Source organism: Toxorhynchites rutilus, chromosome 1, assembly GCF_029784135.1.
Source record: "Toxorhynchites rutilus septentrionalis strain SRP chromosome 1, ASM2978413v1, whole genome shotgun sequence".
NCBI classification, from domain to species: Eukaryota; Metazoa; Arthropoda; class Insecta; order Diptera; family Culicidae; genus Toxorhynchites; species Toxorhynchites rutilus.
Genome location: NC_073744.1, coordinates 21,829,709 through 21,973,887, shown reverse-complemented (window position 1 = coordinate 21,973,887; position 144,179 = coordinate 21,829,709). Strand labels below are relative to the sequence as shown.

Below are 144,179 nucleotides of genomic sequence, written 5' to 3'. Positions count from 1 at the left end.
ACAAGTTTATCAATTATTTGAAATTGCTGAAATTGCGAGACCACTGATTAATTTTACCTAAAAAGAGAAACTAAAACAGCCGATTCATAGTAGTTGTAAATTTGAAGATTTTCACCCAATTACGTTGAATGAACTTAGAAATATTTTTTTCTCATTAGAAAAAACGGCTGGTATAGATAATGTTAGTGCTAGAGTTGTTCAAGATTGCTTTCATGTAATTTGTCACATCTTGCTGGACCTCATTAATACATCATTGCTAACTGGTTATGTACCACAAGTGTGGAAGGAATCCTTAGTAGTTCCCATTCAAAAGGTTGCAGGGACGATTAAAGCCGAAGAATTTCGTCCCATCAACATGTTGCACACGTAAGAGAAAATTTTGGAACTTGGTGTTAAAGGCCAGCTGTTAGAATATTTGAATCGTAACTCTTTACTAATACCAGAACAATCGGGATATCGGGAAGGTCATTCCTGTGAAACCGCATTGAACTTGGTGTTAGCAAAATGGAACGAAAAACTAGAAGGTAAAGACACGATTGTTGCTGTTTTCTTGGATCTAAAGCGCGCTTTCGAGACAATTTCTAGGCCCTTGTTGTTGAACACGATTAAGCGTTTTGGAATTATGAGTACTGCTTATAAATGGTTTGAAAGCTATTTGTATGACAGAACTCAACGGACTGCCTTCAACGATCTCATTTCCAGTCCCGTAGGGAATAATCTTAGAGTACCTCAGGGAAGTGTATTATAGCCCATTTTATTTACTATGTACATCAATGACATGCGACGAGTTTTACGATATTGCGATATTAATCTTTTTGCTGATGATACTGTGTTATTCATTTAAGCTAAGAATGTACATGAGGTCGTTTTACACTTGAATGGAGATTTGCGTTCTTTAAGTAGATGGTTGAAGTAGAAGCAATTGAAATTGAACATTAATAAGACTAAATATATGGTAATCTCGCGAAATCGAATAAATGAACGTCTCTATTGTGATTGATGATCTTGGTGATGATGGACTATTTTTATTTTTATTTTGTTGTTTTTATATTGTAGTAGTTGAAAAAAAAAAGTAGTCTACAAAAGTTTGAGCGTCGCGCGCGTTGTACAGACATAAAGGATAAGAATTCAAAAGTTTTGTAAGAGCCGGTCTAGAAATTGTTCGTAAAGAAAAATTTCTCGATTTCTCTGGTGTCTTGGTGGACCATTTGGCTGCAAGGGCCTTGTCGGGACCGTATCGGTTCTGTAGCGGGCAAGACTGAGTATTGGCTTGTCTTTTGATATTGTAATTTTTTGAACTTATATCTGTAAATAAAATTAGTTCGTTTGTTATGCTAAGCTGATTTCAATGCTGAGAAAACAAAATAATATCTTTTAGATAACTCGTCTTGCTCAAACTTCTGTAGGGGAAGGAGGCGGGACCATCATCATCATCATCATCATCATCAACTATGACACATTCAGATGATTTTATAAAACTTTCAAAAAATGCAAAACCTTTCTTGCGAGTAATAGTACACTTCAGTATGAAGATCTCAACAAAATTTTATTGTAACGGACGCACTTTCCAGAGTTCATTCCTTGCACTGAGGAATGCCTGAATCATTTCACTAATCGAATTATTCTCAAAGTTGGACCCGATGGGAACTTTTTTTTTTTTTTTTTATCCAAAATATATATTTTATTAAGGCTCATATGGCGTCAGCCTAACGGGGCCGGGAGTTCAATTTTTCTACAATGTTTGCTTACAACTATGTTAGTAATATGTAACCGATTACTCGCGGTTGGCTCGAGGTTAGTATTACAAGTGTTCTCATAATTGGTATGTCGCAGTCTTCGATGCTCTGTACGTGTGCCCGACACGGGATACCTGCTATTGGGATGCAGCTGACCATTAATCAGCAACGCCCCCCTAGTCTGTACCCCATATCTAGCGTGGTGCGTCTTTCTCGACTCGAGGAATCCAGGATAGAATGGTCACTAGCCGGCGCAATCATCAGCTCGTGTAGAGTTGTCATAAGCGGTACAACCTTTGGCTCTTGTTGAATGATCAGTGGACTGCACAACCTTTGGCCCGTGTATCTGTAAAGAGTGTGTGTATGTATTGCCGCGACTAAGTAAAAGTTTATCGTTTGGATAGGAGGGATATGAAACGGGGACACAACGAAGGAAACATCATTAAACGTTGACATCGGCGTTTCTGAGGAACAGGTATAGATGAAGCAGAAGATCAGGATCACGGCTACCTAAGATATCCCGGACGGGGATATCCGATTGTCTGCCTTGTGCTCTCAGTACTCTAGAGAGCTGAGAGCGAGCAGCATGGAACCGGATACACGACCAGACAACATGCTCGATGTCGTGGTAGCCATCGCCACAATCACAAAGATTGTTTGCTGCGAGCCCAATGCGATAGAGATGCGCGTTTAGGTTGTAGTGATTGGACATAAGCCGAGATATCACGCGAATGAAATCACGACCTACATTCAATCCCTTGAACCATGCACTCGTCGAGACCTTAGGGATAATCGTGTGTAACCAACGACCGAACTCATCTTCACTCCACATGCGCTGCCAACTTACGAGCGTATTCTGACGAGGAATGTGGAAAAATTCATTATAAGCAATTTGCCTTTCAAAAAGTGTGCCTTCTGAAGCGCCCACCTTAGCTAGCGAGTCCGCTTTCTCATTCCCCGGTATCGAGCAATGAGAGGGAACCCATGCTAAGGTAATCTTGAATAATTTTTCGACCAAAACACTCAATAGTTGTCTTATTCTTGTTAGGAAATAAGATGAGCATTTATCAACTTTCATTGAGCGGATTGCCTCTATTGAGCTGAGACTGTCTGAAAAAATAAAATAGTGGTCGATGGGCAATGTTTCAATGATCCCTAATGCGTAATATATCGCACCCAGTTCAGCGACATACACGGAACAAGGATCTTTGAGTTTGAAAGAGGCACTGGAATTTTCATTGAAGATGCCGAAGCCAGTGGACCCGTTTATGAATGAACCGTCAGTAAAGAACATTTTATCAGATCCAACTTTCCCATATTTTTCCGAAAATATCGACGGAATAACATTGGAGCGTAGGTGATCTGGTATTCCATGGATTTTTTGTCGCATGGACAGATCAAAAATGACAGAGGAATTGCAAAAGTATGGGAAGCAAACTTGGTTGGAGATGCCTGGTGAAGGGTGCACGTCGTGGGTAAGGTACTCATGGTATAAAGACATAAAACTTGACTGAGGAGTCAGCTGGAGTAGATTTTCGAAGTTATCAATCACCAATGGATTCATGATCTTGCAACGGATGAGAAATCTGTAGGATAATTCTGTGAACCGAAGAGTAAGCGGGGGTACTCCTGCCAAAACTTCGAGACTCATCGTATGTGTCGAATGCAAACACCCCATGGCTATACGCAAGCAACGATATTGTATTCTCTCCAGCTTGAGAATATGAATCCTGGCAGCTGATCGGAAGCAAAAACTGCCATATTCCAACACTGATAATATCGTTGTTTTGTACAACTGAATGAGGTCTCCTGGATGGGCACCCCACCATGTTCCGGTAATTGTTTGGAGAAAATTGATTCTTTGCTGGCATTTCTGTTTCAAATACGCAATGTGTCTCCCCCAGGTACATTTAGAATCAAAATATACACCCAGGTATTTGAAAAACATAGAGTGTTGGATCGTTTTGCCGGATAGGTGAAGCTGGAATTGGGCGGGTTCGTGCTTCCTAGAAAAAACGACCATTTCAGTTTTCTCCGTAGATAATTCGATACCCAGCTTGAGGGCCCACGTGAACAGATTGTTCATGGTATCTTGCAACGACTTTTGCAGAGCGACGGGATTAGTACCCGTGATGGAAATAACTCCATCGTCTGCAAGTTGTCTCGGCGTGCAGTCTCTAGTTAGACAATCATCCATATCATTGACGTAAAAACTGTACAAGAGGGGGCTTAGGCAGGAGCCTTGCGGTAGGCCCATAAAACTGTAACGAGAAGATTTTGAGTTGCCATGAGAGAAATTCATGTGCTTTTCTGACAGTAAATTGTACAGGAAATTATTCAGAATTGGTGAAAGTCCACGATTATGAAGCTTCTCTGAGAGAATTTCCATGGAAACTGAATCAAATGCCCCTTTGATATCGAGAAAAACGGAAGCCATTTGTTCTTTGCGAGCAAATGCGATTTGGATTTCAGAAGATAGCAGCGCGAGACAATCATTCGTCCCTTTACCTCGGCGGAAGCCAAACTGCGTATTTGACAGCAAATTGTTCGTTTCGACCCACTTGTCTAAACGAAGTAGAATCATTTTCTCCAACAATTTGCGAATACAGGATAACATTGCAATCGGCCTATACGAGTTGTGATCGCAAGCCGGCTTGTTGGGCTTGCGTATGGCTATCACTCTCACTTGTCTCCAGTCATGCGGGACAATATTCAGCTCCAGAAACTTGTTGAACAAGTTCAGCAAACGCTGTTTTGCCAAGTCGGGAAGATTCTTCAACAAGTTGAATTTAATCTTGTCCGACCCCGGAGCTGAATTGTTACATGAGAGAAGGGCAATTGAGAATTCCACCATCGAAAAATTCTCATAATCGCTTTGAAGTGGAATGTCGCGTACGACGTTTTGTGCAGGAACGGTGTCGGGGCAAACCTTCCTTGCAAAGTTAAAAATCCAACGGTCAGAGTATTCCTCACTTTCGTTTGTATGGTTCCAGCCACGCATTTTCCAAGCCGTATTCCAAAGAGTGCTCATAGCGGTCTCCCTTGACAAACCATTGACGAACTTCCGCCAATATCCACGCTTTTTTGCTTTAACCAAACCTTTTAGTTTGGCTTCTCGAGCTTGGTACTTTAGAAACCATTCCACTAATCCAGTTTTCCTGAATTTTTTGAAAGCGGATGATTTTTCAAGGTAGACCTTTGAACACTCCTTGTCCCACCAAAGTGATGGAGGACGACGTCGGAAAGTGGTAGCCGGTACACGTTTCTTTTGAGCTTGAAGTGCGCTTTCGTAAATCAAACTCGATATAAAGTTATACTCTTCGAGTGGAGGAAGTTCATGCATTGAAACAATTGCTTCAGATATTATTTCCGCAAATGTTCTCCAGTCAATATTCTTCGTGAGGTCATACGAAATATTGACTGACTCACGAAAGCTTGATTCATTAGCGATCGATAAAATTATTGGTAGGTGATCACTACCGTGGGGATCTTGGATTACCTTCCACATGCAATCCAGGGATAACGAAGAAGAGCATAGAGATATGTCTAGCATGCTTGCCCGTGCAGGAGGGTTGGCTATTCTGGTTGCTTCCCCAGTGTTCAAAACTGTCAATTTGAAGTTGTCGCACAGATCATAAATCAAAGTGGCACGGTTGTCATCGTAGAGTGATCCCCATGCTGTTCCATGGGAGTTGAAATCACCTAAGATTAACCGCGGCTCCGGCATTGCCTCGATAGTATCAAAGAACTGATGGCGACCTACCGTAGTTCTGGGAGGGATATATATCGAAGCAATGCAGAGGTCTTTGCCATTGATTTGTGTCTGGCAAGCAACAACTTCAATGCCTGTCATCGATGGGAGAGTGACTCTATAGAAGGAGTGACGTTTTTTAATCCCCAATAGTACGCCACCAAACGAGTCGTTACGATCTAGGCGAATAATGTTGAAATCGTGAAAATTCAGCTCGTCGGCTGAACAAAGCCATGTTTCACAGAGAGAAAATACATCACAGTTAGAGCTGTGAACTAAAAATTTAAACTGATCTAGTTTAGGAATGATGCTTCTGCAATTCCACTGTATTACAGTGGTCAAATCCTTGACCTCTTGCCCTGAATCAGGCATCGAGGGAAATGAACGCTGCCAAAAAACCACATTTTTCTTTCAAAAATGTTCTCACAATCGGAAGCAAACATAATACTATGCTTTTAAGAGGGTCGTTTATATTTAAAGCATTTAAAATGTTGTCCACCAGGTCAGAAAGCGCAAGCAAGCCAGATTGTGGCTGTTGCCACGACCACGAAAAAGGAGCAGACGTGTTGGGTGCTGCTCCGGGAAGTGCTGAGGACCCCTGGTGCGTAGAAGAACCGCTTAAACCAGGAGGTACTTGCTTCGGTCTATTCTCAGCACGTTCGATTCGAGTTTTCATTTCAACTTGGGAAGTTTCGGTTTTCTTTCTGGGGAGTGATGGAAAAGAAGTAATTTTTCTTTTCCTGATGGCACCCTGCGATGTACCGGAACTTCCTGCATTGGGAGCGTCAGCAACAGGCTCGTCGTTCTGCAGAATGGAGTAGGGATTGTCCTGAGTCGTTGGAACGGGACTCTTAAGCATTTCTGCATAAGTCCGCTTGGAACGTTCTTTTAAGGAACGCTTGATTTTTTCCCCTCGTTGTATGTACACCGGGCATTGAGTAAGATCATGAGGAGTCCCGCCGCAATGAAGACACTTGCGCTCTTTCGGGCAAGGATTCTCATCATGGCTCTCTCCACAATCTGCGCAACGTTTTTTGTTGCAACAATAGGCGGCCGTGTGACCGAGTTGCATACATTTGTTGCATTTCATTACCCGGGGTACAAACAACCGAACAGGTAAACGAAGTGCACCTATTGCAACGTAGTTTGGAAGGGCGGAACCCTCAAATGTCACACGAAAAGAGTTTGTCCGATTGAGAACTCTTTTGTCATTTTTAAGTGACACAGATTTCAGTCGATCGCATGCAAGAATCTTCACACTTTTAAGTGAAGAGTTCTTGAAGCGACCGACACCATCGAGTATCTCTTTTCGAGTCAAACCCTTTTCGTTTATTACACCGTCTATTTCAACGTTGCAACAGGGTACGTATACGCGATACTCGATCGCAAAGAGATCACAGCGCGTTATTTCATTCGCTTGGGTTCTGCTGGAGACGACAACTCGTAATTTGTCTGGCCCCATCCGATGGGAACTTTGTTAGTGAGGATTTTTTTTCCAAAAAAATACAGAAGAGCCAAACTAGTTTAACGTTTAGAGCTCCACAATCAATGAGAATATTGAAGAATACTGGCTGACTCGGTGAATCAGCTGAAATAAAAGGTTTGATCGATAATCTAAAAGATCAGCAAATGCATTTTGGGTAATAAGGATAATGATTTAGTCCAGAGGTGTAACATCAATGTGTAGAGTAGGGTGCCAATGAAAACGGTCACCTCTGATTTCAAAGAGTTACCTCATAAAAAATGTTCACCAGCTCGAAAAAACTCCCTATGCCAAATATTAGCTCAATCGGACTTAAGGGAGAGTGGCGCAAAGCGGTCAAAGTTTGAGTTTTTTGAAAATCGAAAAAACACCCAAGAGGGGAGGGAAGCAAAAAATTGCATGAAACGTCGAGATCTAGTGTCATCTCCAAAATATTTTTTTTTGTCAAAAATCGACACTCTGGGTTTTTTTTTGGAATACGGAACGAAAAGTATGGTTTTGGGTACCAATAAAAATAGTTATCCCAGTTTTTCATTCAGAACTTGCTGCGAAATATTGATTTGCACGATAAAATACCCTTTGCAAAATATTAGCTCATCCGAACTTCAGTTATTAGTGTTACAAACTTAAAAGTTATTTTTTTTTTTTAAATCGAAAGATCACCGAAAATCGGGGTTTAAAAAAAATTTTTAGTGCCAAATGTCTTAAAATTAAAATTACGCAGCAAGTTCCGAATGAGAAATCGAGATAATTATTTTTATTGGCCCTTAAAACCATACGTTTCGTCTCGTACTCCGAAAAAAAATTAAGTTCCAGAGTGTCGATTTCTGACAAAACATTTTTTTTCGAGATGACACTAGATCTCGACGTTTCATGCAATTTTAAGACACCAAACAATTTTTTTCGAAAACCCCGATTTTCTTGAATTGTCGATTTTCAAAAAACTCAAACTTTGACCTCTTTGCGCCATTCTTCCTCAACCCTTTCATTACGGCAGTGTGTTCCGCCGAAGTGCTATCCCTGTACGGAGCACTGCGTCGAAAAGTATGCAGATCGCGCTGGTGTGATCGAAGAGCAGTATGAATTTCATGTCGTCTAAAGATGACGCTCGTAACGAAAGGGTTAAGTCCGATTGAGCTGATATTTGGCATAGGGTGTTTTTTCGAGGTGATAAATATTTTCTATAGGATAACTTTTTGAAATTTTAGGGTCGATTTTTTCCCGTACATACATTGGCGTCCTAGTGTAGAGCCACAATATGTGGATTTAACAAAAATGAAATTTTCCTGATTGCTTGCAGATTTCATACGAAAATCAACAGAGAAATATCAACCGACCAAAGTAACTGAGAAAGAACCATTTTCGATAGATCAAGATGGCGTATCCATAAAAAAAAACATTAAGCGATTATAATTAAGGAAATACTATATGTTCATTATCTTTGTGTTATCCGTTCCCTTATCCTATTGCAAATTTATTCGAATTCCTGATATCACAAACAATACAGGAGCATTGACTTTCGACGCAGGAGAAGGTGGAACACAAAAAGGGGACAATAGATTGCTTTATTTTATCGGTTTGAAAGAATTTGATACAACAATAAAAATATTAGGATAACTGGTTCGTGAAATAAATAGGTAAATTTTCCAAACTTATAAATCTAGAATTTATTGAAATGAGCAATAGTTACACGATACATAGAACTTTCAGGCAGTGCAAACGAATTATTATAAATAATTTAGCGGGAGATTTCTACGCTATATGAAAAAAACATTAAAAATTGGTATATCCTGAATTCTGGAAAGATCACTATGAATTTTGCCTTTACTGTAATATGAAAAGAACAATGAAATTCGTTTGAAAACCAGCAACATCACGACAAGAAGAATTATAACACTAGCAAATTATGTAATAAAACAACTGGAAAACAAACACTAAACCAAAACTGGTACTCTGATTTATAAGGCGAAAACTGGCTTTTGTTTCAACCAATTTTATCGATTGTAATGATACAGAACACAGTTCCTTCAGCATAAAGACCAAGCCTTGCGTCCGTTGAATGGCGTTCCAATCATACCGCAAAAAGGCGATCTGATTCATCCGCCAGAGAGACGAAAGTGGAAACCCCATCACAATACAGCGCACGGGGCTATATTTCACATCCGAAAGCGATCGATGATCGATACATGTCGGATTATTTATGGGCTCAATCCCACCGTCATTATTCCATAATGTGCGCGAGAGGCAAAGAACGGCAACGCAACGAAACCGATGTGAAATCGCATCGGCAAATAATAATAAATCATCCGACAAAGATCAGACGCCACGATCGATTGTGTCAATGGTTCGTATCGAACCCAAACGCGGGCCCCACTCTAAATATATACACCACCGGTCGGCGTCGGAAGGTCCGTCGACCGAGTAAATCTCACAATGCCTAACAATTACGATGACATTCTTCCCGAAACGAAACAAACAACGACCAATCCCACCCCGGAGCGGTCCAAACTAATGATAATAACCTTGCGTGCGTGCGTTTGTTACCACTCCAGGGTCCCAATACTTAGCCCCGACAGGGGGACCCCAAGACAGCATCACTCCACCGAACGGGGAGACGAGCAAATGCTTCTCCACCCTATTTTACAAGATCTTATCCATTATCTCGTACATCAAATCTGTGCGAAGTGCTTTTTTCGTCTTATTCTCGGCTTGGAGCCCACACACACACACACACATACATACACCGACGAATGCTTGGGTTGGCCGCGGGGCTCATTCCCTATCACTACTCCACAGGCAGCATCCGCAGCTCATTTACCCACCACCGAATGGAGCCGACCGATTCCGGGAAACGGAAGGAAGCCACCGCGGTGGCGGGGGGCAGCGGGACACCTCTTCGAAAGAATGAAAATTATAATATTAATATGATGATGTATTTATTTTTGCTTATAACAATAACATCAAAGGAAAGTTGCCGACTCTTGGGTGGTTTCCCGAGCGGAGATAGCGTCTCTCGAGTGTGTGTGTGCGCGCGATTGTTGGTGATAGGAGAGGGCGGGGAGCGGCGCGCACTCGTCTGCCTGCTTATCACGGCTGTAGAGAAGGCGAGACTTCGAAGTCGCTGGCGGAAAGCTAATTTGGAGAGCGGTGAAAAACTGCCGAGCCTGGAAGCTGGAAAGGAGGGGGGCAAATGTGGAGATGCGCTAACCGGGGGACAAGTTAAGCAAAAAAGGCTAAAAACTAAATTACTCTCATAAATGGCACTATAGTGGTTCGACACCGAAGCCGGTGGAGGTGGCGAGAGGGGGAGGGGAGTTGTGGTGGCTCTACAACACGAAAGGGCGAGCATAATGGAATATGATGCCGAAGCTTGGGTTGGTGTTCGTGTGAACCGCGCCGAACCAAGAGATGAAGTGGAAAGAAAGGGTAACACCTTTGCCAGAGAGACCCAGGTGGGACGATTGGAAAAGTGGGAATGGTCCAACAGCAGCCTTCCGTGGAGTGGAATCACTTCGAGTGGGCAAGACAAAACAAAATACTGTCATGGCGCCAACGCGTTATCGTTTGATCTTCGCCCGTTCGGCGTTCGTTTGATGGAATCGATCCGCGGAGGAAGATGACAAATGTGTTTGTTTACAAGAATTTTTGAATATTTCGAAAAACAAAATCCAGAACCAAATTCAATCACCCCTCCGAAGGATGTTGTTATTATTTTTTTGCGCTATAATGTCGCTAATTCACCCTCAAATTACACATTATTACGCCTATAAAAGTTATGTTCATGGTGTACCACATACATCGTGTTCGGTCGAACCGAGCATAATGACGCCACGGCCATGCAATCAATTGGGTCCTGCCTAAGAGAGCAAAAGCGACCATTGCCCCGACGTTAATCGATTATGTCAGCTCATATCTTGTGCTCCAGAGATACTGCGCCACCCAGCGTGTCAATAATCGGCGTTGAAGATGTGGACATGAGATCCCGACACTGTTGTTCAGCGGGTCCAACGTCAAAAGATTATAATTTTTATTATTAGGGAGGCTGGCAATAATCAGTGTTCCGATAGTGAGGCAATCGGTTTTCTCCGTGACGAAGATGTAGTTTGAGTATGTGGGATAGTAAGTTTGTAATGCCCCTTTGCTATCTGCGATTCATTTTTTTTGTATTACGGTCAAATTTTGGGTCCATAAACAGCTAACACATTTCAAAGACTTGATTCCTACTCATAGCTAGTAATCAGGGCAATTTGAAATGGAATGTTATTATGCACTAGCTGACCCGACAAACTTCGCCCCGCCCAAAATTGTCTTGACACTATGTAATTGTAGAACATATGGGACTTTAATTTTCCGAATTTTTCCTTTTTCCTTCAGAGTTTTCCGAAAATTTTCATACATTGTGTCAGCCAGACCACTGTCGGCCGAATCGTGCGGGAGCTGTTGGGGGAGGACCAATAAGCCACAGTCGATCACGTGCTTCACGGCTGGAATCTCCCTAACTCCTCACTACTGGTGTCAAACCACCATAAAAATGCAATGCAAAGGAATGTGAAACAAAAATTATAACAGCAGAACTTAGGCATTGTAACACTTTGGTGTGATGGAAAATATTGTTCATAAGTATCAACACTACTGTTTACATAAATGTCTCATGTTATTTGAATAATAGCAAAATTGTCTCAAGCGACAAAATCTTTGTTCATCTGAAGTGAAAAGTTCTGATCTTTTCAGATACGCAGAAATCATTATTTGAGTAACTACTGGTACAAATTATGTTGAAGTAGTTAATACATATACATATATAGTTCACAAAAAGTGGAGCCGATCTGGCGTGGAGGTAACATCCATACTTCTCACGCTCAAGATCACGAGTTCAATTCTCACTCCCGACATTCTTCCAATATGGAAGGTAAAAGTGACGAACCAGCCAGAAGCGTTGAAAGTCACTATAATACAGAAAAAAAATAGTTCACAAAAAAGAGAAAAAAAGTTCGTTCTTCATAATCTTGCATGTATCAATGCTTTTTCAAAGAAAAATAATTCCGACCAGTATGATGCCCATGCCCAAATTTAACACGACCGCAAAGGGTTAATAGTGTATGGAAAAATTATGTGAACTGTGTATATTCATAGGGCTCTATTCCAGAAAACGGGCGAGCAATTCGTCTCGTCTACGCTCGGCTTCAGTCACTGTCGAGACGAGCAAAATATCATATTCCATTACACGAGTTTTCATTGAAATTGAAATTCATTGAGAGACTTCTGTCACTTTTTCTTGGTATGATCAGTGATGTCAGATGTGAGGACATGTTTTTAACATTTTTAACATTTAAACATTTTTAAAATTGATCAATCGATACTCTTTTCTCAGTGCCAAAATACTAAAATCATAACAAAAAGGACTAAGTTTCATATACACTCGACAAAAAAATTAGAGGAACAGAGTGCGAAGTCGGAAATTTTAAGTGATTTTTGACATGTTGTATCTTCGTGAAAATCATCGCATATCGATGGAAGGCGCATCATTTTGAAGCTACAACTTTCAGGTATTAGAATATTTTACGTATATATTTTTATCTTGGTGTGTGTAGGTGTAGTGGGCAACGATATCGGGAAGAAATGAAAAATCGATTTTTCTGTCTTTTTTCAAGAATATTCTGGACCACAAAATTTTTTACCAACCAACTCAACAGCAAATCCAATTAGCCTCATCAATCAGGTTTTTTTTTGGTTCCAAGAACGTTCCTGTAGGACCTTCCCATACAGAGATATTTCAGTTTGAATGAAAAATTACCGCTTCGTTTTCGATGATGAATAATTCAATAAACAACCATCGCACCGCAAATCAGAAGGCAGTTTTGAAAACTCCAATAAATTCTGCACAAGGATATTTTATTACTTTGAAGAAAAAAAATTATTTAAATTTTTTGCATCGATTTCAAAAAAGGATCAAAAACAGGATTTTCATAGTGCTTTAAAAAATCCACTGTAGTTCTGCAAATATTGCAGTAAGTTTCAATGTTTGTAGATAAATTTTTAACCTAGTTCATTCCCTCAACATCTGTGAACGTTTCATATTGATACGTTTAGCCGTTTTTTCTAGCCGATTTTTCAAAGTTTGGAGTCAATTAGAGGAGCATTTAATCCCAATCGTATCAGAAGTACAAAATCCTGCGCTCAGGACGAACGATTCATAACACTCTTCACCTACAAACTCATAAAGACGAAAGTTACGAATCGTTCATGAGAGTCGCGTAGGATTTTATACTTCTGGTACGATCTGCGATTGAATGCTCCTGTAATTTATTCCAAACTTTGAAAAATCGGCTAGAAAAAACGCCTGATCGTATTAATATGAAACGTTCACAGATGTTTAGAGAATACACCAGGCTAAAAATTTGCTTGCAAACATTAGAACTTACTGTGATATTTGCACAACTACAGTGAATTTTGTAAAACACTATGAAAATCCTGTTTTTTGGAACTTTTTTTAAATCGATGCAAAAAATTAAAATATTTTTTTTTTCGTCAATGTAACAAATTATCCTTGTGCAGAATTTATTGGAGTTTTCAAAACTGCCTTTCGATTTGCGGTGCGATGGTTGCTTATTGAATCATTCATCATCAAAGACGAAGGGGTCATTTTTCATTCAAACTGAAATATCTCTGTGTGGGTAGGTCCAACAGGAACGTTGTTAGAACCAAAAAAAGCTTATTGATGAGGTTAATCGGATTTGCTGTTGAGTTGGTTGGCAAAAAGTTGTGTTAGTCCAGAATATTCTTGTAAAAATATAGAAAAATCGATTTTTCATTTATTCCCGATATTGTTACGCACTTCACCTACACACACCAAGATAAAAATATATACGATAAATATTCTAATACCTGAAAGTTGTAGCTTCAAAATGATTCTAATTATACTTTTTTCACAATCATAGCAATAAACTTCGAAACATTTAGGTACAACGAATGCGTTTCACATTCATGTAAAATGTAATTCGTTCAAAAATCATTGACTTATCAAAAATGCACAACTAAATGTTATTCATGAATTTAAAAAAACACGTTTCCGAGAAAAATGAATTTCAATTTTTATTTTTTTTTTCAGTGTATTTTGAACAAAAATAATTTCGATATTTGATTCCGTAGTAGAAACATTCAATGTTATTAGGTGCTTCAAATGTGGAGAGTTCGGCCATATAAGTAAAAATTGTCCAAATGATGAAAAATGTTCTAATGTTCATGTTCATAGTAAGCAACATAGCAACAATGTTCAGCATAGTAAGCAACATTCCACATCTGAATGTTCATCGATATCGACCGAATGCGTTAACTGCCGAAAAATGAATAAAGAACGTAAGCTAAGTTTGGACGTCGGTCATCCAGCATATAGCACAGGCTGCCCAGTTTATAGAAACATTATAGAAAAGAGGAAATCTATCATTCGGTACGAACAATAGCAAACAACGACAAGTGCTCGAAGTAAAAACTCTAATATAATGTATTTCAATATTGCTGGGTTGCCTACACACTTCAGTGAATTGAAACTAATTGGAGATAACGAACGTCCATCGTTGGTATTTCTCACAGAAACTCATATAGTCGATGCGGAAGCTTTCGACCAATACTATATTTTGGGTTATAGAGCTGTTTTTTGCTTGTGGCACTCCAAACATACTGGAGGGGTTGCTATGTATATCCAGGAATCAATATGTTTCAACATTCGGTTCAACGAAGTGATTGATAACAATTGGTTTTTGGGTATAGTTATCGAGAGAGGCATTCAGATTGGAAATTACGGACTATTATACCACTCTCCCAGTTCTAGTGACCAGCGTTTTATTGAACTTTTAGATAACTGGTTAGAGCATTTTTTAAATTTCAGTGGAATTAATATTATCGCTGGTGATTTCAATATTAATTTGTTTGATGACCTGAACTCTTCCCAATTGAAGTGCCTGATGAATTATTTCGGATTAAAACAAACGGTTTTTGAAGCTACACGAATTACCCAGTACAGCAAAACACTGATTGATCATGTTTATACAAATTTCGACACGGTTCAATCATTTACCGTTGACGAACTGAAAATAACTGATCATGAAACTATATTTATTAATTTCCATGATACTAACTGTGAAACAAATGATAGAGTTTTGACAAAGTGCTGGAGGAATTATTCGAAGGAGGCTCTGTGTGCTCTTGTAACTAGAAGCTTGGATTCTTATCCGGTATCGGGTGATTTAGAAACCAGGGCATCTTTTCTTACAGATTCTCTGCGAACATGTACTAAAAAACTAGTCAAACTTAAGTTGGTCGAGACTGAAAACACGAGCTTTTGGTATTGTCTTGACTTAGTGCGAATGAAACGTGCGAGAGATAGATGTTACAAAAAGTTTCGTAGAACTAATAGTGCTATCGATTGGCGTTATTATACAGTTGCTCGCAATAATTATTCGAGATCGTTGAAAAAGTCAGAACAGATCATATCTAGAGACAAAAAAAACAGTTGCCCGCGATCCATAACTTTCGAGAATTCAGTTATAACATCAGAAAACCTAATAGCCAATAAGTTCAATTCATATTTCATTGACAGTGTTTCACTTATTAATGAAAGTATCGATTTGGTAAGTGAACCTGACGAAATAGTACAGCCGACGGCCAGTGGATGTAAACTGGATTGTTTTCACCCAATAACTTTTTCGGACCTTAAAAGAATTTGTTTTGTACTAGAAAAGTCGGCTGGCATTGATGACGTCAATGCAAAAGTTGTTCAAGATTGATTTCATGTTATTGGACATTCCCTGCTGGACCTGATAAATGATTCATTAAGAACTGGGCACGTGCCCAAAGTTTGGAAGGAATCGTTAGTGGTTCCAATACAAAAAATTGCTGGGACGATTAAATCCGAAGAGTTTCGTCCTATCAATATGTTGCACACTATAGAAAAACTGCTAGAATTAGTCGTTAAAGGCCAGCTGGTGAACTATTTGAATAATAACTCATTACTAGCACCAGAGCAATCGGGATATCGGGAATCACATTCCTGTGAAACCGCCTTGAATTTGGTGTTAGCTAAGTGGAAGGAATATATCGAGAACAAAGAAGCGGTCATAGCAGTGTTTTTGGATTTGAAACGCGCATTTGAAACTATTTCCAGGCCCTTGTTGTTACGGACTCTGCGGCGCTTTGGTTTAGAGGGTTCGGCATTCAAATGGTTTGAAAGTTATTTGAGTAATCGAATACAGAGAACTGTTTTTGCTAATTCTGTTTCTGAACCAATAGCTAGTACGTTCGGTGTTCCACAAGGAAGCGTGTTGGGGCCTATTTTATTCATAATGTACATAAATGACATGAAACGAGTCTTACGTTTTTGCGATATAAATTTATTTGCGGACGATACAGTTCTGTTCATAGCAGCTAGAAAATTAGAATCCGCAGCATTGCACTTAAATGGAGATTTGCATTGTCTTAGTAGTTGGTTGAATTATAAGCAGTTAAAATTAAATGTTGGAAAAACCAAGTACATGGTATTTTCTTCGAGATATTATAACACCGAGTGTTTGGTAGAGATAAATGGTGAGACACTTGATCGCGTTAGAGAGATAAAGTATCTTGGTGTTACTATAGATGACAAACTGCTTTTTAAGTCTCACATAGATAATGTCATCAAAAAAATTGCAAAAAAATACGGTATCATGTGCCGTTTAAGAAATGAGTTGACAATTTCGAGTAAAATTCAATTATATAAATCAATAATATCGCCACACATAGACTTCTGTTCATCCATTCTTTTTCTTGCTAACGAAACACAAATGTTGAGGCTACAACGTTTACAAAATAAAGTAATGTGCTTAATTTTGCGTTGTAATAGATTCACTTCCTCAGCTTTCATGCTAAACACGCTTCAATGGCTATCTGTGAAGCAAAGGATTGTATATTTAACTATGGTGTTCGTTTTCAAAATTATAAATGGATTGCTGCCTCGATATTTGTGTGATCGAATTGAAAGAGGAAGTGATATTCATAGATATAATACCAGAAATGCAGACGAAGCACGAACGCCTAACTTCTTAAGTAGAGTGTCACAGAACTCCCTATTTTTTAAAGGTGTAACTTATTTCAATTCGATGCCTAGGCACATTAAAAGAGCAACCACATTAGTGGATTTTAAACGACAGTGTATTTCACATATCAAAAATGTAATATAAATGGTTAAATTTTAATGAACGAAGTTGTTTTCAACAAAATGTGTTTGTGTATGTGTATGAAAGAATGAACTGCCATCTTCGTTCAAATGATAATGAAGGATTTTTTGTATGTTTATAGAAATGAAAAGAGAAAAAAAAGAAAATAGAAAGTAGTCTACATAAGTTTAAGCACGCGCGCGATAATGCAGCCATGAGAAATCTGCATTGTGATAGCGATTGGAACATGGTAGAGTTTGTTCTTATTGTGGAATTGGATATGTTAGTTTCGTTAAAAAGAAGCACAACTATGATTGGGGTTCGTTTAAGATCGAGGGAACGACTGTTGTCAAGTAAAGAAGGCTCAATAGCTATTGACGTGGGACTACGTCTAACCGGAGTATATGGGGGGTGAATTGAAAACCTAAACACAGAACATGCAGGAAAAAATGAAAGATTCCGAATGCTTATAACTCGAACATTTTTTACTGGATCGGGAAGATGTTTGCATCAATTGATAGGGAATATTTCTGCGCTTCTGTTGCAATTAATAAAATGTCGTTTTTCATTAGATAAACAATTGAATAACTGTAAAATGTTAAGCGTTATCTAAACGCCCTAACTGCCTCGTTTTGATTGGCCCGATTTACGGATTCCCCAACACAGCCATCAAAACCAAGCAGCCTTGGGGAAATCTGCATTCCAAATACATGAAAGTATGGGGACTTTTGTTCTCACCGATATGTGTTCCCTAACACAGACTTCAAAACCAAGCAGCGTTTGAGGAATCGCATTGCAAATACATGAAAGTCGGGGGTATTTTTTTCAGACTGTAATGTGTTTCCCTAACACAGATTTCAAATCCATGGAGCGTGGGGAAATTGGCATTGCAAATACATGTAAGTCGGGTGCATTTTCGTTCCGACTGAAATATGTTCCCGTAACTTCAAATTCATGGAGCGTGGGGAAATTGGCATTGCAAATACATGCAAGGGGGTATTTTTGTTTCGATTGAAATAAGTTTCCCTAACACAGACTTTAAATCCAAGGAGCGTAGGGAAATTGGCATTGCAAACACATGTAAGTTGGGTTCCGGCTGAAATGAGTTTCCCCAACACATTGAATTCGGAAATTATTTCATTCAATCAAAAATTTAATCAATACAAACAAATGATTGCTAAGCCAAGGTAGTCCCACGTCAACCTTGCGGTTATATCATAGATATAACCCACCCATATTTTTCTGAAGGATCAAGCAGACAACCGTCAGAATGAAGGGATAGGCTACAACCTGAAATTCATCCAACGGGTCAAATGTTCGATCAATCTGAAGAGTTAATAGTCTGACAATTTTGGCAGTCAGGTTACAGTGAACTCAGAAGATGCTATGGGATAGCTTGACGGGACAGCAAGCGTTTCTTCTTGAGATTTGACTGAACTGAAAGATTTGCTGTGACTTCTTACAAACATGTCCGAAGAAACTTTTGAATAAACGAAGCTAAGTGAAATACCGATATCACAAAGAGGTGATTTCATATCTGCAAATTAAATCAGTTCGTTTTTATTTGTAAAACTGGTTATGTATTAATTAATTATCAACTAGATAATCGACCAACTCAAACCTATGTAGGGGAATGAGGCGGGACCTTCATTATTATTATTAATTAAAATTTAAACAATTTCCTACAATTCATTCTTTGACAAAAATTCTGTAAGTACATATTATGGTATTTGAGTATTTTTTGTAAAAAATCAGGGGGTGGCCATACTTTGCACCACTGATATCTACCAACACAATATTTTTTAGGTGATCATGAACAAAATATGAATTAGCAGTCTTCAGAATGCAACTCGGTGCTGATGTGCAACAAGATGTTTGTGCCCAGTTGAGTTCCCACTCCTTGCGCACACATCCGCTCTGGCGAATGAGCACGCTCCGAAACAGAGATGAAATGTTTGGTTGTCAGCACCGTGGGCGCAAGCCCAGTTTTAAGCTGAGTTTTACGCTGAAATTTGCGCCGTGCTGCCCGCTTGAATCTGGATTGCGCTCTCTGTTGAGATATTTTTCTTCACACAAGCGTATACGGTTCAAATGGGGGCGCGCTTTTGTTTTTATGCTTTGCTTAGAACGAACGAAGACAAAGCGGGCGCTAGAATTTGATGTATATGTGTTTGTGTGTGTATAGAACGAGACGCGCATCACACAAGTGAGAAGAAATGTTTAGTATCTGAGTTCTGCACCGGGTACATTTCACGCTGTCGTGCTTATGAATTTTGTGCGCTTCGCACCAAGAGAGAATACGAGTGTTCTTTGAGCGCGCGCTGATGAAAATTCAACTCAAGCGCAGCGCTGCGTTTGTTTTCTGAAGACTGTTAATTAGAAATATGTTTTATCGTAAAATCCACATAGATTGTTATGATCTTTTTTATTGAGAGATAACAATTTAATCCGACGGATTTCATACCAACTCGTCTTAGGAACACCATCTCAGATAGCAACGAAACGTCGTGGGTCTGAAGACAACGGTCATTTGAGCGACATTGCATACTTGAAATCTTCGAAAAAGAATTGGACTACTTTTTGAAAAGTGCTAAATTTTCATTCTTTATTTTTTACAAAAATTTGAAACTATAATATTTACGAAATCCTGGTCGAAGAACGAAATGTATGAAATTGTTTGAATTAAAGAAATTAAAGAAAAATTACATTGAAAAAAAAAATATTTCAAAAATTAAAATTATTTTTTTCAAAAACTTAAAAAAACTTAAAAGAAAAATTATGTAAATAGCCCTTAAAATTACCAACAAGTTACCCATACATCAGAAGATGGTCACTTTTACAGGGAAAGGGTTTTTCCAACAACAAATTTTACATGTTTTCTTTGAAAAATTGCTATTATTGTTTAACTCGTCACATTTTTATGTGTAAATTTCTATATCAATATCAATAAAATGTTAAACGCGAGAATTTACACATAAAAATGATACGAGTAAAACATTACCTTTACAGGAGTCTCCATACAAAAATGTCATGTATTCCAGAAACTATAGATGATAGAAAGTTGATATCTTTAACAAAAGTTCATATTTCAATAAGATCTAAAACTTTGTCGAAAATGATATGTCTTTATCTTGACTTTAGACAGGATGAGTAGTAATTTTTTCAAGGAAAACATGAAAAAGTTGTTGTTAGAAAAACTTCTTCTTCTTAAATGGTGTTAACGTTCCCTGTGGAACTTTCGCCGTCTCAATGTATGCATTAACCAGCGTCCTTTATTAATACTTAGTTGAGATTTCTTAAGCCAAATAACACGCCTTGAATGTATTCTGAGGGGCAAGCTCTAGAATACGCGTTATTGTTGTTGTTAGAATTGTTAGAAAAACTTATTCCCTGTAAAAGTGCCTATTTTCTGATGTATGAGTGACTTGTTGAAAATTGTAAGGGCTATTCAGATATTTTTTTTTACTTAAGCTTAAGCTTGAGCTTGAGCTTGGGTAGACTGTACAATTCGTAGTTTCTCTCCGTGATTGACTTGAACCAACCAAATTGCACAAAGAACACACAGAATGACGCTTGGGACTAGCAAATCATTCTCGTTGTGCAATTTTCGGTGATTCGAGCTTTAAATGGTCAATAACGACGTCGGCCACGTCCTTCCCTCTTCCTTTCCTCAGAGGAGATGCAAAACTTATACTGCCCATGATTGCATAGGCTAAACTGACCAGACGTCCCGCGTTACGCGGGACAGTCCCGCATTTCAACAAAATGTCCCGCGTAAGATTCCGTCCCGCGAAACGTCTCGCATTTGGCAAAAGAAAGGAAAATGTCCCGCAATATCAATATATTTCAATATCACAGTTTGATCATGTTGATTTTCTTAAACGGATGAACCTCAAAAAAAAAAAAAATTGGCAGACTGTTTAAGAGCGCTTCCAATGCATTCAACGATTAATACGTTGAGCTGGTTTCATCGCACCGACAGTGGACTTTAGAAAGTTTAGAGAGTGTCAACTGGAAACGACAGCCACAAATTGGAAAATGATTTTTTAAAAGTCCCCTATTGATCCGCAGGGACCAACGTGAGTCAGACGAAAAGTTCATCTTTGGTCCCCTAGCTCGGTCAGGGCTTAACGTTTTAAATAAGCCGAAGAACTAGTGTATACTCGACAGGAAGAGGCAGAGTGGTTCGATGAAGTATCGTAAAGCGCTGGGCGGTCTTACGGAAGCTGGCCGGAACCTGAACCATGGCCGATGAAAACATGTTTATCGGCGTGTTATTTTACTTTTTCGTGGCTTTGAGGGTCGTCTGTCTCTCTGTTTTGGGAGTTTTCTATTGGGCGCAACTGAGGAATGTTGGGAAGGTTGGTGGTTTTCGCGATAATGTTTATCTCCAGCCGATCCATCCTCCAGTGATCTTTTGGCATAATGGGCTGATCCCAGGTTCGGCATAAAGACCACATCACCTTCCCAACTCCGACAAGCACTTCGTACTATATTTCTCCCCGTTCACCATATGACTCGAAAGAAGAGCGGCTTGGACATTCCCTTCACGTCTGTCAGAGAAGGACCTTCTTCGAGAACTTGATGTGAATGGTATATTCGAAGTCATTGCTTACCTGGGGAACGTAAAGTACCCGGTCCCCTGCCATTCATTGAATTCTAGCATCAAGTACGTCTCGTCTTTCATTATGAGTACGAAAAGAAGTTTTTTACTTCTTTCGCCGGAAAGAAGTTTTTCACCGGCACCTCAAGCTATTCCTGGGTGATTGCCTGCTGCTCAGATACGGCCGGTCTCGTCTGACGCTTCCGCATAAAAATGTCCATTTTGGCCAGATTCTTCTCCACCGTTTGGCCGGTTGCTTCGATCTCCAGGCTTAAGAAGTGGCAAAGTGGCAAAATCTGGGGAACACAAAGTGCCTCAGGATGTCCAACTCCTTCGCTGTGGGGTGGAGCTTGCAGTATGGAAAAATCATCAAGTTGCTTGACAGTGCTGCTGCTGCGAATCAACTGCCTTGAATCATTTTTGTTGTAGACTTAATAAACGTAAGATTTAAAGAAAATTTGTTCCTATAAATTATCTTTCATTGCCATCCGAAATTAGTTCATTTTTTATTGCATACGTCAACACAAAAATCGATGAAAAATGAATTGGAATTTTCGAGTATTCAATTCGGTAACTTGAAGAAAATTGTAGAATTTTAACCGTGCTTGCCAGGCGTAAATACTCTGATTGAGCGAGTGATTTCCCGGCGTAAACAAAATCTAAACTACCGCAAAATCACAACTAAGTGCCGATGATCAGAAAGAAATAATACTGATCAGTTTAGACTCGCTAAACTATGGTTTATGTTCACAGAACGTATATACATAACGTTTTGTTTTTTGTGTCCCGCGTTAGACCTCTGACCATCTGGTCACCTATGCTAAAGCCCTTTTGACCCTTTTCAAGAAGTAGTCTAACTCTTTTTTGTGAAGATTTCAAGTATGCAAGGTTGCTTAAATGACCGATGTTTTTACACCCACAACTTTCCCTGCAATCGGAGATATTGCTGCCAATGACCAGTTGAGTTGGCATGAAATTCGGCATCTATAACCCCGAATTTTAACCTCCTACCCCGATCGTCGTTTTCCAATTATAACGAAATTATTTAAGTTGTTGAAGAACAGATGGAGCTACGTCCGCCTTATCGAACTTAATATGTAGACATGTAGAGATAGGAAAACTCGAAAAAATCTCTTTCATATATTAGGTTGGGGAAAAAGTAATCCATTATTTTCTCGGCAGCTAGTTTAGTGATCAATATCTCGCGTAACATCGGTATCTCTATAGTGGCTCGCCAAATACTCCGGGAGCTTGATTGGGATGTTTTAATGCAGCCATCATATAGTACGGATCTGTAACCAGGCGATTACCAACTTTTTCTTGCCTTGCAAAACATCCTGAGTGATATTGAATTGGGATGAAGAGAAGATTGTAAAAATCTATTACTAGAGTTTTTCGCGAATGTGCCAAGACTTCTATGAGAGAGGTATTATGAAGCTACTTTCAGAATGGCAATAAACTTAAGAACAAAACAGTGCATATTTGACCCAAATCGGACAATCATATTAAAAAACATATTAAAAAACAGTTTTGAGTTTCACGCAAAAATAATGGATTACTTTTTTCTCAACCTAATATTAACCCATTAACGACCAAGCTGTAAAAAATATTTTTTTAACAAAAGCCATTGGTGTAATTTTGATTATTGGCGTTACAGAAACCTCAATCTTCAAGAGTTATATTTTTCCTTTCTTCCATTTTTCGGAAAATGACAAAAAATCAAAAAAGCGCCAAACAAAAACATTGGCCAAAACCTACATTTTGGTTCCTGTAAGAGGTTCAATTCAATATGCCCAATAGAGTGATACAAATTCAAATGAAATTGATAGAAGGTGGTAGCTAATAGACTAACCTATCATTTGATGCCAAAAACTTACCATATGGTTGTTTTCCAAAGCCATGAAAAATTATCGAAGTTGTTGTTCGATTTTTCGAACGCTTGGCATAAAACGGGTTAAGGTAAATGATTTTGGTTTATCCAGTCGAAAATATGATCATGGTTTATCCACTTTTTTGAATGCTCTAATTTAGCACACCTTTGTCAAATCAGGTATTCGATTGTTTCAATACATATAAATAAAATTGTCTTTTCCATGATTTACAGTAGTTTTATAGTATATTTTTACGGAATCACATGTTTTGAAGGATTATAAAATACACCTTCTATTTGTGTCAATGCGTCCCTCATTCGTGCTAACTTTTAATCGATCACCAGATGATACTTTGGCACGTATTCAGACCTTTTCTGGATTATAACACTTACAAATATTGTAAACATCATGCTTGCCCATCATTTGTATCGGATTTACATAGCTAAACCATTAAATTAACGCATTTTGATGAACTCAATTCTGATCATGAGTTGTCCAATTCAATAATGTTGTTTTGTCCACATGATTTCTATGGCAACCGCTTGGCGCGCTGCAGTTTGTTTATTGTGTCCTTCGCGCATAGCAGAAATAAAGTTTCTCTGTGTTGAGTGTGTTGAGGTGAACACTTTTAAAATGCCCAAGAAAAGGCAATATTCTGAAGAAAGCCTAAATTTTGAATGAATGAATATGATGACAGTAAACTCAAACAATGATAAATGCCACATCTACTTGAGAATTCGAATATTTTCATTCAAAAATGGTGATTTCTAAATCCGGACAAACCATGATCCTTTTTTGGACAAACCTTGATCAGAGGTGGTCAAATCATGATCATAATTCCTCTTTGAGAAATATCCTAAAAAACATAAAAGTTTGAATAATTTCAACGCCTTATGGTAGTAATAGCAACTAGAGACTTTTCAACAACCCCAAACTCATATCGATTATATGCGATTTTCATGAAGAAAAATCGATTTGTATTTACTAGTTGCGTAAAAACACCCCAAATCGGATAAACAAAGATCATTTACCATGCTTGAGAATTCGATTTTTTTCATTCAAAAATGGTGATTTCCAAAGCCGGACAAACCATGATCGTTTTTTGGGCAAACCATGATCATAATTCCTATTTGAGGAAAATCGTTGAAAAACATATAAATCTGATCTAAATGATCTGCAGTGAAATCGTAATTTGCATTGTTAGCCCAATTGGAATTCACGAAGACGGCATTGAGCTTCGGGTTGCGTTGCTGTAATGCGAAAAGGGTACTATACCATCAAGCTGAAGAATGCATTTTTCGATGTGACGACGTAAAAGATTCTTATTTTCGAAGTTTTTGATGTATTTTTGTTGCTTTTGGGCAACTGATGATGGAACTCACACATCGAAAACAACATATACAGAACACGTTTTCTCAGAATCTCAATGAATTAGGTTATGTTGAACTCCATAGGTTAAATGAACTGGGTCGACTTTCGCATTTCAGAAACATTTTCCTTTTTTAAAATGTCGTGAAAAGTATTACAAAAGATCACCTGAACTAAAGGGTGTGTCACATCAAATTGCATCACGGAAAAAACGCTGTAGAAATTTAATTTTTAGGAATTATATCTTCAGCTTTCGCTTATAATCAAATAAGAGTGTATAGATAACGTTGGCCATGCTTCACTGTCAATTTTTCGTAAATTTGGAAAAATGTCGTCGAACGAAAAAGAGCGTCGTGAATTAATCCTGTGCACTCATTTCGAGAATCCGGAGTTGTCACATCGGGACATCGGTAAGATGCTGGGAATCGTCCAATCCACGGTCAGCAGAGTACTAAAACGATACTTCGAGAACCTTACCATCGACCGGAAGGTGAAGAACGGCAAAAATGGATGCTCCGTCAGTGAAAAAGATCACAAGCGCGTAGTTAAGCAGTTTAGACGTGATCCGAGAAGTTCGGTCCGGGATGTCGCCAATAAGTTGAATTTGTCAAGTTCATTCGTCCAGCGGACCAAGCAGCGGAAGGGCCTGCGTACATACAAGGCTCAGAAGGCTCCTAACCGCGACGAAAGGCAAAACATGGTGGGGAAGACGCGAGCCCGGAAGCTGTACACCGAAATGCTGACGAAGCCGCATTGCCTGGTAATGGACGACGAATCCTACGTTAAAGCGGACTTTCGTCAGCTGCCGGGCCTGTTGTTCTTCTCCGCAGAGGACAAATTCAGCGTTCCGGAGGAGATTCGCAAGCAGAAACTATCCAAGTTTGCCAAAAAGTACATGGTGTGGCAAGCGATCTGCTCTTGCGGAAAGCGGAGCGCCCCCTTCGTGATGACCGGTACGGTAAACGGGCAGGTTTACCTTAAGGAGTGCCTACAGAAGCGCTTACTACCACTATTGAAGCAGCACGAGGGCCCGACCATCTTCTGGTCGGATCTCGCTTCGTGCCACTATTCAAAGGACGTGTTGGAGTGGTACGAAGCCAACGGGGTCACCTTCGTGCCAAAGGAAATGAACCCGCCCAACGCGCCGGAGAGAAATATTGGGCGATTATGAAGTAGGCCCTCCGGAAGAACCCAAATGATGTCAAATCGGAGGCGGACTTCAAGAGAAAATGGATTTCTGTTAAAAAAAAACTACAACCTGACGTTGTACAGAACCTTATGGACGGGGTGAAGAGGAAGGTGCGAGCATACGGGCTTGGGCTCGAAGTATGAATAAAAAGAAAATGCCAAAAGTTGTTTAATAGTTTCTATTTTACTGTCTAAAATTTTCAAAAGGATCGGTCTACTGGGAATTTCTACAGCGTTTTTTCCGTGATGCAATTTGATGTGACACACCCTTTATGTAGTTAAAAGCAGTATTTCAAGTTGTTTCAGTTTGTGGCTCTAAAAGTTGTTTTATCAATAAATTCAATCATTTCATTGAATTACCTCGTCATTTTACAGATTTCAGTGCTGTTTTTTTTATAGAAACTGAGAGATATCAGTAAATGATTTTTACATTTCTATCATATTTGTGATTTCTAGAACTATTAGGAGCAATCACCAAGAATGACAGCTTTAAAGCGACTTACACGGAATTGATTTGACAAATAAACACCAAAACAAAACTGATCCGTTTCACAGTGCCCCTCGACCGATTGAATCGTAGAGTATTATCCCATTCTGTTTGGCGGTAACAAAAAGGAAGAACTAAACCGGTGGTAATGAGCACGAAATTACATCACCAAACATCGAATCTGAACAACAACAACCGGACGGTCTGTGCGGCCTGTTTTCCTGCATTAACCCTCCTCTGCGCCACCGGATCCTTGGTAAACCGACCGAGACCCCAGCGAAAGTTCAAAGAAAGCCGTCCGTCCGACCGAGTGGGTCTCATCACAATCCTCCCAGGGTACCTGTTTTGATTTCGGATTAGACCAACCAACAATAAAACAGCAAACCAAGATCGGTAGCCGTTGTTTGATGTTTTCGTTCCCGCTCAAATTGCTACCGATTGTTTCCTCTTGTTTCGAACCTCGACTCACTTTTTTCGGTAGCAATTCGGAAAAAAGGCCTACACACCATTGGCGCAAAGTACACTCCAATCCGTCGAGGCCGCCGCCAGTGTTTGCTGTTCGGTTCTTCGGAAAAGGGCTTCTGTGTTTTAGCATGGCTAATGACTTAATTTATTTCGAGCGGAGGTGTTAATTCAGCTTTCCTCTCCGGTGGATAAACAAAACCAAACCCGAAGAAAGAGATTAAGATGTGCTACTTGCTACTGCGCGCTGTTAATGAGGTTCTAGACTCAACGTCGGCATCGGGGCGAAGGTTTTTTGAAGCGTCCGCCGGAAGAGACCACCTAATCAGAAATGGAGGGATTCTCACGAAGTCGAAGAGTTTGCCGTTCCAATCTGCACTGGGCAAGCAGCAGTGCCAAAACAAACAACAAGTGGATAAATATTGGTTCGGCTTCAAAGCGTCACCCTGAGGCAACCGATTTTCCGCAGAATCATTCACCCGATCAGTTTATGTCTAATACTGTTTTGCGTTGACGCGACGTGGAGGCTTCCGGTTCGCAAAGCAGCCACTGAGGAAAATTTTGGGGGGCAGGCAGCTGGTGAGAACCATTTCTCGCTAGCTCTAATGACTTTCAGTTTTCACTCTAATTCCCTATTTTATGGAAATTGTATTTTTTTCTCCTTCACCGAGCAAAACGATGGATTACCGCTAGTCATTTTCGGTACTTCAGAAGCTCGCATGCAGGACGCGCCGGGGGGAAGCAGGAAAACCAATATCAGGGGGCCAATATGGGTGCATGAGAAACACCAGCGCGCGTTAGTGAGAACGAATAAATTCTGAATTGTGTTAGACGAGTTGCCGAAAATACCGAGAAACTGCCGCTATCGGAACGGAAAGGAAATTACTTTATAATAACTTTATAAACATATTTATTTTGATTACCGATTCCAGGTTCGATGGTGTTTGTTTTCGTTGGCAGTGGGAATTCATCGATTTCATTCCGTCGCTGGGTTTTACGATCGCCGTTTTTAATGTTCGTCATAAAAATTATCCGGCGATACTTTCCAACGCAACGCACACGCAACAGCTTACCCTCCGAAGGTGTTTGTTTACGAGTCATTGCTTGACAGATGCCACTATGGCACGACAAACAAATAAAACAACAAACCGTGAATCGTGAATTGGCTATCAGGATGGGGCTAATTAAAATCCACCAAACTGCTTTGTAACGGAAGGATAATTATAATCGAATTAATTTCCCCCAACGCTTACACGCCCGCAGTGACGCAGCCAACCATTAGCGTTTGTTTGACTATCAAATCTATGATGATTCCGTGGCGGCCATTTTGACAGCTGTCAATTTGTTTTATCCAAAACGTCGCGGACGGGTATTTTGTTTGGCGGTGTAATGACATATGCGGGTGTGTACGGTGAGGTGAACTGAGGAAAGTAATTTACCAATGGACAAATCGCTCCTCAATTAATTTATTATTTAAGCGACGTGGCACTCTGTAATATTAAAATGTGCTCGTCAGCATTATCAGCATTTATACATCAGCGACACAAATGTAATTTGATTCTTTTCGACGATTAATCAACGAACATTATTACTTACAGCGGGAGTGAAAAAAAATGTACTTGAAATATATTATAACATTAAAACATTAGGGTTTGTGTACGAGGTCTGTTCAAGAATTATCGCGACTTTCGAATTTACGCGGGTTACGTATATTCGATTTCAGATTTTTTATTATGGCATTATGTTGGTACTCATGTCTCTCACTTTTTCTGACAAGTATTTTGAATGATCAGTTAATTTTTGACAACTGCTTTTCTTACACGTGTTTTGGTTCATCTCCGATTTTTGCCTATTGCAAAAATGGATCGAAGAATCTGTATCAAATTTTGTGTGAAAAACAAAATGAAGTGTGCGAACACATTGCGAATGATGATTGTGACATTTGGTGAACCTACTTTGGAGCGAAAGTTTATCGGAGTTCGAAATGTTCTCGGAGGGTCGAAAAGATGTAAACGACATAAAGCGTGTCGGAAGCCCGAGCACGCCAACAATTGAAATCGAATATAAGTAATCAGTGGATATTCAAAAATCGTCACATTTTTAGAACAGCTTTTGTAGATAGAGTGGTCCACTCTATCCCAATCCATTAAGCATTCCCATAGCCATAGCCGATTTTGCTTCATCCCTACGAAGAGATTTCTCTAGAGTTAGGCAATAGGTAAACCTCAAAGATGAACCAAAACACGTGTAAGAAAAGCAGTTGTCAAAAACCAGCTGAACATTCAAAATAGCCGTACTTGTCAACATAAGTGAGGGACATGAGTACCAACATAATGCCACAAAAAAAATCCAGAATCGTATGTACGTATTATAGCATCCCAAGCCAACTTTCGAAAATCTGGGAAAAAACGGAAATGGTTTAGCAAAACCACTATGAGCAGAAGTTTTACACCGATAGAAAGCTCTTTACTTTATTCTACTGGTGAATGCGAAAATATCAAATGCGGCATTAGTATCAATCTGGAGTATAAATCTCTCACGATTGGGAGCAGGTCAGTTTTAGAAATTTCCTTCTTCCTGAATTCAAATAAATAATTTTTTTGATAAAATACGTAATTTTTATTTTAAATGCGTATAACATACTTTCCATAGAAGCTTCGGAGTGTTATGTACAATGATTTTTAAGTTAAAAATGTGTATATTAAAAAAATGTTTATTTATTTTTTTATTTTTTATAAGAATGCAATGAAATCCTTACAAATTTATAGATACGCTTACAAATCTGACTACTCAGTTTCGAAGTCCGTGAGGTAAAACGTCAACAACATGAATTTATATGAGATGTCAAGATATTGTTACTCTGAAGAGACGAATGAACTCTCAGAGTTTAAAGTCTCTCTAATTCAATACCTTCCTTCCTTCCTTACTCTGAAATCAGAAAATCTGAATTTCTTCATCAATATCGTGCGCGGCTGTATTCAGCTGTCATTATACTCTCAAATTTCATTACATTGACAATAATATTGACCGTGTAGGGTCCGCTTAACCCATTTTAGGCCAAGCGTTCGAAAAATCGAACAGCAACTTTGATAATTTTTCATGTCTTTGCAAAGCTCAGATAGCTTAATATATTAGCTACCACTTACTATCAGGTTCACTCAGTTTTGTATAACTTTATTGGGCAATAAATTCGATTTGAAGCAAGTATTTTTGGAACGTGTTTTTAATTTCAACTAAAAAATTCAATAAAATACAAAATTATGTGAACTTTTCTAATGTATTACTTTTATAAAAGAACATACATTGTAATATGGGGCAAAAATCGTTCGATTGAGCCTCACACAGGAAAATAACAACCGGGAAAATTAAGAGATGAACCAGCCTACGGCTGAAAGTCTCTATAATAAAGAATAAAAAAAAACCGGGAAAATTGAGTGTACGAAAAATCGAACGTTGGCCATAACGAACATTTTTTTCTGATGAATTAATACCAACACATCTAACCTCTGCAGCGCCTTTTGGTTCAGTTACTTTGGAAGACGGAAGTTTTTTAATTTGTTTTTGCATTCTCATTTGTGAATGTTTGCAAATATCAATTAATTCAGTAAATATTATTGAAAATCTGTATGGTTTTTTGGCCGTAATAACCTTAGGTAATGGTGGCCCGTTGAATTTCGTGTGTAGAGGAGCTGGAGGAAATGATCAGTACGTATAACGAGGATTTTAATGAGATTGCTGGTGTGAATATTCTTTCGCCGGACCGAATAATAACCACCCAATCCTCGATTCCATTGTTTTTTCGCATCATTTCAGTACTTTGCAGGTATTGGAAAATGTTTTTTTCGGGAAATGGATACTTAGAAAGACATAATTCTTAAGCATAGACATTTGTCCACGGCCAACAATAAAAACAACAGCAAATGCCTGCCAGTAATAAGTTGAAATTACATTAAATAAGAAATGTCACATCTCATCTTAGGTGGATTAACTTAGGTTTATACTTAGAAACCTCTATCCTCCTGTGCTTGTTCGTTTGTGAATATAATGTGATGCATTTGTGAATACCGTATATTTGCTAATTGAACTGATTTTCAGTTCGCGGTATGTTTGTGCTTGCAAAAAAAAGTTCGATTTTTCGAACAGTTATTTTTCAGAAAATGTAAAGTCACGTTAGCATATCAGCCAAGTCAGCCCAGAAACGGACACCGCACGCTGCTACAGACTGCCAGACAAGCGCATCTTCACCAATGTACACGATCAGCAGTTTTAGTCAATAAATAAGACCGATCGTGCTAGACCGAGTTAGTTAGTAAGAAGTACAGAGCGTAACCGGTAGTTGTAAAGTGAATAATTGTGAATAAAAGTGATTTAAAATAAACATTTCCCGTATTTAAAAAGGCGATCACGGCCCGGGTAATGTGATTGTAAAATGGGAAAAAAATTATTCTTGAACATTGGGGTTTCTTTACCATCAATAATCCAAATTACACCAATGGCTTTCGTCAAAAAAATAATTTTTACAGCTTGGTCGTTAATGGGTTAAAAAAAGTGCTTTGAACCACTCCTAAATAATGTTCGATTGAGCTGAAATTTTGCACAGGTCTTTTTTTTGGGTCAATAAACTAAATGTACATAGTCGGTTCTTTGAATTCGATGATTAATTTTGTTTTCATACCTTCATTGCCACTCAGGCCCAGAAAGTCGATTTTTGGCAAAAATAAATTTCGATATGACACCAGATTTCGACGTTTTATGCATTTTTAAGTCATTTGGCGAAAAAAAATTCGATTATACAAATGCCAGGTAGAGATTTTCACTAAAATTTTACCAATTTAATATTGCTTCTGACCCTTCAAATCTGATGGAGAATAGTTTCGGTTCCAAACTCGGATATCGCCACTAGTCATCGCGGATACAATCATTTTGATCGCGTAAGGTGTCTCTATCCGGCCGGATACCAGATATTAGAAAAAAACAATAATTTCTCATGACCACAAGATAATTCATAATAGTACAGCTCATTAATATCATTCATACATAATTGAAAATAAGGTTTGATTACTGAAATGCTCATAAATGGTCATAAATGCTCTGAAAATTTCAGAAGATTCTTCGCAAGATATTTTATATACTCTAATATGATTTTCTGTCGGGCTGTTTCCGTTTCATGAACTCCTAAGTAGTCTAACTTGAACCTCGGGTTCAAAAAGATTGCAATCAGATAATTTTGATCTTCTCCTAAATAGTTCAAATGACTTCCCAATCCAGTGTTTGAACATGGAGATGCCATCGCATCATTCGGTGTTCTAGGTGCAGTCTTGTCCGTGTCCGAATACTTTTTTATGCAGCAACAAGCGAAATCAGCTCGGATATACAGGAGAGGCCAGAATTCGTATTTTTTGTTATTTCTTCGCACTAATGCACTGCTCCATAAAGCACCACTGTCGTGTCATCTAATTAGTGAGTGCGTGTGCCCTCTCTCAGATTATCATCCCTGAAGACAGTTCTAAATTTTTCAATCTTGAATGAAAATAATTGACTGATGTTCTTTGCTTATTTAAATTCGTAGTACTTTGAATTAGAGGTGGAGTTGGAGTGGAGTTACCATCCCTGAAGACAGTTCTAAGATTTTTTTAACACGTTGATTGCCACGTCAGTAACCGGTGAGTGACACTGAGTTTTCGTTCAGGCTTCGCCAGTCACCAATGACAGTATAACATATGACAATTAAGGTAAATAGTATAATCATATAAGGTCATAAGCATTTCCTTTCGAGAAGAAATACCTTCCACTACGATAAGAAACGATGGTCCTAATACGTTTAAAAGTGTCCATCCAATCGCTTTAAAACCGTGGCACTCAACGTGTTGATCATGAATGAGAATAATTGATTGTTGTTTTTTGCGAACTTAAAACATACTCTTACTTGACCAGTACTAAATTAATTCCAGCATATCTAATTATTATATCATAAAATAATTATTTATTAAATAATCTGTTCAAGATTTCCTATAGAATACTTGGCACACTATTAAATATGAAATATGAAATATGAAATATGAAATATGAAATATGAAATATGAAATATGAAATATGAAATATGAAATATGAAATATGAAATATGAAATATGAAATATGAAATATGAAATATGAAATATGAAATATGAAATATGAAATATGAAATATGAAATATGAAATATGAAATATGAAATATGAAATATGAAATATGAAATATGAAATATGAAATATGAAATATGAAATATGAAATATGAAATATGAAATATGAAATATGAAATATTAAATATTAAATATTAAATAATTTAAATATTAAATATTAAATGAGGGGCTTAGAATGAAAGGGGTGTAAGTAATTTGATCGATTTCTCTACATCGACTCCTCTCTCGGTCATAACTTAGCTGCAAACTCATTTCCAGCTGTATTAGACAATGTGGGAGATAGGTCAGAACCTCATCTATCGGGTTCTATAGAAAACTCACATTGGAACGTTTTTGCAGTTGAGTTATTAACTAAAGAAAAAGTTGATGAAGAGAAATCGACCAAGTCACTTACACCCCTTGCATTCTAAGCTCCTCAAATATTAAATATTAAATATTAAATATTAAATATTAAATATTAAATATTAAATATTAAATATTAAATATTAAATATTAAACATTAAATATTAAAAATGTCAAAAATGAGATATCAATATTAATTCAAAGAGCCGAATATTTGACCATCCGGCCTCGGAGCTGGCCGAATATTCGTATCCAGTATAAAGCCTATCCAGGCCCGTCCAGCTGACGCCCGTTCTAATCGATTCAATTGTGAGTCGCAAAATTGATAGGCGAATCAGAATGTCAACTTTGTCAAGCCGAAAATCATTGGCAACTAAACGACTTCATTTGTTGATTGGCATTGTGTTAGGAGCTTGAAGTAATCATTCTTCTCAAAATCCAGCAGCAAACGAAATAAGGATCGCCTGGCTGCTCACTCGACAAAGAACAAATTAGGCATGCAGTGCAGTTTTCTCTCTCGAGAGTGTACCGTTCATTCCGGTCCTATTCCATTCCCCGCGATAGGGGCACGAAAGCCCGAAAACTGAGCGTGACCAATTCGCCGTCAGAGCAGCAGTGCCCCCGAGGATCGCAATTAAGGCGACATTCATTTCGTATTAACATGTGACCGAAAATTGGGTCGATCCGGGGATTGAACGGCATGCGGATTCGGAGACTCATCACGCACAACGCTCATGATCGCCATTACGGTGGGATTGGTTGACAAACGTCGATGCTGGCGGCAGTCCATGCCAGTCCTAATAATGGATGATAAGTCGATTTGATGACATAATAAATACTAAATCATTACCCAACCGTTGCGGACAATTAATTTACAATCACTCTTTGGATCTTTCTTTTGTGGCTTTTTCTTCCCTTCTGAGCTCCGAGTATATGCAATAATTGCTAGTTTTTGGGAAGTCAGTTATTGCCGATCGTGTTGTAGTGAGCAACAAGAGAGAGGAAGGGGGATTTCCGTGATTTATGACTTGACAGTTTTGTGGTTGGAGCCATCTTGATGGTGACATTTTCAAGTGGTATTTGCTGGGCTGCATGTTCCGCAAGATTTTCATAATGATCGACAGATGGTTGATTTTTTTTCTGGGGGGAAGAACAGCCGGAAGAATGTAGCCGATTGATAGTGATGGATGGAAGTGTTTCAGATGACAGTTTCTTGCCAACATAATTTGTTGATCACTCTAGTATACGGTGCGATGTTTTATTCCAATAATGTGCTTCAGAACGATTATCAATTAGGATACCGATTAGAAACAATTGAGGCCTACCGATGCTTATTTTTACGCTCCGTTTATTTTCCGTTCAAATACGTAGGACGATTCTGTTGCTTCCATTTGAAGGATGAGAAAATTTAATACAGGATACAGTCAAGGCTAGAAATGAAAGAACTACAAAAATTTGAAGTTTCTCTAATCAAACTCTCACTCACTCGCCAAAACGTAATTCACATTCATCCAGCTAAATTTATTTTCAAATCAACCATAAAGTTTTGATTATAACCCTCTTCTTCTACTATCATATGTTTTCTTAGCTATATACAGGGCGGACTATACAGTGTCTGATTTCTTTTCACTGTATATATTCGAGTCAAAAAATATTTATTATTGGTTTTTTGCATGTATTGTTTCGTTTTTTGAATTAAAAAAGTTTTGATTTTTGATTCATCCCCTTAAAGTCAGAAAACACCTTTCTCATATGAAAAAAATAATTTTATTCAGATTCTCTCAGGAAATGATAGGTGATCATATTTGATGGAAAAATCCTTTTACGCATGTGTTCGAATTTCAACAATGGCAGAGTTATAGAACTTTTTTTTTGTTTCGGACTCTGTTGCCTCAAACTGGCTCTACATTATAAAGTACGTTACGGAAGACGACTCTGTTGCTTTTATTTGAAAGATGAGAAAATTTAGCACATGATATAGTAGTGGAACATCTAAATTAGTGGATATAAATAACATTTTGGAAGTGAAAAACTTAAAAGTTAATAATTTTTAAAGTGTTATTATTAATTTTATTCTAAAATAATATATCAAACTAGATTATTTCTAGCAATTAAATTGATGTTCTCTAACTGTTCTACAATTTGTTCTTGGACACCCAACTTCTATCTTTCTTAATTTGGCTGCAATATCGATCTAGACAATTCCTGAGGAAAATTCAATCCAAATCTTCAAAAATCACGATTTTTACCCCACTGTACATGCAATAACCACTTAAATTTCACCTTAACGTCGAAAGGTTATATATCCTCTTGAATTAAGTCATATTTGAAATATAAAACAAATATTTTTTTCCAAGCTAAATATAATCGAGTCCAAAATTGTATATAATCGAATCATATATAGTCGAGTCTGTATAATCGAGACCGACCTGTCTTTCTCTCTTCATTAGAACCAAATCCGGCTTTCCAAAATTGAAATTATTTAATCAGTTCCTTTTTCCAGAGTTTTGATTATTTTTTAAACTCTATATTCAGATCCAGATTCGGATCCTAGATTTGATTTTCACAATCACACCCAACATTAATTTTTAGCACACGGTTTGGCATCCCGATTGATTACATTAAATGAGCCTAAACATATCAGAAAATGTACTACTCTCAAATACTAAGTATAGGATTTGTATAATATATTTGGTAGAGCAGTACAAGCAAACCATTTTTGGTGTGAGGGAAAGGGACCACACGAAAAAGTGGTATAAAAAATCGTACAAAACTTCACCAGTAACTTTAAAAAATCGTGTTTGCTACACAATTTGAAAAAAAAAACATTTTTTTGTGCGGTAAGTAGGGACCCCATAAAAAAAGTTTCCCCAAGAAAATAACTCAAATCCACGCCGTTCACCGTTTGATTTCCTTTTGTTTTCCTGCTTTGCGATGGGACAGTTTGCCTTTTCGGTTGCGTGGTTGTGTTGTCCTTTTAGATGCATGTCAAAACTCTATTAGAAATCATGTCATGCGCAACATAGAGCATTTGATGAAAGGATGGGAATCATTTGAAAAGTGGATAATTCAGACGCAAATATGCCTTTTCCGCACTGGAATGCATATAAAACATCTAAAAAAACTAAAAAACTCATAAACTCATAAAAATTGAACAAAAATTTGTACAAAAAAGGTTTGCCTGTATAAGAAACAAGAGACGCGTTGCAAATAAGCACACATTGAAGCTTTTCGCATGTATACATACACGGCCCAGGCCGAGAAGGATATAGATTCAAGTTTATGCTCTCCTTTTCACTTTTAGGAAACACTTTTCAACTTCATTTTATAATGAGGTGTAATATTATGACGAATTTATGCAACAGCACCAGTGGTTATGTGGATAGCGTGGACGTGTAAAACAGTCTTGCAATCAAGCCGGGCATGGTTCGATCCCCGTTGACATTTGGACATTTTCTTTTTTGGTTATAATCCCAATCTGACGTTCAGTCTGAGAGAAAGAGATGCCTGCTCCCATACAAACATTTCAAAGCTTTTGGAAAAGGTACTTTTATATGGTCAGTGCTATCCAGATTGGAATTACTCTGTCTATTTTGATGTTGAAGATGTACCAAGTTCGGAATATCAATCGAAACTGATCTAAAAAAAATGAAATTCACGTAGGACCGATTTTTTTTCATTTAATTGACCTGTTGATCACTTCGGATATAATCCTCGTAGGAAACAAGATTTAATAATTAACTCTTTAGTAAAAATTATTGTGACTCTGAAATGATTCGATAGTATTCGTAGTTTTGTAACAACTTTCTCATAACATTTAAAAAAACAATTTGAATACTTTAAAATTAACTCAAAGCTTCAACAAATGCTGTTGACTGCTCGCTGACAAGAGCGATACCGAATTACCGAAAATTACAAATGTTATCTTTTATGTTCTCACCCAGTGCAATTGCTTTCTCTTTCCATAGAGATCAGATGCGGTGCAAGCCCACTGTTGCATATCAACCTTACGCGCGGTGTAACGACGTTGTCGAATTATTACGACCCGATCTAGCACAGAACATCTCACAGATACAACGACCAACAATTGTCTATTGTCTATGATGTGAAATTACAAATAATACCAATATATCCATCATCCATGATTGAGCTCTGAATTGTACAGACGTATTTTAATAAACATTATTCCGGTTTTACTGTTACCATATTTATTTTGACGTAAAATTCCGTAAATCAGTTTTCACCCACAAAGTGCTTAACATTTTCAGTTATTTAATAGTTTGTTACCAAGCATATATAGTTTTCTCCACAGTAATAATTGCATGGAAATATTCTCAGTCAATTGATGCAAACATCTATAAAGAAATGATAGTTTTTCAATCTTGAATCTTCCGTTTTTTCATTATATCTTATCATTTTACACCCTATACGCTTTCCTACGTTGAAAGAAACGGCTGAAAAAGGAAATAATCTTTTAAAAATAAATGTTAAAAATGTCTTTTGTCAAATATATTTCTTGCTCCCCGATTAGTGCCGAAGAAAGAAAAAAAAATTGAGTTCTAGTTAAGTCTCAACCAAAGAAGCAATCGTTGGAATGACTATATATTTTTTTTGTTTTTTTGTTCTATAAGTGTTTGTATCTAGAAAGTTCCGCTGAAAAATGTAGAAAAACATTTTATTATATGTGCAGTAGGATAGATTTTCTGCGAAAATCGTAGCTCATATGGCATCAGAACCAAACTTGTAGTTTTAGAAATTTCATCTGAACGAGAGAAGAACGCAATTTCATCAAATCCACTGAACATTCAATCCATTTCTTATAGCTATTTACTGCCGTTCTAGTTAGTTATCCCATGTTCCAAAATCAGCAACTGAGAAAAACGCAATCGAAGTTCTCTAGTATATTTGTCTACCAAAAGCTTTAAACATATCAAATTAGCAATACACCGGGTTTATTATAATCAGTGAACTATTCTTTGATGAAATGTGACACGATACCATCACTTGAATTAATCAAGCTTAATTACGGGCTTAAGATTCATGGTGGGACAGTTATGCCTAGAATATTAACATGAGACAATTGAACTTAATGTTCTTTTTGAAACACTGGGAACAAACAATATTTCTTTTTGTGTTTTTCCGAAAGATTATTCATAAAAACATCACTCCATCAAGTAAAGGTTAAATTTGTCAAAAAGTAACATGTGATAATTTTGTGTACGGGGGTCTTCGTAACCACATTGGTTGCGCGTTCGCTTAGTAAGCGATCGATCGTGAGTTCAAAACTCAGGGCCCTCATTGACCATCTTTGTGTTGTTACAGAATAACGTCCACGCAACAATCATCAGCGATGGAGATCGATCCACGGTCGAATGAAGATCGATTCATCCATACAACTGCTCTGCTATGCAAGAAACATCGGTCTGCTGTTCTATTAATAACTCAACAATCTCAACAGTATCAACTGTCTCCGCTGTCCGGTGGTCTAACTGGATAATGGAAGAACATAAGGAATACTCTTACGCCGAAAAATGGCCACTGTGAAATGTTCTATTTATGTGCACGATTAAAATTCGGCTCTGTTACAACTAAATGCTGATGAGCCTAAAAAAAACTAATGGGTTAAACAAAAGTATGTGTAAAACTGCAGTTTAAAAGCTTAAACAGGTAAACATAATTGTTGAAATAGCAAGTAGCATTGGAACGTAGTATATGATAGTGATATCGCTTGTGAATCGTACAGTGGTGTGAGCGCAGTGAGTGATCACAACACATTTGCGGAATATAAATCTCATTGTTATTAGGCGTTCGCTAACAAGATGTGCACGTATTCTTTTAAACTTTTTTTATTTGTTGGAGAATTAGTTCTTACTACCAAACCATAAATGAGGGCATTAGTCCTGCTGAAAGCGTGTCATGAAATTTTTGTAGGGGAAATGGGGGGAATTTGGACCCCCTAAGCAATTCGCCTAATATTTCCAAATCAATACGGTCTAAATAGAAAATGTCTCATTTTATACTGAGCTACACTTGTTTTCTCTCAATCAATAATGTTAAACCATTATATAAAGCTTCAAATTACCAAATATATCATAAAATAAAAGAGATGATATTTGGACATTGAAATTTGATGCGGGGTGATTTGGACCGTCTGTGGGGTGATTTGGTCCAGTGTGTGTTTCATCGAAAAAAAAAACATACTTATGTTTATGTAAAGTATTTTGGGATAATGTTACAATCAGTAACAGTGTTCTGGGATCGATACCAGGTTTCTTGGCCAGATTCTAGTTCTATTTTTATTTAATAGATAACACGCACCAATAATGCAGACGTTGGCATAAAGTCTCAATTTCATTGATCCAACATTTAGGCAACATGCGATCTGCGACCGTTCCGCGCGATTCGCGTAATCTAGGGTGGCAATGGATGTATGGAAAAAAATTCATCAACAAAAACCGTTCATGTACATTTTGTTTATTGGCCCAAAAAAAATTATCTGTGCAAAATTTCAGCTCAATCGGACATGATTTAGGGGTGACTCAAAGCACTCAAAGTTTTGATTTTTTGGCCACTCAGGCTAAGTTCCAAAAAGTCGATTTTCGGCCAAAATTGTTTTCGAGATAGCAACAGATCTCGACATTTCATGCATTTTTAAGTCATTATCCAAATTACCTACCCCTTGGAAGATTTTCGAGGATGAAACAAAAGAGTCATACAATCACGCGGAAGAAAACACTATGATTAATGCCATACAAATGAAAGTGAAATTTCTGCATAACTCGAAAACTAATCAAGCAAATGGAGCCAAATTTTTCATGCAAAGGTTTTAACAGAACACCAAACGTTTCTATGGTAAATAGACACTACCCCTCTCTTCTTTCTGAGGGGAGGGGTTTGTTGTGACTGCCATACAAATGAAGCATACATTTCTGCATAAATCAAGAACTAACCAAGCAAATGGAACCAAATTTGGCTTTAGGGAGCAATGAATGTTTTTATGGTGGTTTGACACTCTTTTCCTCTCCCTTTAAAAGGGGGTGCGGAGGGGTGCTGAACAACTCGAGAACTAAAGGGGAGCTGCCATACAAATGCAATACAAACTTCTGCATAATTCGAGAACTAATCAAGCAAATGATGCCAAATTACGGATGTGGGAGTTTTTGGGTACGAGAAATGTTTCTATGATGGTATTACACCCCTTCCTACTCTGGAAAGGAGAGGGGGTCCCATAAAAATAATACACATATTCCAACCAAACATGACAATTGAAAATTTTCTGAAAACTCTGAAGCAAAATAGGAAAATTCGAAAGATTCAAATCGCATTTGTTCTACAATTACATATTGACAAGCATTGTTAGTCCATTTGATGTTTGCGGTAACGAAATTGATCTTCGTTCGAAAGTGGAAATGGATTTTAATGTGATAAAACGCACTCCTGTATCGTGTTCTATCTATATAACAGTGTTTGCCAAATGATCCACTCATTGAAAAAATCGCTGTCGTTCGTTCAAATATGATCTTTCAGGAAACATTTCCCCCAGCGGTATTCTATTGTTGTAATGTGCTGCAAATCACGACACAAAAGAGAACGAGACAATCAGCTCGCACTTCATTGCACACCAGCATGCAAACAAAGCTATCATATACGCTTTCAGTGCAGAAAGCTTATTTTCTTCTTTGCCTCTAACATATGCATACCGACCTCTCCATGCATCATGAAACAGCAGGATCATACGGATAACGCAAAGCGAAAGATTCATATTCAGCTAATGTAGCAGATCCTGATTTTTAAGTCTCAGAGAGTGCAAACTATATGATTATTTAGCTCGATAGAGGCTAAGGGAAGGGTAGTCAGATTATATTTTCCATTTTTAACGCCGCTATCCCTTGAAATGTGTATATTCATATAGACCGCATAGTTTTACTAGCAACACCGCTCCAGTGAGAAGCAAAAACTCTCGCGTTATATCTCTTTTCCCATTCGCTGCTCTCCGCAAATGGTGACGTAATGATGACGTAATTTTTCTTGTATCATTTATTGCTTTACACTTGTCTGTGCAGTGGGTTTCGCTATAGTAAAATGAGACGATATATGCGGTTCAAACTTGTATGAAGGCTTCGAAAATAGTGTGCCATGTTTGATAAAACTCGAATATGCAAACAACAGTCTTCGTTCCTCTCTTAGTTTAATCACTAAATGTTACAAAAGTGATTGCTGACATTCATACAAGTATCTGAATGATCCTCTCATATTTGGTTATATGTTCGTGAGAGTTTACTTGCATGACACATTGTGTATCATTTGATTTTGATCGAAATCCAAACACTGCTATATAAACAAAAAGGGGTCGCCGAATGTGTTGATAAGAGAAAAACTCGAGAAAGGAATTGTCCGATTTATTTATTTTATTCTAACACCGTCTTCGACTATTCGTACAGACTGATTTTGTTTGCTTACAAACTAGGTATAATTAGTAATCTTAGATTTAAACACATTTTTAGTCAAATTGAAGTCACATACGTCACAAACAGCAAACAGATTTAGGGCTGTCTTCATTCTATCGTATTTTATGTATCAAACATTTGTTCCCTGTAACGGAGAAACATGTTATTTGCAAGTGGATGAAAAATGTTGCACGAGAAATGTTTCTGAAAATAATATTTTACATAGAATAGATGAGCGATACAGGAAATTCAATTCATTTTCATTCATAATTCTCATTTTAATAGTGTGTTTATTCCAACTGAAAACCAATTTTTGTTTTGTTGATTCACAAATTCGGAAAACGAAGCTCAATGTTGTCAATGTGGATGGTGTTGATGGAACAAACATATAATCACCTGTAGCGTGTGTAGTCAACTGAAAAAAGATCATCACGATAACTGTGCTCATCGTATTGTTCTCGGGAGGGAAACGATCACCCATCTTCGACTGATTCTATAAAACTACGACTCTTTCCACATCACTAAAATATTCTTCTAAAAAGCTGTTTCAAGAATTACAATACATTCTAAAATGATATTCGAAGTGATAAAAAAAAGGGATTGAATACTATAATTCCGTAGTTCTACGTCGAAAAATGCGGTCGTGTCCTAGGCACAACCCCTTACATTTTTTCAAATCTTTCATCTGTGTCTCCAATTGATTGGAATTTATAAAATTTATTCACAGGTTAAACTGCTATGTTCGTACTTATGATGGGTTTTTTTTTTTCGTTTTGTTCATGTTAAAAGTTAAAAAAAATAAACGTTGTCTACGAAAGTTTGAGCCTTGCGCGCATTTGGTGGGTCTTCTTCTTCTTCTTATATGGCACTAACGTTCCTAGAGGAACTCCTCCGTCTCAACGTAGTATTGCTTGGTTCATTTTCATTAGTACTTAGTTAAGATTTCTATGCCAAGTAACACGCCTTGAATGCATTCTGAGTGGCAAGCTCTAGAATACGCGTGACCACAGTGCAAGTCAGAGGAAATTTCTTTGAAGAAAAATTTCCCCGACCAGAACGGGAATCGAACCCGAACCCCCAGCATGTTAGGTTTGACGCTAACCACTCGGCCACGGGCGCACATTTGGTGGGTCTGGATAATGTAAATTTTATGTGGGGTCTGTAGTAGTGCGTGGAATGGGGATTGCTCTTTCAGAAGTGTCGTAAACTATCTCTTTATCAGATGATTATATCGAGTATTTCTGAACTGTGGCATATCTCTGTCATGTTCTATGTAGACACTTTTGGATATTTGGTTCAATTCTAAGGATTTTCCCGTTTGTAATAGACCAGTATTTGAAACTAAGCCTTCTGTCACGTCCAGCTGCCCGCATGGACTCTTTATATTCTCTCCCAAGGATGGCTCAATTACAGCCTTTCTATATTAGCTAGTAAAGGAAAACACACTCTTATAGGTTACCTAACGAGACGGCGTTTATTAGCTCGATTCTGACCTACTTCCCTAGCTCCTATTTTGTATTACAGTACTCACAGGTGTATTGGGTATTGTGTCAGGGCCCGCCACTGCCTCTGCATCCGCTGGACCAGTTCCAGACCGAAACGTTGCACTGGTTAGGGGTGTTCTGTATCGCCGTATCCTCCGCCTCTTCTGGACCAGTTTCTAACCGGAATATTGCCCCGGTTGGGTATAAGAATGCTCCTTCTTTCGGCTCGATATCTCCTCGAACTCCCGTTCCTTGACTGGTGCACAGGAACCGGGATGTTCCACTCGTTTTCGTTTGTCGGCACAGTTATTGCTAGCGCGTACCACAGAACTCGCGCACAAATGAACTCCGACGTTTTATCTAGTGGAGTCTGAACACAACTTTTCAGACAGGTTTATCAACGATGATGGATGGAATACGTCTATTCTCTATCTCGTGTCTCAAGCAAGTGCCCTCTTCTCCGGCCGGAATTTCCTCCAACCAGCCGAGTAATAATTGGGATCGATTTATCCCGCCAGGAATCCACTCGTACCAATCGTAAAGCCTTTTATTTTGTGGTGTGTAGTGTTGTGGTTGCTGTATATAAACCCTGGTTTCGTGTAATGTTTGTTGCCTGTGCGCCGTCCTTTTAATTCTAGCTAGCTCGTCTTTTATTAATTAAATTTTTATTTCGTTTCATATAGGTTTTATTTTTATCAATTGGGTGCATAGTTTCATTTTTGTGTAAATGTCCCTAAGTAGCTTATTTATTTTTCCCATAGATGTGTGTTTTGCCTTTTTTTTTTCCTATATTTTAATGCCGTGGGTTGAAATAGAACCCCGAACAACATAAACGAACAGGTGACCTGTCACATATTATAAAATTTATTTGGTTAAGCATAAATATTATCTATTAGATAAATCGACCTTTTCAAACCTTTGTAGAGGTATGAGGTAGGTCATCATCTATTCATTCATCTTTATTCGTAGTATAATTATAAGTTCAATGGATTTTCTAGCGTAAGCGTAACACGATGTGTAATGAACAATTAGCCGGTACTGGGAGTAAATGCACGCGAAACCAAGTACTTAGTGATTGACGGTCGATGAAGTGTTAAGAATGAATTGTAGATGGAAGAAACAAGTTTATTATGTATTATTGAGAGAAAATTTGTTAACGTCCAAAATGTTACTATATTCAACTGCAATATGTATTAAAGGATTTTTTTATAAAATATTATTTACTATTACCTCTATAGATTCTGGGGAAGTATTCAAAAACTTTGTAAATGATTTTTTTTTTCAAAGGGATACAAACACGCTCACAGAAAAAATCATACTACGATCAATCCAACTTCTATATTAGTAAAATTAGTGGTACACATTTTAGCTAATAATCAGATTAATGGAATGATTTCGTCGGATATAAATTCATCCGATAAGTCATTATCGTTGAACGTTAAATGGTGGTCATTTTATCTTGATCGTCTCCCCATTTCTGGTGCCGCTGGGAGACTGATAAAATGTTGTATTTCATAATTTCACTGGTGGACAGAAACGCAGTTTGTATCAAATGATGATGCACCGCGTGGATGTTGTTGAAATGAAAACAATTTACAGCTCGATTTTTTTGTGATAAACAATCACACCCAACAGTCAACAGGTAATAAGCCTCGATCCTATCTCCTCGTGACATTAATACTAATGGTGGACTTTGATGGCCGCTCTCAGGGAAAAGGTGTTAAACACTTGCAGAGAAATTGACTTTTATGATTTAAAATAAAAATGCATGCAATCATTCACTTGGTAAACTTCTGAGCTAACTTCCTCCACCACCAGCATGTGCGAATAAACGGACGAACGAACGAACGAGCGAACGAAATTCGCTCCGATCGTTTGGCTCTTCTATCGCAGCCGCCGGCATGACGCCATTAAAAACAAATCATACACCCGGAAGCACTTGCTTGCCCCTCACCGGTTGTGTACTCCACAACCCGGGAACCGGCCAACTGGTTCACTAGGCTAGCATGCAAATCCATCAATCAAAGGGACTAATCGAAGAGCCCTGTGCCGGGATCCGGGTTGGTGTAATCCAAAATCCCCCCCAAATACTTCTCGAAAAGGGTGCCAAATTTTATCCCGTTTGGGGGGAAAATTCCTTTTTTCGTCGTTGTGTTGCAGCTCGTGCTGACGGCACTGGCGGCTACTGCTCCAATCGATTCAAATTACCCGATAATTAATTAATACCTTCTCTCTCTCGCGAAATTGCTTTTCGAGCGGATGGCAAGGTTTTCAAGCTAATTTCAATGCGCTTGTGCTGAGGGGAAATGGCGCAAAAAAGAGCATCGACGACGACGACGGCTCGCTGAACCGCTGCTAATCCGGGTGTTCGTGTTTCAAATGTGAGTGACACCCACATTGATTTATGTTAATGGTAACACGCGAAAGGAGAAGGAGAAGAGGACACGACACACACCGACTCGCGCGCGCTAACGGTCGACATAGATGCGCAAGGCGGCGGCTCGAGACGAGCGACGGCGAAAAGTGTTAATGGAGAAACAAGAAACGACGGCTCCGCAGGCAATAAATAATACATTTAACTCTAAATACTTTTACACTTAGTCTAACTATATGCGCTCAAAAGTCAATTAACTAACCTAACAAATTAGCCTTGCCGACGAAGCAAGCGACCGCGCTCATGGCATGATGCTTCGTGTGTACTGATATGTGTGTGTGTATGTGTGTGAGTATCCGACGCTATCTTGACAGTGCCGACATTTTTGCTTTTCGATGCCACTGACGTACCGATTGGCTCGAGCTTGTGCGGCTTGGCTCCGCCCCGTTTTGTGGTGTCGCTCTTGCGCCCATCTTTCGAGGGCCCACTTCGAAGCGAACACACTCACACAACGGTGCGCTTTGCTTCGTGGATAACGCGCTGCCACACTAATACACACACTCGCTCGGACCGAACCAACCGCCACTTCCAAAGGCCGGAGAGTAGGAGAGTTTTCAGCCCGTTGTCAGTTTGTCAGTGCCCGCCGTCTTCGTGTGCCGTGAGCGTGTGTTTTTTAGCAGCTTGCAGCTTGCCGAGCGTTTGTGTGAACCCAATTCCAACCTGTCGACCTACCGGATGGTCGAGAAAGGTGCCGCTCGAAGTCGCAGTCCAGTGTGGATCAACAGCACGACGAGTGAGTGTGAAGCGAGTTCGTGCGGGTTAAGAGGCGGCTGACTTGCCATTAGTGGTTTGATTGATTGATTGATTTGAACATACATACCGCCGCCGTGTCTGCCGTGTCTGTGAAACGGCCAGAGGCGGTGTAAAGGTTGGAGAAAGAAAAAAAGACGTCAGTCTCAAATTTGCGTTTATCGGTGCGTTCGAATTGGCGGAAAAAAAGGTTTGATGAGTGCAACGATGGCTGGAAGTTTGATTCGGGGAAAATGTTGATTGAACAGGGTCAGATTGAAGGATTATGAGCAATAATGTTCGAGCGTTCGGTCTAAGTGAAACGTGAACCAATGGATTGAAGCGCGTGTTATTAGTGACAAAGTGATAGTGAGCAGGAAGCGAATAAAACTTGCGCATAATTGCGGCATCTGTGATTTTCAAGAAAGTGCATCAGCAATGTTGTGCAGAAGTCCCCCACCAGCGAGTCCGGCCGTTTCGGAGATATCCGTCGGATCGCCAAGTCCACCGCCGGTGGATCACCATCATCATCTACACCACCATCACCACCACCACCTGCAGTCCCATCACAGCCGAAGCGAAGACTATTTCACCCCCTTGAAGCGGTTGCGAATGGTCGAACCTCACAGCACCAGCCCTAAGGAACTGTCGAGTCCCTCGCGTGAACCGCCCAGTCCGCCATCGTCGATAGCGGCCCCATCCGTAGCGTCCCTTCCCAAACCTGCCACCGTCGAAGGCGTCAAGTCCTTCTCGATAGCGGACATCCTCGGCCGGGACACCGAAAGCAGCAATCGGGACAGTGCGCTGGCCCTGCAACACCACCACAGCACGCTGCAGGCAGCGGCGGCCAAAATTGTGCGTCCATGGGATCATCTGCGGGGACCGATCCCGGTCCGACCGTTCCTACCTCCGGCACTGCTCCACTATGAGCACCGGCTAGCGCTGGACTATCACCAGCAGCTGCAGGAGCACTTCCGGGCGCAGGCCCAGCTGTTGCGGCACATGAGCATGGACATCATCCCCTCGGAAAGTGGCTCGGAACGGTCGAGCTCGGCGGCCAGCGGAGACTGCTGTTCGCCGGAGATCGGTCGCAGCTCGGACCATCAGTCCTCGCAATCGTCCTCGTCCGGGTCGAACAATAACAACAACAACAACGGTGGTGGCTCTGGTGGTAAGGGTGGTGCGAGTGGGGGTGGCAGTGGGAAGTCTTCGGGAGTGAAAACCACCCCGAACGGGACGCCGCTGGACGCGCTGTTCCAGATGACCAACAAGAACTTCGACGAGGCTAACGATGATGGAGGTGAGTGATGTTTCTTTTTCATTGAATTTCGAACGACGAATTTTGTGTTGTGATGGATGAAACGGGAGTTTGTCACGATTTGGGAGGAATCAAAATGAATTATGGGAAGCTTGAAAATTATAAAAGGTTTGAACATCGAATAATCATTTGAATATTTTTTTGAAATTTTCTTGTTTTCATCTATTTTTTTCTGATAATTTTGAACGTGGGTCATTGTTTTGCGTGATTCACCCTCTGTTTTGGTGTTATTTTCACTTTTTTTTGTTTTCTAAAGTTTGTTGTTTTCTGTCAGATAATTATCTTCGTTGGAATACGAGAATGCATATGTTCGTTTTATTGCTTTTTTTCATCATTTTTGGAATAAAAAACAGCGTTGAACGATTTCATTGGAAAGTAGTGTTTATCATTCTCGATGGTCAAATGTCGAGAAAAAGATCTGTTTATGGAGAGACTTCACAAGGAAATAGAAATGCTTTAATGGGAAATGGGCTAAACCAACGTTCGAATCAGATAAATCAGTTCAAAGCACTTCGATGAGTTTGGCAGGGTTTGGTAGATTTTTTCCTATTTTATACCGATCAAAATCATTCTAGACTAGATAAAATCATTTCCAAATAAAAATTGGCACACTTAGATGATATTAAAATTGATAAACAACTGATCCCATGTTCCAATGCTTTTGATACTGCAAACCTACCCATAATGATAATTGAAAGATGAAAAAATCGTCGATTTTTTAAAAATTCATCATTTCCAGTGTATAGTCGGGGATCTAAAATGTCTGGGTTAACCGGCATCTTGTGTACGTATTTTTGTCTGAAATTGTATAGTCAGTTATTTAGCATATTGTGTATTTTATTGTAGACAATGTTCATTCTTATTGAATCTCAAAATTGATTTTTTTTTGGTTTTGGGATATTTTTTTTCTACACCTAAAGTTAATTTTTAGCACATGTTCTGGCATCCCGATTTATTACATTAAATGAGCTGAAAGATAACATAAAATTTTCTACTCCCCAATACATGTATGTCATTTGTATAATATATATGCTAGAGCCAATATGAGGGAGCGAAACAGGAGACACATTTAAATGAAAGCACATGAAAGATTTTCGTATAGTTTGCCAAATACACGGCCCAGATAGAGAAAGATATTTTCTCGTTCATGTTCTTCTTTATCGTCTCAGAAAACACCTTCCAACTTCATTTTACGATGAGGTGTAATATTATCACGCTCCTTTATAATAGCGCTGGCAGCTATATGGATAGCGTGGTCGTGTGTTTTGCATTCCAGCCGGCTTCGATTCGATCCCCATTGACGTCGTATGGACTTTCTTTCTTGGCACAATCCCAATTGAAATGAGAAAAGAAAACAGGAAGAGATGTCTGCTCGCATACATACAAACCATTTTTAAGCCTTTAAAATAGCTCATTATTTGCGCATTTGACTCTCATGCACAGGAAATGGCATCTTTTCTGCCAAAGATGATATGTTTTCTGCCAACGCTAGTTTTGGTGTAGCTTTCTTTTATTTCTGCTTTCTTTACGTTGCCTTTTTTCATTGGGGCAGAGATGCCAACCTTCCTGATTTTTCAGGATTTCCCAGACTTTATGTCACGTTCCCTGATATCCTGAAAAACACTCAATTTTACCTGATTTTTCCTGATTTTTGTACTTTTCATGTTATCAGAAAAAAATATTCATAATAAAAAACCACTCTTATCCCTACTAAAATTCTTCTGGTCCTGTCCTTTTTCTTATACACATTGCCAGTTGTGAACCGACTGAATAAACTTTTCCAGAATGAAAATCCCGAATTGTGTTCACAACACTCGAATTGTTCTAAGATTTTCAAAACAATGCTAGATAATTTCATGAAACCAGAATATTTGATAAATTTAAGGAATTACAACGAGATTAAGCTTGTGGCACAAAATTACCTCAGAGAGGATGATGTGTATGTAAAAGTAGTCGCAAAGTCATTGATGAAGAAATATGCTTCAGAGTGTAAAATTACCCAAGAGAAAATTTTTGTTTTCAAACTCTATATAATAAGATTTATATGATCGAACCAAATAACATAAAAATTTGAAAACAATCTTCAATTCTTCCTCTGCTGATATGCTTTTTTTATGCGTAAATATTCAGTCCAAAACACAGACTATAAATACAGATAGATTCTGAATATACAGCTATTCCATGTCAAACCGATATAGAGGTTCTCAGATTTTCGTGAAAAGTGATAGTTTTGTTCCTTACCGCAAAATATTAGACCAATATTTTGCGGTAAGGATTAGAATTTTTGTTTTTGTTATTATTTATTGTATCTATTTTTTTTATAGTTTTCATGGTTTCGGAACCAAGGGCGCTATATATTTTTTTGAAAGCTGAGAATTTTTTTTACATAAAATATCTCGAAATCAGAGAGGCTTTTTTTCGGTTTTGAGTTATGATTTTTCAAAGTTAACCGATGGCCCGACAAATAATTTTTTTCCTTTTTTTCCAGAAATGACTTTTTCTAAAATTTATTACTTCTGAACTACTGATTCAATTCATATGATCGATATATCAAATTAAATCCAATTAGCTATTATTTCTTGAAAAAAATATTTGACTTGGGAAAAAAACTGGATTCTAGTTGCATACATCTGGTCTAATCGCATAGAAATATTGAACGAAGATTGAAAACATGATTGCTTTAAAAAATATAACCAAAAAACGGAAAAGCACCACCTTTCGAGATATTTTTTGTAAAAAATCTTCAGCTTTCAAGGTAAAATGTTAAATAAAATAAGTAAAAAAAAAACTTTTTAAGTTAAACGGTTTAATTGTGATTAAACATAATAATGTACTAAAAGCTAGAAAATAATTAGGCAAGTAGCAGTTAGCAGTTATCACACCTCTCCTTCATTAGTCTAGGGCATTGATAAGACTAAAATAAAATCGTGGGATATCATGAAGTAGTTAATTGTGGATAATAGAAATCCAACGTGTCCCACGATCTTATTTTAATCTTATCAATGCCCTAGACTAATAAAAGAGAGGTGTGATAACAACTAACTGCTACTTGCCTAATTATTTTCTAGTTTAGTACATTATTATGTTTAATCACAATTAAACCGTTTAACTTAAAAAGTTTTTTTTACTTATTTTATTTTCTAGTTTTTAGTTCATTATCTGTTTCATTAGAATATTTCTCTATTCAAGCCCATTCATTTGATACCCATATTAATCGGGTTTTGAGAAAATATGTAGTCCGCCATTTTGTAGTGGCAGCCATTTTGGATTTACATTTTTCATAAATAACTGTGTTCTACTAGTCAAGCTCTTTCACTTGATACTCATATTGATGGAGTTTTGAATATATATATATATATATATATATATATATATATATATATATATATATATATATATATATATATATATATATATATATATATATATATATATATATATATATATGACGCCATTTTGTGGTAGCGGCCATTTTGGATTTGCATTTTTCATAAAAAACTGTATTCTACTAGTCAAGCCCTTTCATTTGATTCCCATATTGATGGGGTTTAGGAAAACCCATATTGTAGCGGCCGCCATCTTGGACTTTCAAGATCATGAAATACACAGTTTTATAATGATGAGATAAAGGTGTGTTCCAAATTTCAGATCAATCAGTCAACAGAAAGGGGGTCAAATTTCTATTAATGTGGGTCAGCGCTACAGACAAACATGTTACAAACATACAAACATACAAACATACAAACATACAAACATACAAACATACAAACATACAAACATACAAACATACAAACATACAAACATACAAACATACAAACATACAAACATACAAACATACAAACATACAAACATACAAACATACAAACATACAAACATACAAACATACAAACATACAAACATACAAACATACAAACATACAAACAGATTACAGGGCAAGTTAAATAAAACCGTTTTAAAAATAAAAATATAGCGCCCTTGGTCCCGAGACCATGAAAACTATGAAAAACAAATACAATCAACAATAACGAAAACAAAATTCAAATTCTCTGCAATTGTACTATCCTTTAAAAAAACAGCTAATTGGCTGTAATTTAATATATTGGTCATATGAATCGGTTCAGTAGTTCAAAAGTTATGAATTATTGAAAAATTTGTTGTAATCTGTCTTGAAAAAAGTGCTATTTTGGAAAAAAAAGCTTTTTTGAAAAAAAAAGAGAAAAAGATGGGTTTTTCTGACCACCTTAAAATGGGAATGAGCACCCTAAAGAAAAAATAAAAAAACATACTTTTTTGCAACTAAAAACCGAACTACAACTTTTCACAAAAATTTGAGAACCATTATATCGATTTGGCATGAAATGGCTGATATTACATATACATTTTAACATTTTCATCTCTATGTCTTTATCTCTAATACACAATTTTTATTTGGTATTGGAAGCAATTTGGATTTTTTATTTGACAAACGGAATGCGAGTTTTTCCGACTCATGTATCTCAATCAACATCACAGCCCTGATCCTGGGTTATGCATTGTATATGAACATATTATTTCTTGTTTTATGTTCAACGCCAACATGGCTTAAATATATTTTGGATTAAGACGAAGAAGTTTCTCAAGGAACGTTAGTGCCATTCAAGAAGAATAATTGTACCATTTTAAGAGGCCGCCATTTTACCTTTTTAGGAGTATATCTGCCATATATGAGTATATGGTTCCCGGAATAAATCGCCACAGAAAACGACTGCAACAGAAACCACCGCTTATAAAATGTGTAGTAGGCTATAAATATTGTGGCGCGGTATTGTATTTCAAAACAAGAATTAACCGGGCAAACGTATCGCCCCAGGCAAACGTAACGCCCCGGGCAGACGTATACCGTCCGACGCTCGCTAGAGCTCGGTCGGACATTGCTAAAGGATCGTATCCTATGTTTCAAACTAACCGGGCAATCAGTGGATCCCAGGTTTGCGTGCGAGACACCGCCGCTTCCGACGGCGGGTCGGCGGTGGACTCGGATTGCGTCATCTTGGCGGCATGGGCCGCCTCGATTCCTTATCCTCGCCAAATGGGGACTTCGTCCCCATTACATTGTCCTCAGAATAAATTTCGAAAAACGAGAACAAGAGAATAAATTTATAATAGAAATGTGAGGCACATGATGTTTTTCCCGCGCCAAATATTTCTAGCCTACTACACTTTTTCTAAGCGGTTGTTTCTGTTGCAGTTGTTTACTGTGGCGATTTATTCCGGTCACCGAGTATATAAAGCAAAGCAACCCTATTTCTCTCTCTCCCTCTTATTATATCCTTAGACTTTTTTTTCGATTCATTTGATCTATTTCTGTTTTAGAATTTTCTACGCTTCGTTTTATTGCTTTCTGCATGCTATTTTTCAGTTATTTTCAGGTTTCCACTTTTTTCCCTCAGGGAAAACGTTTCGATCTCATGCTTCTCCTAGTATATTATAAATTTTCGTTTCTCTACTACCTATCAGGACATAACTATTTGCGTTAGTTTCCTATGCCCAAAATGTTCATTTTTTCACATGTGTTGTCTAATTCCCATTTATTAATTACACCACAAAACCTATTTATTTGTGCGATTTTCTATTGACTGTTTTCAAAAAGAAATGTGGCCATCTCCAAAGAAGATAAATTAGGAAATGGATAAATCAGTTACAAATTCACGTGAAGAATACAAACAGGAAGATACAGAATAAATCCATGTCTTCTCCAATGAAAAAAAAAGAATAGTGGCACACAAAAATTTCACTCTTTGTTCCTATTTAAAAGAATGTGATAGACGGTGAACTGTCTCTCTAAGTTGAACATTTTTTTATACAGCCAATAGTTTCCAAGTTACAAGTTTTCATCACGTTACATCACCTATGTAGTCCTTTAAACTAAGTGATCCATTCTGACAGTTACCAATAAAGGGGAATGTATTCATACTAATTTCAAAATAGTCTAATCTGCGTTGCTAATATATAGATTGGAAACCTAAATCTAATCAAATTCTATCTGTGTGGTTCCATTGCAAACATTGAGTGTTTCGATTGGATTCGCTCGAATCTCAATTTTGTCAATGGACAATAGAACTTATTATGGCACTGTGCTGATTGCCTGAAAACATGGTTAAAAAAATTTAAAATCAGACTGCACCTAATTTAGGCCATGCTGTGGAATTCCGTGTATCTGATGCAACCAGTTTGGTGGTATCAAAGGCGAACTTAGTCTAACTAATGCATAACTGGAAATTGCTGTCCGTTGCATATTTGCACGTAAATCAGAATAAATCACTCGTGCAAAACTGTTTATGGTTTACTAGTGAAATGAACAATGATTTAATTGACATATTATTCACATTGTTGTGTGTTTCTGAGCGTCCGCGGGATAATCGGAGACCGCCCGAAGCCGAACGGCGACTGCCTGCTGATAAGATGCCGGAAATGTGCTGAGTGCCCAGCCCACTTGATCGCCAAACTAACGATGCCCGGGTTGTCAGAACTGGGCATGCCACACATCTTCTTCTTCTTAAAAACTTAAAACTTAAAAACTATGGTACCTACAAAATTCATGTCAAAGGATGAAATGTAGGAAATTGTTTAAGATTTTACAAAAAAACATCAACGCTGACAAAAAAGTTATTTTAAAAATTGAAATTCATTGATCTCAAAAACGTATATTTTTAAAATTCTTTACAATATATATATGAATAACCCTTACAATTTCCAACAAGTCGTCCATACATCGGAAGATAGGCACTACTTTTACAGGGAAAAAGTTTTTCGAACAACAACTTTTTCATGTTTTCTTTATCCTCATTTTGTTTAAAGTCAAGATAGCGATATAATGTATTCGGCAATGTTTTAGAGCTTTTAAAAATATAAACTTTTGTCGAAGACATCAACTTTCAATCTTTTATAGTTTTTGGAATATAAGTCATCTTTGTATGAAACCTCCTGAAAAAAATAATGTTTTGCTCGTAACATTTTTGTGTTAAAATTCTCACGTTTGACATGTTCTTGACATGTTTCTAAATAGAGAAAAGTTAGCAGATCATGTAAACTGCGATAATTCATACATAAAAATGTTACAAATTAAACATTAATAGTAATTTTTCAAAGAAAAAAATTAAAAAGTTGTTCGAAAAACTTTTTCTATGTAAATGTGGCCATCGTCCGATGTATGGAAAACTTGTTGGAAATTTTAAGGGCTATTTATATCGAGACTATAGACTATATTTATATCGAGGCTATTTATATTGAGAGAACAGCCTAGCGCAAGGGTCATCAGATTTTTTTGACTTAGGACGTCTTACATTGAGGGTGCCAAATCAGAAAACAGGTCACGTTTTTATGCAATAAAGTTAACCTTAATAACTATTTTTGCTGCGAACGGATTTGAACGATTTGCGTACCAATCGAACCAGAAATTTTCGAAGATTTGTTTGATATGCTATACATCACAATCCCATAGTCTGTATATGGCTTAAATTGATGAACATTGGAAGCATTCACATTTCCCCATACATTTGTTCTGTCCATTTATGTGCTTTCCCGAACAGAGCTGTCAATAACGAACAACTTATGCAGCTGCTAGAATAGAAACAACGAAGGAGGATAGCGAAAAGAGAATATTTTCGAGGTAAACTCTACCCTTGCATAGTAAGTTAGCTGTCGCTAGCGTATAAGTATTGCATATCCTCTGAAGAAAATTCTCAACACCGTTGCTGGGCGAGCTGGACGGCGAGGGATCGAGTGCTTTTCTCAAGGCAGTGGAGCTGAGCGAGTAGGAAAGTTTCCAAAGGGTCTTTTTGAAGAGAGAGACGAATGAACTTAAAAGTTTAAAGTCTCGTTAATTCAAAAAGAAGAAGAAGAAGAAGGAAAATTCTCAGAATCTTTCTGTCCCCGAAACAACAAAGGTCGGATCCCCGGAACTTTTTATTAAAGAGTTATTCATGAAATTTCGACGATAATGACAATGCAACAAATTAAAAAATAAAGATTGCGTAGTATTACGTCCTAAGCGGTCGTGTCTCGGATACAATCCTTCGCATTTTTTATGGTAGAGCACTTTCCACAGCAAAAATATTTGACGGAGCGCCTGTATTTTTTTCAACCAATATCCATAATCCTTTTTGCATTGACTGTGCTCTACTCGAAACAGCTTTTTTTCAGTTACGCGTCGGAGTTATACGACATCTGACCCCATATGCCCAGTTGAGTTAAATTAAAGAAATATTTATTTTCAAAGTGGGTTTTCAACTTCAAGCATTTGCTATAACTTCGCGACGCATCAATTTCTCGCGGAGCACCATTTGAAAACCCCTGGTATAGAGACTAATATCTGCACCCAAAATTGTTTTTTATCTCATGTTGGGTGTCAAGGTCTAAATTTTTAGTCTAGAATCAGGAATTTACATCTGTTTTCTATCTCAATTTTTATACTATAACTAAGGCAGCTTTCAACCATTGGCTAGTCTTTCTGAAATTGAAACCAGTGATGATGAATGTGATTCAACAATATTTATGTCGGTGTCATTTTTAATCGAATTTTACTGCTATAAAGAAGTTGAATAACACATCAGGATTTTATTTCGAATGGGAACTTCAGACACGCGTATCTTACTGCAAGTCATAAGACTTTTACTCTATTTTTCATCACGAAGTGCGTGAACAACAAGTTGGCCCCTTTTTTAGTTCTTTCACATTGATGGAACAGATATGAACTAAACTACACTGTGTTTACGGCTTTGTTCTCATTTAAATTTCACGGTTTCCTAATGAGAATCAGGCCGCTGGTTGCCTACGCATACTTTCAAAGTAGTAAAAGGCGCTTATCAGTAGTGTTTAGTTCCCCATTTTAACTCACGATAAAAACACCGACCTGTGATCGTGGATGCCAGAACTTGTTCTGCTGCGGCACCTACATCGCAGCACATCTTAGCCCGTTTCGGTACGGTCCGGAGCATAATTATGTTTTCAATCGATATTTTTTTCTCTCCTAACCAACCAATTTCACGACAGCTTATAAAATCCCAACCACATAATTGGCAAAATCGCCGGGCGCTAATGCATTTGTCACACGGCGAGACCCGCATTTGGCTTGTGGTTATTCGGCACTCATTTCATGCACTGTTATTTCCAGTGGAAAATTGAAATTTCGAACCCGGGAACCCGGGCGCGGTTAATATGAATAAATCATCCATTGTTCACACATTGTTTCGGAAAACAAACAGCTGTCACTCGCCACTTTTTCTTCGTCTTGTTTTTGCGGCTATATTATTTGCATTCCGCGAAAAGTCGTGAAGTCGTTGGAACTTCCGCCGCAATCAGTGCAACAAAGTTGCCCTGATGCCCTCCCACCACTGTATTGATTTTGATTGTCACTTTAACGACGATTCCCAGCTTTGTGTAGTTAGCTAACTGTTTTCGATCCTTCGTTTCGCCCCTCATGCGCTGCAATCAGAATCGCAGTCAGCCATGTCGTGTACCATTAAATCGTTTCCTACCGAATGCTGCGTTTTTTTTCGTTTTGTTCAACTATCTTATCGGCTCCCGAGCAACCTCCTTTTTGTAGAATTTATTAACCCCACTCATGCAAGTTTCGTGAGATAGCGCGCTCACGCGTGCGAAAAACACAGACTTCAAATTGGATTACTGATTTACAAATTAGATATGATTATCTCGCGGCATATCGGGCTCGAGTGCACATGAGCCGACCATGCCACGAACGCGCTCTGATTTGGCAGAGGTACCTTGAACCGTTCGCGTTCTGAAATGGCAAGGGGCGTGATTAAAAAACGCTAAGTTGCCTCAGCCGCTGCCGCTTCTAACATTAAGATCTCATTAGGGTCGATCGTGGGTTTTTTTTTTGTTGTTGTTGCTCTTCCTTTGGCTCTTGGGGAGCGACAAGTGGAACGTTTTGTTAGAATGAGATTCTCATCAGCAGCGGCCGGAGTACAACAGTGCGACATTAACGAGCTTCTAGTTACACGGAATTCGCACTTATCCTGATCTTGGCGGCGGCTTCCTAGAAGAGGAGCGTCTCCGAAGGTGATGTTTATCTCTGGGGGGAATATTGTGAGAGACAATTCCGTTCCGTACGTGGACCACCCCAGAGTGGGGTCTGGGGGTCAGCAAAACGGCGCGCACACGTCAACATCGAGAATGACATTTAAACTTGCTTGCAAGGTGTGATAAAATCTATATTGCTTTGCATGAACTCATAATTACCCGGCATCTCTTCCCAATCCGTCCACTTGAATAACAACAAAAGCCTGGACTCGAGGGGTCCTACCCAAGATTAAGATACCGAAAGCGTGTTTGATCTCTCTCTCTCTCTCTCTCTCTCTCTCTCTCTCTCTCTTTTTCCTGTACTCTCTCATCACCCGTTTCGCTGCGTTCGGTGCGGTTTCCTTTGCGGCCCTGCCGACCCTGTTCGTTGGGTATGGCGTGCATAAGTATGACTGCATTAATAAGGTAATTACCAGAGGAGCGTTTCAAACAAAAAAAACCAAACCTAACGCTCGAGCTTACATGAATATTAACACCACGGCGCAGCAAGTTCACGTTCTTTCTCATTTCGGCAAACCGCCGAATCCTTTTGATCTTTTGCGCCTTTTTTTGCGAACCGCCGCTGCCGTCCCGGAACAAACTCGCACCGAAAACAGCCGATAAAAATGACAGGCGTGAAGAGTGGCTGTTGTTGCTTTCTTCGGCCGACTGACTGTTTTTTTTCGAATTCCATATTTTTTTCACTTGTTGGTGAACCCCCCGCATTTTGACAGTTGGATGAACTTCGCCGCGACGAACAAGGTCAAAATGATTATCACCTGTCATAAATGGCAGGACACACAATCAGTGTTGCCGCTACAGCCGCCGTCGTTGGCGTGGCAATAAAAGCGCACTCGGCGATGATTCGCCGCTGTGTCAGTGGCTGTTGCAATGCTACTGGTTGTGCTGCTGCTAAAAATTCATAGAGTCAAGAAATATGAGCAGTTGAAACGGCGAGACACAAACGAATGGTGGCCCTAATTGGTCTGCACCACGGTCGAGTGCAATAAATCATCATAATTTCTGGCTAATAATCTTCTGCTGCTGCTGGCGGCAGCGAAGACCCTTAACGCGGTGACTCATCGAATTACGATTCAGGATTCTGTGTTTGGTGGTGGTTTTTTTTTGTGGAAGGATTTGGGAATTCACAGCGCACAACTTTCGCACCCCGAAATCCCATTATCGGGGTAATTGGAAACAGAAGGGTAAACAAGCAGCCGCCTACCCGAGAGCTGCACCGAGATAATGAGAATCTCGTCGGATCGTCGGATGATTAGCTTTCCCACCTGCTTTGGCCGGGCAGTCAACGGTACAAACGGTAGCGCTGCAATCACGTCCCACCACGGATCATTATCGGCGACTGCTGCGGTAACTCACCACCGTCTTTTAATCCAGATCATATTTCCACCATGGTTCGGCGAGGGAAAATTTTGCATTCTACACCCCTTTTGCCATCGGGGGAAGACCGCTCCGTACGCTGGCGGCAGCGGGGGGTAATAAATCAAAATCCAATTACCGAAAATATGATCTTCTCAGCGGCAACAGCAGCAAGGTCGACTGCGAACGTTTTGATTAGTGCGCAAAAAAAAACTTCGAAACAAAAAAAAAAGCTGACCGCATGATTGTAAATTGGTGGCGTCTCGGCCGCTGTTCCTCGGCCCCAAAAACCTTGCACATGGTAACGAATAAATTTGCGATTACCACCAATCGTACAAATGACAGCGGTAGCGGCTGTGGCGGCGGCGACTAAGCCGATAAGTTATTGGCCCGTATAAATCTATCGTCGAAGGAATGTGGGAATGCGAGAAGAACGGCAAAATAATACGTTATGCCCAATTTGCTACACTCGATTTGGTTTGAATCAACAATTACGCTACGTGTCGGTTTCGGTTCGACGGATCCTCTGAAGACGATCCTGACACTTCCCATCCCATCCAATCGCATCGATATCACGGGTTTAATCACGTTATCCTGCCAAACAACGGTCCGTGGCGAATGCGGGCAGCCGCAGCGGTATTCGTCACACAATTACAGGTCCCAAAATGAAAGGCGAACGAAAGACACAAACACAAAAAGGATGCACCTTGTTGAGACGAATCGCAAAACCCGCTGCCAGCACTGCTGTCACTTCGGGTGTCAGCCGGCCGAAGCACACCTTTAAATTAGCATGTTACGCATGTCAGCGTAGACAGTGCGGGAATCTTTCAGGCCCCCCATCCGTTAATGAACGAATCACTGACACTAATGCTATGTGTGAGCGAGTTTTAGTGTAAAGATTGTTTCAATTGTGCCTTTTTTTTGTTGTTCGCGGGCTCAACCTGCAGAGTTGAAAATTTGCTATCGAGCCCAAGAACACACCGGCTGCTGCTGCTCTGATCGGCGGCTGAAACGTGACGAAACGAGCGGCGAAGACGGTGTCGAAAACGGCAAAGCGCGGTGTTAAATTAGCCACAGTTGGCTGGTGATGGGAGATGACCGTGAATACAACTGAATAAGACAACCAACTGTAAACAAGAGCTGATTTGTTCCAATCGCCGATCATAGTTCCCCTCATTGCTTGCTTCACAAGACAACCCAATCTAGAATCGCGTGGTATCTCACTTAAGACCTTTCGTTTCCTTTCGCTTTCCCCTCAGATGACAACATTCGCGCAACGACGGATCTGTCAGCTGTCAAAACAAAACACGCACAGGCGAAGCTGATGCGGTGCGAAAAAGTTTTCTTTTTTCTCATTTGACAGGCCGGAGCGCATTTTGCTTCGCTCATCAGACCGAATCCAAATTGGTGGCCCCAAATCGTACCGAACTGGGCGGAGAGCTGTGACTAGAGATGTCAGTCAATCGTTGGATTTGTTCAAATAATCGACCCTTTGTTTATCCAATTCACGATACAGATTAGAAGGCCCGAGGGCAGTTTTAAAATGCCGAAGATTTGAATCAAAAATTTTTCTTAGCGTTATTACTGTAAGCACTTGGTCCTGACCAGAGATGCCAACCTTCCTAACTTTTCTGGATTTCCCAAACTTTTTGGTATGTTCCCTTACATCCTGACAAACACTCGATTTTGCCTGATTTTACTAAAATGATCCTGATTTTTCCTGATACTTGTACTTTTTACTTCACAAGAAATGTTCGCCCAAAAATCGGAATGAATTTTACGAAAAATCTATCCTATCCTAAAATATGATATCCTTATTTCTCCCTGATTTTTATTTTCGTTCTATCTGATTTTTGAAAAATATAGTTGGCAACCCTGGTCCTGACTTGAATCTTTTTTTTCTATTATCCTGTTATTCCTATTGTAACATAATTTTTTTTTTTTATTAATTCGTTTATTTTTTGCAGGCTCAGTAACTTAAGTTTAAAGGAGCCGAATTCTTAAATATAATTTTAAAACTATATATATAAACACTTTTCTTACATCTATGGTTAGTAAGGTGGAAAACCGATTACTCGCGGTGTACTCGAGTTTAGAAGGGTGACATATTTTTAGGAGAAGGATGGGGTATAAGGAAACTGTAACAATGTTGATTAACACTCAATTCTTAAATCTGTTTGTATATCTATAGTGTTTTTACATTTCAACTTATTCTACTATTTATAGCAAGGGGACGAATTACCCGCAAAGGAAGGAAAGGAGGGTATAAGGACATAGGGACAATCACACACGAAGATCGATAGCTTTAAGGAAAACATATATATGGGACATGTAATCAAGGTCTAACCGAGCCAACACATCTCTCACCGGCACATTGGGCTGTCTTCCTCGGGCCCGAAGGGAGTTTTCTAAATTCGATCTGGCGACCAGATACACCTCGCACGACCAAACAACGTGCTCGATGTCGCGATAACCTTGGCCACAAACACAGAGATTGCTGCTGGCAAGATTGAAACGAAAGAGTAGTGCATCTAAAGAACAGTGATTGGACATGAGTCGGGAGAAGGTGCGAATAAAGTCCCGACTCAATTCCAGACTTTTGAACCACGGATTGAGGCTAACCTTAGGGATAATCGAGTGAAACCAACGGCCCAATTCATCTTCATTCCACTTGCGTTGCCAGTTAGCGATGGTATTTTTGCGGACTAAAGAATAAAATTCATTGAAAGCGATTTGACGCTGATAAATATCGCCTTCAATTGCACCTACCTTTGCTAATGAGTCAGCCCTCTCATTACCCGGAATTGAGCAATGAGAAGGGACCCAGACAAAGGTAATGACGTAACAGCGTCTGGATAAAGCACTCAAAATTTTTCGTATTCTCTCAAGGAAGTACGGCGAGTGCTTTTCCGGCCTCACTGAACGGATAGCTTCGACAGAACTAAGACTATCCGTTACAATGTAATAGTGTTCAACAGGTCGTGAGGCGACGTTGTCCAGCGCCCAATGAATTGCTGCCAATTCAGCAATATACACTGAGCAAGGATTCTGAAGACTGTGTGAGGTGCTAAAAAATTCGTTGAACACTCCAAATCCTGTGGACTCATTTATAGTGGACCCATCAGTAAAGTACATATTATCACAATTGATACCCCTATATTTTTCATCGAAGATCGTTGGAGCGATCCTCGATCGTTGGTAATCTGAATATCCATGGATATCTTGCTTCATGGACAGATCAAAATGCACAGAGGAATTGATGTAGTCAGGGAAACAAACACGGTTGGGAATATACGAAGAAGGATCAACCTGCATGGAGATGAATTCATGATATGAACTCATGAATCCGGAGTGAAAATTTAGCTCGATCAGCTGCTCAAAATTTCCGATCACCAATGGGTTCATGACCTTACACCGGATGAAGAACCGAAGAGATAATAAATTGAAGCGATCTTTTAGTGGGAGTAGGCCTGCCAAAACCTCGAGACTCATGGTATGCGTTGAGGGCATACATCCCAACGCGATACGGAGACAAAGATACTGAATTCGCTCGAGTTTAATGAGGTGTGTTTTGGCAGCTGATTGAAAACAGAAACTGCCATACTCCATCACTGAGAGAATAGTTGTTCGATACAACATTATAAGATCTTCGGGATGGGCTCCCCACCAGGTGCCGGTAATTGTACGGAGAAAGTTTATTCTTTGTTGGCATTTTTTACTCAGATACCTAATATGGGCCCCCCAAGTACATTTGGAGTCGAACCAGACCCCAAGATACTTGAATGACATAGCATGAGTGATCGGTTTACCCAAAAGTTGAAGCTTTGGTTTTGCTGGTCTATGCTTCCTAGAAAAAACCACCATCTCTGTTTTCTCCGTGGAGAATTCGATCCCTAGCCCAATGGCCCAGGTTGAAAAATTGTTCAAAGTATCTTGTAAGGGTCCTTGCAGGTCGGATTCGTTTGATCCTACGACAGACACCACTCCATCATCTGCAAGTTGTCTTAGTCTGCAATTTTGTGTAAGGCAATTGTCGATGTCGCTTACATAGAAGTTGTACAAAAGGGGGCTTAAACATGAGCCCTGGGGGAGGCCCATGTAAGAGAACCGACTTACTGCCGAATCTCCGTGAGAAAAGTTCAAATGTTTCTCACAAAGCAAGTTATATAACATATTATTCAATAGAGGCGGCAGACCCCGAGAGTGTAATTTGTCTGACAAAACCTCTATTGAAACAGAATCAAAGGCCCCCTTTATGTCCAAGAATACTGAAGCCATTTGTTTTTTTTCGGCGTAAGCCATTTGAATTTCTGAAGAAAGCAACGCAAGACAATCATTCGTCCCCTTGCCCCTGCGGAACCCATATTGTGTATCTGAGAGTAGGCCATTCGTTTCAACCCAACGATCAAGGCGAAACAAGATCATTTTCTCCAACAATTTCCGTATACAAGACAGCATTGCTATTGGGCGGTACGAATTGAAGTCGGACGCGGGTTTTCCGGGTTTTTTAATAGCTATAACTCGCACTTGTCTCCAATCATCTGGAACAATATTATGCTCCAGAAACTGATTGAATAAATTCAACAAGCGATGTTTCGCCACATCAGGGAGATTTTTCAGCAAGTTGAACTTAATTCTATCCGATCCCGGAGCAGAATTGTTACAAGAAAGGAGAGCAAGAGAGAATTCTACCATCGAAAACTCGGAATCAAGATCGTACCTATCTTGTGGTATACCTCGAACAATTTTTTGCACAGGTGCGGAATCAGGACAAACCTTCCGTGCAAAATTAAAAATCCATCGATGTGAATATTCTTCGCTTTCATTCGATGAAGAGCGATTTCTCATGTTTCGAGCCACTTTCCATAATTTTTTCATTGACGTTTCTCGTGATAAACCTCCCACGAAATTTCGCCAATAAGCACGTTTTTTCCCTTTGATCAAATTTTTGAACTGATTCTCAAGGGCTAAATACGTTTGAAAATGTTATTGTAACATAATATTATAGCACGAAATCATCTTGAGACAAATTTTCGTAGTGGATTTTTTCACCAAATGCAGAAAAAAATTATTTACATCATTCACATAGAAAACTAATTTGATAGGGAACATTTAACTTTCATTCACAATTGAGGGGCTCAAAATGAAAGGGGTGTAAGTGACATCATCGATTTCTCTACATCGACTCTCTCTTTTGGTCCTAACTTAGCTGTAAACACATTCCCAGCTGTATTTGACAATGTGGAAGATAGTTCAGAACCTCATCTATCGGATTCTATAATAAACTCAAATTGGAACGTTTTTGCAGTTGAGTTATTAACTAAAGAAAAAGATGATGAAGAGAAATCGATCAGATCACTTACACCCCTTTCATTCTGAGCCTCGCTGTTTTCATTTTAAAGGGTCTTCATTCCACCTGAACATCCATTATTGTCATTTTCGCTTCACACATTCTGAAATACAACGCTCAATGCCGTTAAGGCGAATCAAACAATTCACAGTTAACTTAACGATCAAAATAGATAGATCCTATCGAAAAGTGAAGCGTGAATTCATTGAAGTTCTCCTCGGTTTTATTTGCATTTTCCATGTCGGTCCAACTAGCAATCGAATGCCGACAAGCTGCCTTTTGCTGCCAGTTAGCAAACGACTGCTGTACGTACATTCTATTCAATCTATATTGCATTGTCGGATCAAATTCCATATCAGTGTGACAAGTATTGTAATATCGTTATATACGGCTTTATATACATATATAACGTGGCGTATACGTATATCGCCTCTACTTTTGCATGTATTTGCCAATCATACGCATCATAGATCTACCAAATGTGTCTTGGACAGTGGCGTCGAGTGAAGCTTTCGTGCCCGGGGTGGAAGAGTTGATTTGCACTCCTTCGCCAGAAAAGTAGAAACATTCGCATTCAGAGCGGAAGATTTGACTTGTATTCCCGCCCCCGCCAGAAAAGAATTTGCCTGATTTTACTAAAATGATCCTGATTTTTCCTGATTCTTGTACTTTTTACTTTTTACTTTTTACGCCAGAAAAGAAGAATCAATCATATTTATTCAATTTATTCATATTTATTCGGTTCATTCTGAACCCAAAATCAGGGTAACGTCCACTTGCACATTGGGTGACATTCACATTGACGCAATTGAAGCAATTTTTTTATGTAAATTCAATCGTTATGGCATTTGAAAGTGCAATCTTTCAAATTACAAATGGACACTTGATACCAAATTATCCATTTGGTATCAAGTGTCCATTTGTAATCAAATTTGTGGGAATTTAAAATCTTTGATAAAACAAAAATTTGATTCTCAACATTTAGATTGCGGGACAGCTGTATGAAGGTGAAAAACAATGTATGGGAACAGCAAAATTTGTGGGTCCCGATACAATAGGGAAACACTATTAAATTTAAATCGCCGCCAACTCACGGGACAATCCTGAGTGAAAATAACCAATGATTACGATGAACAGGACTGGGTGACAGATTGGAATGGTAGTAAAATGGAATGGTTGGAACGGAAGATTTTTTTGGAACAAGAAAGGAAGGAGGTTCGAGAAAAAAATGAAAAAGAATTGAGTCCTCTTGGACCGTGGTCGACGTGTTCAGTTCAGACCGGTGTTCAGACCGATCGAACCGATCTAAGCTTTCGTACAATATTTCGTTATATACGCGATATACCATGTCGTGAAATCGATTATTTAAGCAGTGAAACCGACTGATATAACCCTTGTTACTGGGCACCGCACTCAGTTGAACGTGAAGGAGTGTGCTTGATTCGACTCACAGCGAAGGAGCAATGCAGACCAGTTTCACGAGTTCTGTGTTACGTTCTATTCCTTAAACATCAAGAACGACACGGAGGATGCGACCTTCCATCGAAGCTACCGATGCCAAGAACCGGAGAATTAAACCACGTCGTGCCAGTTGCCAAACTGACCACCATTAGTACACACTACCTCGTCGTTGGCAATTTTCACCACGGCGTAGCCGATCAGTACCCCGCCAGCCTTAACAGAAAGCCGTTATCTAGTAAAAACTGTAGAAGGGTTCGTAAGCCAATAAATTGATTCCCCTAAAAACTAATTCCTTTAGCTAACCCAAATCCGAAACCCCTCCCAAACAACTCACGTGACGATCCTGGGATCCAAGGACACAAAAGAGGCCTTTCGTGTTCACTCCTACACGCTTAGGCCGCGTTTCCTTCCGAAACCAGCAAATTACATCTTCGGGGATTGAGAGAAGATCGTAACACATTTCGATCATTAAAGTTTTTTGCCACCTGAACGAAGTGGTACAATTAGTTCAATTCATTTGAAAGATATCCACAGTAGTCCTACGACAATCTTGTGATTTTATCACAGATATAACCCAACTCTGATTTTTCTAATCCTCATCAAGATTATAGAGGTTTATTTCGCTCCACTTGACTACTGCTAAACTAAGGTCAACGATCAACACGAAAGTCCATGGACCCACTGAGTCGAGAGTTATTCGGTGTAATTTTTCTACGCGAACATTTCGGAAGTCTTCCAGAATGACACTGCAGGATGTTCGAACAAGATTTGGAACTTGAAGAAAAACTTCAAACACGCTGGAGAAGCCGTAGATTAAGGAGTGGAGCACGTTCTCTAAAAATTCTTCTAAGGCGTCGTGCACAAATTACGTAACGCTAAAAATCCGGATTTTGGAGCCCCTCCCCCCTACATAGCGCAATTTCCTATCTCTAATACACAGAAAGTAACGCAGCCTCGACTCCCCTCCCCCCATTATCACGTTACGTAATTTGTGCACGACGCCTAAATTGATGGCGAAGAAGACTTTGTATTGCGAACACAGCAACGCATATTAATAAAAAATAAAATATTAAACAAAACAAAGTTGAAACAGTGTCTATGTGCAATTTAATGATTTTCCATATTTTTTATTCTAATAAAAGAAAAAAATGACCACATGGTCAACCGGGGGAAGAGTATTGTCAATGTCCACGCTTGGCCACAGGAGGGGAGGGGGAATCTAAAATCGCGCTTTTTCTGTTCACGTGATTATTGGACAACCCTTTATGACATGACACTCGGAATTGTTGATCGTCTATTCGCCGGACTCTTCGGAATTATAACTTCTATGTTATTCAAAATTACTGCACTAAAAAGCAGAAATGTCTAGGCTAATCTATCGTACTAGTGGTAAATGATTATATAATCATAATCCTTTTGGACCAGTAGTTATAAGCATTAGACAGAAATTTTCTGGAAACAAATCTGGTACTCCAATAATTTTCGACGAACAGGCAATTTTGAAAAATCGTAAGTTTTTACAATAAATAATGGGAATTATTTCCATAAAGTTCTTTTTCTCAATCATTCGCAAAGAGTCGTGAATGGATAAATTTATCAATCCTCTGAAATACAATCTCTTTCGAAAATTATTATTGTGTGCTCCGATTTTTATTTTTAAAATTGTATTTAATGTAACATTATAACATCATGATTCCTTTTTTTATTATCAATGTCTGTTTATTAATATCACGAGAACAAACAAGTATTTGCTCGATTAATCGAATAATGGAAGACAATTATTCGAATGGATTGATTATTGTAGAATGCCCTGAAGATCAATCCATGAACAATATGGACACCTCTAGTTGCGCGCGTTGCGATGCGTTATGGTGTGGTAGATGGCGAGAAGAAAAGGCGGTGGCCCCTAACACCTTCCTGTGAAGAGCAATAGCCGCCGCGGCAGAAGCAACGGCAGCGTCGGCAATGGCACACCATCGGAGAGTCTCGCGCGCTCTCTCACTCTCTCTCGAGTGTTTCCGTCTCCCTCCGGCCCATCCGGACCACGGAAGAAAGAAGCAAAACCTGCGCTCCCAACTCGCGAGAGCGTTGTACGCCCGAAGAAACCGACCTGGAATATAATCAACCGGTACTAAAGTGATTAAGTCAATCAATGAAAAATTGATGATTTGTCGGCAGAGCTTTGATGTCTGTGCTTTTTCCGCCTCTGGCGTTCCCGATGGTTCGCTTTTTTCGGGGTTCTTGCTAATAAGCCTTGATAGGGTTGTAAAACCTCTCGCTGCCGCCGTCGCCACCGCCGCCATTGCACAGCTTCCCGCCGGAGTCGGGTTAATTATGATAATATATTTAAATATTTTTTCACCTATCCCCACACCTTCGAAGCACCCCTCGCCGGGGTTACGATCGCCCGCTCTGTGCTTTAATTATTCCCAATAACATCACACGCAAACATATGAATACTATCATGGTTGCGGGGAGCTTTCGCGGCTTGCTTTAAGGTTATTACACACTGATCGGATGTGGGCCGCTAACAATTGTGTAAAGTGGTTCGCGTAAAGGAAAATTGGACTTAATTGATTCCAATCAAACACACCCAGCCGAATTCGGCAGCGGAAACGCAATCGCAGGAGAGCGATCGAGGTGTTACTTTGGCAAATGACTTCATTTCGTTGTTTTGGCCCGGAAGCACTCGTCTATGACCCAAATTAGCCTGCGTAGAGCTCCAAGTATCCATAAATTCTAGCCGCCGGACGATTGATCACCCGATTCGCACCGATTAACGGCATCGGCATCGGCTGCTGCAGAAAACTAATTAACGCTGGCAACAAATTGGATTTGAAGGCAGAACCCATCGCTCATACCTCCCCGATCCCCGTTCCCCCCGCACTCAACCAAAAAAAATGGATTTATAATTTGCTCACACAGTGGGACCACCTCGGAGTCGGCAAACCGGATCGTTATCGCCGCCGGAAGCATCAACGCCTAGGGATAGCAATAGGAAATTAATTGAAATCAGTTGGCCGCGCGGTCGGGAGAAACCGTTGGTTTGAAATCTGCCAGGTCACCTCCAATTTTTCGACTCGGGTTCCACTGTGGAGTGAGAGGAGGCCTCCCATGCCGAGGCAAAACCGGCGCGATAGAGTTATTACTCCAGCATTGATCCTCAACTCGTACACTGCTGCCGCCGCCGCCGCCGTCGAAGATGATGATGATGAGAAGGCAGAAAGGGGCTTCGCACGCATACACACACACACACACACATTCGGAGCATCCCGACGAGGCTCGTTTCGCGTTATACGGTGTGGCGGCCTTCTTTGATCTCCTTCCAATTAGCTCAGCCGACACCTTAGGCACGGCCGGCATCGGGCTTTGATCACTGCTCTCGGGCTTGAGCTCTCCGGTGCGCACAGCTCTTTTGCACTGCGCGCACTCTCCCATTCCCGTCGAAACGCACGAGAGACAACGCCGCGGAGAGAGAGAATCTGTGGACCACACATTCGGAGGCTGTGCAGCCTCCGAGCTCGTCGTCGCGTTCCGGAGAAACCTATTCGAAACGCTTTTGCACCTCCGTTTTGTGCCTTCAATCATAATACTCATTCCTCCACGCTGGTTTTGCAGCGCTCTTCTGACAGCGCGAGGTTGCGATCAGGGGTGTGTATCATCCAGCAGCCCCCCGAACGACGATGTGCAACGATAATCTTCAAACCGAGCCGAAATCCTTTCTCCGCGCTTGCGCCGGGCTCTTCCACAAGTTTCTCGCTCTCTCTATCTCTGTGTGCGCAATCAGCGGCTCTTTGTAACGCTATTATGACGTTTATTGTTGCTGTCTAATAGCTGAATGAGTTATTGTACTCTGAGCGGCGGCCTCTTCCTCTGATCTCGTGGTCACGGGATTCTAGATGTCCACCTTCGAAAATAAAGTAAAGTAAAAATAAAACACGCGAGCGACTGAACGATCGAACGAACGAACGAACGAACGGGAAACTATCGAGGCGAATCCCCCTCGAAGCCGATGGAGTGTGAGCGAGAAAAAGGCGATGATTCGGATTTCAATGGAATTATCAATGGGCTAATAGCTATTAACAGGTTCGTCGGGTTCCGTTTGGATGTCTTTCGAGTCGCCGGGTGGGGAGCCCAAATTAGGAACACTGTGGATGTAAATTCGGCAATTGTAGCACTGAAAGAGAGCGTCCAATTGGCGGCGGCGCTTTTGAGGGGTTTGTTTCCCGCTCGTTCCCCGGACAGGTGACTGAGAATTCCATATGGTTTACCTAGCGTAACCAATCGCGGACATGATCGTTGATAATTTTCCCAATCAAGCTCGTGACAGTCTACGGTACGGTAATTCGGTGATTAATTGAATACGTTGACGTTTCGTCCAGCTGCGAGGAAACATAAACATGTGTGTACCCCTCGTCAACTAGCATTCCGCCGAAGACAGCGACCAGTCAAAACTACATGTCACACCGCTGTCATGTAAATGCACGAGGGGCTCTACGCTTTAATGAGATTACGGCGGCACACCGCTCTCACCTGCCGTCGTTATTATGGCAGTTGTGCACTCCCCGCTGGTGCTTCGCACCATCCTCAGCGCATTAACCTCTCATTAGGGATGCGCCGCTCACAGCCTTGTAATCTCCTCCACGTACAGATTCCCGAGATTAGCCGTAATCGCATCGATATAGTTGATGCGCCTCTCGATAGCTTGTTTTGTTTCTCACGAACAGTGCCGTTTTCCACCGCCGCCATTTATGAATGAACATCAATTATCGATTTGTTAATTGATTTCATTCTTCGCGGTTGGCAGCATTGATCGATTTAGGAAGCCCCTCGTTCTCTGTGAACTCTCTCTCGGTCAGCCAGCGAAGAAAGGAACTTGACCTAAAGTATCATTATTATCACTCCTGGATCCACCTAAGAATCGGTTAGCGGCATCCTTTCATGTGTGTGGGGATCCTCTCCGGCCACCGAACGAAGCCAGCGAGCGCGTGAGAACAAGCGAACGGTGTGTAATGATATGCGTTTATGGTTACCTTTCAAAAATTGGGAAAAAAAACACGCCATATATGCGGCGCTTCATATTCTCGTTCTTGCATTTCCCCCTATTCTGGGCGAGCGCTCTCTTTCCCACTCAAGGCTCGCAAGGCTTGATTTTTGGGCGTTCGGAAGATTGTTATAAATCCATTTAATATGATAGCGGAAAGCAGCGCGGTCTGTAATTATCGGATTCCGCCCGTCGGCTATATTCTAACACCCCGAAACTTCAAAGAAGGGCGACTCCGAATTTTGCAGGAAACAAGTGCCGCGCGGCATTCTGACCCTGACCTGATTCATCAAATTCTTGATGATGTTTATAGGCATAAACGAACACACAGCCGGAAACGTATCATTTCATTGCACAATTCGGGAAAAATGCACCTCGATGTTGACTTTTTTTCTCGGATGATAACCGAGGGGCCCGTTCGCCTGCTCTCCGTGTGTCAGAAACGTCAAATTAGGATAATTTGCACCGCCCGAGAAAAATTTGCATTTTCTGCTGTTCCGCTGCGTCTGCGAATCGATTCGTTTTGCGCTTTCTTCTTACGTAGCGAATCGCCATGGGATGGGGGCAGCAGCGAAAAACGATACCGAACGATGCAATTACGTTTTGTTTACGAACACTTACCATCGACTTTGTTATGCAAATAGCCCCCCGCCGGTGACAACAATTGGCCTATTGTTGATGGCTAGGAAAACGAAAACAACACGGTAGCGCGGTAAACATAAACACAGGGTGATCACTGTCCATGAACTGTCATTCTGCCTTTCTCCGGGCATTCTCAGTGCTTGTTTGCTTAGGATCGCCCAATCGGTGTAATGTTACCATCCATCGGAATTCACACAGTCGCCTGGGTGGTTCCCAGTTCCCTGAGTGGTGGAATTTGTATGTTTTCCTTGTTTACGACAGTTCGGGCGTGTGTAAACAGCAAAATGACTCTCTTGGGAAATTACACGTTCGTTTGGGATCGAAGCGGGGCCGGGGCAGGGCAAGCAAGCAATCCCGAATGAGAGTGTCCGATGACAGATTAAGTGGGTGCTAAACGATTATAGTACTGCGCGAGAGCAGCACCACGACATGTGAGATCCATTGCGAGGCGTTGGATTTGTTCCGGAGGGACCTGCCGGTGTTGACGGACGAAGGTTAATGTGGGCAAGTGTTGTCCGTTTTTAAGCTTCAAGCTGAAGGGAACACCCAATGGGATCAGTTTGATCTTCTTCACTGGTAGACGTCTATCTTTGAATTATTGCACTATTTTGTTCAGAAATGGGATTTTTGTAATAGTGTTTAACCATGATCTCCCAAACACAACTTCAACATTGATGAAATAGTTCTGGATTGAACATACATTTCCTATAGAATATAATGGAATCGGATAAAGAATAACAAATTCCTTCGAATTGAATCGAAGACTAAGTGATGTATGAGAGTTTTGGTTCCATGAGCATCATTTTCGAATATTCAACACTCAAATGGGGACTCCTCCTCCTCTTCATTTAACTAGCAAAATCCACAATCAGTGTCTCACAAACTTTAAACTTTGAATTTTGCTACCTCTCTACACGACTCGACTATCTCATTTCATTCTTCCCCGTCAAATGGACTTCATTGCATATTGAAGTGACTCCCCTCAAAATGTATTCTTTTCTCTCTCTCTCTCTCATGTATCACGTATGCATGTATCGATGTTTGAGTTCAACGTGGTTTGGCAATATACTACAGGTGAGCAAGTTTTTTTGTATCCTACACGAAAACAACTCACACATATAAAATAGCGCGCAGCGTTGTGCTCAGATACACTCACAAATTTGTGAATTATGTTGATATAAACCCGCTTTTCTGTATGTTTCTTTTTACAAAATAGAACTCGGAGACAATAATTAAAATTTTGTTAAGATTTCCTCCCAAACTGCACGCTATTTACTAATACTAACGCGAAGACATTTATAGCACACCTGGTAACTGTTTGAAGCCGTCCATCAAACATCAATATATTTGAGTTGTAGAAGTGCATATAAGAGGGTATGCACCACCTCTGGAAGGAGGATTGCTAGGTTATTTCAAGAAAAGCGATTTTCAGATGATCGTCATACTCATTTCCGTTCCATTTTGGATTTCGATTAAATGATGAATGAGAACCCCACTGAAAAAAGTTAATGTTAGTTCGACTAATATATACAGCATTCAATATTCCTGAAAAAAAATATATTTGACGATTTTGTTATACATACTACCGGCAGTCAATCGTCTAGATATGTTGTTTCAATATAACACACCCAATTTAAAATTAAACTACAATTTTCTGCTTTTTTTGTTTCAAATTAAAAAATTTTAAATGAATTCGCATAACTTCATAGCAGATGGTTTCCGTTGTTTCATGAAAGAAAACTAGGCGACCCTGATTTTTGCAGATTACTATTTGTAAGTTTCCTGATTATGGAAAATAATGTTTGGCAACACTTGAAAGAACAGTACAATTATACAATTGAAATATATAGAAGTATCAAAATTATATTTAGGTTCCCGACTAGAATTCAGATTCTGATGTGAGCACCCTAACGATTGTAGTTGAAACAAAGGAAACACTTTCTTTTGTGTCTAACTTTTTATTGTATGGATAAAAACTTATGCAATTTTGGGTACAACTAGTTTAGAGTGTAATGTTTACATGTGCAATTTTTCGTCACAATCCGTCAAAGTCCTAGTAGAATCGTTCAAGGAGACCCAGACAACCAAGCAAAAGAAAGGCGAAGAAGACCACGAAAGCAAGGAAGGTCAGGGATTACTTCAAGCGCAATCCGAACCATTCGATTCGGGACGTGTCCAAGAAGGTCAATTCTTCCGTCTGCTTCGTCCAGTAGACAATGAAGCAGGCAGGCACCTGACCGAACCGAAGCTGTATCGAGGGTGACAAACTCGCCAGTACTTCGCTCAATAGAAAAAATCTGAACGATGATGAAGGGCAAGCTCCGAAGAACAGAGAAGGTCTTCAAAAATAACAATAATTTTATGGGCTCAACCAAAAGTTAATTTTCAGCGCATGCTATGGCATCCCGATTTATTACATTGAATGAGCTGAAAAATAACAGAAAATGTTCTACTCCCCAATACATGTATATCATTTGTATAATATATATGCTTGAGCCAACATGAGCAAGCGAAACAGGAGACATATTTAAATGGAAGCATATGAAAGCTTTTCGTATAGTTTGCCAAATACACGGCCCAGACAGAGAAAGATATTTTCTCGTTCATGTTCTTCTTTATCCTCTTAGAAAACACTTTCCAACTTCATTTTATGATGAGGTGTAATATTATCACGCTTCTATATAGCAGCACTGACAGCTATATGGATAGCGTGGTCGTGTAAAATAGCTTTGCATTCCAGCCGGGCTTGGTTTCGATCCCTATTGACGTCGTGCGGACTTTTTTTTGGCACAATCCCAAATGAAATGAGAAAAGAAAACAGAAGCATCATTTCACCAAAGATGAAATGTATTCTGCCAACGCTAGTTTGGATGTAGCGTCCAAGATGCTGGCATTTAGCCTGGGAGAGGAGTTTGAACAAACCAACTTTGCCCAAACACAGCTAATATGTGTTTATTTATTCCCCAAGAGTTTCGAAGATATCCAACATCAAATGAATGTTTTTGCTGATAATTTTTGTCTCTGAAAATGGTTTGAGACCCTTTCCTTCTTCAAGAAACGCAAGACAAAGCCCCAACAAGTAAAATCAGTCTTTTTTTTGTCAAAATATGAGATTTTATAGTAGAAAAAAATTCGTTTCGACAACATTTTCGCCTATGTCAATAATCGTCGAAGAAATGCTGGTATTTCTAAGCGATCTACGAATGTTTCCAATTTTTGGTCATCTATCGTGTCGTATCGTGTTTTAACGTAGGACTACGTCTTCCAGTTAGGGTGCCAAATCAGAAAACGGGCCAGAAGTAAAAGCAGAGCAATTCCTGTTGGTCTCTTTTAAGTTAACAGCCTTGTTTAATGCAGCTGTAACATACAGCGTTTTTGATTGATACGATGTGCAAGTCTGGCTCATCGGGTGGCGCTAACTACCGGGAGAATGCATTCGATTGTGCTATTAGTCACCTTTGATCGCGTTGAGCTCCGCGGTGACCTTTTTGTTAGAAAGGCGTTGGTCACTGGAATTGACAGATACAAAATAAGAAAATTGTAAAAATCTTTGGTTTGTTCTCGGATGTGCTACAATATGTCACTACTCTGTAGTCGAATTTCTGATTATTTTTCAAACAATACATATCTTTGGGAGCTGGAACCGACACTGATATTGTGCAAACGCTCTTGATGCGGGCTGAATGGAAAGTGCCGAACGCGATACTATCTATTGGTATGAATTTGACCAATCAGCAATGCCCTCCTAGTCTGTACCCGCTCCCGCATGGCCGAAAAAGCTATACAGCAAAATCAAGTCTTTTCACTGAAAATTTACACTGTATAAGTGAGAGGTTACAACTCAAGTGTAAATGTCCAGTGAAATATGTCCAGTTACCTATCGAATGTTCCAATTGAATCGATAACATGTTAACTGCAGAGAGACACTTTAATTGAAAATATGGAATTAGAATTTTACTAATGGGTCGGTGAAAGTGTTTGGTTATAAGAATACTAAACAACACTCTATTTTTATAAATATTATGCCTTCATTCCAACCATAACCGCCATCTATGAACCAGGTTGAGTCCTGTACCTGTTTGTCTGTAAACATAACAAAAAAATAAACATCCATGATGCGTTACCGTGGCAACCTAACCTCAGTTGTTACACTCAACTCAAAACGCACAATCCTATCACTATACTTGGGGTAATAAAATCAAAATCAACTCAGAACAACATACACTGATACAAAAAATACATAAACTGAAAATTTATGACCCGAACCGGTGCTGCTGCTGTTGCGGCAGCCGAGAAGTCAAACACCAAAGAGTGAACCATTCATTCGGTTGTTTGCGGCTCTCCCCTCTTTTTTTTCCACCCGGTGATACAACCTGGAAAGTTATGACCGATGTTTGGGCGTAGAAAGGGGCGACACGATCTCCAACGGCCCACGGCAAGATCGGACAGGAAGAGCGAAGCATCACAACAACAATAAATACTGCAGTGCGGGCAGCACTCATTCATCAATTTGGTGTTTATTTTTATTGGCTTTCAAATGAGTGCAGCCGGATCGGTGCCCCGGACCGGAACATATCCGTAGTTCCTCACGGTGTGCGCGGACATCAAAAAGCGAGTGCCGAACTCGGACCGGCAAGTGGCCAACATGTGATGACGGGAAGAGCCGATGATGGTGGTTGGTGTTGGTGTTAAAAGCTTCCGACTCATCGATCGATTGCTAAACTATTGCCGGCTACATTGGCGCTCGTAATCGAATCGAATCAATGAACTGGAGGAAAGAGAGAAATACAGACAGAGAACACGGGGAAACAAACAATAAAAATGAACAACAGTAAGTGTGGAAATTAACTTACCACCTAAGTGGAGTAGAGCCCGACTGATTTGATGGGTTTCCGTGTCCGTTAGGTTGTTTGTTTTGGCCGGGTAGGAAATCCCCTGCGGCTTAGTGTGTGTCTAACGTCTCTCTCTCTTCGCAGAAGTTGTAATTAACAGCAATTAGTGGTAGTGGCTCGAGAACTTTGTGCGGATAAAACTCAACTGTCACCGTGGCTTCAGATAGCGACAACTGTCAATATGTCCGATTTCTGTTTGTTTTGCGCAAAGGATGTGTAATTATTGCCTGTCACTTTGAGGTTAGTGCAATTACAACCAATTGAAGCAGAGTTGGAAACGGCGGTAATTTGTTTGTTTAAGTTATTGAACAGAATTGACAGCTGCCCGCGGGGGCTAAACGTTACCATGAGAACGGCAGTTTATGCGTCAAAACTGTCATCAATTTCGATTACGCGGCAATAGTTTTTATTTTTGTGGGAAAAATACAACACGGACATACATACGCAGAATTTTGATGGACTGTTGGTATTGAAGCAAAACTTTTCAATCGTCGCCCTAGTTACAGTCGAGATCATTTTCAAACGGCGAAAATCTCCAGAGAATTCGGGTCGAATCCTAGCAGTTCGTAAAATCACACACACAGCAATAACCACTAATTTTATTGGTCCCCGACCGAAACAGCGCACAAGAAGTGCCGTAAACGAGCTATGAGCGAATGAAGAGTTATCACCACGGGCATAAATCACCGCTGCCGCTTTGCCGTTGTCACCGCCGCCGCTCCCATCCTACGGAGCATAAATACGATGTACGGCTTTATGCTTTTATTGCCCACAAACAGTAATGATGACACGCTCACACAAACCATGTTCGGTGACGCTTGAAATTGACGGCATACCATTTTCCCGGCTTTTCCGGAGCGTTCTCCCTCTCTCGTGTTTGTATTGGGGATTTATTAAATGGAAACAAATATAAAGCGAAAAAAATGTAGAGGCGAATGAACTGCAAAGTTTAAAGCCTCTTAAAAACAAAGAAAGAAAGAAAGAAGCGATAAATACACACACACACACACACATACACTCTTTAGGAAGATCGGCAGCATCGAGCGGATTTTCCGCCCGACTGACTGACAATTGAACAAATAGGGGGAATGAGAGAAAGCCACGCAAAGATTGATTTATGGCTCCCTTGCGGGGCCACTTCCAGCCCAGAATCAGCAGGGATGTGGAGGCGGGAAACCGTTCGGTATCGATTACGGTCAGTGGGGATCGGGAAATTAATTGGCCAATAATTGAGCGACATTAATTTATTGACTTACGGGCGTGGAAACGTCGTCACGCTGTGGCAGTGACAGGTGTTGGGAACCCCGCCAAAGCGGTGCAAGCTCATCTTCTCACGTATTTCGAAGATTGATTACTCCACGGAATCAGAGAGCGACCGCGTGGTGAGAGCGGAGACAGGAAATTAAACTCCCTCAACCGAAACTGATTAACAATGGAGTCAGCTTTGACACGTCGCGTAGCATCTTCGCGCGGCGGTTCGAGGGGGGAACGAATTTGCGTTTACTTTGCGCTGCTTGCGGTATTCTTTTCGCTTCCGACGGTGACATGACGATGCGTCCAGTGGCCATTGTTTAGTGCTTTGTGCGAGCGAGAAAGAGAAGCAAGGAAAAAGAACAAACGGAGCGTGAAGCTCCGAAAAGAAAGCCAGAAAAGCACGAACGAGAAGGGGAAAAACAAACAACTGTCATTAATAAAATTAATGAAGAACAAGATACCACGGGTGCGATAAGAGAAGGAGAGCACACATGGACGCACAATCGTGTGTGGACACTGGTACAACCAAGATGGCGGTTGTCCAACTGGCGAAGTGTGACGTTTGAGACTGCCCTCGTTTTCGACCCAGACGTGTACAAATCAATGTCACATCGGCGGTCAAATAAGCGAGAAATTAGTGCTAGATTGGCCGACACTGATCGAAAGAATTAAATCATGGAAATTGAGATGCGCAAAATTACAACGTCGGCGTCTGGAATAAAGTACACCCATTTTTTTGCACGGATTTTTTACGAGGTTTTTTTACGCGGATTTTCCAATTAACGCGGTTTTTTAACGCAGATTTTCCAATTAACGCGGTTTTTTACGCTTAAAAAACCCTGAGCAATATCACATCTCTCTGTCAGCTCACATTTTTTCTTCATGCTCCCTCAGAGCATATGACGGTAATCAATGCTTGCGACGGAACTTAGCGCTTATGACGGAAATTAGTGCCACACTCTATCACGATGCTTACGTAGATTTTATGTGACCTGAATTTTTTAGGCGGATTTTCGAATTAACGCGGTTTTTTTTTAACGCGGATTTTCCAATTAACCAAGTTTTTTTACGAAGTACGTATCCCCCGCCTAAATAGAATCATTCATCTCAAAGGTAATTTGCACTTTCTCGACCACCCAACCGTCAATGAAGTGCATTAAAAGCAGCGGCGAGGCACATTTGTTATATTCCAATATAAAAGTTGATGGGTCTGAGTCTAGAGGCACGGACGGGATCTTGACATAGGACTGTTATTGTGTTTAGTAATTGCATTTAAAATGAGTTTTTCATTGTTAAAAATCTGTATTTTTTTTTCCTTTGATACATCAAATGGATGCCCGGGATAAACCGTCATGTGGTACAATTTGGTACCACATTCTGTTCGAAAATGTACATGACTACAAAAATATATTATAGATAAAATAGCATTATCTCCTTCGTTACCACGTTGTCCGGAACATTGTTTGAGATAACTTTACAGCCCTGTAAGATCGCGACTACTCAAGCTATCATAATCTGATTTACATGGGTATACCCTTTTGATCTTCTGAATCAGCAGCCATCTAAATTCATTAATTGTATTTTTACATAACCAAACAACATGTTCGATATCATGACATCCTGGACCACAATTACATAAATTGTTAGTAGCAAGACCTACACGATAAAAATGTGAATTGAGCACGAATTGATTGGGCAACATAGAATACAATAACTGATAAATGCCTTTTATCGGTAAATGGAGAATAACTCATTATACGCACCAACTCACATTGTGAGCTGACGCCCGAATCTAGACAAACATACTGCTCGTTGCATTGGGGAGGAAAGCGAGTTGTTAGTGCAATCGAAAGAAAACATACCCATTAAAATCGTCAAATTGTTACCTTTTTTTATATATCCAATGTTCATGTTTCAAGCAAAAAAAATGACTGGATAAATTTCCTGTCTAATGATATATAACACAACATATGTCGCAATAACCATTTCGAGTAATATGCGTTTGAAAACTCCTAATAAATCGTTACATTTTTCGTAGAGTGACCCCCCTAGAAATCAAAGACATAATCCTAAGTCAAAAAGTTTAACCATGCTTTTAAATGCTCCTAAAAAAAAGAATAAGAAGCAGCGTAAAAACTTATATTTTTGCCGTGGTAAACCTTCAGTATTTGCTTTTCGATCGTGCAGATCGCACACACGAAATTGTTTGCCTCAGAATGCATTCTCAGAATAGTTCGCTGACGAGTAGAATGAAAGAAACAGCGCAGAATAAAAATGTGATTGAAAATATTAACTGAAGCTCCGCCCTTGCATCGGGCGACATCTTTTTTTTTTGTGAAACTGCTTAAAAATAATCTCTTTTCTGTACCTGTTATAGCCATATTTTTTTCCTGCTCTTATAGAATTTTAAAGAATGTATTTTTGCGTGATTTGTGTTTTCTACTTCAACTATTAGTCTTCAACATATAGTATTTAGATAATTGTCACTGCTTTTCCACTCCAAGTTGTCCTTCTAAAGGGTGTGTCACATCAAATTGCATCACGGAAAAAAAGCTGTAGAAATTCGCCCAGTAGACCGATCCTTTTGAAAATTTTAGACAGTAAAATAAAAACTATTAAACAACTTTTGGCATTTTCTTTTTATTCATACTTCGAGCCCAAGCCCGTATACTCGCACCTTCCTCTCTACCACGTCCATAAGGTTCTGTACAACGTCAGGTTGTAGTTTTTTTTGAACAGAAATCCATTTTCTCTTGAAGTCCGCCTCCGATTTGACAACTTTTGGGTTCTTCCGGAGGGCCTGCTTCATAATCGCCCAATATTTCTCTATTGGGCGAAGCTCCGGCGCGTTGGGCGGGTTCATTTCCTTTGGCACGAAGGTGACCCCGTTGGCTTCGTACCACTCCAACACGTCCTTTGAATAGTGGCACGAAGCGAGATCCGGCCAGAAGATGGTCGGACCCTCGTGCTGCTTCAATAGTGGTAGTAAGCGCTTCTGTAGGCACTCCTTAAGGTAAACCTGCCCGTTTACCGTGCCGGTCATCACGAAGGGGGCGCTCCGCTTTCCGCAAGAGCAGATCGCTTGCCACACCATGTACTATTTGGCAAACTTGGATAGTTTCTGCTTGCGAATCTCCTCCGGAACGCTGAATTTGTCCTCTGCGGAGAAGAACAACAGGCCCGGCAGCTGACGAAAGTCCGCTTTGACGTAGGTTTCGTCGTCCATTACCAGGCAATGCGGCTTCGTCAGCATTTCGGTGTACAGCTTCCGGGCTCGCGTCTTCCCCACCATGTTTTGCCTTTCGTCGCGGTTAGGAGCCTTCTGAACCTTGTATGTACGCAGGCCCTGCCGCTGCTTGGTCCGCTGGACGAATGAACTTGACAAATTCAGCTTATTGGCGACATCCCGGACCGATCTTCTCGGATCACGTCTAAACTGCTTAATCTTGTCGCTTGTGATCTTTTTCACTGACGGAGCATCCATTTTTGCCGTTCTTCACCTTCCGGTCGATGGTTAGGTTCTCGAAGTATCGTTTTAGTACTCTGCTGACCGTGGATTGGACGATTCCCAGCATCTTACCGATGTCCCGATGTGACAACTCCGGATTCTCGAAATGAGTGCACAGGATTAATTCACGACGCTCTTTTTCGTTCGACGACATTTTTCCAAATTTACGAAAAATTGACAGTGAAGCATGGCCAATGTGATCTATACACTCTGATCTGATTATAAGCGAAAGCTGAAGATATAATTCCTAAAAATTAAATTTCTACAGCGTTTTTTCCGTGATGCAATTTGATGTGACACACCCTTTATTGAATGATGAAAGAAATGCTGATGTGAACTTTATTTTGCCAACCACTGTATTTTGCTACGTAGAAAAGAACGAATCAAGATAGCAATTGCTTATAGAGTTCGTGTTGGAGGCATCGAATTTTGGGGAGCTCTTACTGATGACCGCAATAATGAGCACCTTACACGATCAAAATTATTGACAATAGGTGTCTTCAATATCGTGACAGCTAGGCTTTCGACATTCGATCTAACCACAACCTATATTTTTTCACACGGTCAATATCGCCCTCAACCCGTAACAACGAAAGTATCCGCGATGGCTTGCGGCGAAATTCGAGTTTGGGATCCACGCTATTCTTCATCAGATGAGAAGGCACAAAGGCAACTTTCAATTGGTAAAATTTGAATGAAAATATCTACTTGGTATTATTTAATTACTTGAAGCACGTACTCCTAACCCTGACTTAACCTATTTCCTCTGAATTTTCAGATATTCCTACTAAAAGTTATTATTGTAATATAAATTTCAGACACAGGTTTGCATAGTGATTTGCATTCACATAGAATACTAATTTGATTCAGAAAAGTTGATTTTCATTCATAATTCACACTTTAAAATCCGTTTTTCCTTCCCAAAAAACACATCATAATACTCGCTTCACAAATACAGACTGTTCCTTTCAGTTTGATTGGTATTGTTAAAAGTACCGTATTTTACTATTGGAAATAGAAAGTTCTCAATCCTGCTCTCAAATGTCATCTAATTGTCAATAATATTGACCGTGTAACCGTGTCCGCTTAAAACCAAATTCGATCCTCAACCGTGAATTTTAATTCCTTTTTGAGGTGGACGTCACTTTGCATCCTTCAGGGCGCACATGTCTACTCTTTAGCTACGCTGTCTGGTAGTTTGCTCTTGACGGATCTGGTTCGATCCACTGCTCACACTTTCATCACACACATACCCGCGCGTATATTTTCCGATGCCATTGACTCTCAGGAATGCGAGATAACTCTTGAGGAGTTGGCCGGTGCCGTGAAGGGAAATCTATGGCGGTGGTATTCATTAGCTATCGTTTAAAAACCATAAAATTAATCAAAAAATATTCAATTCAAAGCTGGGATCATTCGAGAGGCAATTACGCATAAGTGGTTCACTGCACCGACCTACTTATCTTTGCTCAGTGGGTTGCGTGGTCCGATGAACGCATGCCGCATCGACATCGACTGATTCTGAACCATAACGCGGTTGACAGATTGACAATCCACTGTTCGACAACATAAATGCGATCCACCCCTTTCACCGCTTTCCACTTCCAAGTGGTGCCACTATTTAAGATACAATACCACCGATGAGCAGCTGTAATTATGATATTCCCAAAACATAAACATTGGCTTATTTTTTTCTCTTTCTTTCCCGGCCATGCGCCGCTCCACTCGAACCGCTCAAGAACTGCTCTTGACTGCCTGCTTGCTTGCTGTATTTCCTGTGACTCCTGCGTCACTCCTTGATCCATTCCAGGTGGCGCAGTTGCGAGAAATTTGTTTCCGTGCGTGCCAATGCTCCGCGCTCCGGAGGAAAATGTGATTAATTTTCTCTCTCCAAAGAACCACCGCCTATTCTCCTATCGGCCGTTATCGCTGCCACCGCCGCCGCCGCCGTCGGCTTGCCTTCTCGGTCGTTTTTTTTCTCGACAAACAACAATCATTTCTGTCGGTCATTATAGCCCGGGTCGGGACTCTTCTCTAAAAAGGGGAAAAAGAGGTTTATTAATTTAAAAATCATTTACTTTCAACAAAAGTGTTGCTGCGTTTTCGCTCCCCGCTTGCTTCGGGGTCGGCACTTTTCTGCCTCTGTTCCTGTTACCCGGTGGATGATGATGATGATCAGGCTTTTATAGATGAGCTGCTCGTTCATTATTGTTATTATGATGATTGTACCCTGATAATGACGAAACACCACACCGCACTCGGTCGAGTTTGCACAGGTCTCCGGGATTCGCCGATGGTGGGATATATTAACTTTCAATTTCGAGAACCGAGTGAGGGCCCTTTGATGTTGGGCCGCGAAACGCACACCTCAGCCGCGCTCCGAAATTGGCCCACTTTGTAGGAGATGTTTTGTGTTTGGCTGCCATTGGATGATTGGTTGTGTTGAAAACCATCTGCGCATGCCCTTCAGATGTAACACAATTAGGCCCAATCGAGGTCCAACATCCATCGGCGAGATTAGAACTCTCTATCGGGTCGAAAGGCGCCGCCGCAAAAGCTGCTGCGTGACAATTTAGGAGACACCAGAACCCAAAACAAACCCTTGTCTTTCGAAGCCGTCGATAATTTATTGCTCTCATTCTTACCCAAATTATGGTAATTACTTTCCACATGGTGTGCCGTCTCAAGTGCTCTGGGATTGAGTTGCTGCTGCCATGTGCGTCCCCTTTACTTTCCGTCCACTTGTGCGAGCGATTTTTGTTTTGCTTTTTTACGTACATACAAGGAATTCAATTACAGTTGTTTGAAAACATTTCGGCCTAGAACATGAGTAGCGGGAGGACCTTCGACTCGAGTCGGACCTAAAGGCGGTTGTTGCGCAAGATAAATTTCTTCGGCCCTGGGCGCGGGGTGGTCCGCTGCATAGATGACCACCCAAGCGTTTTCCGTTTTATGGGTTCTGTTTTCTAAGTCGGTGAACGCGTCCGAGGCATCGTTTATTTGCACATCATAATTACGGCCATATGGAGTTTACGCTTCGCTTTGTTGTCCGCACTTGCGGTGAGTTCAATATCACGCCCTGAATACTGAGTTGATTTTTAAGGCGTTGCTGATTTTCGTTATTATCTCGATTTTTTTTAGAATACTCATAACGTTTTTAAAAATAAAAAAAACAAGTCAAAATATCACCGAACTCTCGTGAAAAGTAACGCGCTCGAAAAAAAAGACATTTTCAAAGAATTTTTGAGCAAAAATAACTACGCAACATAGAACCATCTGGTTTGTTTTATTCTCAAGCATAACTCAATATCTACCTCACAAAAATACATTGACAAACCTTTCTGGCAGTTTTACGACAATTAGTCGGCACTTTAACCATGACAGTTGGAAAATAAGACGTTGGGAAATCTTTAAGCATCTTCTCCGCCTTTTGTATCAGTCTCGACGTGTCGTTTGTAGCAAAGTTGTTGGAATAGATTCTCGTTTTAAGATGTTGGCCAGAAAATTCCAATTGGACATAAACGGGGCACCTTTAGGGGGTTTGAATCCTTAGATACAACTGGTATCGGAAGACGCTACATTTCGTACCAAGGCCTTTTAGATTAATGGGATGATGCAACGTCAGGCCAAAAAACTACATGGTCATTTGCATGATATTTTAGATTTACAATGCAAACTTTCGGCCAGCAGTTGGTACTGCAAATTTTGCTATTGATTGCCTGAGCGGCAGGAAGATGGACATTATGAGGGAACCTTGAACGTGACTATCAATTTCGTCGGTTACAGGCATTTTTTGGAGATGTACAATAGCTAGTTTCTTGTCATCCGTTACCATTCAACTTCGAAGAGGTCTTGTGATCCATAATCTAGGCTTTGCTTTTGTCTTTTTGATCTGATACTACCGGGTGTGATTTCCATTTATTCACTAAAATACCCATTTGGTTCATGTATTTACACCGTTTCGAAGACATACGATTTAGCAACTCTTCCTTTAGTTCTTCGCCTCAGTTGCTGGCGTACTTTTGCGTCCTTCAGTACGGTGGGGAGGTCGAATCCAGCATCCCATTGAATCGATTTACCACGTTCAAGCAAAGAATTGTTCTTATAAATGTTTGACCGGCTGTAACTCATCTAAACAAGGAATTTCACTATAACATATTGTTTTAACACACGTTGCAAATTGTAGAATGAAAACACACCATCGGCCTCTCACACTTTTAGCCATAGAAATCTGAACACTTAAGCGCGTACGATGATTGCTTCAAGTAGTGAAAAATATTGACATATCATCCCAGCAAACATTAAATCGCAAAAAAATACCGTAACTGGAGGCGATATACATTAGGGTTGCAGCGAAAATGGTCATGTCAAATTTCAAAAACCGGCCATGTACATTTTGTTTATTGGCCCAAAAAAATGACCTGGGCAAAGTTTCAGCTCAATCGGACATGATTTAGGGGTGCCTCCAAGCGCTCAAAATTTTGGATTTTTTGATCCTCGAAAATCTTCCAAGTGAAAAGGAAATTTGGAAAATCGATGCCAAATGACATAAAAATGCATGAAACAATGAGAGGCAATGAAGGACAACAAATATATCCTATGAAGATCTATATTTGCAGATGACAGTATGTTTTGGATAAATTTAATATGTTTTAATAAAATATTTAAACTACCCTTGGAATATATAAGCTCATTTATGAGGTTTAATTAACTAAATATCGAGTCAATTTTTGTTTTCAATACGGTCGTTCCTAGCCGTTTTTGTCTGCGCGGTCGTTTCGATCCGCATATAATTTTACTTTTAATTTTGGACAGCATGGTCGTCCCGAGCCGTACTTTTTCTGCGCGGTCGTCCCGATCCGCAAGTAACTTTATTTCTATTTCAACACAGCATGGTCGTCCCGATCCGCACTCTTATCATTATAATTTTTTCTACGGTCGTCCCGATCCGCACTCTTATTATTATCTTTTTTTTATACGGTCGTCCCAATACGTACTTATTATTGAAGATTTATCTATGTTTACCTTGCTATATTAAAAAAAAAGTGGAACACATCGGTGTTAATAATTTGTTCGTTTTTTCGATTACGCTTATTATTATTATATGACTCGTAATCTTGAGTTTCAATGCCCCCGTCGCTCAAGAGAACCACTTATGTCCAGAGATGCTAGGTTTGAAGACATGTCTTCATTTTGAAGACATTTGACTTGCTGTGAAGACATTTAATTTTGTGAAGATTGTTCTGTATGATAGCGTCTGAATACATATTGTCTCTAGAAAACAATAGTCCATTTGTACTCGAGAGCTCCAATAATTGTTACATTGTATTTTTATTATTGGGCCTGTACTATACAACAGATTAACTTATATTTTTCAAATGACCACTTAATAAATCGAAGATTTTTCGGTCACATACAGTTTCAATAATTAGCTCTTTGGATATGGTCTGAGTTACAACCAAAACTACAAAGTTGAAATGAACAAATTGAGTTATCACAGTTCCGCTTTTGTGGAAGAACTGCACTCAGTCAATGGTTTATCAAGCCAACTATCATTTCCGAACCCATAAAACAAAGTTCGCAGTTGCGCAATACATTCTTTGTTCACACCTACTGAAATAAACCTTAAAACCTCAAGGCAAGTTTAATGAAATGCGCTATATAACAATAACAATTAGAATAAATGCTGAATATTCTATCAAACCTTGTTCAACATTAAGTTATGAATCCTAATCTTCTCCGATATGATTCTGAAGACTTTTTTTACGCACCATGCGAAAGACATTCAAATAAAAATACCTGGCATTCCTGCTTACGTCAGCGATGGCGATTGATCAGCGACCACTTTCCGGATCATGTTTAAGTTTTCGACTTTTTTCACCTTCTATTAAAAAACTCACTTGCGGTGTGGGTGATTCCTCAGTACAGAAAATAATATTCAGAATTTCTGTTGAAAATTAGGCAGTCTGGCAGGATCGTTAATACGCTCTTTCGTTGCCGTTGGTATGTCAAATGGGGTGATGCTTGTTGTTGTACAACTGGATGTGGATAACGTGCGTGTGTGTGTGCATCAAGTATATGCATAAAAGGTGGGATATTACTGTGAGGCATAACAGGCGATATCGGCAAGGTTATCATTATAGCTTATGGTGCCACACAATACTCTTAGGCAACTCCTTCAATAAAAAAATTCATCGTTATCTTTTGATCCTTCCGGATTTAAAATCATCTTCTGGAACATAGGTCTGTAGAACACAAATATTTGTTTTTATGTTCGACATTTTTTGTCAATAGCATTAGATACAACAGTAACTATTAGTCGCATTAATTCAACATGCAAAAGATGTTATGGTTTTTGTATGATATTGAATATAATGAAAAAGTGTCCGGATTAAAGAGCCGTCCAGATTCAAAAGCATTACGGTACCATTCTCAAATTCAGCATACGAACACTACACAAGTGACAGATTGTGATGTCATTGAAATGAATTTGATGCTAGGTGGCAGAATCGTCGTCAAAATAGATCTCTCCTTTTTAAGCAGAGCACGTTAATAGTCAAATGTGAATTCAATCGTGTCTTGCTTCTCTAGCAACAGTTTAGTGAAAAGTTACTTGAGGTCTTTTTTTAACAAAAAAAGGTTTGAATTTCAATTTCCAAAATGAGTTGATTCGTTCACTGCTGGAAAGCTATATTGGATTGTAATTTCGAGAATAATCGATTAAAAAAAGGTAATTGAGAGTGAAAATAAATGACTCTCTCGATGGAATAAGCATAAGAGCTGAGGCACGTGGAAGGAGCTGGAGTTGGAGCTGCATTTCCCTCCCATCCCCATACCTTCCATTCGCATTCGGGTGGTGGTGTTGGTGAAGGGCGCCTATTGCGCGCCCGAGAACCTGTTCCCAGCAGCACCAGCACTATGTAAACATTGGACAGGGCAATAATGGGGATAAGACTGACCGACCGACCGACGGCTGGTTGCTTTTGATCTGTACCTTCATCTCCGCCGTATCGAAGAGTTTTAGGGAACGCACAGGGATGTGTGTGCGTGCTGTGAGCCTGTGTGTGCGAGTGTTGCGAATGGGTTGATTCCGATACATGCGCGTGGGGTGCGAGCCTTGCCACGCCCCGCCCGAGATGGCGCTCGTGTTTTTATGTCTCGCTTTACGGCGGCGGCGGCCGCGACGACGGCATCTGTTTTCTTTCCACTCTCCTGTACTAATGGGTTTTCGAGTACAAGCAAGAGCTGGAGCTGGAGCTGGAACTGCAATAACAATATCTTCTCGCTGTCATTTGTTGCCATGAAACTATCCCATTGAGCAGCCCTGGGCTGCAGGAGGAGGATCGCCAGTGGTGGTGTCATAATTTATGGTCTTGTGGAGCACTAATCGATTTTCTGTATGGTTCCACCACGCGGGCTGCGTAATTAGACTCCGAGCACGGTAATTACTTCCGCATGACATAACCCGGACCGTACAATACGGGAGTGGTAGTCAGTCATATCTGATTAATTAATTAATTATGTATAGCTCGAACGAAGTGAGTGTGTAGATACACGCTTGCGACGAAGATAAATGACACGCAAGACTGGTGGTGACCGTGGGTAACCACCTGGAGGCTCGACTATTGATTACTAACGAGCTCGGACTGAATCCGATTTAAAACTATGACTACCGACGGCGGAGTTCCGAACAGAATTCAGCAATAATTCTTCACCACTCAAAAGTTATTCACATTCACAAGAGAGCCATCAATTGCCAGGTTTGGCGCGCTCGACCGACACAACACGGACCACGGCAACAACGACTCTAGAAAGCGACACGACATTTCCGTTTCCCGACGATGCAAAACATCATGATCCCGAGAAGACGTTACACGCTCTTACGTGAACACGCACTCGAAAAAAAAAAAATTACGCGAAACACAACGATCAATTAACACTGCAATTAAAATGGTTCCTTCGTGGTGTCGGGCCTCTACCGGACCAAAAATAGGTTGACCATTGGAAGAAAGCGCCGCGAGAGAGTAATTATTTTTATGACAATTGAAAACGACCTGCCGACCTGCTTGGCTGGCCGCACACACCTGCGTGGCGAAGTGTAGCGGTGTTGCGGCTATTATCGCTGGTTAGAGTTGTTTGGCGGAAAATTTGCACTCGCGCCAGCGCCCCTGCTTGGGCCGCGGCGAAATCTTAGCTAAAGAGCCATCGCGTGGCATGTCAGAGCTGGCCTTGCCCTGTCGGTAGGTCTTGTAGAACAACAACGAAACAACGACAGCGTGACAGCCCAACACACTGGCCCGATCAGTGGCGCCGGACAGTAGGGGCAGGCAGGTAGCAGTTGACGTCGTCAGATTGATCGATTTAAAAAAAATAAACCTAAATAAAAGTTTTTCCGACAATTCGGAAAGCGGGGGAAGGGAGCGAGTAACGGGCACCTAGCGCTAGTCACAATCGTGACTGGCGTGTTTAACGAGCTTCGCGTTGTTTGCTGTGTGCACAGTGCTGCAGTAGCTGCCGCCCTCGGAAGGTGGGTAATTTGCCACAAATTTTCAATAATATCGAGGAAAAAGTGTTAGGGAAAATCATAGGGGTATGGAGCGGGGCGGAAGAGGTAGACAGTTAAACGGTTATCACGTGAAAAGGATGGTTGGCTTCGACTGGCGGATAGTATTTATACACGGAGTGGATCATTTACAATCATAACTAGAGATGGATGCATAAATGCGGAATTATGCTAACTACAAATTAACTGTAGCAGACCGGAGGGGATAATGACTTCTGGACGAATTCGGTTTTGCCGGGTATCAGTTGTTTTAATGTCACTTGGTCTTTCTGGCAGTATGCTTCGGGTCGTTTTTCTGCCGAAATATAAACTTCCCCTCGAAGCCCGTTTGGATCAGCGAAACCTTCACATTTTCCCGCAGGATGTTGATATGGGAATCTCCCCTCATTATCCCGTCAAATCACCCCAGACTATCACATTTCCTCCTCCAATCTTAACGGCTTTGCACTTCCTGACTCTGCTCGAGTGATCCACTACTGATACGGCCATTTTTGGTTTCAGAGATGTTTTCACAAGCGCTACCTTGCTTATACTGTACTTCCCAGTGACAGCCCACCGTTCACCGTTTTGCACATCACGATTCACTTTCGAAATCATTACGTTCCACCAAACCTAAGACAAGACGTGACAACTGGATTCTTACTCTTTTTTTTTTGCATTTTCGTTGACCAAGTGCTAGATAACAGGGAAGCGATATGTGAAGGTTGCCAAATGTTATAGAATTTCGGAAGATTATTTTCCTATGAAAATATGTGTTATTCGCATCATGTATTTTCTGAACTGCACCATTTTTTTGTATTAATTTTTCAACCGAATGTCACATATTTCAAACAATAAGTATTTTCCTGTTATTTTGGTATGCAAAAAATTAAATCTGAAGAGATAAAGAAAACTAGAAATCATAGATTTGATAGTAGGAGTATGATATGTTGAAATACATGAATTACATTCATAATTCATTTTATTTATCAAGAGATTATGGGCCTTGCCGATTACAATTCACGATGAAAATGAAATGAACGACACGCCACTAAATTTCGTTTTACAAGATAAAGAAAATGATAGGTTTTCAGGTAGAATGAACACTTTTCAAATAGAAATTATGAATGAAAATTATCTTCTTCGTTTCAAATTAGTGTTCAATGTGAATGGAAAACTTTGCTTTCTTCATTTGGTAAATTAATCTCGTACAAAAATTGTATCTGAAGATAATTTTATATTATAATGCTAAGTTTTAATGAGAGTAGTCGCGGATACACTTCATTTCGTTTTCACCGTGAAGTGTACCAAATATCGTTCAAATACTAACAGTACTGAAACATTGATAAAATAATACATTCCCAAATTATAACAAAGCGTTTATTCAGGTTTTTTGTAGGTATGTATGCTTTATTCAGGTCCCAACATGATTTTAAATATTTTTTTCTGTTGCCTTGGTTGTTATTTGTTATTTGATCCTAATTTTATTGCTAACTGCTTTACGGTTGGAAAATAATTGAATGCTCTTCTCTGCTAGGCCGCTGCTATTATGATATGCTAGATGGCAAGAGAATCACAAAAATATGTAGGGTGGAAACTCCGATGCAATGTTTCCCTCTCTTCAGGAACTGAATACCGGACGTAATAGAACGTAATATTGTCTCGTCTCAGTACCAAACGTACAAATGTTCATAAGAAGTCAAATATGCTAGAGACAGATTTAAATGAAAGCATATGAAAGCTTTTCGTATAGTTTGCCAAATACCTAGGACGTGTAATATTCTCGTTCCTATTCTTCTTTATCCTCTTAGAAAGCACTTTCCAACTTCATTTTAATGATGAGGTGTAATATTATCACGCTTCAATACAACATCACTGGCAGCTATATGGATAGCATGGTCATGTGAAATAGCTTTGCGTCCCAGTCGGCCTCGGTTAGATCCCCATAGACGTTGTATGGACTTTTTTTTGGCACAATCTCAAATGAAATGAGAAAAGAAAACAGAAAGAGATGTCTGCTCGCATACATACAAACCATTTTTGAGCTTTTAAAACAGCTCATTATTTGCGCATTTGACCCTCCAGCACACGAAATGGCATTATTTCTGCCAAAGATGAAATGTTTTCTGCTGACGCTAGTTTGGGTGTAGGAGACCGCAGACCACAAGTGCAAATAGCTTGCCATATTAGAATCTTCTCTCCAAATTTCCCCAGCGTAATCGTGCATCCAGAATCGTCCACCTTCCCCTCCGCCGATTTCGCGTCTAGAATTGCGGCCCTGGAAGCGTTCTTGAATCCTGTTTGACGTATGTTTCGTCGTCCATCAGGATGCACTGGTTACTGTTGTCCAGTAGCCAGTTATTCAGTTTTCGTGCCCTTGTTTTGGCTCGAGATTGTTGTTCTACGGTTTTCTTAGGCACCTTCCGCTTTTTGTATGTCTTCAAGGAGTTCCTGGCCTTGATTCTTTGAATCATTCCAATGCTGGTTTCAAAGTTTTTGGCCAAATCACGCGTTGATACGATCGGTATCGTTTGATGTAAGTCACTACTGTACGATCCAACATTTGCTGACTGGAACCAGGTTTTCTACCGGATCTAGGCATATCATTCAAGGAGAACTAGTTGTCATACTTGTGGATGATATTTTTCACACTTGTGTGGTGCACTTTAAACCGTTTTGCGATTTGGTTGAAGGTAGCACACTTTCCAGTACACCAAGTGTCAGGAATACTCTTTCTTGTCTCAAGATCAATTCTAGTCATAGCGGAAACGAACTACTCAAACGGATTGGATTGATTGCACAAACTTTTGTTGACATGTAAATAAACTTTTGCCTGCATGCACACTAAAACAAGTCCACCCATTTTTGAGTAGAATCATTATAAAAGTGTCTAATCCGATACTTTTCGATACAGTTCTTGGCGCACCTTCGCTTTTTTAAGTTGCGTTTTGTATTTGCTCTCGTGCGCATCGGACCCGTTCCGATGCAACAATTTCCTAGCTTTGTTAACGATTTTGACCGAGAATTCGAGAAACGGTCATTCTCGCGATTTTTCATTTTTATCGACGCATCTGTGTGGTACCGTGTGCGTTTTCTGTGGCACGCTTGTTTGGTGCGATGCACGAACATTAGTGTGATACCACTGGAGCAATACTAAACAACATGAAACATGTTGATGATATTTGCAAATATTGCTTTTTTGTTTCTTTAAGTAAAACACTTTTTCCAGTATTCCATAAATGAAACTATAAATCCTGTAAATGAAAGAAATTTAAAAATTGTTGAGAAAGGTACCTCATTTGGGCTGTCATTATTTACATTTTTGTTTGGTTAAAATATCTCAATTTGCTTGTACAAAGCAGACACCGATCAAAGCTCTCAAAAGTAATGATGGTGAATTGTTTACGTATACCTTTTTCGACAATTAATACTACTGGCACCACTCAATGAACAACGCCAGGATTATTTTTAATGCACACCGGATTAACGTGTATAATTTTTAGTAGAATTTCTGAGAAAAATTATCTTTGATTAAAGCAAAATTGAATCACACAATAAATAGAATATAATAAAATACATTCAAAATAAACAGCATCAAATTTCTAGAAATTTTGTATCAATTTTTGTTTCATTTTGAAGATGATCTTGATGTCGATACTGCCGATAACTTTCAATCGTTAAATTAAATTGTACGATAGCTCATTTATAAATATGAACTTTCCCTTCGATCGTTAAATACTGAGTTAAGTGGAGTCAACCAAGTTGATTTTTCAAATTGTTTGAAAAAAATAAATAAAATAAAATTGAAAAAAATTGCACGTATTTTGCTGTTACAGTATCGGCACCATAAACACCATTCGAAATTTCAGCGGCCTGGCTTTCATTTTCGTCTTTATCTGAGAAAAAAAAGTGTAAAATATACCGATTTTTCTCTTTGTTGATTTCCATTTTAAACACCCTGTAACTCACACCTGAATGAAATGAATAAAAAACAGTAGAGAAGTGCGAGGCAAAGGTGTGCACGGGGCAAAAGTGCGCATTGGCCTTTTTGAAGCAAACGAGCATAAAAATTCGATAACCGTGCATTCGTTTGATACATTATTACTCCTCACACATATAAACATGATACATTTCATGAAAGTGGCAAAAAGTTATGAGGTAAAAAGAGTTTTGCGATGTTTTGATCTATTTTTTTCAATTTTGGGGATGACAGTTTACTTACCTAAAACTACTGGAAAGTTCGAAACTACACCGTCAAGGAAACCTTCATTCTGTAGTAGATGATAGTGCGTATTCGTTTTTGTGAAAAAAGTTCAAGAGCTTTTTTTAAAAACTCGCTTAGTTGAGAAATTACTTGTGAGGCAAAGGTGCGCAGTGTCTGTAGGACAAAAGTTCGCACCATCGAAAAAAATTTAAAAAATATTAAAATGTTTCCAATCAAATTTTTAACGGGATCCACAAGAAGAAAACTGATTTGAAGAAATGCACTCCAGAAATGCTCGAATTGCTCGACAGAGGCTTCGGGAGGGAGTCTCGAAGCGTCGAATTGCGGCAGACCTCGGTATTTCTGAATCAGCTCTGAGGAAGAGGCTCATATCAGTGTGTGATTTATGATTTGAATCTTCTTTTATTGTCATTTCTACTTCTGCTGGGATGTGCCAGCGAGCACCTAGGGCGGTTCAGACAAGTATTTACGAGTGAGCAGTCTGAGGATCTGGTCCGCCAGTGCTCCGCAGAGCACTGGACAAAGCTTTCTATGGTATGACTCTCAAAGATTTGAGGCACCTGTCGTTTGATTTCACGGAAGCCACAACCTCCAGCAGTAATTCAACCAAATTGCAAAACTGGCAGGAAAGGATTGGGCTTCTAGCTTCATGAGGAACCATCGTCTGTCTCTTCGAACCCCAAAACAGCGCAACAAAGCAACAGTGCTCCAAGGCAAAGCGTCGGAATCCTCAAAACCGAAATTCCAGATAAACAATTGCTTCAAAATAGTTCAAAATTAGTTTCAAATAAAATTGTTTTTATTTTCACCATGCATTCGTTTATGTTTAAATTTTCACAATGAACTTCAAAACTTGATATATAAAAATAAAAATGATTTGGTGTCCGTTCCTCACAATTTAACTCAAGAACGAAGCAACGAATTTAAACAGTCAGTATCAGGATTGATGCATCTTATTCTACAGAAGGTTTATATATCAAAAAAAATTATATACCGCGAGTATAGATTACGTATATAAAAATAATTTCTGTGGGAACTTCAGTGTTCGAAATGATTTATATCAATATATCAATTGTGTGTGGGACGAAGTTCGCCAAGTCAGCTAGTTTGTTAATAAAAAGAATTCTGTTTCAAATGTTGGACATTTTTAGGTATCTTATATTGTCAGTTTCCAACCTCCCAAAAATTTCCACGTGGTATGTTCGACCATAACAACCACCCATCTCCACCCATAAAACATCATACAACACCCCCCTCCCCCACACAGGATGGTGCCTACACACTATAGTATTGACGCTTCTCCCGCTGGTAATGATAAAGCATTTATTTCTGTTACAAGTTACCTCAGAAGCATAATTCAATAAGTGCGCACTTTTGCCCCGTACGGTGCGCACCTTTGCCCCCACTATGGGGCAAAAGTACGCATTTGTCATTTTGTATTAAAATTGGTTTTTGTCCAACTACAAATAAAACTTGAGAAATTATTGTACTATTTCGAAGGGAATATATAGAGTTACAATTTGTCAGCAAACTGAATTTTATTTGCTTTTATTCCAAGAGTTATTGGACGACGTTATTAGTGCGCACCTATGCCCCGCACTACTCTAAAAGTTTTTTTTAATGTGAAATGTCACCTTTGCAACGAGCATAAACTTGAAATTGTATGATCGATATTATGCGAGATATTGATCACTACAGCCAGCTACCGAGAAAATACTGGATTTATTTTTCCCCAACCTAATATTATAAACTTATCTCGATTTTTCTTCCCTTCGACCTTTGAATGAACCTTTTTAATGAACTCATCCCAATAATACTCAAATATCAGTTAAGCTCTTATGATTTTGATTGGCAGTAATTGACCAAAAATGTATTTCCTTCTTTTTTATTAATTTGGTTATTTACATTTCCCATTTTGTACCCATCCGTATGACATAGGTTAAATACCTCATGAATTCGAGGCGAATTGAACTTCAAAAATGACATTGGGATAATGAACACAAATTAAAATTTAAAAATTTGAATTAAAATAAGCTCTTCCAAAAAATCTAAAAAATCGTTTACGAAACTTGTGCCGGGAGACGATTTTATATCATAATGATAACGATAAGTTTTTGTGAGGATAAGGAAAAATTTAAAGAAAAAAGGTTAAGTTAGAGTCAAAACAACGTGCTTCAAGTAATTAAATAACGGCAAGTAAAATTTTTATATTCAAATTTTAGCAACTGAAAACTGTTTTTGGGCCTTCTAATCTGATAGAGAATAGTTTGGGTCCCAAACTCGTGTGTCGCCACCGGAGGTCAACACTGTACATTTATCATCGCGGATATCTCAACCGTGTATACACTGTTATTTTAAATATGTAGGGAAATATATATTTGTGATTGGAAACATGTGATGGAAAAGAAGCCAAGTTCGGGCAAGAAATAGTTTCTTTTCACTCCCTCAAGTTTCAAGTTTGACACTTGTTAGAATTAAGCGGAATGATTAACATCGAGAAAATGTAACAAATGTAACAAAAAGGAATGGAAATGAAAGCAATAGTCAAGTCTACCCACTTTAATTTGAAAACAAAATAGAAGCGCATCAATTTCAGTTTAACGAATTAAACAAATTCAACTAATGCCCATATTTTGTTTACCCATCCAACGTGCCATCAATCACTTCAACCGTCTCTGCACCGACTGCACCGACTGCACCGACCTAGCTTAATTAATTTCTGACAACTGCTCGCGATAGCGCACTCATTATACAGGACGCTCCACCAATCACAGCACCACCCCACAATAACCTGTCAATCGCTTCACGCCACCCCCGTTGCTCTTCCAACACACCCCCCCCCACGGGAACGCTCTCTTGCCAAGAGATTTACCCAAAGGACGGAGGCGGCGGCGGCGGCGGCTGTTGTAAAATTTAATAATTTCGTAGTTTCCAAAACTAATTATCACACCCATAAAAACGTCTTCGTCTTAGTTGTCCGTCGGGCGGATTGCGGAGGCGCTCGAACCGACCATCATCTCGATCTGGGTCCAAGTGAGCGCGCGAACGATAGATGATTCTGGAAGCTAATTAGAAGCAGATTCCGCTGGCACCACTGCTCCACCGTTGTTTGGGAGGGTGCGCGGGTGCTGACTGGCTGTCATCAAAGGGTTCGACGGTTCAAAGCTTTGCGCAGTTATTCGCATCATTTAGCCGCCGGTTTTACTGCGTTTCGCCGGCCGACCGACTTCTTGGAAGTGACGATTTCAACTGCTGGTCTAATTAGCCGCCTCTCACTTCGCGGCCAATTTGCGTTTGGGGCAGATTAAAAATTTTCTCTCCCGGCTTTGCTGGCGGCACAAGACAATCCAGGAGCAGATTAATCGCGGAACAAGTTTTTTTTTTGCGAATGGGATCTGTGAAACCATTTTATTGTGATGCTTTGCATAAATGCTCTGCACAGCGGGATCAACCAGCGGCTTCTTGACGTCGTCTGTTTTTATTTTCTGTTTAACGCCGCTGTCGAACCGAAGGGAAGAAATCATTTTTATTCCAATAATTTTATTGCTTTTTCAGATGAAATCTGTTTTTTTGTTATTGTTGTTGTTGTTGCCAAAAATAAAAGCCGCCGCCGCCACTGCTTTGGCAGCACACTGAAAGCAGCCAAACCGTGGAAAGCCTAATATATTATCATTTAATTTAATATTTCCTCCGTTTGTGGAGAGCTCTTTTCCAGGGATGGTTAATTAGTTCTGGTCTTCCTGGAGCAGATGCGTTTGATAAAAGCCGCGTGCGCGGCCGTTTCGTTTGTGACATTGACAGCCGATGGTCGCAGTGATGAGCGTCGTTAACGAGTTTGACAACGCCGAAACGAGGGGTATCCATTTTGCGTTTGCTGTGAATGAAATTACACCCGAGTTTCGGTCGACAATGGCGATCGTTGGACCATTTCATTCCGCTGCACTAAACGGACCGTGGAAAGGTGTATAACATGAATTAAATTGCATATTTTTTTCTCGGCGAGGCTTTCAATTAATAAATGAATTTTCATTTTCTTCCGCGTCCACCGCGGTGGAAGCAAAAATGATAAATTAAATTAAGTGAGCGAAATTTACGGCTTGCTCGTTAAATCGTTAATCTTATGAAAATTTATCGCTCGGAGAAGCTCAAACTTTGGCATTTTTAATAAGAAGGCTGCATAATATACGTATGAAAAAGTCCGCCAAAGTCGTGCGATAATTTGATTTGAAGGAAACCCAAAGTTCACGCTCATCAGGGTGAAAGAATGTGAATTAGTGTTAATTTATCCCCACTAGCCGCCGGGGCTTTTCCCGGCGGCCAACATTTTACGACCTTTGTTGGGCACCAGTACCTGGGCAAGGAAATTAACATTAACTGAATGTATCATCCCAGCGACTCATGCACGTTTGGGTTGTAGATTTTTCTCGCAAACACAGAACAACGGAAAAACAACAAGATATCAAATTACCATAAAGGTTTATGAATTTATGGTGGCGGCGCGTCTTCATCGTGCGGCGGCTTCCGTTGTCCCTTAAAAACCAATCCACCAGCATTACCATTTTAGCGAGCCAATTAACAAATCATTCAAAATTGTTCCCTCTTCTGTTTGCAGAGCAATCGCATTTAAACCTTTTCGCCAACCGACCCCAACCAAAGAAGAAGAGGAAATCCCGGACGGCGTTCACCAACCACCAGATCTTCGAGCTGGAGCGGCGGTTCCTGTACCAAAAATACCTCTCGCCGTCGGACCGGGACGAGATCGCGGCGGCCCTCGGGCTGTCCAACGCACAGGTAGGTTTAATCAATGTTCTTAGTATCCCTGCATTGCCTCGTATATTCCCCCCCCCCCCCTTTCCTATTATTCTATCGAGCTGAGTATGCATTTCTCAAAGAAAATTACTTTCGGACGGAGTATGGTGATTTTCTTTATGACTTTGCGTGACTTTGACGCTTCGAATATAAATGATTTCTAGGATTCCATCCCAACTATTTTGTCACTTATTGTTTTCCTTCAACAGTAAAAAAAATAGAAAATGTTTTCAGTATATTGTGATTCAAACAAATTAGTTTTTAAGTTTACGTATCAGATGATCAATATTTGTACAAAATTCGTTCATGAAAGTTTGTTATTATACATCAAAACCGATCGTTGTTTTTTCAACCAGAGACATCCAGCTCTGTTTGAGTGGAATATTTCACACTTGAATGAAATATTTCAAAAATAATGTGTCTAGATCATGGTGTACAGAATCTGGTGGGCCAATTTGCTCAAACAAAATTGAGTTTAACCAGAATTTTCAACAACCGGAAAATGTTCTGCATCCCTTGTAGCCTCTATCCATTCCCCCCCTTCTCCGCGAGTCGTTGTTTTCCATTCGGCCGAACGACCTTTGGCCCCGCACTGTACCCATTCAGCCAGCGCTCGCGCTTAAAATGGCGTCCTTCGGCCAAATGGACTTCGGCTGAATGGCATTCAGACGGCAAACGGACCTCTCGGCCTGATGGTGAAATGATGATTATCCTCTCTCTTTCTTTCTCTCTCTCTCCCGCACCCGCAGGTCATCACCTGGTTCCAGAATCGGCGCGCGAAGATGAAACGCGACTGGGAGGAAACCAAGAAGGACATCGAATCCGTCAAGGTGATATTCTCTAACAAGACCTTCCTCGAGAACGTGAACGACATGAACCTGCTGAAGAAGAAGATCGTCCACGGGGACGGGGAGAGTCCGCAGAAGTAGGCCGCGTCAGTCCCGGGCCGGGGGTGGTACCGGATTGTACATAGTGTACAGTGAAAACAAATTAGACTAGTTAGACCACAATTCCTATCAATATCGGTTAAATGGATCGGGACGGTAGTCCCCGGTGGCATCAGTTGAGCTGAGATTAAAGATTTTAGTTGCATTGCTAATACGCTTATTGTGAGGGCACTGAATCCTTGACATGCAAACAACCCAGTGAAGGAAGCTGTTTGGTAAATTATTATCGTTGTTCCCATCATGGAATTGAAAGAGATTTACTTTAAAACGACACAAAAGTTTCTAGAGGCAAACTTAGTGAAGAAGTAATGTATTGTAAATATTTTATAAATATTTAAACGAAATCACACTCGCACGTCCCACAATTGTACACTAAGCAATGTGTTCAGCTATTTGTGAATTTGTGAAAATCTCAAGAAAATCACCTTAGTGAAAAAGAGTGTGTGTGTGTGTATATGGATGCAATATCATTTAGTTGCTATCAGGCGATACGTACTAAAGTGGAAAATTTAGCTGAGGAACGACTACTTAAGTTAAATATAAGCGGAGAATCATTTATGTAGATGCTAAATATAAATATGTAAAGTATTATTGAATTGAAAATTTGTTTCGTCTTGTGCTCGATAGATAATATGAGAAAATGTTCCTCTTTATGCAATGAGACATGAAGTATTGCAGTAATATTCCAAATTTAATTTGACACAACTTTATATCCAACTGGGAAGCCATAGCATAGTTCTGTATATAGTTGTTCTGTTGATCATATATGTAAAATATACTAGAGAACCACTTCTTCTCCGAACGATGAAAATGTCTATAAATGGCGGTGAAACGAACATATAGGAAATGTCGAAGATTCTCGATCTTTTAAGGCAGCTAAATAAAGTGATCTCATTTTGTTACTTTTTGACTTGAAACAGGAAATTGATATGAATTCGACGAAAAAAAAAATCAAAAAATTATCATATGTTGATAACTTGGAAATTATTCCGTTATCGGAACAAAGAATCTAATACTGGAATTTTAAAGGTATACGATTAGGCGGATTGGACAGCCCACCAACGGTGGTCAACTGACTTTGAATTTTCTATTACTTTTCTACTATTTCTATTACTTGTGAATTTTCTATTACTAAACTTGGAATTCAAACAGGAATTTACTCTGAAATTCGTAAGGTATGATTCGAAATCTGTGGAATTTGGGAATCTGAATATTAATTCGAGTAGAATTCTGGTGACAACAGTGACATTCGTAATCCAGCAACTAGAAACATCAACACATTCCATGCCTTGACGTATTTATGAAAGCATTGAATATATATGCTTATCATACATTTATAGCTAGGAAAAATATTTCTACTCAATTAATGATGCATGAAATGATAAACAATGGTGAACAATCTAAACAATAATAACTGCTTGTCGATTGATGATCTAAAGCAGGGACTCTCAAACTATTTTGAGCAAGAGACCCCCCTTTCCCGAATGAAGTGATACCATAGACACCCAAAAACTTCGTGGTTGATATCATTTTCTCATCAATATTATATCGTGGAGCCGATCTGGCGTGGAGGTAACATCCATACTTCTCACGCTCAAGATCACGAGTTCAATTCTCACTCCCGACAATCTTCCAAAATGGAAGGTAAAAGTGACGAACCAGCCAGAAGCGTTGAAAGTCACTATAATACAGAAAAAAAAAAAATCAATATTATAAAAATTCATATTCACATAAAATTCAGAAAATATCAAATGTAATTAATAATTATTAATACAAATTCCAACAATAATACTTTCCACTAAAATATATGACGTACTTATAATGAGTTGGTTCACGTAACACAACTTATACAATATCTTGTCGACCCCTGGGAAACTAATATCGACCATTTTGAGAATCCCTGATCTGAAGTAATGTTGTGTGATCTATATATACAGCCATTCCATGTCAAACCGATATAGTGGTTCTCAGATTTTCGTCAAAAGTAGTAATTTGCCATACAAATGAAACACAAATTTCTGCATTACTCGAGAATTAATCAAGCAAATGAAACCAAATTAGGCATATGAAGGTTTTAGGGTGTAATAAACGATTATAGGGTGATTAGATACTCCTCCCTCCTCTCTTAGAGGGTGGGGGATGGCATACAAATGAAACACAAATTTATACATTACTCGAAAATTAATCAAGCAACTCATCCCTCTCTCTAAAGGGGTGCTTCCATACTAATGAAACACAAACTCCTGCATAACTCGAGAACTGATCAAACAAATGGAGCCAAATTTGGGATGTGAGGGTTTTTGGGTACGAGAAATGTTTCTATGAAGGTGTGACACTCCTTCCTCCTCTGGAAATGGAAAAAAATAATAAGGCACATATTTCAACCAAACATGACAATTGAAAATTTTCGGAAAACTCCCAAGGAAAATGGGAAAATTCGAAAAATTCAATTCTACAATAATACGTGATTGTAGAACAAGCGTTGTTAGTTCATTTGATGTTTTCGATAACGATATTAATCTTCGTTCCAACGTGTGATAAAACGCATTCCTAAATCGTCTTCTATTTGTATAAATAAAAATGGATCGCCGAATGTGTTGATAAGAGCAAAACTCGAGAAAGTAATTGTCCGATTTAGGGCTGTCTTCATTCTATCATATTTTCTGTATCAACCATTTATTCCATGTAACGGAGAAACATGTTATTTGCAAGTGGATGAAAAATCTTGCATGAGAATTGTATCTAAAAATAATCTGATATTATAATGTTAAGTTTTGGTAGAAGTACTGAAATTTTATACTAAAAAATAATTTTAAAGTGTAGCTTGTATATTATATATATATATATATATATATATATATATATATATATATATATATATATATATATATATAATATAATATTATTTTATATATATAGAGTTAAATATATTACTATGTATAGCGAATAATATATTATTCGGCACAAATTGGTATACGAATAAAACATGTTTTTTTTAAATGAAAATTCAAAATCGACCACGATGTGCTAATGTTATTTGCAATAAATTCTGACAAAGAGATTCAAATGAGTCATTTGACACATCGCGATAGGTTAGTATTAAGTGAGGAATTTCAATCTAAGATTGCTATGATTTAGTTATGGAAGTTGAATTTTTGGCCTGAGTTTAGAGATATAAAATCTAGCCTAGGAATCTCGTTAGAATTTTAAAATTATCATTCTGGATTCTGAAAGCTTGAAATCCGATGGAAAGTGAAATCTAAACGAGAAATCCATGCTTGGAATCATAATCTAAAATATTAGATCTGAAATCTAGATTTAAAATCTAATATTTGTTACATGAAAACTCAATCAGTGATTACATTTTGAAAATGTATTGTTTGCTCGTTGAACTCAATCAAGAAATATGGAAACTGAATTGATCCCATGTATAGGATCATTATTTTAAATCCGAATTTAATCCGAATTTGATTGAGTGAAATCGAAATCCGAATTTAATTGAGTGAAATCGAATCAGGAATTTGAATTTGCTTATTTTGTTTATCTTGATCCCTGAAGGTTGGAATTAAATGAAAAGTGAAATCTAATTGTAGAATCTACATTTAATAGTATAATAATTCAAATTCTGAGATCTAAAATCTATAGTCTGCATCCAGAATTTGTTATAAGGGAATCAAATGAGGAATTCTATTTGAAATTTTTATCATTTATGTCTGGAATTTGGATCGTTGACCCAAATTTAGAAGTGTGTGAACTGAATATACAATCTGAATTCTGAATTTGTCTACGTAAATTATGGAAGCTTGAAAAAATTATAATTTGTCTGATCAGAGTTGGAATCTTAAATTTGGGTTGTGACATCGGAAATTGGGAAACTGTGAAACTTGTTCTGAATCCGGTGTTTTGAATATAAAATATGCATATTTGAATCCAGAATTAGGAACTCGAAAATGTTGTTCAGTTTTTGCGTGTGGAGACTGGCTCTGATTTTGGATCAAGAATCGCTCACCCCTCAAGTCTGTTTCCGCAATTGAAAGTAAAAATTTGTAGGGTAGGATAGTCCCCACCCCCATAAATTCTGAATGCCAGAAAGTTCTTAAAATATTTGTTTTTTTTCTGCAACTTTAACGAAAAATAAGATTTTTTTACTATCAGATTCGGAACACAGGTCGGTTCTGGAACAATCCTCCCCCATCAATATTTCATTTTTTTAGAATCCGAAGCATGAAATGAATAATGCTTCTGGAATCTGTATTTTGAATATCCAAATTGAATCAAAAACATGAATCAGCAATATTGTAGCTCAAGCTCGATTGTAGAGATTCTAAATATTCCTTGATTTAAAATATGATTTTATATTTGAGGATTTTCAATTAAAAATATGAGCTTGTAAGAAGAACGGTGTGGAGAGTAATTAAAAGATAATTTGGAGATTAAAACTGAATCTGAATCTACACTTTGATGTTAGAAAGGCGGCTCACCAAATGTGGAATTCAATTCTCGACCTCGAACCAAAATCGGAATCTTTTTTTTTTAATATTCGTGGTAACATTAGAAATTATACATTGAAATCTAGAACCTTCTGTCCAACTATGAGAGTGAAGTATTATTTAATTTATTCCGAACCTCTGGTTCGATGCCACCTGAACAAACTGTATCCCAAATCGTTCAGATTCATGGCACATTATTTTTAATTTCTGGTGTCGGTGCTGAGTTCAAACATGTGAAAAAAATAGAAAGCAGTGGTTTTTGTATCACATATTATTTTCTTAGTGTTTTTTAAAATGCTTCCTATGGACTTCCGACATCATTTTAAATTACTCAACTATTATTCCTGATTTGTTCAATTTGATTTACTATTCGAATTTGATCCATCCCCCTTTTTATGACTTTGTTTGAGTGCGCGGTGACAAAAACTGAATTTCAATTTGTCTGATTATCGTTATCTACAAGCATTTCTTTCATTGAGGGTTATATGACTAGATTTAATTATTGAAACGTTATCCTCAAAGACGGTAATATATAGAGGAATTATTGAAAATTAGTTCAGACAAAGTATAGCACCTTTTGTTGTGAACTACCTCTCACCCTTTCAGTAACCAATATAAGACGAATCTATAATCTTTTGATTGTGGGTCCCATTTTTAAATTCCTCCATTTTTGTTTCAACTATTTTGCAGGTCATCACCTGGTTCCAGAATCGGCGCGCCAAGCACAAGCGCGAGCTCGAGGAGGAGAAGAAGGACATGGAGACGGCCAAGACGCTGCTCAGCCACAAAACTCTGCTGGAGAATGTGACGGAGTTGAACTTGCTGAAAAAGAGGATAATGCAGGACGACGGCGGAAGCGCTCAGATATAATGCCAACCTCAATGTGTGCCGGTGGTCAGTGCAGGGAAAGCAGCCGTCGGCAATCGTGCCGGGCAGCAAAACCACAATCGCCACCCGTGTTCTGTTCTGTGATCGGATTGTATCCCTCGGCCTGGAGTCGTGCAGTAAGCGAGCCGCGCTATATTGCACAATGAACGATTGGCCCCGATAAGACTTGAGCACCAGGCTCTGATTTCTAGACGGAAGGTTTAGAAATGTGGCTCTCGTGATGCTGGATAGAATAAGGATTGTTTTTGTTCGAATCAAGTAGATAATTAATTTATTCAAATGTTCGAGGATGTTCCTACGGTCTCAGTATCCTTAGTAAGCTTAGGTTGACTCAGGTTAAAATGTATAGCTAGATGTGAAATTGTTCATTTTCTCATTCTTGTAATTTATGTACAGTTCGAAAACTAGTATTTTAAGTGCTCTGTAAATACAGCAATTAAATGGCAGTTCTCTTCCCCCTCCATCGTGTGCAACTGAACTTCAATACTGTTCGATTTGAAAATTCTGTAATAATGGCCAAATTGCACATGATGATCGATTTTATCAAACCAACACCCTCCAACAATCAGAAACAATCAATTCAGTCCTCTGCCCGATTCGCTAAGTTGGAAACAGAAGCAGGAGGATGAGCAGGTATTCAATTCGCAATGATCATCCCTCGCAAACCTCCAGCCTCCGCGCTTCTGTCTTCTCAGTGCCGATGGTTTTGCCGTTGCGTAAAAAATGGAGTATTAATTGAAAAATGAAATGGGAAATGATGTTTCCTAGAGTGTAATTAAAAAGGCGCGCAAAAGTGTAGTTTAATTAACGCTGATTACTTGGCAAAGCAGCTGCAGAAGGCAGCTGCGACGGAGCATCGAGCGAGAGCAAGTCGATGAAAGAAATCATGCAAAAAAAAAACCATTCGGAAAATGGCTTAAACTGATATCGGAGGCTTACCCAACTAGATTTGTTGATGCTGTTGCTGATCCAGCAGCAGCAGCAGCAGCAGCAGCAGTGGTACACACTGCTGCAGGCGGACACCAGAGAAAACAAATTGTAAATATTTTATTAATGTTGAAATATGTTTCCTTTTCTTTCGTGGTCCATCCTTACCCGATAAGGCTCGGATGTCGCTGGAGTAGTATTTTACATAGGAATTTCACTTGCATGGAAACAACGCAGTTAAACATGGATAACATTGAAGATGAACTGTCGCGAAACTATTATTGAGTGATTTATACAGCACAACATGTAAACTTACTTCAAAAATCGTCGAAATAGAAAATATAACTATGAAAATGATAATAAGCTGATATATATTGATGTGCATAAATTGAAAATTTGAGAAAATTAATCCCTATCGAAGGTGTTGTTGCTTCTTTACAGCATGGAAGAACAAATGAATCTACGCTAATCCCAAGTTAATACGAATAGCTTGAATATTTAGTGCGATTGTTGCCGACCGGAAATTATCACTGGAGTGATAAATCCGTGGTCTACATTTTGTTAAAAATTGAGTTCGTGTAGTTAAAATAAGTTAATAATAAGTTTAAAGCGCTTCATCCAAGTATCAAGATGAATAAAACTATATAATTTAATAAATCTAAAAAAATACTACTTCAATTATACCATCAATTATCCGAAGTTACTTTCCAAGTAATCAAACAACATATCTAAAATCTCTAAAGTCTGATTAGCGAATAGGGAAATTCAGATGTTTAAATCTGCATTCTAAAAGATATGAAACAGATATTCGGATCTTTAATCTGTATTTCGCAACATAGAGTTGTAAAATACTAACTGTTGTAATTATTTTTAAATTCTGCGAAATTGTAGAAATAACTGTTTATTAGAATGATTTGGTCGCCCTGAATTAGTTTTTTTTTGTAGAATCAGTTAACGATAATTGATTGATGATTCATTCTTCGCAGAACAATATACAAAGTGATCGTATTTCGCAATTTGTTTCATATCAATGCATTGGAAACTTATCTCGAACGCTGTTCCAGTGGCATTTTTCGCAATTGACATACACTCGGCTACTTGCGACTATATACTTGTTGATACAGCACCATTATTGCACTTCACATGACTACATCAATCTATCTTTGGCACCGCATGAAAACAACAAAAATGGTAAAACTTGCAAGTATCAAACAACATGCTACATGTTATTTGGTATTGCCTCAGTGGAATCGCATCTCGTTCGTACAACGAAAACCAACCAGCACCAAACAAGCGTTCAATATAGCATGAATAAAAATCCATATTCGCGTCGGACGGTGTTACCTTGATGAACGGGGTTCCGAAAATTTTGGAACTCAAGCCGCTTAAAATCCTACACTCTTCGGACTAAAAACGATAAGCCCTTTCAATAAGTTGGCCGTGAAATATACAGAAATTGTTATAGATGACTAGTTTCAACCATATAAAAAACCTAAAAAGACACTAAAAAAAACATAATTTTGTCTGCCTGGGAAGCCATAGTGAAATGGCAGCAAAAGAAACTACCAAAACAATGGATGGCGAAGGTAGAAAATTTTTAAGGACATTTGTAGCAGATTTTCGTTGAATTGATCAAGCAAATGAGAAAAAGACTCGATTCTGATGATTCAAAAAAAGGATTTTTTCATGCTAATAAAATAGATATTTCTCTACAACAAATATTTTCGATAGTACAGATTTTTGGAAGAAAAAGTGCAGTACTTCCCGTATTATTTAATACGACACACATCAAGTGGTTTCACTACTCTGCTGAGCATTCTAGCGCCTATGTTATGCAGGTACACCACGAGTGAGACTCGATGTTGTACGGGAAAGGGTTAACCCCTCTGGTACCTCTCATCAATTTTATTCATACAGCATTTGATGTAAAAGATACAAAATTCTGTGTCATAGAGCTTTACAATTAATAAATAACACCGTTTATCTTTGTGAATGTGAATTTCAAAAGTGCGCTCATACTGCCGTGAAAGTCGAACTACGTTTCGGGAATATAGTGAGCAGGGTTGCCATATCTACAGAGAGTTATTTACAGATTTTTGAGACTTTTTGGAAACAAGAATCTATAGTTACAGATTAGAGATTTTTTGGGTTCCATTGCGAATTTACAGATTTTTAATGTTCCTAATTAGTATGGCTTGGTGTCAATAATATTTTCCCAACTCACCAATATTATCCATATAGCATCCGATCAGTCTAAATGAGAGTTATTTTGATATCAAATATTTTTTCGCATGGTCGCACTACTTACACCGTCAACGGTGACTTCGACATCGGCAAATTAAACCCAAGAGAATGGTCAGCGGAACGGTGACTGTCACGTTGTATGTGTATCGCACTTTAGTCCGTCAGTTAAAAGTCAAAGTATGTCAGTCAAAGTCAGAAGTCAACTGTTTACGTAATCAGTTTGGATACACTCTCAATTGTTCTTCAAGCGTTTTCTTCGTTTATTTAATAAAGATGTCATCAGCAAAAAAAAACGATCGTCTGTTTGGCAACATTTTGATATAGATGAGGAAAACAACGAGCTAGCTTTGTGTTTACTATGTCGGCTTCAAATTTCTCGAGGTGATGATGGAAAAACAGCCGATATGTGAGTATTATAGGTTACGTTTTTGTTTGTAAATGAACTATTTTGAATGAAAAAAAGTTGATGGGTCTGAGCCTAGGGGCACGGACGGGATCTTGACATAGGACTGTGATTGTGTGTAGTAATTGCATTTAAATTGAGTTTTTCATTGTTCAAAATCTGTATTTTTTTCTCTTTTGATACATCAAATGGATGCCCTGGAAAAACCGTTTCCTGTATGTACTTGTATCCTATAAACGGGTTAGATGACATAACGTGGTAGAATTCGGTACCGCATTCTGTTCAAAAATGTACACAAAAATACCATTAAAGCCATTACTACCCTTTTGTTTGTCATGCAGAAGAAGACAAAGAGTCATCATGTATCATTTTTAAACCCAAGTCTAAATATTTAAGACCTACAAATATAAGCCTTAGTCAAATCAATCTATGACTGCAAAAATATATTGTAGATAAAAATAGCATTATCTCCTTCGTTATCGCGTTGTCCGGAACATTGTTTGTAATAACTTTATAGCCCTGTAAGATCGCGACTACTCAAGCTATCATAATCTGATTTACATGGGTATACCTCTTCGATCTTCTAAATCAGCAGCCATTTAAATTCATTTATTGCATTTTGACATAACCAATTTAGGCAAAAAGATTGCTCGTTGCGTCGGGGAGGAAGCGAGTGGATAGTGCAATTAAAAGAAAACATACTCAATTAAATCGTCAAATTGTTAACTTTTTTTACTACATTCACCGTTCATGTTTCAAGCAAAAAAAAAATTCTGGATAAATTTCCATGATATATAACACAACATATGTCGCAATAACCATTTTTAGTAATATGCGTTTGAAAACTCTTAATAAATCGTTACATTTTTCGTAGAGTTACCACCCTATATAGAAATCAAAGACATAGTCCTATGTCAAAAAAATTTTCTAAGCATTTTAAATTAGTATTTTCTGTTGTTCATCAAATACTTCGGCTATGAGTAATCATATGAAATCTAAACATCCGGAGGAGTTTCAAGGGATAAACAAAAATGAAACAATTTTCTACGCCGATTGAAGCTTTGGAGCATGCCATTCCAGGTACAAGTTAAAAGAAAATTTGTTTCGGATGTGAATAATAATAGATAACAAGCCACTAAGCATCGTAGGAAAGGTGTGATTTGAAAGACTTCTAGAGCATGCGTTACCTCGTTATGAAATACCAAGTCGCACTTGTATTTCTCAGAACATTGTTACTGATATCTACAACTAAATTTATGACAAACTCATAACCAACATTCCAAAAGCTATCGCAGTTTCTGGTCCTTCTGACATTTGGACATGTATGCACAACAACTCTAGCTTCTTGAGCTTTTCAGCTCAACCGAATTTCAACTGCAACACGGAGTTCTTGCTATGAAACCATTCTCAGAAGCCCACAAAGGCTAAAATATAGCAAAGGAACTGAATGTTATTGACACTCGCTGGGAAATCGAGCAAATTAAAATACATTTATGAATCCATAACATTGGCGCTAACACGGCGAAAGGAGCTAGGGTTGCCGAGTACCATTCTGCCTGATGTATCATTCATTCGCTTCAGAGAGTTGTGAATGAGTCAATGAAGGTCCAGTCTGAAGTGTTTGAAATGATTGCCACTGGAAGGGCTTTTCACTTTATGTAGCGTAACATGACAGACTCACCAATTTGACGAGTCAAAAGTGGGGCTTGATGGATCAGTGCGTTATGCTTTTGAAGCCTTTTGAGCAAATAACAAGTTCTGGCCTCTCTTGTATATCCGAAGTGATTCCGTATGTTGCTGAATTGAAAAAGTATTTGGACGAAGATGAGGCTGCACAAAGAACACCCAATTTCTCTCGTATCCTTAACTTATCGTATCCGAGCTCATCGAGCATCCATAAGCGATGGAACGGCTTGCTATTTCAGTTACATAGGAGAAAATTCAAATTACCTGATTGCAATCTTATTAGACTCGAGGTTCAAGTCAGACTATTTAGGAGTTCTTGAAATGTTAAATGTGTGTACGGCAGAAAATTTTATTGGATTATATCATCTTGTGACGAATCTTTTGAGAGTAACAGCCCCATCGTCGTCTTCAACACCTGCTAAACGAAGCAAGAGAAACGAAACGGAATTAAACCTTACACGCGAATCTCACGACACCTTTCGAGACTGTTTCAATGAAGTTGCAAATGAAAATAGTAGTCAGCGCCGGGTGCAAGAAAAAAAATCCTATTGCTAACAAAATCGACTGTTATGGGAAAAAAAAATCCGATTCGATCGCAATCATGATCCTTACATTTGATGGTCATGAAACTCTAAGCAACACCGCCAATTTGTAAGGCTTTCTAGAGTTTATCTTTCAGCTCCATGTAGCAGTGTTCACAGCGAAAGACTGCTCTCTGAAGCTAGCCTGGTGCCCGAAGCAAAGCGTAATCGGTTGTCACCATTAACTGCTAAAAATTTGTTTGTACCACTAGATAAGAAAATCATATTTAAAGTAATACTGTTGAAAAATTTATGTTGTGAGTTAATAATTATTTAATTGAAAAACATTTCTGACATTTCAGCAATCAAACCTCATTTTCGAATATGCATGAATGATGTAAGTGAGCTATTTTGTTATGATTTGTTCTAATGAGATTATTTTTTTTAATATCCGGTATCCGGCCGGATAGTGGGTCATTGTCGTATATACCTTTCATATCTAATTTAAATTCCATTTTTTTTTTAAATTAAAATTCAGGTTTTCTAACAACATTTTCATCTTAAAAAAAATACAACGAATCCTAATTTTGTTTGATGTCATAAAGTCATGGAATGGAATCAGTGAACCCAAAAAAATTGTAAGGGGTTGTATCTAGGACACGACCGCATATTTTCGACAAAGAACTACGCAATTACATTATGCAATCCACTTATTAACCATTTCGAATATTATTTCAGAATGCATCGAAGTTTTCGTATTAGATTATGTTCTTCGTTACAAATAAATTTGATGAACGTCCTTCAACGTTTGATACGATGCCTAGGACTACCAAAATATGTGACCGAAATTGTCAAACGATCATTGTATTTTACATTTCCATCTGAAATTATTGCACATCTCATGTTTACGTAGTTCTTGAACAGCGAAAGTTCATTCACCTCTAGAATCTGAAATGACGATTTGCCCAGGCTTCTCAGTTTAAAAGTACGTTTTAGGGAAACATATTCCGGTTTGCACAACGACGAGCGAGTACAAAAGTACTCAACACCGAAAAATACCCCCGACTTGCATGTATTTGCAAAGCAGAAACACAGCTCAGTTGGAAAATACCTCCGACTTGCATGTTTTGACGAAGTGGATTCCCCCTGGCACATTGATTTAGAAGTCCGTGTTAGGGAAACACAGCTCGGTGGGAACCAAAATACCCCCAACTCACATATATATTTGCGAAGCAAATTTCCACATGTACATCGATTTTGAAATCTGTGTTAGGGAAACCGTAAATCGGGCCAATCAAAACTTGGCAGTTAGGGCGTTTAGATAACGCTTGACATTTTACAGTTATTCAGTTATTCAGTTATTCTCATGAAAAATAACATTTCATCAATTGAGATAAACGCGTAGAAATATTTCCTATCAATTGATGCAAACATCTTTCCGATCCGTTAAGAAAAGTTGAAGTTATAAGCATTCGAAATACTGGTAGAGTTAGCACACAAATCGGCAAAACAAATGTATGGGAAAAAAGAAAGTTCTTCCAGTTTTCATGAATTTAAACCGTTAATGATTAGCGAATTATAATTCGATTGGTATGCTAATCATGATAATTCGTTCACAGTGTAAATAGTTATTAACGTTAACTTTATTTCATAGAAACGTGACCTGTTTTCTGAAAAACGAGCGAGCGCAGAAAAAAAAATTTTCACCATTTTTTTTTCGAGATAACAGTAAATATCGACGTTTCGCGCAATTATAACACATTTGGTATCAAAAAAATATATTTCGATAATCCCGATTTCCGGTGATTTTACGGCTTTAAAAAAACAAATTTTTACGTCTGCGACACTAGTAAATGTAGTCCAATTGAACTAATACTTTGCATTGGGTACATTATCGTGCAAATCAACATTTGTTAAGGGGGTCTTCGTAGTCTAATTGGTTGCGTGTCCGCTACTGAGCGAACAATCATGAGCTCAAAACTCAGGACCCGCACTGACCATCTTTGTATGTTATTCTAGCTACTACGTCCACGCAATTATCATCATGTGACGGTAATCCCAGGCCCTTACCGCTCATATTACGGACTGCTGTATCGGTGATTGGTGCTATTTATAACACAACAACGTATCAACATATCAACAGTCCCGCTGTGTATATAGTCCAACTGTGAACGGTCGAACATTAGGAATATTCTTACGCTGAAAAAAAGGCATGTGTTGTGTATCGATAGAACATGAATACTCTTATGCCTAAAAATGGCTACCTTGTAATATACAACATGAGAAAAAATGTACACGATAAATTCGGCTCTGTTACAACTGAATTGGTAAATGAACCTAATAAAAATAAAACATATTTGTTTCATGCAATTTTAAGACATTTCGCATCTATTTTTTTAAAACCCCGACTTCCTTTACTCCCTTCTTGGGTGATTTTTCAACTTAAAATAACTCAATCGTTGACCGCTTTGCGCCACTCTCCCTTAAGTTCGATTGAGCTGATATTTTGCATAGGGTGTTTTTTCGAGGCGATGAACTTTTTTTAGAGGGTAAGTTTTTGAAATTCGAGATGACCATTTTCATTGCCACCCTAATCTAAATGTTTCCAAGGGTTGTAGTGATATAGGAGAATTTTCGACTGTATTCTAGGTCAACCATGATCCTCCTGATTTTTTTTCTTAATCGAATGACATTTTTCAATATAGTTTTTGACGTAGGACTACGTCTTACATTAAGGGTGCCAAATCAGAAAACATGTCACGATTTTATGAAATAAAGTTAAGGTTAATAACTATTTTTGCTGCGATCGGATTTTAACGATTTACATACCAATCGAATCGGACATTTTCTAAGATTTGTTTGATATGATATGCATTTCAATCCCATAGTCTGTATATGGTTCGAATTGATGAAAATTGGAAGCATTCCCATCTCTTCATACATTTGTTCTGTCCATTTGTGTGCTTTCCCGAACAGAGCTGTCTAATACGAGTATCATATGCAGCCGCTAGAATAGAAACAACAAAGAGGGATAGCAAAAAGAGAATATTTGCGAAGTAAGCTGTCGCTATCGTATAAGTATTGCATCTCCTCTGAGGAAAATTCTCAGAATCTTTCTGTGCCCGAAACAACAAAGGTCGCTTATTCTGCTCGTTTTGTGTTTTATGTTTCCCCTCGAGCTATGAACGCTAGCGTATATTTCACATGAAGTTTATCGCTGCAGATGTGTGCATCTGTTAGACGCGTGTTTGATGCTTGGTGAATAGGGATGCACGGAAGATGCCTCTCGTTAAATACTCAGTGCAATGCGTACATTGATATAAAGAAACAAATTGCGACATATGACCAATAAGTGTATTGTTCTTGCAAAGGCAAGAAAGAATCGTTGCTTCTCGAATTGATTCTACAAAACCACGCCATTAAACCTTTCCAGGGACCCCGGAACTTTTTACTTAATAGTTATTTATGAGATCTCGACGTATCCGCAAATAATATCCGAAATGATAAACCAACATTTCAAAAAAATAAGATTGCGTAGTCCTACGTCCTAGGCGGTCGTGTCTCAGATACAGCCCCTCTATTTTTTAAAAACCATGAAACCATTACCTACCTCAATTAAGCTACACATCATCCACAGTGCTAGTCTTTATATTTCCAAATATTGAACAATTCTTTTTAAAAGAAGGCAAAAACGTTTAATAACATGCGTTTGCAATAACCCTCAAATTACACACATCCTCACGGTGTAAGGTTGGCTGCTCCTCCGAAGACCCCCGACGTGTGAACGGGGAAAACGTGTAACGAATTGATATTAAATTTGATAATTCCTTGTTTTCTCGATCCGTTCGTAGGATCCTAAAAATGTTGGCTCGTTTTTTTGTTGTTCGTTTGTTGACTCACTCACTGCGCGCCTCTACCCCGTTCGAAGGCGCGAGCAACCGTCTTCTGGTGTTCCGTTCCGTGCCGTTCGGTGTGGTCCAATTTGATAAAAAAAAAACAGTTGGAGGTTCCAACCCCATTCAACGCGATCTGGTTTGGAACATTTGTTTTTATTTTCCGCAGCGGCCACCCGGGCGGGCATTTTTTCCACATAATAGAGCTATCATAACCTACTCGCGGTTCATCGGCATCATTATCGTCATCATCATCATCATCACTATCATCATTCAAGTGAACAAACCTCCAAACAAAAGCGTCTATTACTCCTACCTGGGGATAGGATCGGGTTTCCTCCCCGCTGAATTTATGAAAAACTTGTTTCGATCTCATAGGTTAATTATCCATGGTGTCGTCAGCTGGTTAATAGTTGCCTTTAGATGATAATTTTGAATTCAACTTTTTTGGATTGATTTTCAGGAGTGTGAGAAATAAAATTCAAATACTGATAAAGCGCGAAGATTGGAGGATATCATTTATCGAACACTCGGTCGGAATAATTTGATGAGTGTCAAGGAAGCAATCAAAATCGTATTCGGATCTGCGAGCCTGCAGCACATAGTTTCTGATTTATGTTATGAAAACATTATTTTATGATAGCAGGATCCATGGTTAAGCGAGAAATAATTTTTGGAACGCAATTTTCTCCTTTGTTCTGTATTTTCTTCGAAATAACAAATCGCTCCCGTTCGTCCAACAGCGGGATATTCATTTCCATTTTGTTTACACCGATTAATCTCAATTCTCCCTTTGCCAGGGACGGTGCGATGGTGATGACGACGGCGGGCAGTGGAATCCAATAAATATCCATCGATACGGCGGAAGACAATTCATCTTCTTTAGCCGCAGCGCAGAGTGCAAACATCGAGACAAACTGCCTTTTAAACGTTCTTAGTCACACCATTCGACGCGGCTGATTTACGATGTCCTCGTCCTTTGGGATCTCGTTCGGACAAGGGGAGACGAAAATGAATCACGCTCAGCTCACTCGACTTTCGTGTGTCAATGCGAAACTAAATGGATTATTGGAAATATTTCAACGTCGGATGGCAAAAAAAAACAAATGAGCACACCTTCGAGCTTAGTCATCATCCCCAGGGCGAGTTTCAGGGATATTCCACTTCCACAATCATAAAACCACAAACATCCTCCCAGCGGTCGATCGACGTCATCGAACAACAATAGAGCCATTATGCCATATGCTTTGGGTATGCGCCTTTGCCACAGATCCAAGCCTCCCATCGAATCCTAATGATCACATCACAATTATAGAGATATCAAGGTATGCTGCGTTTGTTTTTTGTTTTTTTTTTTCGCTGCGGCCAACATCCACCATCTTGCTATTTTGGTTCCGATAAAAAAAACCAGCATAAAAAAAGTTTGTGGCAAGACAATTCCCCTCTGCAAGCTGTGATGATAGGGTTCCACGCACCACAGTCAATGAGAGCCCACCATTATCGGCTATTAGGCGGAGAAAAGGGATGAACTCAAACTTATTACGTACGTTTATCCTCAGTTTATTTCCTGCCCGCTGAACAAATAACCCGCAGAAAAGATGTTGCTTTTCGGGCATATTGCTTTTTTTTTTAGAGGGGATACAAAGAACACACTTTCTGTGTTTTGTATTTCTGTGTTGAGTTTAGGGCCCCACCAAACCGCTGGTAATTGTTGCGGAGGGATGCGTTAAACAGTGAACGATTATAAATATATTAATACATTCGGGTATACCATAACATATGTTGGATGTTCGCAGCCATTAAATCTTTGAATTGTTTGTCGGTTACTTAGTGGTGGTTTGATTGAAGAACCATTGATGCCATATTCGTTTGACTTAGGATAACGTCTTTCGGGAACATTTTGAGGATGCAAATTGAGAAACTAAATATCGCGTCATAAAAATTGGCCAATTTTGGGCGCTGATTTCTTAGTAATTTATTCATGGATTCACGGAATTTTTGCATCAATCGATTTGAAAAAAGTATTGTAACATAGATTATAAACGAAAGGTAATATTTTGAAATATGGTTGAAATAAATGCTAATATCCCACACACTTGTGTACACTGCTAGGCGTTTCCCTAACACGTTGTCAACTGCGACTGTGGCGTAGCTTTTTCAAAGATATGCAGTAAATATATTAGGCTGTCAAAAAAGTCCTGCGGTATTTCCGCGAGGTGTCATTGTAAGCGCGTAGTTCTAGTTGTATTCATTGTATCGAGTCATACTATAGCTTGTTGGAAAGGTATTTTTGCTATAATATAGTCCTTGACAGTGTTTTGTTTGGTTAAGTCGTTCGTGAGTTATATTGTCGCAAATATGGAGCAAAATAAAGAGAAAATCCGACATATTTTACAGTACTACTATGACAAAGGCAAAAATGCATCTCAAGCTGTCAATAAAATTTGTGCAGTTTATGGACCCGATACAGTTTCCATTTCCACCGCACAACGATGGTTTCAACGTTTTCGTTCTGGTGTAGAGGTCGTCGAAGATGCGCCACGCTCCGGAAGGCCTGTCGTCGAAAATTGCGACAAAATCGCTGAATTAGCCGAGAAAGACCGGCATAGTAGCAGCCGTAGCATCGGCCAAGAGCTGGGGATAAGTCATCAAACCGTTATTAACCATTTGAAGAAGCTTGGATTCACAAAGAAGCTCGATGTATGGGTGCCACACACGTTGACGCAAAAAAACATCTTTGACCGTATCGACGCATGTGAATCGCTGTTGAATCGCAACAAAATCGACCCGTTTCTGAAGCGGATGGTGACTGACGATGAAAAGTGGGTCACTTACGACAACGTGAAGCACAAACGGTCGTGGTCGAAGCCCGCTGAAGCGGCTCAGACGGTGGCCAAGCCTTCATTAACGGCCAGGAAGGTTCTGCTGTGTGTTTGGTGGGATTGTCAAGGAATAATCTATTATGAGCTGCTTCCCTATGGCCAAACGTTCAATTCGGACCTGTACTACCAACAACTGGACAGCTTGAAGGTAGCACTCATGAAGATGAGGCCATCTTTGATAAACAGAGGCCGCATTGTCTTCCATCAGGACAACGCCAGGCCACACACTTCTTTGGTGACGCGCCAGAAGCTCCGGGAGCTCGGATGGGAGGTTCTTTTGCATCCGCCGTATAGTCCGGACCTTGCACCAAGTGACTACCACCTGTTTTTGACCATGGCGAACGAGCTAGGTAGTCAGAAGTTAGTTTCACAAAAGAGGCCTGTGAAAATTGGCTATCCGAGTTTTTTGCCAATAAGGAAGCGAGCTTCTATAACAGGGGTATTATGAAGTTGGCATCTCGTTGGGAACAAGTCATCGAACAAAACGGCGCATATTTGACTTAAAACAGATGATTGTAACTAATTTTATGAACAAATTAAAATTCAAAAAAAAAAATACCGCAGGACTTTTTTGACAGCCTAATAGTAACGTAATTTTACGCCAACTATACGTTCATGTCCCGTTAACTTGTTTTTTAACTATTAATTTAAACTTTTAATTTTAACTATTTTTATGAACCCTATGTGGCTCACCATAGGACTTATGGCGAAAAATGTACTTTTTAATTTTTTGCAAGCCACTCTCAATAGTTTCGAGATAAATATTTGAAAAAAAAACATACTTGAAATGCATTTTACTATACTGTATCGAGAAATATAATATAATTTTTTTTCACCAAAAATTTAAGTACTAAAAAAATCTTGAAATTTTCCTAGAATCTATGATTGTATTGTATTCATGTGTTGATAAAAAGTGCCCCCGAACCCTTTCACCGGCACTATGGAAAATATCGTATAGGGTATCTAATCAGAAAATTAGATAATTTTCCTGAATCCCTGAATATGGTTCATTACGAGCGTTATGTGAAAAGCGTAGTTTTTCTATTTTACACACCATAAGCTTGAAAATTCAAAAAATACTCAAAGTGCGTTTACTATGGTGTACCACGACAAATTATAAAAAAATATCTACCGAAAATTGAGCGTTCAAACAATTTCAATAAACTATTCCTGCTGTACGCGTGTTTTTCCAGATCTGAATATTGTGGAATGTAGCTTACAAAATACTTAACCTAATGTAATCAATAACTCAAAATTTTCAATTTTGCGACTTGGTCCGCTCTGACTTAACACCGACCATATGTAGTGTGAAGTCTTGTTTTCTCATGTTCGATTTAAGGAGAAAAGATACGAAAGTCTGTTTCTTCGGCTAGCCTTGAAATGAATAGACAATCCGCCTCCCAATGAAAGCACACGAAGCATCATGCTGTCTGCGCGAATATAGTTTTCTAAATCAGAATCTGAACTGGATTACGATTCCAATACAGGTCGGATTCGATTATATACAGTTTGAAAAACAAATTATTTTTTTTACATTTCAAATATGACTTATTTCAAGTAAAAACGTAACCTTTCAACGTTGATGTGAAATTTAGGTGGCTAGTATATGTACAGTGGGGTAAAAACCGTCATTTTTGAAGATTTTGCTTGAATTGTTTATATCGATATTGCAGCGAAATTCAGAAATATAGAATTTGGGTGTCAAACAACAAACTGTAGAATGGTAAGAGAGCTTTAGTTTAATTGATAGAAACTAATCAAGTAAAGCATGAATTTTTAGAATAAAATGAATAGTAACCTGTTAAAAATTACAAGCTTTTAGGCTTTCACTTCCGAAATGTTATTTAAATCCACTAATTTAAATGTTCCACTGCTATATCCTGTACTAAATTTCCTCATCTTTCAAATGGAAGCTACAGAATCGTCTTCCGTATCGTACTTTTTTAATGCAGAGCCAGTTTGAGACAACAAAGTCCGAAACAGGAAAAAAGTTCTATAACTTTCTCATTGTTGAAATTCGAACATATGCGTTGAAAGATTTTTTTTTCATAAAATATGATCGTCTATCGTGTGAGAAATCGTTCTGGCTTCAAGGGGATGAATCAAAAATTAAATTCCTCTTTTATATTAAAAAAAACGGAACATATATGCATAAAAAACGAATAAAAAAATTGTTTTGACTTGCTTATATACAGGATTCGACTCTATACAGTGAAAAGTAATTGACATTTGACATCAACCCTTTTTTTTTGAAAACCCCGATTTTCGGTGATCTTTCGTTTTTCAAAAAACTGAAATTTAAACTTCTGCGGCACTAATAAATGAAGTTCGAATGAGCTAATATTTTGCATAAGGTATATTATCGGGCAAATCAACATTTCGCAAAACCATACGATTTTTGACAAACATTTTTTTTTAGATGACACTAGATCTCGACGTTTCATGCAATTTAAGACATTTGGCATCAAACATTTTTTCTCGAAAACGATTTTCAAACAACTCGAACTTTGACTGCTTTGTGCCACTCTCCCTTAAGTCCGATTGAGCTGATATTTGGCATAAGGTGTTTTTTCGAGGTGGTGAATATTTTTTATGAAATTAGAGATGATCATTTTCATTGACACCCTAATGTAGATCTTCAGTGTCGATGTCTGGTAGCGATATCCTCTCTAAATGCATATTCATTCAGGCATATTATTCTCAATCGGTTTACCAGTCCCGAAGGCAGTTTAAAATTGTTCAAATTTTAAACGATATCTGAAGCGATACACAAGCGGATTGAATAATATAACATCGTAGTTCTACGTCGTAAATGCGGTCGTGTTCTAGATACAACCCCTTACATTTTTCTATTAGATTATAATTAACATTTATCATTGTTCAATAGCTCGATCGAAGCAATAAAATATATTTTTCTTTATTTTAATTGACATAGATATAGATTTAATAGAGATATTTCCAATTCTATGGGATCTATCGAGAAATCATCGAGTTATACGAGAGCGGTCCGATAAGTAGGGGGGAGGGGGGCACATTCGGACACTTTTTTTTTCTTTGATTTTTAATATTTTTTGTAAAATAAAATAAAAAAATCCTGAATTTATCCTGGTTGTCATTTGGACATCAATGTATCATATGAGCGTGTTAGAGGTGCTCGTTGATGCGATTACGAATGGTTTATTCGAATTTTTGAAAATTGCCTTTTTGTCCAAATGTGCCCCATGTGTGGGGCAGTTTCGGACAATCCTGGGGCAGTCGCGGTGAAGTTTTTGAAAAAGGTTCAGCATTTTCCGGGGTCGAAGTTGCCAAAGTAAAATCTATCTGTGCTGTAGACGCAATGCTTTGCAGCATTGTTGTACTAACCGATTAGTCAGTTGCTACCTCCGCTCAAGTAGGTGAAATCATTTGAGGACTCAAAATCCTTGTCCGAAAAAACGTTTCTTGAGAATGGATAGCAACCTGTCATTTTAAATCCAGCTAGGATATTACTCAGATTGAAAGAAGCATTATAAGCCGATGCAACTATACCTGAAAAGTCGTGTATAGAAATAGTTTTTCCAGGATGGTTGAGTAGCCAATCGTTCTGGGAAACTGAGAGCTTTTGCTTCGAAGGGCCCATAACTGAAATATCCAGCGGTTATAAGCGATTTGTGACATAAGGTGGAAAATATACATGAATTGTGCAATTTTCTCGGCAATATTCATTGTTTCCAAAGTGCAATGACTTTTTGATTGATTTTTGATTTTCGACGTGGGACCGGAATATATGGGGGGGTAAAATGAAAACACAAACACAGAACATGCTGGAAAAAATGAAAGAATGCTTATAACTCGAACATTTCTCAATAGATCGGAACGATGTTAGCATCAATTGATAGGAAATATTTCAACGCAACTATCACAATGAATAAAATATTATTTTTCATGCGATAAACAATTGAACGACTGTGAAATGTTAAACGTTATCTAAACGCCCTACCTGCCAAGTTTTGATTGGTCTGTTCACGGTTTCCCAAACACAGACTTCAAAATCAATGTACCTGAGGAATCCGCTTTGCAAATACATGTTAGTGGAGGGGGTGGGGGGCCTGTTTTTGTTCCCATCGAAGTATGTTCCTTAACACAGCCACCAAAACCAAGGTGCCTGGGAAAATTGGCATTGCAAATACATGCAAGGTGCCTTCCATTACGTAGCGTTTGTTCAAATTCTTTACTTACACATCAAATATGTTGAATTCAATTGAATTCTGAAATTTTTTCATTCAATCAATGATTTAATCAATACAAACAAATGATTACTAAGCCAAACGGAGTCCCACGTCATCCTTGCGGTTATATCATAGATATAACCCACCCATTTTTTTGATATTGATTCGTTTACGTTGCTTTTTGCTATTTTTTTTTTTCAAATGTTCCAGAACATTAAGAAACAGTTTTCCCGTTATGCAACCGTTAGTTGGGAAATTAGCAAAGACAATGGACCCAGTTGGACCACCTGTGAGCTAGAATCATGAAAACGTTCTATTCGAAACTAGCTCGATAGCTCTTTCCATCTCATCTTCGTTGATACTGGTTCGATCAATTTTCTTATTGTAGTTTCGAACCATCATTAGGTTTGAGAATCAGAATAAATTGATGTTTGTTAGTAACAACAATAAGACACAAATTTTATGAGGTACTAGCTAACCCGACGAACTTCGTCCCGCCCAAAATAGATTTTTTGATTTGAATACTTTCAAACATCCACGTTTTCTTACTAAGTGAACGTTAGTGAGTCCAATCACTGAACTCTTCATTGATTTCGATAGCGCAAATATCGAATGGACTAACAACGCTTATTATGATGTAATTTTTGAACATGTGGGAGTTCAATTTTCCGAATTTTCCGACCTTCCTTCAGAGTTTTCCGAAAATTTTCCTGTTTTTCTCTACACTATATTGATCTGCGGGAAGAGACGAATACAACAAAATAAAGAAGGCTAAAATCGGACCATCCCTTCTTCGGGTTTTCCGTTTACCAACAGATTCTGCCTTCCATTTTTATTTATATAGATGTAAGATATGGAAATTCGTTATTTCGCCTGAAAATCCATTTCCACTTACGAACAAAGATCAATTTCGATTGCGCAAACATCGAGTGGACTAACAACGCTTATTATGATGTAATTTTCGATCATGTGGGAATTCAATTTTCCGAATTTTCCGACCTTCCGTCAGGATTTTCCGAAAAAATTTCGATTTTTCTCTCCACTATATTGATCTACCGGAGGAGACGAATACAACAAAATACAGGAGGCTAAAATCGGACCATCCCTTCTTCGGGTTTTCCGCTTACCAACAGATTTTGCCTTACATTTCTATTTATATAGATTAAACAGTGCCCGAATGTGCCCCACCACCATCCGAGGACAAATCATAATTTTATCTAAAAAATAGATCTTTATTTCCCCGTTGCATGCACGTTTTTTCATTTCGTATTAGTTACTAACTGAGGTGGTGTACTTAAATTTCTAAATCATTTACAAAAGATTTAGGGGAAATACTTACAACTTCACGCTCAAAAGTTTCGAAACGTGTATGAAAAAGAGCACTATATTGTTTTCGTATGTAATAAACGATCAGGAGATGTCAAACCATATGACAACTGTTGGTGGAAGGGCTGTTAACTTACTTATTTTTTTTAATTTGGTTGAAAATTGTACCACTTAATTTTTACAAGCGTTGTCCGAAACTGCCACCCTTTCCCCTACTTAGCCTCATCGCCCGATGGTGTCAGTATCGCAAGAGAGATTACTTATCGTGTAGTACATTCTCGTAAACGGCTACTGTCAAAATTTCAGCCGAATCGGACTCATAGTTTTGTTTTAACCGTGTGTGGAAGCGGGTGTGTCCGCGGATTTTGAAAAAAATGGAAAAAAATGGAAATTCCGCCGTCGCCACGGCCAAATTGGTCGAATTGCACTACGAACTGCTGCCCCATTCACCGTATTCTCCAGATTTGGCCCGGTGCGACTTTTTTTTTGTTCCCAAACTTGAAAAAGTCACTCGCCGGGCAGAAATTTGAGACGAATGAGGTGGTCATCGCCGCCACGGAGGCCTACTTTGCAGACCTCGAGAAAACGTATTAGGCTGTCAAAAAAGTCCTGCGGTATTTCCGCGAGGTGTCGTTGTAAGCGCGTAGTTCTAGTTGTATTCACTGTATCGAGTCATACTATAGCTTGTTGGAAAGGTATTTTTGCGCGCTATAATATAGTTCTTGACAGTGTTTTGTTTGGTTAAGTCGTTCGTGAGTTATATTGTCGCAAATATGGAGCAAAATAAAGAGAAAATCCGACATATTTTACAGTACTACTATGACAAAGGCAAAAATGCATCTCAAACTACCAATAAAATTTGTGCAGTTTATGGACCCGATACAGTTTCCATTTCCACCGCACAACGATGGTTTCAACGTTTTCGTTCTGGTGTAGAGGTCGTCGAAGATGCGCCACGCTCCGGAAGGCCTGTCGTCGAAAATTGCGACAAAATCGCTGAATTAGCCGAGAAAGACCGGCATAGTAGCGGCCGTAGCATCGGCCAAGAGCTGGGGATAAGTCATCAAACCGTTATTAACCATTTGAAGAAGCTTGGATTCACAAATAAGCTCGATGTATAGGTGCCACAATCGTTGACGCAAAAAAAACATCTTTGACCGTATCGACGCATGTGAATCGCTGCTGAATCGCAACAAAATCGACCCGTTTCTGAAGCGGATAGAGACTAGCGATGAAAAGTGGGTCACTTACGACAACGTGAAGCACAAACGGTCGTGGTCGAAGCCCGCTGAAGCGGCTCAGACGGTGGCCAAGCCCTCATTAACGGCCAGGAAGGTTCTGCTGTGTGTTTGTGGGATTGTCAAGGAATAATCTATTATGAGCTGCTTCCCTATGGCCAAACGTTCAATTCGGACCTGTACTACCAACAACTGGACCGCTTGAAGGTAGCACTCATGAAGATGAGGCCATCTTTGATAAACAGAGGCCGCATTGTCTTCCATCAGGACAACGCCAGGCCACACACTTCTTTGGTGACGCGCCAGAAGCTCCGGGAGCTCGGATGGGAGGTTCTTTTGTATCCGCCGTGTAGTCCGGACCTTGCACCAAGTGACTACCACCTGTTTTTGTCTATGGCGATTGAGCAAGGTAGTCAGAACTTAGCCTCAAAAGAGGCCTGTGAAAATTGGCTATCCGAGTTTTTTGCCAATAAGGATGCGAGCTTCTATAACAGGGGTATTATGAAGTTGGCATCTCGTTGGGAACAAGTCATCGAACAAAACGGCGCATATTTGACTTAAAACAGATGATTGTAACTAATTTTATGAGCAAATGAAAATTTAAAAAAAAATAACGCAGGACTTTTTTGACAGCCTAATATTTTTCAGATGGGTTAAAGAAGTTGGAGCATCGCTGTGTCAAGTTTATCGAGCTAAAAGGAGACTATGTTGAGAAATAAATAGCCACTTTTCCAAAATATTTGTTTTTTTTTTGCAGGCTAAGTACTTATCGAACTGCCCTCGTAAGTGTTCGGAATGTTTCATTTCTTTGTTACATATTCGACTTGTAGAGGTTCATTTCGCACCACATATCATCCTGTTAAACGTAGTCCTACATTAAAACGCCACGTATGCTCAATTATCGATAAGTGTTCTCATTGTATTGACGAAGGCCTTTTGTCCTATCAAAGCGCTTCTATAATACAAAGCATTCTAAATTACAGATCAACCGTTTTCTTACCTTTGTTCGGCGGGGATAATTTCTTGCCCTACTGGGAACGTTTCAACCGTTGTAATCAAGACATGAAACGCACTACTTTCCGATACCTCCAACTATCCACTCTCTCGGTGGCCTTCAGCTTGATCCGACTCGACATGCAAATTAACCCAATAAACCACCCCCGACTTCACACAGGTCCACACTCACACACTCACACGCGGTACGGGGTATCATTATAATGAAAAAATCCCTTTTTTTGCGCGCGTACGAACGAAACTCGCTCCATCCGGTTGCTACGATCTGCGGTAACACAAATATCGATTTACTAATTGGATTTGAATATTCAAATCGAAGCGAGCGATGGAAAGGAGTTCTCCTCGGAGAAAACCCTTCATTACCCATTACGAGGGGCAAGCCGTGGCGCACGTTCACAGATGATGCCTTCTCGCTGTTTGGCAAGGAACTTGGAAGTGAACGAACAGCAACAACAACAACAAAAACGCTGGCTTCCTTATGTGCCTTCCCCAACGCCAGCGACCGACCTCCCGCACCGTCACCCGACACGTGTGCATGTATCGTATGAATAAACATCAAATTAATATCGATATCCCATGTATTCACTCAATATTTTACATATTTAACGAAGCTTGTAGCTCATTTCTTCGGCTTTGGCCCCAAGAGGAGGCGCACCAGCGGCTGAAGATGTTTAATGATTGTTTACTTACCTGTGTCCCAACCCCCGTGCGAAGCTAAAGTCACCGTAATAAGGTTTCCCCCAGCCAACCTCATCTACTCACGACTCATGTGTGCTAGATATTAGGCCAGATGATGGATTACTTTCTACCGTCCCCCCTCCGCCAGCCCTAAACCTAGGCTTCCGATGGCGTTTATAACCAATGTTGGGTTATAATTGCAGCCAGCGCTCTGCTTACCCGGGCCCCCCGTAATAAACGGGAGTGTCGTGAGGGTTTGTTTAGAGGCTGTTATCACGAAAGCTTTAGCTGCTTTTTTTTCTTCCTCGCCGAAGCGAACCGATCGTTGACTTCATGCCTGCCATGCCTGCCGGGTGGTTGGTTGAAAGGGGTGTTTATATTATTAATCGTGTTTGGAGGTATTTATGTGTATGGAAATAACAAATGATAGAGACGTGATTCATTAACGACATGAATATTGGCTAGTTGAGGTTCAGGTCGTATACGTGTTCGATGTGTGCGGTTGCGATAGATTTATGCGCTTGACGCAATAGTGGGTCGTAATGATTTTTATTCGTATCATTCACATTCGATCTAAAGGCGCCCGAGGAATATCGTTTGCGTCGATATCACCACGAATCGATAAGGTTACTTGCAATAAACGTAAATTTTGATTTTGTTTCACGCTGTGCTCGAAATAGTTGTGCTTGTGATTGAAATAATTTCCAAAAGATTTTTTTGCGTAGGACTACGTCTATCCTTTAAGGGAGTCAAATCAGGAAGAAAACCACGTTTCTATGATTAAGTAACATATGAGGCATTCCACCAATCAACACGAAACCATTTTAATTTCATATTTTTGATTTAGCTGAAACTTTGCCAACTTTTTCATGGCCTAGGACTGAAAAGGGCTTTATTAAAAAAAAACATCAGAAAATAAACTAAAGCCTGTTTCAGTTATAATTTGGTTGCATAATGTAGGACATTTCTCAGCATAGAAATAACGTACAAAATGGGAAGGAAGTCATTTTGTAGGTTTTTAATGAACTTTAAGGAAACAATACATGAAAATTGTCCGTCAGCTGTTCGGATGAATTATCGAACTTTTCGTGTGATACACCCGATTATTTTCTTCACCGTACTGCTAGTACCCGCATTTTATATCTGGTTCCCTCTGAAACAGGCTTCATAACGCAAAAATGGGTTATTTACATGAATATACATTATAATTTTGCTGTTCTGAAAAAATGTACAAACTGAAAACAAATCCTTTTTTTTGGTAAACGAGAAATTTTGCAGAAACTATAAAGTATAGAAAGTTGACGTCTTCGACAAAAGTTCATATTTTAATAAGATCTAAAACTTTATCAAATACACTATATCGCTATCTTGACTATAAACAATTTTTTTTTTTAAAGAAAACATGAAAAAGCTGTTGTTAGAAAAACTGTTTCCCTATTAAAGTGCCCATCTTCCAATGTATTAGTGACTTGTTGAAAATTGTAAGAACTATTCATATAATTTTTTTGAGAATTTGAAAAAAACCTTTTCGAGAAGAATGAATTTCAATTTTTTAAATAATTATCTTTTTTCAGCGTAATTTAATAATTTTTTTTAATACTTGTTCATAAGAATAATTTCCAACATTTCTTCCTTTGACGATAATTTTGTAGGTATTACAGATTTTGAGTTAGAAATTTTAGTAGAATGCAATTTAAATTTTAGGATGACATAATAAATCATTTTTAACTTGTTCAGGATCAAGTTTCTACCAGTTGTTGGAGACAATATAGGCTTTTTAATGTGAAAAAAATGTTTTTTATATTGATAATTTGAGATTCCTGAGATATTCTAGTTTTAAATTTTATTTTCAAAATTTTTAGTTATAAAAAAAGTTTTTTTATCGTGTATTTTTCCAGAATCGCAAAATTATAATCTCTAGCTCATATATCTAATCTTATATAACAGCAATTCCAAATGAAATCGTCCTAAAAATGCAGATTTTAAAAACTTGTATTTTTGATTCCAATGAAAGTGTGTATTCCGTTTGGGTTGGAGGAAATATGAGTTTTTCACAGCAATTGGGAATTTTTTTACTCAAGCGTAACTTTTGAAAAGGGCGTATCGAGAAATCTTTGATAATTTATATCTCAAAAAATATGAGTCGTACCGAAATAGTGTCTTAGAAAGAGTTATAGAGTATTGATGATCGAATATGAAAAAAATATACACTGAGAAAAAAAATTAGTACTCTTTTTTTTATTCACAAAATAAAAATTCAATTTGCAATATCCAAAATACATATTTTTTATTTATTTTTTATTTTTTCATACAAAATAGAAGTCATGCAGAAAATTTAAAAAATGGGCCCAAGATGGTAAAACTATTTTTGACGCACTTTGTGGAACATCGAATTTTTAGGAATTTTCGAAACTTCGAGTTTTTGAATGTTAGCAGTAAAGTTTTTATCACAAATTATGAATCCTGATGTTATTTAAAACAAAAAAAGTTATTATCAATCTCCTTCTAAATGCAACTATTCTCGAGATATTTAAAAAATATTTCTAATTTATTGTTTTTTTTTATAGTAAATAATCTCTTTTAATATGTTTGTCGTGTTATACAGTCATGTTCATGAAATTTTATGAATTTGCTTATAATTTCCAACAACTTTTCCAAATATATCATTCACTCGTTCGATAACTCGCAAGTAGATCGGATAGGTTTTCGAAACGATCCAACAAAGGTGTTTTTTTCCACATCGAATCAGACTATGTTTTTTTCATCGGTTGCGCTTGCGAGTAGAGCGAAGCTCAAAGTGGTGCGCGACCGAGACGCAGAGGATACAATTCAGACAGATTCATCACACACGCCACACAGCAGCGGCAAGTATAAGTTTATTTTTCTTTTGTCCTCCTATCATTCCTTCTACCATCTGTGCTCGATTTACACCATTGTTCATCTGTGTGTTTACCAAATCGGCAAACGTTGGCATTAGGGGTGTCTATTTTTTCTTGGTTACATTACCGTTGAAATTTTATTGGAACTTTTTTTCATTTTAGAATTTTATATAAATAAAATAAATTAATATAAACATTATCCGCAGCATAACCTTATAATATTTTTTTTTTACTTATTCATTTTGATAATTATTATATTCTGTTCATATCGAACAGTTGGCCGATTTTTCTAATATGGCTGAGGGCGGAATGGACCCCCCGTTGACGCAATTGAATATTTCTGATACCGAACCTCCTCCTGAAGAGCAGGAGGATGAAGCAGAAATTGAGGTAGAAAATTCTGTTTACGAAGTTGATAGTTCCGAAGATGAGGAAATCGACGAGAAACAGGATTTTCGTCCTAAAGAATACCCTGAAGGCTCCAAAGGCCCATTCATTGTGTACTTTAGACGAAAATCCAAACCTCTCAATGTCATTCGTATCTCGAAGGAACTAACTCAACATTTTTCTGACGTTACCGAAATTACACGGATGGGGCCAGACAAACTACGAGTTGTCGTCTCAAGCAGGACCCAAGCGAACAAAATAACGCGCTGCGACCTCTTTGCGATTGAGTATCGTGTATACGTACCCTGTTGCAACGTCGAAATAGACGGCGTAATAACCGAAAAGGGTTTGACCCGAAAAGAGATAATCGATGGTGTCGGTCGCTTCAAGAACTCCACACTAAAAACTGTGAAGATTCTTGCATGCGATCGACTGAAATCTGTGTCACATAAAAATGACAAAAGAATTCTCAATCGGACAAACTCTTTTCGTGTGACTTTTGAGGGTTCCGCCCTTCCAAATTACGTTGCAATAGGGGCACTTCGTTTACCTGTTCGATTGTTTGTAACCCGGGTAATGAAATGCAACAAATGTATGCAACTCGGTCACACGGCCGCCTATTGTTGCAATAAAAAACGTTGCGTAGATTGTGGAGAGAGCCATGATGAGAATCCTTGCGCGAAAGAGCACAAGTGTCTTCATTGCGGCGGGACTCCTCATGATTTTATTCAATGCCCGGTGTACAAACAACGAGGGGAAAAACTCAAGCGTTCCTTAAAGAAACGTTCCAAGCGGACTTTTGCAGAAATGCTTAAGAGTTCCGTGCCAACGACACAGGACAATCCCTACTCCATTCTGCAGAACGACGAGCCTGTTGCTGACGCTCCCAATGCCGGATGTTCCGGTACATCGCAGGGTGCCATCAGGAAAAGAAAAATAACTTCTTTTCCATCACTCCCCAGAAAGAATACCGAAACTTCCCAAGTTGGAATGAAGCCTCGAACTGAACGTGCTGAGAATAGGCCGAAGCAAGTACCTCCCGGTTTACGTGGTCATGCTACCAACCAGGGGTCCTCAGCACTTCCCGGAACAACAACGAACACGTCTGTTCCATTTTCGCGGTCGAAGCAACAGCCACTACCTGGCCTGCTTGCGCTTTCAGACCTTGTGGATAACATTTTAAATACTTTAAATATAAATGATCCTCTTAAAAGCATAGTATTATGTTTGCTTCCGGTTGTGAGAACATTTTTGAAAGAAAAATGTGGCTTTTTAGCAGCGTTCATTTCCCTCGATGCCTAATTCAGCGCAAGAGGTCAAGGATTTGACCACTGTCATACAGTGGAATTGCAGAAGCATCATCCCTAAACTAGACCAATTTAAATTTTTAGTTCACAGTTCTAACTGTGATGTATTTTCTCTCTGTGAAACATGGCTTTGTTCAGCCGACGAGCTGAATTTCCACGATTTCAACATTATTCGCCTAGATCGTAACGACTCGTTTGGTGGCGTACTATTGGGGATCAAAAAACGTCACTCCTTCTATAGAGTCACTATCCCATCGATTACAGGCATTGAAGTTGTCACTTGCCAATAACAAATCAATGGCAAAGAACTCTGCATTGCTTCGATATATATATTCCTCCCAGGACTACGGTAGGCCGCCATCAGTTCTTTGATATTATCGAGGCATTGCCGGAGCCGCGGTTAATCTTAGGTGACTTCAACTCCCATGGAACAGCATGGGGGTCACTCTACGATGACAACCGTGCCACGTTGATTTATGATCTGTGCGACAACTTCAACATGACAGTTTTAAATACTGGGGAAGCAACTAGGATAGCCAACCCTCCTGCACGGGCAAGCATGCTAGACATATCTCTCTGTTCTTCTTCATTATCCCTGGATTGCACATGGAAGGTAATCCAAGATCCCCACGGTAGTGATCACCTACCAATAATTTTATCGATCGCCAATGAATCAAAATCTAGTGAGTCAGTCGATATTGCGTATGACCTCACGAAGAATATTGACTGGAGAAAATTTGCAGAATTAATATCTGAAGCAATCATTTCGATGCATGAACTTCCTCCCCTTGAAGAGTAAATATAATTTTATATCAAGTTTGATTTACGATAGCGCACTTCAAGCTCAAAAGAAACGTGTACCGGCTACCACTTTCCGACGTCGTCCTCCATCACTTTGGTGGGACAAGGAATGTTCAAAGGTCTACCTTGAAAAATCATCCGCTTTCAAAAAATTCAGGAAAACTGGATTAGTGGAATGGTTTCGAAAGTACCAAGCTCTAGAAACCAAACTAAAAGGTCTGATTAAAGCAAAAAAGCGTGGATATTGGCGGAAATTCGTCAATGGTTTGTCAAGGGAGACCGCTATGAGTACTCTTTGGAATACGGCTAGGAGAATGCGTGGCTGGAACCATACCAATGAAAGTGAGGAATACTCTGACCGTTGGATTTTCAAATTTGCAAGGAAGGTTTGTCCCGATTCTGTTCCTGCACAAAGCGTCGTACGCGATATTCCGCTCCAATGCGATTATGAGAATTTTTCGATGGTAGAATTCTCAATTGCCCTCCTCTCATGTAACAATTCAGCTCCGGGGTCGGACAAGATTAAATTCAACTTGTTGAAGAATCTTCCCGACTTGGCAAAACAGCGTTTGCTGAACTTGTTCAACAAGTTTCTGGAGCTGAATATTGTCCCGCATGACTGGAGACAAGTGAGAGTGATAGCCATACGAAAACCCAACAAGCCGGCTTGCGATCACAACTCGTATAGGCCGATTGCAATGTTATCCTGTATTCGCAAATTGTTAGAGAAAATGATTCTACTTCGTTTAGACAAGTGGGTCGAAACGAACAATTTGCTGTCAAATACGCAGTTTGGCTTCCGCCGAGGTAAAGGGACGAATGATTGTCTCGCGCTGCTATCTTCTGAAATCCAAATCGCATTTGCTCGCAAAGAACAAATGGCTTCCGTTTTTCTCGATATCAAAGAGGCATTTGATTCAGTTTCCATGGAAATTCTCTCAGAGAAGCTTCATAATCGTGGACTTTCACCAATTCTGAATAATTTCCTGTACAATTTACTGTCAGAAAAGCACATGAATTTCTCTCATGGCAACTCAAAATCTTCTCGTTACAATTTTATGGGCCTACCGCAAGGCTCCTGCTTAAGCCCCCTCTTGTACAGTTTTTACGTCAATGATATAGATGATTGTCTAACTAGAGACTGCACGCTGAGACAACTTGCAGACGATGGAGTTATTTCCATCACGGGTACTAATCCCGTCGCTCTGCAAAAGTCGTTGCAAGATACCATGAACAATCTGTTCACGTGGGCCACAAGCTGGGTATCGAATTCTCTACGGAGAAAACTGAAATGGTCGTTTTTTCTAGGAAGCACGAACCCGCCCAATTCCAGCTTTACCTATCCGGCAAAACGATCCAACACTCTATGTTTTTCAAATACCTGGGTGTATATTTTGATTCTAAGTGTACCTGGGGGAGACACATTGCGTATTTGAAACAGAAATGCCAGCAAAGAATCAATTTTCTCCAAACAATTACCGGAACATGGTGGGGTGCCCATCCAGGAGACCTCATTCAGTTGTACAAAATAACGATATTGTCAGTGTTAGAATATGGCAGTTTTTGCTTCCGATCAGCTGCCAAGATTCATATTCTCAAGCTGGAGAGGATACAATATCGTTGCTTGCGTATAGCCATGGGGTGTTTGCATTCGACACATACGATAAGTCTCGAAGTTTTGGCAGGAGTACCCCCGCTTACTCTTTGGTTCACAGAATTATCCTACAGATTTCTCATCCGTTGCAAGATCATGAATCCATTGGTGATTGATAACTTCGAAAATCTACTCCAACTGACTCCTCAGTCAAGTTTTATGTCTTTATACCATGAGTACCTTACCCACGACGTGCACCCTTCACCAGGCATCACCAACCAAGTTTGCTTCCCATACTTTTGCAATTCCTCTGTCATTTTTGATCTGTCCATGCGACAAAAAATCCATGGAATACCAGATCACCTACGCTCCAATGTTATTCCGTCGATATTTTCGGAAAAATATTGGAAAGTTGGATCTGATAAAATGTTCTTTACTGACGGTTCATACATAAACGGGTCCACTGGCTTCGGCATCTTCAATGAAAATTCCAGTGCCTCTTTCAAACTCAAAGATCCTTGTTCCGTGTATGTCGCAGAAATGGGTGCGATATACTATGCTCTAGGGATCATTGAAACACTGCCCATCGACCATTATTTTATTTTTTCAGACAGTCTCAGCTCAATAGAGGCAATCCGCTCAATGAAAGTTGATAAACGCTCATCTTATTTCCTAACAAGAATAAGACATCTATTGAGTGTTTTGGTCGAAAAATTATTCAAGATTACCTTGGCATGGGTTCCCTCTCATTGCTCGATTCCGGGGAATGAGAAAGCGGACTCGCTAGCTAAGGTGGGCGCTTCAGAAGGCACACTTTTTGAAAGGCAAATTGCCTATAATGAATTTTTTCACATTCCTCGTCAGGACACACTCGTTAGTTGGCAGCGCATGTGGAGTGAAGATGAGTTCGGTCGTTGGTTACACACGATTATCCCTAAGGTCTCGACGAGTGCATGGTTTAAGGGATTGAATGTAGGTCGTGATTTCATTCGCGTGATATCTCGGCTTATGTCCAATCACTACAACCTAAACGCGCATCTCTATCGCATTGGGCTCGCAGCAAACAATCTTTGTGATTGTGGCGATGGCTACCACGACATCGAGCATGTTGTCTGGTCGTGTATCCGGTTCCATGCTGCTCGCTCTCAGCTCTCTAGAGCACTGAGAGCAAAAGGCAGACAATCGGATATCCCCGTCCGGGATATCTTAGGTAGCCGGGATCCTGATCTTCTGCTTCATCTATACCTGTTCCTCAGAAACGCCGATGTCAACGTTTAATGATGTTTCCTTCGTTGTGTCCCCGTTTCATATCCCTCCTATCCGATCGATAAACTTTTACTTAGTCGCGGCAATACATACACGCACTCTTTACAGATGCACGGGCCAAAGGTTGTGCAGTCCACTGATCATTCAACAAGAGCCAAATGTTGTACCGCTCATGACAACTCTACACGAACTGATGATTGCGCCGGCTAGTGACCATTCTATCCTGGATTCCTCGAGTCGAGAAAGACGCACCACGCTAGATATGGGGTACAGACTAGGGAGCGTTGCTGATTAATGGTCAGCTGCATCCCAATAGGAAGTAGCCCGTGTCGGGCACACGTATAGAGCATCGAAGACTGCAACATACCAATTATGAGAACACTTGTAATACTAACCTCGAGCCAACCGCGAGTAATCGGTTACATATTACTAACATAGTTGTAAGACAAAAATTGTCAAAATATTGGACTCCCGGCCCCGTCAGGCTAACGCCACATGTGCCTTAATAAAAAATATATTTTGGGAAAAAAAAATATGTGGAAAACTCATATTTCCTCTAACCCAAACGGAATACACACTTTCATTCGAATCAAAAATACTCATGTTTTGTCATTTGTCGATTTCATTTGGAATTGCTCATAATCTAATATTATAATATATATTTGAATTCCGAACACTTTTGCTTTCAACCCCATACTCGTTTTGTCAGCAATATCTCTTTGAGAGAAATTAGTAATTATTTTTTGTAGAACTTTTTACATCATTGTTATTCTATTATAATCTTAAACCAAACATCAATAATGAACAAATGTTTATGAAATTTATTTCATGAATATGAATGCACTGAATGTGCTTTTTATTCCGCACATGGGTTTGTTAAACATAGCTATTTGTTTTGATTTTTACCATTTTTTGTCAACAGCTAGGAACAATGCTTGATACTACACTAAATTGATACAACAGTAACTATCAGGCACATTAATTTAACATTCAAAAGATGTTGCGGTTTTGGTGTTGAATATAATGAAAAGTGTCCGGATTCAAAAGCATTACGGTAATTCTTTATTTAGCTTGCTTCTAACCATTATCCATTCAATGCCTACCCATCTGGCAAAGCACTCTCAATACAAAGCACAAATCTGTGCTCAATACAAGTTCTTTTAAGGGGGTATTCTAGTGTAGGGACATGAATTTAGGACGTTTTTTCTAGCTCCGTAAAAATAAAACAAAGTATATTTTTACAATCCATTATATCATTATTTGTTCATCTATCTTTTAACAATAAAACGAAAATTTAATGGAGAAAAGATATTCATAACTGGGATAGTTACAAGCTAATGAAGTGAGGGGGTTCAAAAAAAAAGTTTTGCCATGGCGTACACGATTCCAGCCGTTCTTGTTATCTGAAACAAAAAAAAATTGAAGAAATTCTGAATCAGTAAAGTAGAAAATTCGCAATGAATTGGTTCAGTAGAACTTGAGATATCGCGTACGCCAGTACGCCAGAAAAAAACTAGTTTCGACAAAAACGCGTTCATTGTTATGGCAGTACCAGGTTAGATACCGCATAACTAAAATGGCTCTAACTCGGTAAGTAATAGGATTTTCGATAAGCCCTTTCTATGGTATATTCTAGAATGCCAAAACTAGAGAAATACAAAGGAAAAAAATTGATTTTCTTCAAATTTCTAGACTAGAATACTGTCTTAACTCCTTTTTATGCTATAGATTTTTTATGATTTACATATCAATCCAATCGAAATTAATCTCTTTTTTTTGGATAGAGCTAAATATTATTTTTCCGCAGTCGAAAATTGACGAAATTGGATTACTTTGTATTGTGTCTTCTGCGCTTCCCAAACAGAATCCTTCCGTTTCCTTCTTACTACTGACATTCAGACTTTCAGGCACCCCTCACCCCTGTCCAACCCAAAACAAAATGGTCAAAAATTCCAAAATTTCAACAATCTAACCATCCAATGGAACGTAAAAAGTCTCAGAAATAGGCTTTCTGACTTGCAGTTTTTAATTTATGAAATCAATCCCATTGTTTTATGCATTCAGGAAACAATGACTCCTGTAAATATTTTTTCCAGATCACAAAAAAAAACTATGTAACTTTTCCCATAGAAGGTCCTTCTTCCTTTTCAAATGGGTTTCCAATTGCCGTTCTACGCATAGTTGTCCCATGTTCCAAAAACAGCAACTGAAAAAATCGCAATCAAAGTTTTCTCGCATATTTGTCTACCAAAAGCTTTAGGCATTTCAATTTCGCAATACACCGGGTTTTTTTATAAGCACTATACTATTGTTTGATGAAATGTGATGAGATCCCCTCACTGAATCAATCAAGCTTTATAATGGGTTTAAAAATTCATGGTGGGACTGTTATGCTTAGAATATTAACATGGGACAATTGATCTTGATGTTGTTTTTTGATATACTGGGAACAAACAATAACTTTTTTTGTGTTTTTCCTAAAGATTATGCATAGAAACATCGTTTTATAAAGAAATGAGTAACACGTGTTCTGTTAAACTTTTCCTTATTTGTTTGAGAATTAGTTCGTTCTTCCAAACCAGAAAAGAAAAGTGCTGAAAGTGTGACATGAAATTCTTGTACTTGAATCGACTTATTCGATATGGATCTACAAAAAAAAACATGGCGGGACAGTTATGAATAGATCATCAACATGGGACAATTGAGCTTGATGTTGTTTTTTTAAGTTGGGATTAAACTATATGTTTTTTTTTGTGTTTTTCCGTAAGATTATGCATAAAAACGACGTTTTATGAAGAAAAGTGAAAATCGTCAAAAAGTAACATGGGACAACTATGCGTAGAACAGACCAAGGTGGACGTTGCAGATTGAGCTATTCTAAGACGGCCGAGAAGAGATGAACGATTTGCCACGTCAAGGACGACCATCCGGCTCTTCAACTGATGAAAATATCAACAAAATAAGATGGATGGAATGGTACTTTTTTATGTAATTATCATTTAAGTTCGAGAGAGCTAGTCCGGAATTAAATGTCTCTCACAAGACCGTTCGTCATATTTTGGTTGATGTTATGGACATGAGAAAAGCCGCAGCACAACTATTGCCAAAAGTGCTCAATTTTCTCCACACATTTAATCGCAATCAAGTGGCTGAAGGCGTGCTTAATCGATCGAATTCTGATCCCACGTTCACCCAACGCATAATTACTATTTTCGAAATCAAAATTACCGCTTCGTGGGACCCGTTTTGAATTTATCCCCAAAGCACAATTTTTAGCGCAAAAGGTCGCTACCCAATAGTGCACAAATGATCCTCTTCCTACTGTTATATTTTCTGATTTCGCAAGCTGTCTACGAACTCTTAGAAAAAGTAAAAACCTTCACCCATGGATCAGTCAAATAGAAGAGACGGCTTTTAATGAAAATATCTACATTGGTTGGGTTCTCGGTCATACCGGAATTCCTGGAAATACTGCCACCGACAAACTAGCTAGTAGGGACATAACCCAAGGACTCCCTAATATGCCCATTACTCGTTCTGATGCGAAACTTTTTGTAAAACAGCAGATCCGGAAAAGTTGGGGCATAACCTGGAGAAACTGTAGATCAACTTTTCTTCAAAAAAAATAAAAACACCACTCTTCCATGGAATGATAGAAGTAACCGTAAGTAAAAACTGCACACCAAGATCACTCATACATATCTATTTCAAAGGGAAGAAAAACCTCAATGTTCTACTACTGGATTCCCCACATACAAAGGACGCTAGAATTAGATATTGGACAGAACTTGAGAGACATGCCAAATAAGGATGAAACACAGGAAAATAGTGTTGAAAGAAACAGAGCTTTATAAAGAAAATTAAGAAATTTCAAACTCGGTATAACAAAAATAGAAACAAAAAGAATATCGATGATGAATGAATCATGAGGTAATCATAATCATAAGATGAGATAAGAAAATCGTCGTAAACGAAGGAAAGGAAATCATCACACCCAAGTGAAAAAGAATAAAAAGAGAGTGCAATCAATAGTGCCTTTGCTGCGGTAAACCATCATTTGTTGCTCTGCTGAAACGCATGCTCAGGGCATACACAAGGTAGCCTTCCGTGTCGAAAATAACAGCACACGACGATACTCCGATATAATGAAGTGCCGGAAAATTAGTTTTTTCAAATGAAAGGTATTTTTTTCGAAAAGATTCGCGCTATTATTCCATTACAAACATGAAAGCTAATCAAGAAAAATATTATACATTCATCAGTTATGCCTTTCAGTTCAGTTCATGTATTTGTATTTTACAGTTTTACGATTCCCGGCACTTTTCGAACTTACGCTGCTCTGAAAAATTCCCTTAAATTCTTAATAAATCAATCTTAACAAATCAAACTTGCATTAATCCGTACTACTTCTTACAACAGTTCAGAGTGTGATTTCAAAATATACTGTTAAAGTGTAACAGCAACGCGATGAAAATAGAGCTCTGGCTAGCCTTTATCACGAGTTACATCTCGAAGAACACGTGTGAACAGCATCACGAATTTCTTCCAGCCCTTTCCTCCACAACAACTTAATTAAATTCCTGCGGGGCAAACAATCGGAACCGATAAACTTCCGTCATCGCCCGGCAGAATAAGCAAAAAAAACTCCTAAAGAATACCCCAGCCTTGATTTTCGATCCTGACTTTATTACAACGCTGCCACCAGCCCAGAGGAAGAAACATCGAATAAATCACTTCTTTCAATTCTGGAACTCACACACCAAATAAACTCGCAGCCCAGGAACCCCGGTAGATGAAACCAATAAATGATACTGTTACTAATTCGATTAGTTTCGAACGCTCGGGAAATCTCGGGAATTTCGGAATCCCATCCAGCTACAGCAAACAGGACGTGTGTGTGTGTGTGGGGAGTGAAAACAATCAAACCCTAATCACGGTCGTTGTGATCATCCTTGCTTGCTTGCGGCATAAGACAATCGAGGAATCGGTTACAGGAAAGGTGCCAAATTATTTCGAGGTACCGATGTTCTCCCGCTGTATCTCGTTCTTTCTCTCGACAACACAAGTGTCCATGACCAATCGAATTGGAACTGGTTCGGCCTCTTCGTTGCGCGTCCTGCGTGCCACACCCTCTCCGGAGATAATGAACATATTGACTGCGGGCTCCGGTGTCCGTACGGGAATGGTAATCGAAATGATAAGAGTTATTTTTTATCAGTAGTCGTTTTTTTTTCTTACTTCGTTCTGTTGGTAAATCAGTAAACACTTGTACGCTGCGTGTAATGGGACAAGTAACACAAAATTTCACGCTGTTTTTATGGACATAAATCGACACGAATGGGACCAGGGAGCCGTAAATCTCGATAGGACAAGTGATTACTCTCGACATGATTTGAAAAGTGGTAATGTCACGGCTCTTGTGCAAACCATTTATCATTTACTGTTACTATTGGAAACGGGAGTAAGAGCTTTTTTTTATTTCTATTTAAATACGAATCTGTAGAATTTCCCATTTATCAAATAATCTAAAGGCACTGCATCTGCATCTGAGTTTGTTTGCTATAAATTTGGAAAAATATTCAAATAGTACTAAGAAAATGTATTGATTTTTGAAAAAAATTTGAAATGCATAAATTTATTTTTTGAGATGTATTCTCTCAGAGGTTTTTTTTGCGTACCAATAGGAGTAAATATCCTTATGTCGGGCTTAAACGTTAATCGGTGCGAGTGAAACGTCAAACGAACCGAAGAATGACGAACGTACCCATACCACAATATTTAACATTTAATTTGTATGTATGGAAAAAAAATTTGTTTTACTCGCCCGTTTGAAAACAAGAAAAAAACTTTTAAGTAGTTCGGTTGCGAGTAGTGCCATACATACTAATCAAATGTCAAATTTCGTGGTATGGGTACGTTCGTCATCCTTCGTTTCGTTTGCATTGAACCGAAATATTTTCAGGGACTCTGTATGGGAGTTAAGTGACACTAAAGTTGCACGTTTCCGAAGTGCATTTGGTGTGATTCCCACCGTGTGTGAAATATTCCAAGCAGAATTTAGAAAAATTATTTTTTTTTGTATGTGCGCGAAAGGCCAATAGAATCTTTTGGGGGAACAACTTGAAATTACATGAAGATATGAGTGGTCAGCCCGGGACTATCCTTTTAGCGAAAACTAAAAGTAGCAGAACTATCCTACCATGAGAGGCATGAAGATTATCAGTAATGCTCCATGTTAAACTGCAGGTTGACTCAAATGATAACAAAATTGAAACTTGTTCGCAAAAACAACGATTTATTTTTCAATTAATGCAGCTCAATACTTAAATAAGTACCGTCATTCAGGGGCTTTATTCTTTATTATAGAGACTTTCAGCCGTAGGCTGGTTCATCTCTTACCGGGGTGAAATCGATCAAACATATTACTGAAACAAACATAAATTTTCAGTTGTATTATGCAATTTAATTTTAAACTTTTTTAATCTGAACTTTCTTTTTGTCAATGGCCCTCAACGAATCACTTATTAAATTGCATGAAAATTAACTATTTTCTGAAGCATATTTTCAACGCATCAAAGCAATATTTATAGACGCTAAACATATTAATTCACTTCTAGCTGATACTTGACGAGATGGGTAAGTAATAAAATACTTGTAATTACTATTCAAACAAGTGAGAAAAAACTATTTTACAAAAAAGCACCTCGAATGGCCAGAACCGAATCCCATCATGCGACATATCGAACGTCTTGGGTTGTCAAAACTAGCTGATTGGTGACCGTTTCAAGGGTATTTAGCCATATTAGGATCACCCAAATGGTCTCCGGATGACCTGCAGATCAGTGTTTAAATCGAGTTATGGAATGGCATGACCACACCTCTAGGTGGATTAGATCAGGTTTTTGTATCTTCAAACCCTTGAATTTTTCATTAAAACGATCGTAGGTGAAGAAATAATTGATTTTCTATATATTTTTGTGCATATGATACATGAAAATCATGTAAAACGACGATTGATCAATTTCACCCCGAAGCTATATTTAGAAATTTTCCGCTAAAATTTTCCAAATTAACGCTTAAAGATTTTTTGAACAAAACTTTCCATAACGTTTTGTGGCCCTAGCGCCAGTACTGATTTTAAAAATAATTGTGTATAAATCTAACAAAATAAAATCGGAAATATTCACCTTTTTCTGAAATTAGTGATCAATTTGCCCCCGTTTTACGGTACTGATGTTCATCAGTCTTGTAAATCCTTTGCAGCAAAACATATTACTTCGCAGTAACGTATTGACGGGGTATAGAAATAACGAGCGTTACTTTAAAGATGCCCAAGGAAAACGAACAAATTATTAACACCAATATGCTCCACTTTTTTTAATATATCACATCAAGTGGGCTGGGCACTGAGCACATTTTCCGCCATATTATCAGCAGGCAGTCACAGTTCGGCTTCGGGCGATCTCCGATTATTCCGCGGACGCACAGGGATATACAATCGTCTTTCATGAAAACAAGCGAAGGTCCGTGATTGTGAAACAAAAAGGGTTCAGTTAACTCCCCGCTCATAATCGGTCTCCTATGCCTAAAGCAATACTAACATGGTTGACTCGTGTGACCAGGGTTGCCAATAATATTTTTCAAAAAACTGGAAGATTGATCTAAAAAAACTGATAGAAAACTGGATCCCGTGAAATCGTTTTATTTTGAGAATTTCGGCTTTGATTTATCTAAAATCATTTTTTTTACTTAATCCAATTCTTAAGAAATTGTCCTTCGAAGCGTATGTAGCTCATAAAATAGTGAAATAAACTATTAATTACCCATTCGAGCAGATCAAAATAACGTTTCCCACCACCCTAACATTACTGTTAAACAATATTTGATGATCGTTTCTTGTAGAACCTCTAGAAATATGGTTTTATTTTGAAAAAAAGAAATATCTCGTATTTATTTTCACAGCAGAGTATCCAAAGCCCTTAAGGAGAACGGCTGCAAGTTGAAAAATAACTCTCCTCTGTCGCGATTTAAGTTCGATACAGAGTACGCGCGATTGATAACGGAACATATCGCCGGGAATATGGGTTTTAGAGGATTCTCTCGATTACCTTCTCAGGTTAACAAGAGATAACTCTCCTCCGTCACGATGAAATTTCTAGAAAGCGCACGCGGAACTTCGGGATTCTAGAGGAGTTCTCTCGGCTTCTCGGGTTTCCAAAAGATAACACTCCCCTTCGAGATTGAAGTTCGACATATCGCTGGTCCGATTAGTTCTAGAGTTTTTTTCCAGTTATCTTTCCAGGTTTCCCAATAATAACTCTCCGCTGTCACGAATGGCGTTCTATAAAGTGTATAAGCTACGAATAACATAATATATCGGCGGGATGATTGATTTCAGAGGAGTATTTTGAGCAGATTTCCCACAGTTAACTTTCCATCGTTGCGATTGGATTTCGATTGGAAAAGATGCATGCGATAAATAGTAGAATATATAGCCGATCCAATTAATTGTACTGGTTATCTAAAAATAATCTTTGCTGCCATGTTGTGACACATGAGATTTTCGGATTTTCATTTCGTCGAATGGTCGATTGATGTAAACGAATGTAAACGGAAAGAATTTTACTTGTTTTTTTTACATTCATATCAATTAAAGTCAATAGAGCACATTGACCCTATGAACTTCTGAGCTTTAGAATGATTTGGTGGACCTATAACGTCTGATGTTTATAAAAATTTAAAGCCAGCATAGCAAATACACCTTGGATCGATCGGAAAAATAATATCAACAAACAAAATTGGTCAAGGAATAAGAAGAGTGAGAGAAGGATGATTTTTATACATCGTGAATTTATTTTACAAAAACTTTGTAAAATGATGCAACCATATAAAAAAAAAACTGGATAAAACTGGACAATATTTTAAAAAACTGGAAGTTTGTAAGGTTTAACTGTTTGACTGGATCGAGGAAAAAAAACTGGAAGAATCCAGTTTAAACTGGAACATTGGCAACGCTGCGTGTGACTGCCACAAGAAGCTCATTTCTAAGGGACAAAATTGGAAGGTATAGGATTTAAAAACTCTTTAAAATGTGGAACGAGTAAGAGTTTCAGTTGAGCAGTCACCGAAACGGTCTGTGTACAAATATACTGTTGCTTCGCTTTTGTTTAAACTTCCATCTCTACAGAATCATATCAACTCATAAATTAAAAGTACGTAATCATATCTGTCGCGAAAGGCATTGTGAAGAGATGCTTAAGACAATCCCAAACCGTTTCAAGCATCTGAGTCTGATTCAGCGCATGGAATTTTAAAATGGCGACAAAAGGCTCGGTTTCATCTCACTGAGCGATTGTTTTTAAAAAAAAAT

At 39.0% G+C, this 144,179-nt stretch overlaps 1 protein-coding gene across 2 annotated transcripts; it reads left to right on the top strand.

Annotated features, from left to right (window-relative positions):
* The first annotated feature begins 46,605 nt into the window (after positions 1 to 46,605).
* LOC129763106 (homeobox protein B-H2-like) lies at positions 46,606 to 106,773 on the top strand. Of its 2 annotated transcripts, none has more exons than XM_055761878.1 (3): positions 46,606 to 48,049; positions 99,034 to 99,212; positions 105,358 to 106,773. In XM_055761878.1, exons 1-3 carry the CDS (start codon positions 47,188 to 47,190, stop codon positions 105,535 to 105,537), a joined length of 1,221 nt encoding a protein of 406 aa, XP_055617853.1. In that variant the 5' UTR covers positions 46,606 to 47,187; the 3' UTR covers positions 105,538 to 106,773. The 2 variants fall into 2 exon arrangements, with proteins under 2 accessions (XP_055617853.1, XP_055617852.1); XM_055761877.1 differs by lacking the exon at positions 105,358 to 106,773 and adding an exon at positions 99,980 to 100,942.
* The last annotated feature ends 37,406 nt before the right edge of the window (positions 106,774 to 144,179 follow it).

Excerpts from the sequence above, each read along its gene's own strand:
- LOC129763106 (XM_055761878.1), top strand. The coding sequence starts at position 47,188 with ATGTTGTGCAGAAGTCCCCCACCAGCGAGTCCGGCCGTTTCGGAGATA. Across the intron at positions 48,050-99,033 it reads CGAGGCTAACGATGATGGAG|AGCAATCGCATTTAAACCTT; the intron begins GTGAGTGATGTT and ends TTCTGTTTGCAG. Across the intron at positions 99,213-105,357 it reads TCGGGCTGTCCAACGCACAG|GTCATCACCTGGTTCCAGAA; the intron begins GTAGGTTTAATC and ends ACTATTTTGCAG.